General features: G+C 36.9%; 2 protein-coding genes and 1 pseudogene across 3 annotated transcripts; all 3 read right to left on the bottom strand.

The window, feature by feature from the left end:
• Window positions 1-82662: 82662 nt before the first annotated feature.
• On the bottom strand, window positions 82663-87795 carry VIP (vasoactive intestinal peptide; the record flags this gene model as incomplete). The annotated part of the gene is made up of 5 exons (XM_082669292.1): window positions 82663-82708; window positions 83528-83659; window positions 84432-84536; window positions 85475-85597; window positions 87689-87795. The coding sequence occupies 5 exons, from the start codon at window positions 87793-87795 to the stop codon at window positions 82663-82665; spliced, it is 513 nt and encodes a 170-aa protein (XP_082525418.1).
• Window positions 87796-105214: 17419 nt separating this feature from the next.
• Window positions 105215-106507, bottom strand: LOC309831516 (mitotic checkpoint protein BUB3-like; annotated as a pseudogene). Its single transcript has 2 exons — window positions 106492-106507; window positions 105215-106177 (listed from the first exon to the last, which is right to left on the bottom strand). The product of its transcript is annotated as a mitotic checkpoint protein BUB3-like (transcript).
• Window positions 106508-116476: 9969 nt separating this feature from the next.
• MYCT1 (MYC target 1) lies at window positions 116477-132861 on the bottom strand. Its single transcript, XM_082669154.1, has 2 exons — window positions 132695-132861; window positions 116477-119004 (listed from the first exon to the last, which is right to left on the bottom strand). Exons 1-2 carry the CDS (start codon window positions 132744-132746, stop codon window positions 118493-118495), a joined length of 564 nt encoding a protein of 187 aa, XP_082525280.1. The 5' UTR covers window positions 132747-132861; the 3' UTR covers window positions 116477-118492.
• Between the last annotated feature and the right edge of the window lie 11318 nt (window positions 132862-144179).

Raw genomic sequence — 144179 nt, 5'->3', positions numbered from 1 at the left:
ATCAAGGGCTTAGTAAAAGGCCAGGACTTCTATGTCTGCCCTAAAAGAAATTCCTGTTTCCTAACGCTGCAGGATGGATAATTCTGAAAGGCAAACACACGGTCTAATCCTGCACTTGGCTGAAGAATAATGCAAAATGAATCCCCACTCTCATTCTGTCTCTTAAGTTAAAATTAGGTCATTGACTGTAAAAGGTTGGAATCCCACAAATTTGGGGTGATAAAATGCAATCAGATTCTGATGAAACTGAGAAAATCAAATCCTAAATTCTGCCAAGAAGTTCTTTGCCAGTAGAAGCATCCCTTTCTCTCCTGCCTTACAAAGTTAGTGTCCCCTTGGCTGTAGAAACCATAATGGTCTCCATGAGGTAGTTGTCTTGCAGGGAGTCCTGATTCCCCTCAAGACTCCCCTCCACCACAGCACAGAACTCAGTGTGAAGTTCACAAGTGAAAGTCTCATTCTTGTGCAAAACTCCAAATCTTTTTATTCTACTTTTTATTCTCTTTTTATTCTACTCTTTTTATTCTACTTTTATATATGACCTGATAATCCAGACTCATCAGACATCTTAAGACATCCTGTATGAAAGACAAGAACAGATAAACAAGAATAAAACCACATCAGCTAGCCAAAACCAACATCAACAATAGAAACAAACCATAAACTAAGACAGCTGGAAAAAAAAAAATGATGGAAGAGGGTGAAAAAAACAAAGAGACAGATAATATATCCATGAAATAAGAGCAGAATACTATACAAAGAGTAGTCAGAGAATGAGAAAGAGCCCATGGGAATTAAATATATAATATCAGAAGTGAAAACAGTAAACTATTTTAAAAGATAAAGTAAAATCCCACAAAATAGATAAAAAGACAGATATAGAAACTAGGAGCAAATGATATGAAAACTAGATGATTAATTATAACTGTAAAACAAAACTAGGAAGAGAGAATAGAAAAAACAAAAGGAAGAAATTTTTCAAACATAGTTCAAGAAAATTTCCTAGAGCTGAATGACCTAAGTTTCCATATTGAAAATGTCCACAGAGATGCACTGTAAAATAAATGAAAGAGAACCACATACATATATCATTGTGGAATTTCAGAACATTTGGAACAAGAAGATTCTAATTACTTCCAAGAAGAAAAACACTTAAAAGGATCAAGAAGCAAAATGTCATTGAATTTCTCATTAGAAATACTTGAAGCAAGACAACAATGAATCAAGGTCCATGCACCCTTATCTGGAAGCTACTGAAAGATACATTCCACTAAGATGAGAGGACATTTAAAGCAGAAGAAAAAGAGACATGAAATGCACAAGAGACATTCATGGAGTCCCCAGGATTATGGTCCAGAAGCTCTCAGGATGATGATTTGTGCAACAGACCCAGAGGGCAAGCAGTTGTCATGGGACTAAGTCAGGAAGCTTCAGGAAACTTGCCTTTCAAAGTTGAATCTAATAGAATATATCTAATATGTTTCAACTTAATGAGACAGGTTACACGATAGGGGACAAATGGAAGGTGAATTATTGCTAATTATAGGTACATAGTAAACCAAGGAAACAAATAATAAAAGACTCCTGGGAGAAAAATGTACAAGTCACCATAGTATAGTACATGGCTTGGTACTAAGTATTTAACCAATTACAGTGTTGATGTACAATATTGGGAGAACGGAGAACAGAGAAGCATGCCTATGGGGTAGGTAGTGGTGGAGAAAAAGAAGTAAGTTCTCAGCTTCCATAGTGACAAATCCATAGATTATACCTAAAACTGAAAACTCAGGGAGTGGCATTCAAAGGAGGTTATACAGAGGTAAGCAATCAGAAGAATTAAAATTGTTGCCTGGAGAATGTGATGGAGGTGAGGGGTATAAGGAAGTTATGGGGTTTTTATGTTTTAGGGTTTCTTTTTGGGGGGGTAAGTCATGAAGAACTGTTTGACTCCTTAAAATATGTGCTTGAATAACTATAGAACTGTTTGACTAAATATGTGCCTGTACAGCTTTAATTAAACCTTAAAAAATTAAAAATAAACAATTTATTATGAATGATTAAACATTTATGATCATGCCTAAGTGAGGTTTTAGGAGATTAACCACAAACTAAGATAAATAGGTGGATAATTGTGGTTGAATACATTATAGTTCACATAATTGAATCCAAACACTATTCATCTTAAACTGAGTCATTTAAGGGTGAATCACTAATAATGCATAGATGACACTAAAAAAGGAACAACTTGGTTTTTTAAGTTATTCACCTTTTTGGGGGTCAGATTATTCAGGGCATGGTTTTTCCAGATGTCATCATTAGCTGTAGTCTGGTGAGGTGCTTCCCTGTACATTTTGATACTATCTCAAGGCTATTTTTCTTGTGATCCTCCAAATCAGACTTGGATATCCCTAATCCCTTAATCTAGATATGTTGATCTCACTATATTTTTATATACTGTTCTTCCCTCCTAATCAGTGGTGTTTGTGACCAGTCCCTTTAGCCCTCCTTTCCTTGTCCCTATAAATGCTGGCCAGCTTGAAAGTCTAGCGCCAAAACATAATGAGCGTAATCAAGTGTTGGAGAGAAAAGCCATCTGAAAATGGTTATTCCCCCCCACCTAATGTATAGGTTCTTGTGAAAATGTTCCTTCTGTTATTTTTATGGCTGCCTAAGACAGAAATAGTTTCCTCATTGAACGAGCTGTGGAGAATGAATGCATCCAGGTCAGGGTCAACCTGGTCCTCAAAGACCTCCTAGTTTATTTGATTAACTTCAGCCAAAAGATAAATTATATAGTTATGCGAGATCTGAAAGTCACTTTGCTAAAACTGGGTATGTGGTTACCTAGAAAACTTTAGACTTTGTCAGATAAGAGTAAATCCTTTTTCTCCCTGTGGTCAATACTCCCTGGATCAAAATAACCATCATGTACTCTGTACTTCTGTCTGCACTGGCTGCCTTCATTTAATCCGATGCTCGTTTGGAAACTCTATTTTTCCCCTCTTCAGCTTTGTTTCCTAGAGAGAACTTCTTTTTGGCCTAGATTATCTTGGCATATGTTCTGTCCTTCCATTTGGTAACAGAAGAAAAAAAGAGAAATTGAATGGGATGTGACGACTTAAGGTTCCCACGTAGTGACTTATAAATATGATGTTTATTAACACAGTTGAATTTGGATTTAAAGTCAGCGTTTCTGAGATATGTTAAAATACTACATAGGAAAGTCTAACATTAAACAAGTTTATCCAATCGGTTTCTTAAGAAGCAACTTATTTAACAGTTTTAACCCTATAGGAAGATTATGCAAATCCGTTAAGCTAAAGTAATCATTCCTTCATTTAGCCCTTCCTTTTATTCACCATTATTTCTTACTGTATATATATATTTGCTGGTAGAAAGAGAACAGAGAGGGGAGTTTTTTCCTCTCAACCGTGGCATCCTTACCTCCCACGCAAAGTAGGAAATCCTTACAAAGTTATGTTTATTGTCTCCAGAGCCCTGTTTATAATAATTTCCATTGTATTACCTTACATCTAATTAGTCCAATCATCAAGGTAAAATCTCAAGCTTTTTTCTAAATAGATTTAATTTCTAGATCAATACGTCACAAACAGAACTTAATAAGGAAGTACTAAGAATAAAAAAAATTGTGTTATAGGTTTGGATATTGTTTCACTCACTAATTTTGTCTTTGTTTCTGTTAGCTATAGGTTTAACAGTGATTTGGATGGTTTTGTTGGAGAAATGAGTCCTGAGGGACTATTTGAAGCAAAATTAGAAAATTGCTTTTCTGCTTTCCTAAACCTGGTCAAAATGAAAGAATAAGAATAAAAGAAAAAGAGGTTGAAAATATTCAAATTTTATTTTACTATCCAGAATTAAATATTTGGAAAATATTTGGAATAATGAAATAATTTATTCCATCCACATATGAACAATTTGGACTGATGATGGTAATGCAGTGATTTGCTTGATTTATTGCCTTTGCATCAGCTTTTTAACAAAAAGACAATGAAAGCGCTTTTGTCATTGTACTTGATGCAAACAACTCATGCAAGAGTTACCAGCTGACAGTCTCATGAATACCAACATCGGGATATATATACAACGTGTCATAAGCAAGGGTAAGCTCAGGGAAAGGGACAATCATAAAATTCACATTTCATTGAGCAGAGTAATCTTCTGAATTTTACTCCATAGTCCACAGTGTTCTGTGAAGTCATTTTTTTCCCCTAACAAAACTGAAACTTAGGGCAGTTTAGAATGTACCTGACAAATCAATTCCAGCACAATGTTCTATTAGCTCTGATGATACTAGTGGAGTGTACATTTCATTGGCATAAGGATTCTGGGAAGTCTAAGGGAAAAGCAACTCAGAAGTCCAAAGCTTTTAAGAAGCTTCTCAATGGCATTTTCCTCAGGCACAAGACCTTTCTCCTACTTGAACACTGATGAAAAACTCTCATAAAATTCTCCATATTGTATTCAATAAAGGATCCATTAGAATAATTTTCTAAAGATTTTGAAACTTCAACTTCATCATTAGTGGATGTCATGTAAAAAGTAAGCAATTGTATCTAATGCTAAGTCATAAATTTAATATACTTTGATTTATTTTAAAAATATATTGACCACCTACTATATCCAGGTACTATGCTAGTACCTGTAAAGTGATAGATCCGATACAACTTTCACCCTCCAGGTTTTTGGGTTCCAGTGTTTGCTGCTGACATAGATCCTAAATATGCCACTCTATCAATACAAACTAAATGCAACAAGATTGGTTTAGAGACAGAGGACAGAGCTCCCTGGAAGTGCTAAGGATGCTTTGAAATTTGCAAAGCCGTCACATAGGTGATATCTGAGATGACTTGTGGGGGATGAGATCTATACATAGAGAGAATTACATTTAATTTCTGAACTGACCTTTTAAGGCAGCGGTCCCAACATTTTTGGCACCAGGGACCGGCTTCGTGGGAGACAACTTTTCCATGGGAAGTGGGGTGGATAGTTCAGGTGATAATGCGAGCGATGAGGAGCGGTGGGGAGCAGCAGATGAAGCTTCGCTCTCTCGCCTGCCGCTCACCTCCTGCTGTGTGGCCCAGTTCTTAACAGGCCACAGATGCTATGAGTCCACGACCCAGGGGGTGGGGACCCCTGTCTTAAGGTATTCATCTTACATCCTTTCAGCTGATACGTCAATAATTTTGGAAAACTTTAGATTACTCCTCTACTATTTAGAAACAAATAATATTACACTGTTACTTTAGATGGGATAAAATGTACTCCAGTATTGGAGTCATTTTTTTTCAGAAAAACGTCTTCATCTGTTTAAAGCCAACCTATTTTACCAATTCATTATGATTCAAATTAAGTCAGTTATTTCTCATGAAAGGTCAGGGAATATCTTTCTTCGCATACAAATGGACCGATGGCATCTAGAAAAGGTCATTCATTATTAGTAATGGAGGCTAAAATAGCAAGTATGGAAAAGCAATCTTGAAGTAGTCTTCTGTGTGAAGTGCAATATATCATATGAACCTTCATTTTGAGTGGCAAAACTACAATAGATTTTGGACACTAGGATTTTTTATACAGGCAATCTTGAATAAGTCATCCTCTTGATCTTTGTAAGCTACATAGAGTTTCAAATAAAGTCATATACTTACCATAACTACTAAATTGTAGGAAAATCTTACTTGACTTGATAAAATAGCTGGATCTGTACATAACCTCACTGCTTATGTATGCACCAAGATGGAATCCATCCTCTGAACATTGGACTGCACAGATGCCTTAGTCCAATTTTCCTACAGTGATGATTCATGCCGTTTCAGCATTCCAAAAGTCACTGAGGGTTGTGTTTGTGCAAATTTGGGAAGGCTGCTGGTTCAGAAGATAAATAGAGGCTAGGTTCTACCATCATCATATGTTATCAAAGGGTCTGCAAAAATTTAATCATGAAGCCACCCATTCTCCCAAATAATTTCTTCAAGGGGCCAAAAGAAAACAATAGTTGAGAAAATTAAATCAAAACCAATGTTGGAGATGACTTCCCTGGTGGTCCAGTGGTAAAGAATCTGCCTTCCAATGCAGGGGACATGGGTTCAATCCGTGGTCGGGGAACTAAGATCCCACATCCCACGGGGCAACTAAGCCCTTGTGCCACAACTACTGAGCTCGTGAGCCTCAACGAGAGAGCTCACGCACCGCAACTACAGAGTCCATGTGCCCTGGAACCCGTGCGCCACAACTAGAGTAGAAAAAAAACCTGCACACCACAACTAGAGAGAAGCCCATGCACCGCAACAAAGAGCCCATGCTGCAATGAAAGATCCCGCATGTCTCAGTGAAGATCCCACATGCCGCAACTAAGACCTGATGCAGCCAAAAGAATAAATAAATAATTATTTTTAAAAAATGTAATGTTGGGGAAAAAAACAACAACAATGTTGGCAATTACAAGAATATATGCAGGTGATATCAGTAAACAAAGACTGAAGATGAGTATGTTGTTCGTTAACAATTTTGGTGTTTGAATGTTTGCTTTCACTTTGAAGAAATAGGACCTAATAAAATATACAAGTTTTGAATATTTCAGAGGGTAAAGGAATAAGCCCATAGTATAAATAGGCTAGAAAGAAAAATTCCTCTAGTTCACTGTTTCTATCAGTGAATAAAGATTAGTCCTGTTGGCAGACATTATGCAGTTTCTAACTGGAAATGACCAAACTCAAATGAGAAATAGTAACGTTTGTGTGTAATAATTAATACCTACTTCTATTATATAATTCAGTCATGTAGAACTTTGCTATAAAGTAATATACACAATACTTTCTCCAGCAATAAATAAAATAAAATGTCTTCAGACACTAAATAGATTACATATTCCAGTGTCTCATAAGCACAATATTTGTTTCCCCTCCTAATTCTCTGTTCTCACTTTTTTTCTGATCATCTCTCTTACTGATTCCAAAAATGTATCATTCTGTAATTTGGAGGCTGTGTTTTCACAAATGATTATATGAAATTTATTCTGAGGACTTGTTCTTGCTCTCCTTTTAAATTGGCTCCAGGAGATTTTTCGATGTAGCACATTGAGAGGTTAAGTACTAGGGTATCATCTTTCTTACACCCTACTCTTAGGTAGATAAGGACTAATTCTCCCACTATGTTAGCATATTCCACAAGCATCTCTGTTTGCCTTAATTTCTTCTATTACTTGCACTCTCTTTATGATCATTTAAATGTCTTTATCATCCCTAGGGATAAGATATATTCCCATCAATAATAGTGGTTCATCATGGCCCTGGTGCACAATCATGGGAACATGTCACTCTAGTAAGATATCTGATTCATGGTTCATGCGTGCTTGCACACGCATGCCTATGGTGTGGTTCTGTAAAACTACCCACGTGGTTCTGAGGCATTTCCCCCTTCCTTCAGCCCCCCATAATCACTGATACAATGTCTCATTTTTCCTTTAAAAGTGAGAATTTTTTCTACTACTTATTAGGTCTTTGACATCTGAGCACGTTATTCTCCCATTTGCCACTACTTTACAATATTGTTTTGTAGGGTTTCTCTTGCTGTTTTTGGAAGTTCTTTCTCTTGTACTCAACATTTCTACACAAATAAGAGGAATTAGAAGCATTTATCTCAAGGACTGTTCTTGATTTTGATACTGGCAAATAAAACAAGGCAAAACCGTAAAATAAACTTGTACTGACCACAATACTAGTAAACAGGGTTTTAAGTTTCCTCTTGTGATTCTAGAGGGTCATGGAAAAGGTTTTCACGGGAGCCAGAGTTCCCACTGATGTGTTGTCATAATGCATAGCTAGCTGCTCAGCAGCAATTTGGCCCCAGGAATGGCTTGATGACCCTTATCCTATGTTATAAAACTATCTTTTAAAGTCTGCATTTTCTCCCTTTTTTCCTGATTGTTTGCTCTTTTTAAAAAATTATTATTCAAAATGTACTTCAAGGTTCTCATTAGTCTAATTTCCCATTTTACATAATCATGTACACATTCTTAGAAGTCTTTTCTAATTCTTTGCCTCACATAAGGCATTTTTAAATAAATTTTTATTTTCTTCACTAAACTGTTACTTATCTAAGATTGAACATATATTGAATATCATTTATCTCGAACATTTAACACTATCTGGCACATAAATAAAATGACTGAATAAACTGTATTACAATTTTTTTTAGATAATTTGTTCACTTGACTTGTATTCCAATGTCTATATCAGAAAATTTTAACATATTTTAGTAACTTCCTCTTTTCTGTTCTTGGCAGTATTATGTGTGTGTGTGAACGTGTGTGTGTGTGTGTGTGTGTGTGTGTGTGTGTGTGTGTGTCATATGCCATATACCTGGGTTCAGATTGCATTTCAAATTATCTTTGTCATCTTCATTAATCATGTCTCTTATTTGATGCTGTTCTTAAGAGCAGAGCTGCAGTGGACAAATACGATAAGGACATATGGTCAGGGTCAGCCTTGATGTACTTACATTTCTTTCCTCACCAGCACATTAAGTTTGAGGATGCTATTACCTTTCGCATCAATGTCTTTAGGTATCTTTGCAATGTTTCTGACACCCACTAAATGCATGGTCTTAAGAGAAAATGATGGCTTTAGCAAAGGTTTTCTTTTTTTAAAAAAACAAAACTAAATATAATAAGCATTCTTTTTATTTCTCTTCTTTAGTGTATTCTGCCATTTCTCTGAGTTTATCAAACATATATTTCCTGCCTGGTTTGACTCTATCTTGTATCTCAAATCCTCTGTTGTTGTTCCTACAAGTTTAAGTCTTTCTATCTCCTTAATACAAATTTTCTAAAAATCTCCCCCATACTCCAGCCTCATTTCATTAGTCATTCACCTGTCTCTCATGAGCCATAGAGAACTTGTATCAGAAGTTTGCTCATGGAAAACAAATCACAATCAAAGCTGAAGTTCTAAACCAGAATGAAAAAAACCAAGAAACAAGAAAAAAAGTGTGAAATGATGAAATTTGCCAAATAGAGGTGTGGAATCAAGTCGCTCTGTGTCTAAATCTTGGATCTGCCACTCACTATCTGTGTCAGCTTGGGTAAATTACTAAACCAATGAGCCTAAGTTTCCTCGTCTTTCTTTAGGATCATAAAAACTATTCTTTCCATCATGAGATAACCTTGTAAAACTTCTTGCACTGTGCTTGACACTTACAAGTTGCTTCGATACAATTTTTTTTGTCAGCACAGTGCCTGACTCTAGCAAAATGAAAGTGAAAAGATACACTCTTGTTCTTAAGGAGTTCACAATGTTATTTGGTTCCCACCACACCCCTGACCCCCCTTCCCTTCAAATCAGGTGCCTTCCAGGGGAACAGAAGAATGCCAGTGAGTTCTGTTATTCAAATCTCATGTTGGAAAAGGTCTTGATGTGAGTTACTGGATGAAGTTTTATGATTTGGAGAACATTCTATTAATAGAACTACAAGCACAGATGGCCCAGAGTTCTTTTTAGGGACAGATTTCTGAACCATATCCATGGCAGCTGGTTCATATGACATGGTCTTTACCAAAGGAAGAAGGAATCAGGTGGCCTGGCTCAATTTCAGCTGTGTTGTGCCCCATGGAATTGGACACTATTTAGCATAAATTTCCTGATTTTTGAAACATTATCTTGTGATTCTACTGCTCTTTTCTTATTAAGAGAGGTTTCATTTGCTATGAAGCTGAGCTTGGTTACTGTCTTTCTAGCTCGGACTTTGCTTCTGTGTGATTTATCAATGCCATTTGTGTTTCAGATAGAGATAAAATTAAAACTGAAATTAAAGGCAAATTTTGTCTTTAATATAGTATAATGTGACGTGGAGCTACGGAACAAGCAAATATTTTAATGCTGCCAACGCTGTTTGGTTTAAGTTAACATCATTCAACACCGCTCTTTGTCAATGGTCACTCCATGAAAAAAAATCTCAAACATGGAGAAGGCTCAGCAGTAACTGAATATGATCTCCATTTGTTGAGATGGAGCAAGAGAACAGGCCGAAGAAATGTTTTCCATTTTAAGTATCTTTATGCCCGAGAACTATTTTAAGTACTGTTATGAAAGAAAACAGCAACAGCAAACTTTGATGACTTTCTGTGCTGGAAATCTACTGATCGCAGGTCATTGTGTCAGCCAGCCAGTCCACAGCCCTTTTTCTTCTCAGCATCTACCACTGGGTCTCAGTGACAGGCTCAGTCATGACCTTTGATTGGCGAGGGCTGTTAAGGTGCTCGTGGTCAGAGAAGGATGAGGAGTCCTTGTTCAGTGCTCTGCAAACCTGAATAATATCAGAATTACCTAGAAAAGCTTTTATAAAAATCTATATTTCTGGGCTCCACACTCAGAGATTCTGATTTTGTAGATCCAATGTAGGGCTTAGGGATATATGTTATTATAAAAGTACTTAGGGAATTCTGATAATGAACCAGAACTAAAAACTTACTTAAGAAAATGGGCTTCTGGGTTTGCTTCTAGTAACTAGGGTTCTGCCTTTCTTATCTTGTCCCCCATTTCTAGTAACTAAATCCTGGGTGTGTTGTCCAGTGCCCAAGTCCTTTTTTGATACACTACCTAGAACACTTTAAAACTGTGGGCTTTACTTTCTTTCCAATTGGCTTTCTCCCTATATTTTCACCTAGAACAGAGTCCTTAGCTCTAAATCCCAGACAGAGGGACTTCTCTGGCAGTCCAGTGGTTAGGACTCTGGGCTTCCACTGCAGGAGGTGCGGGTTCGATCCCTGGTCTGGGAACTAGGATCCCGTATGACAAAAAAGAAAGAAAGGAAGAAAAGAAAGAAAGGAAAGAAAGAAAGGAAAGAAAGAAAGAAAGAAAGAAAGAAAGAAAGAAAGAAAGAAAGAAAGAAAGAAAGAAAGAAAGAAAGAAAGAAAGAAAGAAAGAAGGAAGGAAGGAAGGAAGGAAAGAAAGAAAGAAAGAAAGAAAGATAAAGGAATTAAATCCCAAATAGAGGGGACAGAATGCCTTCCTTGCAGCAGGCCTCTCTGGACCTCGTCTGCTCCCGGGTTTTCTGACCCTGTGCTGTGCTCTGTTTGTCCACCTGCCTTTCAGAACATCTGATTTTCTCATATCTGATGTCCCTAACTCCAGCTGCTTCTCTGCACTACCACCTGTTACCTACCGTCATGACCCTGGATCAAGACTGTTGAATTTATAATACATATGGATCATCTGCATATCGTTTAAGTAGATTTTTGCACTCATTCACCCGAGTTAATAAATCAGAAGTGTTGGGAATTGGTCTTAGGCGTCTCGATTTTTAGAAGCACCCAGGTAATTCTGATGGATTTACTGCTGGGCCATACTGTAAGTATGAGAAGCTATGGCTAACCTCATTTCCCTAAGTTTGGTTCCTATTTTGTGGGTACATCTTATTCAAGTTTTAATCCATTTAGTTCTAATCCGTCCTGCTAACAGTTCACATGCCAACCACCCAGCTGTGTGATGAAATTCTTCAGCATTGAATCAAATCCAAATTTCATCTCTTCCATTTCTGACCCTCTGCAATTGAGATTAATCTTGCCCTTTTCTGAACTTTCATTGCTCTCCGCCTGTTTCCTTCTTTTGCTAGTTACCATATCCAATCTTGTATTATAGATGTTTATTCATCTCAAGAAACAGTTCTTTGAGGGCAGGTTCTGGATCTAGGTTGTCTTTCTATTTCCAGTGTTTAGCACAGTGACACGGGGCCTGGCACATAGTAGGTGATCATAAGTACTTACTGAACGAGAGAAAGATGGCGCTCGACTTAAACCTGGAGGTTTGAAGAAGTTTTCCAGAGGTCTTTTCTCTTTTTAGAAAGTAGTGATTTGAAGGTATTTCAAGACTTTATTTTAAAATGTCAGTAAAAAGGAAAATCTTTCTAAAAAGAGTAGTTGATTGTAATAGTAAGGGAAGGAATATTGCAAGAAGAACTATAAAAATGACAATGCTAGGCCTTTCTATTTGGTCATGGGTTTGACTAGGAGAGTGTTGATGGATAACAGTTGGGAATTATTTGACTTAGCAACAAAATGGGGTTCTTAAAAACTGTGTGCTGTGGTGTCTTAGTCTCTACAGTGGTTGCTTGTTTTTAGGTCAAAACAAACTAAATCAGCTAGCTTCAGAAATTGACTCCTTAGAAACATTTTTTCAGAATGTTTGAAACACTTTATTTAAAGAGCTGCCTCAACATTGGATGTGATTGTTCCATTTCAACACAAAGAGACCTAAGTTTTTCAGTGCTTAATAAAACCCTAAAAAGTGGAAAACCAATCCACCTGACCACTTCTCCCACAGAGCCATTGATGACCAGGCTTGGGCTCTCAATTTTAAGTATTTCTTTTCCTTTTCATCAAGGAAATACGTTAAAGGAAATGTTTGTCTTAGTTTTTTCACTTATTTCTCTTTCTTCTATCCGTTCTGCAGTGTCACTCACAAAACGAGGGAGTAAAAATTGAAGCCAAAGGCATCTATTTAGGGCTTCCCTGGTGGCGCAGTGGTTGAGAGTCCGCCTGCCGATGCAAGGGACACGGGTTCGTGCCCCAGTCCGGGAGGATCTCACATACCGCGGAGCGGCTGGGCCCGTGAGCCACGGCTGCTGAGCCTGCGCGTCCGGAGCCTCTGCTCCGCAACGGGAGAGGCCACAACAGTGAGAGGCCAGCGTACAGAAAAAAAAAAAAAGACATCTATTTATAAGAAAATCAGCCAATGTCAGAAAATTCCTAATTATCATTATTAGAAGCCCTAATGCATTCACTAGTTGGAGGAGTGGGATATGGGAGTTGATGCAACTTGACAGCAAGACCCCAATGGAAAAGTATATTTAAAGAATAAAAAATTTTTAAGAACCCATTTGTGTACAAAGATCTGTCTGTAAAGGGCACAGGTAAACTTTCAAAGTGATGAACTCAGCCAATGCACTCTTCCTGTCTTCTGGACATTTTTTGAATCCTCTTTCCTCTATTAGTCAGGATTCAATCAAGAAAGAAAAACCACACCAGTTAATTTAACAGGATTTGCTATGAAGAATTGTCAGTCAGATATTAGAGAACTGAAAATTCAAATAAGTAGGACCAGGGATTCACAGAGGTAGTAACTGCAGGAAGTAGGTTCACCCCCATGGCTGGGATAAAAAAGAAAAGACTGGGGTTATTAAATTTAGAAGTTAATTGGAGAGCTTTGGAGAGCTGGTACCCACACTTAGGAGGAAGGGGGCTTCCTGTCTACAGTTGGTACTGCAGGAACTTGCCGGCATCCGTGGAACTTGGGAGGCCTAAATGTTACAGCACGAATGAATTAAAATCGCTTGCTCTTGCGATAATCGCAAGGTAGTGGGGAAAGTAATCATATATGTGAAGGCAGTTTGCATACCGTAAAGTACTGCATAAAAGTGAATGTATATTACGGTTATTACAATACATTTTAGACTTATATTTTTCATGAGTTATTCTGGGGCAGGCTGAACTTCATGTCTTCTGTCTGTCGCCAAACTATGTGTTAGACTTTGGCCCTTGAGTTTTGGCTTGGAATGTATAATAATCAGCTATAATCCTACACATCACAATCAGCTTCTAAACCTACTTGACTGGGATCTAGACTTACTAAAAGTAACATAAACATTTCAGAGGGCTCCCTATTCTTTTTGGTATTCAAGATCTGTCTATTCTAGTCTAACATTCCTGGCTAGACTGTGTGACCTTCTTGGAAGCTGGACAGGGTAGAGTCAGGACAGGGGAGGAAGTATGGCTGTAGTCATACCTTTTGAGATATTTTACTCACTGAGCAGAGATTGAGTCATTGAATACAGGGGAGAAAATACAAGCTGTGTTACTCAGTTTCTGCTTCTACCTTTTCATCTCATGGGCAAGAAATTGTTTATTACAAACTTTAAGGGTCAGAAAACAGTTCATCAAGAGTCCACAAATTACCTACTCTTTCAGGTGGAAAATAACTTCATATCAATCCTTCTCATCTCTACTTGGACACACAGGTGGCAAAATCGTTTATATTTTGGTTGATTAAGAAGGAACATGAAATTTAAGTATGAAATAATGGGGAGAGGGAGTACTTCCTCTTGATTTAGGATAACAATCTTTTGCTGCCCCAGTTCATCCTAGAAATCAGCTGATTCCCATAAATGTCACAGAAATATTCTGCATTTTGTCAGAAAAGAAATATTCTACAAATATCTGCAGCCAGGATCTCTCCCTGTAATTAGCCTCTCATTATGCAGCTCACCATTCCCTCCACTCAAATAGTCTTTATGCTAATTGCATAATATTTCATTGTCAGCAGAATGTGCAACAGTGCTCTCGTTATTGAACAGAAGTTGGATCCTTAATCCAGATCTTTTGTGAAATAAAGCTCATTGCCTGGCATATGTTACTTATAAACTTTTGGTAGATTTATTGACTATTGGTATAGTTAAAACACAGAGGTCCATTTTAATGGTACTTCATATCAAGTGTATTTATATATATTTTTTACTCAACAATTGGTTTCCTGAATGGCCCAGTATATCTCTGGATTTCTTTCTTACATCTAAAACTATAAATAAATGATGCTAAAATTACTTGTGGAATTTAATAACTCATCAGAAGTTATGAATTATAAAGAAGTCTATGTTTAAAATATTTATGGCCTTTTTACAATTATTTTCATCTTCCCAAAAGCAATTCTTTTGATTAATAATAGTAATACTTAATAGCTAACCTTTTTGAATCTTTCCTATGGGACAAATAATGTGCTAAAATCTTTACATGATTATTTCATTTAATACAACGTGATTATAAGTAAGATCCTATTATAATTCCTATTCTATAGAAAAACTAAGGTTAAAAGGGATTAAGTAAATTGCTAGAAGATACCCAGTTAGCACACGGGAGAGCTAAGATTCAAAGCCAAGTCTTTTTGACACCAAAATCTAATTTGTTAACTACTGTGCTATATGTAATAGAATACATGGTCCAAAAAAAAAAAGATCCTTTTCCAATTCTAACAGAAGACCAGATGTTTTCAGAAGTAAACCTGGGTTGGATGTGAAACATAAAATAAGACATATACTAAACAATTGCAAAGTAAAGTCTGAAATTCAGAAAAGAAGGAATAATTTTAATAGTCCATTGAGTGAGAATTAGAAACAAAAACAAAAAAAAACCTTTCAGTTTATATTCCTTAGACTTGTCAGGAAGCTACCCCTGAGGGAATTTTCTTTGAATTCTCTTGCCTTAGGTATCTGCTTGACTCACTCCCTCAAGTCTTTGCTCAAATCATACTTTTGCAAATTGGCCTCCCCTGACCATATGAATATTAAAATGTTGTCATCCCTCCTCCCACTATTTCTCTGTCCTCTGGTCCTGGTCCTCCTTTCCCTAGCAGACCATGCTCAACTTCTTTATTACCAGCAATAAATACCTTCTGAAGTACATATTTACTAATTATTGTGTTCTTTGTTTGCAGCCTATTCCCACTAGAACACAACTTTCTTGAGGCTAAGGATTTGTGTTTGTTGTGCACCCTGATGTACCCCAAGCATCTAGAATCAGGCGTGGAGAACAGTACTTATAGTAAATGTTTGTGGGATGGATAAGGGTTTAGCAGTGAATTAGAATTTTAAGGGAGTTTATTGCCAGAAAGTGCCAGCGTCTGAAAAGAGAACCATGAATGCTCCTAAGCAAAGGAAATCATCATCCCTTCAAAATACGCCAACAGGAAGAGAGGTGCCAAAGCAATGTATTTCCAGAAGGGGAGTCTTCCTCCTACTTCCTTGAGGTGTGGCAGGAAGGTCCTCAAAATCAGGCTGTCCCCTGAGGACTTCATTCTAATACAGAGCAGGAAGTCATTTCACCTCTCCATGGTCCTTCTCCTTCTCTGTTTTTCAAATGGAAGGTCTTTGGGGGATAACGATATTGTTTCTCCTTTCCTGTGTGTTGCGAGCTTGTTGGGATGATCACGTGCATTATTTCGCTGGACCATTTATCATTTTCTGGACCATGAGGAGCCACATTTGAAACCCACCAAGAGGAATTCACAGCCCACAGAGATCTTAAACTCAGAGCCCAATGCAGAAACTGGACATGATTTTGGTGTCTTTCTTTGAGAAGAGGATGATGCATTTTCAGTTGGGCGTAGGTATTTGAATGAGATTAGATGCGCCATTTTTGGAGTTAGATATACGGAAAAAAGAAAGTGTGTGGATGTGGGCACTGAAGAAGGTGGTTAATAATGAACAATAATTGCTTTTAAAAGTAAATTTTATTGACATGAGACATAATCAGAAAAATGTACAAGTTATAATAGATTTACGACTTTACTATAAAGTGAATAAGCTCACATGATGAACACCTAGATCAGGAATTAAAATGACCAGCATTTCAAAAGCCTCTCTGTCGTATACAAATTACAGCTTCTTACCAACCCAGGAGTGATGACTCTCATGACCTCTAATATCCATAGTTACTTTTGCTCATTTTGGGCTTTAATAAATGGAACCATGCAGTATGTGTTGTTTTTGTACCTGGCTTCTTTTGAACAATATTAGGATTGTAAGATTCATTATGTTGTCTCAGTACCAACAGTTCTTTCCATTGTCATTGTTGTATAGTTTTCTATTGAATGAACATACCACAATTTATTTATCCATTCTACTGCTAATAGATATTTGGTCTTTTTTTTTCAGTTTAGGGCTGTGCAAACATTCTTGTCCATATCTTTTAATGTGTATATGCATTTCTACTGGTTATTTATCTAGGAGTGGACTGTAGATTTGCTGAGCCATAGGATATATACTCCTGCATATATTCAGATTTGGTAGATAGGAGTAAGTACTTTTTTAAAGTTGTTGTACAAATTTATACTCCCACCAGCCAGGTATGAGGGTTCCAACATTTTACAATTGTTATTATCAGTCATTTTATTGATAGTTTTAGCCACTCTAGTTAAATTGATTTTAATTTTCATTTACCTCCTGACAAACAAGTGTGAACACATTTCCCTTTTTTTTTCTTTTTTTGGTCCATCCAGCTATTCTATTGTCCTGTAGAATTTTATACTTCTTTCTTATTGACTTGTAAGTGTTCTTATATATATAAGTCAGTCCTTTGTTAATATATGAATTGCAGATATCTATTCCCAGACTACAGATTAATTTTTCACTTCCTTAACGTTATCACTTGGTGAACAGAAATACTTAATTTTAAATTAAATACTTAATTTATCCTCTTATTTTATGGTTTTTGTGTTTTAATTAAGAAATGTCTGCTAACCCCAGGATCATACATATATATATTCTTTTATAATATTTTTCAGAAGGTTTATTATTTTCTTTTTTACATATAGAATTGATTTTTATGTAAATTATGATCTAGAGGTCAAGGTTCTTTCCTATTCAATTTACATTTAAAACAGCACTATATATTGAAAAACACCATCCTTTCCCTATTGCTTTGTAACTCCACTTTTGACAAAAATCAAGTGTTCGTATATGTGTGGGTCTCTTTCTAGACTATTTTGTTCCATTAGTCTATAGCTTTTCACCAATACTATTCTGTTTTAATATTGTTAATTTATTATAAATGTTGATTTATGACAGTGCAAGTTTTCCAACTTTAGTTTTTTTCAGGACAGTTTTGGCTATTTCCTGGACTTTCACATGGAAGAAATATATATATATAAAATTATATTGATATTTTCCATTAAAAATTCCTGCTAAGATTTCGATTAACATTGTATTGTTTTTATGCTTTTTCTCATATTTTAAGGGTTATTTATGTATTAGGGATATAGACCTTTATTATAACATACACTACTAATTAACTCTTTTTTTTTTTTTTTTTTTTTTTGGTGCCAAAACCCAGGACTAATTAATTCTTGAAGTCTGTCATCTGTCTTTTGACTTTGCTTGTGTGTTTTTTAGTCATATACTTTTAAATTTCAATTTGGCCCTCACATTCTTTCAAGAGTTATTCCCCAAGGAAAATATACAACTGTGACTAAAAGAGGCATATAATCAAGGCATTTCAGTATTTTATTTTCCCTTGCTTATTACTTTTATGGAGTCTTCATCTGTAAATTTCCATCGATACAACAGAGTCTTCATTCAGTGCATCAAGAGTGCAGTCTGCATCTCCCAGAAACATTTGTGAAATCTGCACAGAGAACACACCACATGGGTAAATCGCTGTGGAGAACTAAAGCAATTTCCATTGAGTGCTTAGTTAATTCACTCGAGTAGATAAATATCTTTTGAAGATTATTAAATTGTTGCATTGAGTTTTTGTAGCAAACACAAATGTGTTCTACTATTACGTAATTTACCTCTTACGAAGGAAGTACTTTAAAGAATATGAATGAGTCCTTAAAAACTGTACAATGCATTGGATATTTGTACTTCAAACTATTGAGATGTAAATACAACATTCATTACCATCAGAACAAGTGGTGTTTCATTCAATGTATAAAGCATGGGTTTAATGAAACCAGTTTCCTGTGTTATTCTTTTGACAATTTTTATGTATGTTATTGCTTCATCTAAGTAATTCAGTGTATTCTTTTCTGTGTTCCTCTCATTTGCCAATTAATTATCTAAATACAAATAAATGCCATTTAAAACCTCATTTGATATATTGAACCTTGTTCTTCAATTTTTGAATTGCATGTTAAGCACTTAGATCTGTGAGACAATAGGCATTTAGTAGACAAGTTGATTTAAACTGATCCCACATGAATCAGGAGCAATGTGAACTTAGAAAAATTATTTAGAACTTTCTTTTTTAATGCATGTACTTACATTTGGTTACAAAATATAACCACTGTCATTATAGACATTTTGGAAAAAAAGAAAAAGATGAAAAAAAATCCTTTTGGTTCCAACATATTTAAACACAAAGGGTGTTGGCATTTGGGTGTGGCTTCCTATCTATTCGTCCATACATAGAGAATTTTTACACATGTATTATGTACTATTTTTTACACATATGTATATTGCTTTATGTTTCTCCATTTATAATACTATATAATATTTTATTTCACCAGATGTAAAATAACTTACATGTCTGTATTTTTTCAATATTTTAAATTGAATTCACTTTTTAATTGAATGCAATCTTTTCATTTGAATCTTTAGATATTTATGGAAATCATTATAGAAGAGAGGAAAGTATAGTTAAAATTTTTTAAGTCAGGTATATTAATTAGGAAAATCAGTTGTCATATTTTATTTGTTTAGTCTCATGTGGTATTATTAAGAATAAAAAGTGTTGTACATTGAATGGTTGGCAGAATTACATATTCTTCTTTAGCAGTTAATGGTAACGTTTACTTTTCTAGGATGCATATATTTAGATACTGGTTCTATCTCAATCATTTTTGCTTAGTTCATATACTTACCAATTCCTTTGTAATTGCACGATCTATTCAAGAATGTACGAAGAATAAAAGAATAAGTTATTGCCAAATTCTGCTCCATGTAGATTTTACCAACTGCCATAATTCAGATCCTTTTCACCAGAATTTAATTACAAGGATACGCTTCTAATTTGTCTTCATCCAAACACTGTCCACTCCATTGCCAGATGAATCTTCTTAAAATACTTAATAACTTTACTGTTTACAGTTTTCAGGGGCTCCACATTACTTCTTGGGTAAAGTCCACTCTGGGTCCTGAAGACTTTCTGCTTCTGACTTCAGTCTAACTCTCTGGATTTTTCTTACATTCATTCTTTCACTGCACCATCTCCCATCTGTGCTTTGTTTTGGCTTGTTGCTCAGCTGCTTAGAATGCCTTTTCTCTGTTCACTTCTACCTTTAAATATTTAATGCCAGGTAAAGTCTCAATTCTTTTGTGAAGTTTTCTTTATGGACTTGTAGCATTTGTAAACATGCATTTACCTCATCTTTAATCATATATAGAATTAGGCAATCATATATGGCAATATCATATATGGCAATATCATATATGATATTAGGATATCAAGTTTAATCCATAATTATTTATACACTGGGAACTGTGGGCAATAGAAATATTAAATTGATCCACAATCTTGGGAAATGTACCATCTAGATCTGCACTGTTCAGTTGGGGAGCCACTTGCCACCTGACGCTATTGAACACTTGCAAATGTGGCCAGTGTGACAGAGGAACTGAGTTTTAAATTTTATTTAATTTTAACTGATTTGCTTTTAAGTTTAAAATCTGAAGGAGAGTAAAGGGTTTTTCTGTTAAATACAACTGTGTTGTTTTGGTAGGATTACATTTTACTTTCCTTGTTGCATCACATAGATATTATTGCATGGAAGTGTGAGTAGGAAGGAGGTAAGCGTTTCTCCTAGTATTACAAATAAACACATCATCCATCCAGTCAGGAACAATAGACTGACTCCATTCCAGTGATGTTTTATTTGAGGTTTTAATTCAGACAGCACAAGTTACAGTGATATCTATTTAATTGGTAATATAATGGAAATACTTATTAACATTTTAGTTATAATTAAATTATTTTTCTAGTTAGAAAATAAGTATAGACATATTTTTAAATTTAAAATAAAGACATGCTACTGGTGTAAAATCAAGAGTTGCAGAAGCCAGCCCTATGTCTGGAACAGCTAGAGAGAGAGAGACAGGGACAGAGAAGGAAACAGAAACTGGAAGAAGATACGTCACAAATTTCACACGAACGACAATCAGTCTGCTGTAGCAGAGGAAAATGTAAAGCTATTTGTTGCAAAAAAAAATTTTAAGTAACAAACTGGGTAATATTAGAGGCATTTTCAGCAGATACATAATGAATTTGATAAGAACTTTCCTTGCAACAGTGAAAAGTCAAAAAAGAATAAACGAAATTAGTCACCTAAAAGCAGAATAGTCTGACCATCACAACGAAAATATTATTAAAATTCTAACAGACTCTGAGTTTGTAACTGTGGCTGGCTATTAAGTGTTTTGTATTAATGTACAAAGAAAAAAATTTAAATGGAGATATATAAAGGAAGACATTATTTCAGATATGGAAATTTTGTTAGAAAATCTTGAGGAAAGCCTAGAAAAGTTATATTATAGAAAGTGAAATATCTATAATTAAGCCACCAAACAGTTGTTTCATAATACAAGAGCTTTCTAATAATATCAATGATAAATTGAATACAAATTGGGTATACTTTTCTTCCCTGCAGTAGAGTCTTATGGTAGAAACTGTCCGATTAGCACTGTGAGTACATTTTGTCTCAAAGAACTTTTAAATATAGAAAGAAATGTTGATTCACTGCTGCATGGTACATTTAAGACCCAGTTCCTGAACCCAAGGAACTCATAGTCTAATAAGAAAACATATGTAAATAAATAATCAAAGTATGGAAACCTAAGAGCTAAAAAAATGTAGGTTCAAAGCACTATGGCTCTATAGAAGAAGGAATGCCTGAAGTACCCACTATAACATGCTAGCAAGCAGAAAAATCCTCTTTGAGACTAATGTAATACATGGAATTTAAACATTTGAATGTAGAGTGGAGTCTGAGCAGTGGAAAAAAAATGCTAGTGGGAAAGAGATGGTAATAATAAAATTGAAGGTGAAGTAAGAATTTTGAGAGAAAATGAATTAAACTATGTCCAGTGTGTTTGGATGGAAGTTTCATGTGAAATTCACGTTGAGAAAAAAAAGGATGTGATGGTAAAAACTCCTAGGTTTGTTGCAGACTTTGGGGGCAACCAAATGCAGTAATGTAAATGCATGCATCTCATCACATCAACCTGTTTTAAAGATACTCTTTACCTTGCGTTGGTGTTTGGAGCAGGACAATCTCTAGACAGAGATACAGAGAAAGCAGTTCTCAGAAGAGTTAATATGGTTTGGGACTGTCTCACTGGTCCTGCTTTGGTGTACTCAAGTGATCTTTTGAGACCCATCATTTAAACTATTATATTATCTATGTAATGTGCTTATTTGAAATTATGCACCTTCCTTGCATTAATTGGTTTTTGCCAAATATGTCATTAATAGGTTGCCCTTTTGAGGGTGTGAAGCTTTTGGTAAATTATCCCAGAGAATTTTTCTTTCTAAATAAATGGAGAAAACTGCTACTTTATAAGTGGATGGTCATTTTAGGGATTACAAGGTCTAGAAACAATGATAAACTGAGGGTCTTGGGTGTTTTGAGAGAGAGCAGAATCATTAGACTTTTGAATCATTAGACTTTTGAAAATTCTCTACAAACGTTTCTGTGCCAAAAAAGAAGATTTAGAACTCTCCAATACTCAAGGAGTGTCCCTTAAATGGCCAGGGTTGACTGATAGAAGAAGTGGTCACCTTCTATATCTTTATCTACATACTGCAGTTCTTTACACTTCCCCTGGTTGTAAGATGAGCATCATGGGTCATTGCCCAATAACCAACCTTAGCCATGGGCACAATGTTTTTGAATACATAATACTCCATCCATCACATACACTTATAAAGTCCCTATTATGACACAGGCTATTACATTTTGTGACCAACTGAAGATTCTGTGTTGTTAAAACTCAGTATATGGATATATCCCAGTCATAAGAAATGAACATGATACTCATACTTTTAGGGGAAATTGGCTGGATTTCATGGGAAGATTTTATACCACATTCTAATTTCTGACAAAGTGTAAAATGATGCCACTTTAGTGGGATGAATAACACTAAATTTATTGTAGCGCCTTTCCTGTGAAAGTTCAAAGTACTTCATAGTCTATAATTTCATTAATCTTAACACAGTTCCTCTAAGACATTAATTGTAATTCCTTCCGCAGCTTCTCAGATTCTTCAGTTTAATAGGAGAAGAGCTGACAGGACTGGGAAATAAACAGGACTTGGTAATTGATATTTGGTAGAAGGAGAAAGAATTCTGAGTCACCGACTGGGAATTAACAGATGCAGAAGCTATGCTAAATAAAAATCCTAGGAGATTGACTATAGAGCCAGATGATATTTCATACATTGTGGACAGTGTATAAATACTGGAAATATATTTCCCATTTTCTAAAACCTAGCATTATGATACGAAAGTTCCTCTCATTATAAATTACAAAGGAAAAAGAAGAAACAATGGCATGGAAAGATTCTGTTGTATGATATCTTTTATGAGCACTTTCCATAAATATTTATGTATTTTTGTTATTGTGAGATGAATCTAATATGATTTTCTAATGAGACATTAATTTAATCTGGATTTACAGTACAATTTAAAGATTTTTCCACTGAAACCCTGACACTATTGCACCTGATTTGACTTACTTTTATGAGTCGTGGATGAAAAACCTTTCAACTAGGCAGGTCTCACGTTAGCATACTGGATTTGGATCACATGAGGCATTAAGTATCAAAAGTATATTATTCATTCAACATATAATTATTAAAGGTCTGTCATGTATAACTACCAACTCCTATATAATCTCTTGGAACAAAAACCTCAATCAGAAATAAAAGGACTTGGGGGCTTATACTTGCATATCTTCAAACAAGTAACATTGGTCCCTGTGAGTACTTTTGTCTCACTAGTAAAGTAGGTAGGAAAAGACCTGTGGGTTTGCTTTTTTTTTTAACTTATAGGGTTTGTAAAGAACAAATGAGATAATTCATGTAAAAGTCATTTTGAAATTCTAAAATTCTAAATTCTAGTTGTAATTCACTCTTTTATATATATATTACTTAGATCAACAAGACTAATGAATTCAGACAATGGCCTCTGTTTTCTTATAGTATTCCTCCATGGAAAATAAACAACAAATAATTTCCTAAGTCTATAGCAAAGAAGAAAAAAAATCAAGTGGTGATTTCTGTTTAGCTAACATAATCATTTAAGAAAAGACCTTTTGTCTTACTATATTTTATCCTTTCTGAGGTAAATGTTTGTATCTTATTTGTTTTTGAATTCTCTTTGCTCTAGCCAAAGGCTTGGCAGAAAGTAAGTGCTTAATAAGTTGTTTTAAGTTTGTTAATATAGTAATGTATTAATAAGTTCTTGGAAGATAGAAGAAACTCTTAGCAATGAGCCAGAGGGTTCTGGTAAAGGCCAATGTGACTATAATAGTCATAGATATTAGAAATCATAACTACAATCATGATTTTGTAATGGTCATTATTTTAATAGTATGCTAAAGTTGGTTCAGTCTTCATAAATTACAGAAGATATTGGAACACAGAACAATTAATTGGTGTGCTGAGTGTGCCTGGGAATTTACCCGAAAGCCGAAGAAAGCTTAGCAGCCGGATGACTCCCACTTCACACACTTGGAGAATGAGATCCTACAAGTGTTAGGGCAATGCAGAGAACTCTACTTAGATGAGACTAGATAGAGAAATCAAGATAAATGAACTCTGGAAAAATGAATTCATACCTAAACCTGGAGAATAAAAACATTCTTCACCTGACAAGAATCATACATTGAAAATGCACAGAGGCAGAATTTTTTATGCAACTCCATGTGAATTCTGCATAAGAAGTCCAATAAAAATGAAATTCTGAGATGTTCCATTGCATGTGAGAACTGAAGCTATGAGTGTTCTAGGTACCCAAACTTTATCCACGAACTCTGGATAGAGGAAAACAGTGTGGCTGTGGAATATGTATGTAGAAATAAGTTGGTGAATTAATTTTGTAATAGATAAATCTTTCAAAAATCAAAACTCTGTGTTTATTGTTATGTCTTCAATATTAACTCTGAGATTTCATTTTTCTAAATAATTTGATTCCATGTCCTCTGGAGTAAAATACTTCTCTATGTAAAAATAAACAATAATTACTACCACGTTTTACACAATAGCTTCTGACTTATATCTTTATCACACATGTAGAAATAAGTCAAAATTCTCTACCATGCCATTCAACATCCCCTACAACATACCCCAAGCAGGTATTTCCAGCTCATTTCTGAACATTTACTCCTGTTTTGCCATATTTTTTTTGTCATCCAGAGCTAGCTCACAATTTAAGAGCTTTAATCAAAGCTTCCTCTTATCCCCTAACAAAAACAGAAAAACTCAAACAAAAAACAACAATAAACTGGGTCAGACGCACAGCATATGCTCTGTGAGTTCCTTGACACCTGACATTTTGACTTGTGGTTACACCTATGTTGGTTCTGTACTCCAAAGTCTAGCTTCATTTTGAGTTATAACCAGCCATGTTCAGAAGTAACCCAGCAGGAGTTGACAAGATATTAAGACATATCCTCTAGGGAAATTCTCTATGCCATGAAAAATAAAGTTGACAACCAGAGATCAATTCCTTGGTAATAAGAAACCAGTGACAGGGGACTTCCCTGGTGGCGTGGTAGTTAAGAATCTGCCTGCCAGTGCAGGGGACGAGGGTTTGAGCCCTGGTCAGGGAAGATCCCACATACTGCGGAGCTACTGAGCCCACGTGCCCCAACTACTGAAGCCCACGTGCCTAGAGCCTGTGCTGCGCAACAAGAGAAGCCACCGCAAGGAGAAGCCCGCGCACCGCCACAAAGACCCAACACAGCCAAAAATAAATAAATTTAAATAAATGAGTACCAGTTAGTCAGGACCTAAATTTTGGAACGTTGCTTTAGCTAAAAACAACAAAACAGAATGGCTTCTGGAGGACCCACACTATAAAATACTCCCATTTGTGTTAATAACTGAGAATGGAAGAATCATGTATCTTTAAAACAAAAATTACGGTTAATGGTTTTAGCCTATTCCCACAAGATTGTAAGAACACAGTATAATTACCTTCATATGTATGAAGACAAATCCATTTGACAAATATATATTGGTTACTTCCTAAGGGCTTTTTGCTTTTCTGGGCACTGGAATTCCAGGATTGTCATGGTGATTGAGTGAAATAGTACACTGTAAAGGTCAACAGTTTGGGTTTTGGCTCTTGAATTATGCTGGATTTGCCATGAGGCTCTGCTTTGCGGTTACTAGCTTCTGGGGAGGCGACTGAGCCTCTCTGAGACTCGGTTTTCTCATTTGCACAGTGGAGATTTTTAATGTCTCATATAACAGTGAATTAATAGGGTACAAATGTTGGACATTGCTGAACACTGCCTGATGCATAGCTAAATAATTAAATAAGGAAATAAAGAAAAATGATTAAATAATTAAATAAAGAATAAAGAATTAAATAAATGACTCTGTTTTTGGACCTAGGTTTTAGACCATCTGTCCATTTGGGAAGGTTTCAAAATATCCTTACAGATTTCCAGAAGGTAGTCACCTAAACTGAAGTCTTCCTTTACGTTTTGTCCCATATACATTTTGGGGGCTCTTTCTTTCATTCTATTCTGCATCATTCACTTTTGCAATATGAGATTTTTCTTTTGCACGTATAGTTTTTTTATGCTTAAGACAAATTTTCAAAGTGTCTTAAGCCTATTTTATCTAGTCCGTTAGGCTTTATTGTTTTAACAATAACAACAAATAAATTTAACTGAAATAATAAACTTTTAGTGAAAATATTGGGATACGTTTTAAAAAACAGATTTATTGAGGTATAATTTATATGCCTTAAAAGTCACCTAATGTAAGTGTACTGTATAGATTAATGATTGTAGTACATTTATAGTTGTATGATCATCGCCACAATCTAGTTTTAAAACATTTCCACCACCCCCAAAAGTCCACTCGTGCCCTTTTGCAGTTAATCCCAGTTCCTACCACCAGCTCTTGGCAACCACCAATTTATCTTGTCTCTATAAATTTGCCTTTTCTAGACATTTCCTATAAATATACTTATACAGTTTATAAACTATTGCATCTGGCTTCTTTCACTTAGCATACAGTTCGAGGGGTTCACCATATTGTGACATGTATCAGTGCCTCTCTTCTTTTTGTCGCTGCATTGCTTCATTTCATGGATGCATATATTTTGTTTATTCATGCACCAGCTGATGGACATTTGGATAATTTCCACTTTGGGGATGTTATGAATAATGCTTCTATGAACATTAGTGCACATGTCTTTTTGTGAATGTATGTTTTCATTTCTCTTGGAGAGATTCTTAGGATTGGAATTGCTGGGTCAGAGGGTAATTTATGTTAACTTTCTAAGAAGCTGCCGAAGTGTTTCACAGAGCGGCTCTGCCGTTTCAGTTCCTATCGATAACGCAAGAGGGTTCTAGTTCTCCACATCTTTGCCAACACAAGTTATTGTTTGTCTTTTTAATTATAGCCATGCTAATAGATGAGAATTTATTAGTGATTTTTATATATTTCATTGTGATTTTATTTTCTATTTTCCTAATGAGATTGAATATCTTCCATCTTCTTATGTGGTTACTAGCCATTCGTATATCTCATTTTTCTTTTCTTCTTTCTTTCTTTTGTCTATTCAAATCTTTTGACCATTTTTTTTTTTTTTTTTTGCGGTACGCGGGCCTCTCACTGTTGCGGCCTCTCCCGTTGCGGAGCACAGGCTCCAGACGTGCAGGTTCAGCGGCCATGGCTCACGGGCCCAGCCACTCCGCGGCATGTGGGATCTTCCCGGACCGGGGCACGAACCCGTGTCCCCTGCATCGGCAGGTGGACTCTCAACCACTGCGCCACCAGGGAATCCCTTGACCATATTTTATTTGAGTTCTTTGTCTTATAATTGAGTAGTAAGTGAACACATTTTTAAATGGTAAACTCTATAAAAATATTTGTATTCTATTGAGCTCGAATTCAAGGAGAATAATAAAAACAGTTATGTGGGGGAATTTTTAGCAAAATTAAATTAGAAAAGGTTGCTGTTTCTCAGGTAAGAGGTGTATGGGAATACCCTGTGAAGAGCTAGTTCAAAGACATCCATCAAGGATTGGGCTTCACTTTTATTACGGTTTGGCCTCCTCCATCAGGTTTGTAAGCTAGCTGATGCATCTCTAGGCATCACAGCAGTATTCCAGGCAGAAAGAAAGGAGGAAGGTGAGGGATAAAAGGCATGTGACATCCTGATTTGGGTTGCTTTTATCTGGCCATCCTACCTAGCACAAGTCTGCTAATATCCAGTTGCCCAGCAGCGGGTCCAATGACCATCCCAAACTGCTACACAACCTGAGGTGGGGGGTATTTTCAATGTGCCTGTTGCTGCGAAGGAATCTTTTATTAAAGAAGAAGAAAATATTAGCAGGTGGGCAACCAAGGTTGATGGGGCTATGTTTATGCAAAAATATATCTAAAGGATGCTCATCACAGAATTATTTGTAATAGAAAATTTATTAAACATTAATTAGGGAGTGGAATTAGTTAATTATGCAGTACCTATCACATAGAATTTTATCCTATTAAAATTTCATTTAAAAGATTACTTAATGATATGGGAAAACATACTTATTATATTAAGGAAAGAAATGATACACCAAACAACATATAAACTTTTGAAGGTTTACAAGCAGGTGTATCAAATTGTTAATAGTATTTATGAATATGTAGGAAAATGAAGTAGAATGGTCATTTTTTTCCCTAATTTTGTTAATTTTCAAATTTTTTTCTAATGAACTTGAAATACTTATATTTGTCAGAAAAAAATTCAGTATTTAAATTAAATAAACTTAAGGTAGAGACAGAACTAAATATTGGCAGAGTATACCCTATGGTGTCATCATAGAGCGTTAAAAGCAGAAGGATGAGAAAAAGTTTCAAATTTGTGTCTTGCCCAGGAAGTTGACATACTTGAGTGGACATACTGTGGTTAGTAATAAAACACATGACGACATTAGGAATCTACATAAGGAGAAGGAAAAAACAAGTGCCAGGAACTAGGATTGAAGGCAGAGGAGAAAATGGGAGAAAAAAAACCACGCTTGATGACCTCTGCCGCATACTGGGCTGTTCTTGCCTGTTAGAGAATCTCTGGTCGTGAAGTTATTATTCATGTTATTATTCTCCTAGATTTTCATTGCTTTGAGGAAGTAACATACTCCAGGGAATATCAGCAAATGGGTACGTATTCAGTTTGGCTCCAATACTTACTGACACACATTATGTAAGGGCTGTAAGATACTGAAAGTTCTGTTTTGCAGGAGGATATTAGAAGTTTGGGATCAGTATTGCCTAGGCAGGCAGAGCACAGCGGGTCTGGTGGCAGGAGAATATCAAAAGAGAGTTAGGTCATCTAAAATGTTTGAATCACTTGTTTAGACTTCCATATATTAGCCAGCTCTTCATCTTTCTATTATAGCACAGTCTAGCATCTGGTACATATGAAGCATTGCAAGTGTTTGTTGAATGAGTCAATTAATTAATGAATGTGAGAGGTCCCCTCTAGGATCTGAGATACTTGTTTAGGTACAGGACTTCAAATGAGGAGAGGCAGAAAAAATAGAGTGAATTGTTTTCATGACAGATGTGGCTAAAGGATCCCTTTATAGGATGCCATATAATTTTGGTATAACAATGATGCTAACCTTTGCTCCAAAGGGTAACAATGTCATGTGAGAACAACAAACTCTGCCTCAGGGGATGGTGAGGCAGATTTTCCCTATGACCTAGTTGCCATGTACTCTACCTACTTCGTAATACAGATTCAACTAGGTATTGAATTAAAGCCTGTTTTGCCTGCTGGAGCAAGCCTAAGAGAGATCTAGTTTATTTCACAATTTATACTTAACTCCAAACTAGTTATTTTATTTTAAATTAATTTTCTCTCCCACTTTTCCTTACGGTAGACTTTTGCAAATCTATAAATTATTAAGGGAACCACTAATTATTTCATTTGTATACTACAAAAACAAGCATATCTTGGAAGTTATTTGCTAACGGACTTTTTGGTAGTTCTTATTAATGTCCTTATTTCCCCCACACATTTAAAATTTTGCATTGAATAATCTCTTTGAGTCTCAGAATTTTTCTTTTTTTAGTTATATTTGCCAGCCTTAAGGCACTCTCACTGGCTCTCTTGCTCTCTCTCTCTCTCTCTCTCTCTCTCCTCTTTTAATTAAATTTAAATTTAATGAAATTGGAAGGTATTTAATTACAGATATGTACTAGTCAACTCATACAGATTTTACTTGTCATTCCAACAATTATTGGTAACAAGTAGGAGGTAATAGTAAACAGAGCACTTCCCAGATGGGAAGACTAGAATTCAAGTCCCAGAATTTCCATGATATGTTACTTGGTTGCTACAGAAAAAAACCAAGTATAAACAGAATGGAGTAGAAGTTAAAAATGGACCCCAGTAGAGAAGAAGAGATAAATAAAGGCAGTGAGGGAGTGGCCAGAGAGCTAGGAAAATGATCCCAAAGGGCAAAGTACCACAATATTTTGAAGGTTATCGAGGAAACGGAGAGCTGTTAAAAAGCCACTGGGGGTCAGTGTAGGCTCCTGGGCCAACTAGGAAGTTTCTGGGTGCCTCTGAGTGCAGTTTAAATTGAGTGGAGACAAAAGTTTGATTTAAAGATGTTAGAGTAGTTGGGGTGATCATAAAATGAGATCAGTGAAGTGGAGGTGATGAGAAAAAGACAGAGCAACACTTTGAGGGGACAGCAACGTCAAAGCAAGTTTTTGAGTTGTTTTTTATTGATGGGAAGACACCCAAGATTATTAGACAAAGGGTCAGGTGTTGCAGAGATTGAGGGATCCAAGAGTAGAAAGAAAAAGAGGGATTAAGGCCATGCAATGAAGAAGTTTGGAGACTATGGAATTAAGAGTAAAAGTTTCTACTTGAAGAGAAAGAGGGAAGAAGCATCATTTTCAGAGAGAGGCAGGAGGGAGCAATGAGAGAGCAAATGTATACGGATTTCAAGTGGGGGAAAAGGAGTGTGTAAAGTAAAAGGATTGTGTAAAGTTTAAATGGTGAAACACCAGTCATTAAAATAGTATTCTCAGTGGAGGGTTAAGCGAATGCTTTGATGGAGAAAGGAAGGTACAAAATGTGTGTGCAATATGTTCACTATCACTTTAATAGAAAGAAAAAAAATAGAGAAAGTGAGGGAGAGAGGAAGAAAAGGAAGGAAGGAAGGAAGGAAGGGAGGGAGGGAGAGGAAGGAAACTTACAGTTCTGCATAAACAAAAGGCTGGAAGGAGATATAACATGAGACTAACAAGGAGAGGAATGGAGGCATCCTGGCCAGTGAGAGCAACACCAAAGGGAGGGAGGTGCGAATTCTTTTGGGGAGATGGAAAACTAAATCAAAGAATCTCAGCTACCTTGGCCATTTTTGAGCACACTTGATTTAGAAATGGCAATAGCTGTAGGGACCGTTCAATTCTATCAGTGATATTTTGGGGGATTGTGAGTTCTTCTATTTCTGCTAGCATAGGTTAAGGTAGGGTCGTTATACTGATTACTATAGAACTAAGAAGAGTCCCAGTAGAAGGTTGGTGTTTGTGCAAGATGATGTGCAATAAGGATTAGATGTATTAATAGTTTGACATAACTCAAGACTGATGAAACAAATGTCAGTAAACAAAGATATAGAAAGGAGTTGGGGAAAGATGTATTTCCCTTTAAGAGATCACTGCTTAAAACTATAACCATTATAGTGTTCAGTAGTATTAAAAAGTACTGTAGTAAACCTCAAAAGGAAAAAGTCACAGAGGCAACATTCAGAGACAAATGAATTTGCAAAGGAGTTGAAAAATCTTAACGTGAAAGTAGAGGCAACTTATAAAACTCAAATCCCACAGAATCTGAAGTTCATAAAAAACAGGGTGCTTTTTACTTATACATAGATGCAGTGGAGTTTGATGTACTCCAAGAAGATCCTTAGTCCTCAAGTTCCCCCCTTTATTATTGGCCAAAATTATTGCCAAAATGCTCAGAATTTCAATATTAAAAACAGATTCCTTTGTTCGAATACTTTCCATTAAAAGTTAGCAGGACTTAAGGTTAACGTTGGTGGATTGAATGCACACACATGTTTATAAGGGTTTTTACCCACAAGAGTACAGGAGGGGGTTGATAGTGACAAAATTCTGGAAACTTAAAAGTAGATGGGCACTTGGAAATCAACTTTGCAGGCTGCAGAAAGCTCAAAGCTCAGCTGATAGCACGTTACCCAGAAATAATTTGATTTGCACTGCAAAACCTGAGACAGCTCAGGAATTGGATCTAAACTCTAACAGTGAGATTCAGCGGAGGCTAGAACAGGAGGGATTGTTAGCTGCCTACATGAGAAAAATTCAGATTTCTGTTTCTGAGGTTCCATGTAATATAAAAAGATTCAGGAATAAAGACAAGTCGCCTAAGAAAGTTTCTGTGTACTAGATTTCCAAGTAAGTTTTGACTTGGACTAGATTCAGAAAACCTGTCCCTCCACGTCTTTGGAAGTTTGCAATGCACACCCATTACACTTTCAAAGCCAGCACTTCTTTTCCCCACAAATGAAGGTTTATATATTGGCAATCTTTCATTATAAAATAGGAGCTAGAGTTTTTAGCTTGAGTCATCCTTCTGAATAGGCAGCTGGTCTCTTTTGCCCTCTGATATTACATATTAAATTGTCCCCCAGATATTTCATTAAAATGGCTTGAGGCATACACCCAGCATTTACCTCATGTCCCTTTTGTGGCTCATTGTCAGTTCACACAATGGAGAAGTCTGGGTGGCAGCTGCAGATTTTCTGGTTCTCAATACACACAGCATATTTGTCAGCAATTACGACTCAGCCTCTCTTTCTGCATTTGTATTCTCAGTACAGAGTAGTGATGGCAAATTAATTATTCCAATGATCCGGACTGGACACTCCCTTCCCTATAATGCACACTGAAGTCCTTCCAATTCGCGGATCATTTTAACCACCAAGAAGCAGAGATAAGGAAACTGCAGCCTCCGTATATTTTGAAATTCTTTGTGGCTCCCAAAATTTCTTCCTAAAGAGAGCATTCTTTTATCTTTAATGTCCAGATAAATTTGCTACACATACTCATTGCCTTCAAAGAGCACTTTTCAAATTTTTCAATCGTATACTTTATTTATTTTTTATTTTTTTGCGGTTCGCGGGCCTCTCACTGTTGTGGCCTCTCTCGTTGCGGAGCACAGGCTCTGGACGCGCAGGCTCAGCGGCCATGGCTCACGGGCCCAGCAGCTCCGCGGCATGTGGGATCTTCCCGGACCGGGGCACGAACCCGTGTCCCCTGCATCGGTAGGCGGACTCTCAACCACTGCGCCACCAGGGAAGCTCCCTTGTATGTTTTCTTTTTGTTTGCATTCAGCTCAGAGTATTTACTCATTTCGCTAGTGATTTCTTTTTGACCCATTGTTATTCCGGAGCCTGTTGTTTAACTTCCACATATTTGCAAAGTTCTCAAATTACATTCTGCTTAGGGGTAAACAGTAAAAAGCATTTACCTCTAAGATATATGCAGAGTTACTGCAAATTAGAGTAAATTTTTGCTTTTTTCATATCCTTAAGTTTATTAAATAGATTCCTTCTGTACCTAGTCACCTTTGGTCCACCTCAAAGTGTGCCCTTTTCAACATGGTAACTGTCCTCCACCTCTCTAATCACCCGACAGTCTCCTGTTACCTATGCTGAAATAGCTGTCACTACTTTTTGGAGCTTACAAGATTTCCTCTGTGTTCCTATTTGTAGAACTTTATAATAAAATTCTGTGAGCAATGATTATAATTCATAGTACATAACTGCCATCTTATCATCTTAATTGGGTATTTAGGACTTATTAATATAAAAACACTTTTGGTTCTACCTGACCTCAATCCCAATTGAGATGATTAGATTATAAGTGTTCTCTTGCTCTGCAAAATATGTAAATGTTAAAAATGAAAAAGCATATGTGGAAATGAATAGTACTTTTATATCTCTCCACCCTCCACTTTCCCCTCCCCCAAAGAAAAAGAGAAGAGAAGGAAACACTGCACTGCTGCTGAGTTTTGGTCAGGTCAACTTGAATTAGTCAGGACCAAAATGTGTGTTTGTGAATCATGGTTGCCTGCACTCCCCAAGTTCACTAGCATCCGTCCATCATGCTTAACAATCCACAATTTCCTGACTCTGGTCTCCCTCCCAGGCTGCACAAAAAATATTTCTAATTTCAAAAACATATCTCTAATTCTGACAAAGCAGAAAATAATGATTTTCTAAAGTTAAACTAATAATACATTAAAGAAATTCTGCTTTTCAGAGTATCTGAAGAAAAAAACTTTTAAGTATAAAATGTTTGAGGTATAAAGTGACTTGGCAAATAAAAATATAAGTGTAGTATCAATTTACAAACCAAACAGGAAACCATTGAGTTGAATTATTTTTCTCAGCTGTTGAACTGTTACTAAATAGGGAGAAGAGAACAAGTAGATAAAGCCAAGGAAAATCCAAGGCGATGGGATAAAGCAGGTGAAGATAGAACATGGAAGGATTTGTACCACGGCAATATTTGTCTTTGCTTTTTACACAGAATAATCTGGAGTTTGAGAAGTGTTGAAAGCAAAAATGTGATAGTGAAGTAGAGAGAAAAACTTCAAGATTGACATAAAAGGGTCTGCTGAACTCAAGGCCTTAGACATGGAGTTATCCTCTAAAACCACAAAAGCTGAGTGTGTGGAGAGTTTTGTAGGAAGGGCTAAGGGTAGGCTGGCCCATTTCCTTAATGTATTCTGCCCTCTGGTTAAAAAAACAACTGGAAGCAAAAAGTATTTTCTATATTTAAAAGAAAGGCATTCTTATTACGGTCTTCTTTTATTTCTGTATCCTCAGAAGTTCTAAACATTGTAGTGTTCCCTACTGCAAACTTAACTTGACATTGGAATGACATGATAACAATACTCCCGTAGGAGATTCTTGGAAGTAAAACCAACACCAAACTAAACTAAACTAAACTAAAAGGGTTGCATGTTTCCATGGTAATGTTTATTTTGTTTTTATTTTCAGGTTCCATCTTATCTACACCAATTTGATTTTAATAGCAAAGACTGCACTCACTTGTAATGGATATATAAACACATTGAAGGCAAAAGGTTGCTTTTTTTTTTTAACATCTTTATTGGAGTATAATTGCTTTACAATGTTCTGTTAGTTTCTGCTGTAGAACAAAGTGAATCACCTATATGTATACATATATCCCCATACCTCCTCCCTCTTGTGTCTCCCTCCCACCCTCCCTATCCCACCCCTCTAGGTGGTCACAAAGCACAGAGCTGATCTCCCTGTGCTATGTGGCTGCTTCCCACTAGCTATCTATTTTACATTTGGTAGTGTATATATGTCCATGCTACTCTCTCACTTCGTCGCAGCTTACCCTTCCCCCCTCCCCGTGTCCTCAAGTCCATCCTCTACGTCTGCATCTTTATTCCTGTCCTGCCTCTAGGTTCTTCAGAACTTTTTTTTTTAGATTCCATATATATGTGTTAGCACACAGTATTTGTTTTTCTCTTTCTGACTTACTTCACTCTGTATGACAGACTCTAGGTCCATCCACCTCACTACAAATAACTCAATTTAATTTCTTTTTATGGCTGAGTAATATTCCATTGTATATATGTGCCACATCTTCTTTATCCATTCATCTGTCAATGGACACTTAGGTTGCTTCCATGTTTTGGTTATTGTAAATAGTGCTGCAATGAACATTGTGGTGCATGACTCTTTTTGAATTATGGTTTTCTCAGGGTATATGCCCAGTAGTGGGATTGCTGGCTCATATGGTAGTTCTATTTTTAGTTTTTTAAGGAACCTCCATACTGTTCTCCATAGTGGCTGTACCAATTTACATTCCCACCAACAGTGCAAGAGGGTTCCCTTTTCTCCACACCCTCTCCAGCATTTATTGTTTGTAGATTTTTTGATGATGGCCATTCTGATAGGTGTGAGGTGATACCTCATGGTAGTTTTGATTTTCGTTTCTCTAATGGTTAGTGATGTTGAGCATTCTTTCATGCGTTTGTTGGCAATCTGTATATCTTCTTTGGAGGAATGTCTATTTAGGTCTTCTTCCCATTTTTGGAACAAGACAAGGTTGCCCACTCTTGCCACTATTATTCAACATAGTTTTAGACATTTTAGCCACAGCAATCAGAGACAAAAAAAGAAATAAAAGGAATCCAAATTGGAAAAGAAGAAGTAAAACTGTCACTGTTTGCAGATATGATACTATACATAGAGAATCCTAAAGATGTTACCAGAAAACTACTAGAGCTAATCAATGAATTTGGTAAAGTAGCAGGATACAAAATTAATGCACAGAACCTCTTGCATTCCTATACACTAATGATGAAAAATCTGAAAGAGAAATAAGGAAACACTCCCATTTACCACTGCAACTAAAAGAACATAATATCTAGGAATAAACCTTCCTAAGGAGACAGAAGACCTATATGCCGAAAACTATAAGACACTAACGAAAGAAATTAAAGATGATACAAACAGATGGAGAGATACACCATGTTCTTGGATTGGAAGAATCAATATTGTGAAAATGACTATACTACCCAAAGCAATCTACAGATTCAATGCAATCCCTATCAAACTACCAATGGCATTTTTCACAGAACTAGAACAAAAGGTTGCTTTTAAGTACATTAATCTGAGAAAGGAAAAAAGGGAGACCTGTGATTACACATGGTTCTTCCAGAAGTTATGAAACATGGTAAAAAAGATTCAGTGATTAATTTGCAGCTCTTCATTTCTCCCGTAACTCTTACAAGCAACTAGAGGAGATTTTAATTTCTTTAAATCATAAAGTTATATGCATGTCTGCAGACACTTCTGCAACCTAGAAAGCAGCTGGAGTCCTATTCTTCCTCTCAAAGTCAGTTATCTTCAGATCCCCTTTAGAAGTTCAAAGCCCTGTTCTTATGAGCCACAGTATCTAGGAGATAGCCCTCTCTTCTGCACCAGACTCCTTGATTCATGTATCTTGGCTTGTTTTGTTCATATCAGCCCAGACACAGATCTTAGTCTTTTTACATTTTTCCATAAGAAGTTAATACACACTAGGCCTTTGGTGAGATTAATAGTCCTAAAGGAAGATTTAGGGATGACAGGAATGGGTCACATTTGAGTGTGTGAACTTTCTCTATCTCATCGAGTCTCTTTCCCATTTTGCCTTTTTAAAAAAATATTTTATTAAAATATGGTTGATGTACACTATTATATAAGTTACAGGTGTACAATATGGTGATTCACAATTTTTAAAGTTTATACTCCATTTATAGTTATAAAATATTGGCTATATTCCCTATGTTGTACAATATATCCTTGTAGCTTATTTTATACCCAGTAGTTTGTACCTCTTAATCCCGTACCCCTATATTGTCCCTCCCCTTCCCTCTTCCCACTGGTAACCACTAGTTTGTTCTCTGTATCTGTGGATCTGCTTCTTTTTTTTTTTTTTTCGCTAATTTGGGGGTAATTCACATGTTTGGGGGTAATTAACCAGCCTCTCTATCCTTTCTCCAGGAATTCTGCAAGAAGATCCCACAAGAAGATGTAACAGGCACTGGACAGAAACCCCAAGTCAAACTCAGGTTTATATCTCTTACCATTTATCTCCTAACACCAGATGTAATTCTAACCAAACGTCCACTATTTTATATAGGAGTTAAACACTGGTAGTGGAAAGAGAGGAAAAATGTCCTTTCTGAAACACCTCTTTAATAGTTTACACCATAGAATCATCTTAGTTCTTGAATCAGGAACTCTAGTTCTTTCTGCTTGTCTTAAATATTTTGTATTTATAAATGGGTGTCACAATTCATATATTTCTCTTGCAATAAGTACATCTATGCTAAAATGAGTAAGCGGGACCTGTCTAGACACAGAGAAAATCTCCATTTTATAATTAAGCAATCCAAGAAAAGTTGGAAAAATGCAACTTTAGCTTCAGTTGCCATCGTCCAGAATTTACCTGAGGTGTACCATGCTTAATTTGGAAATGCTGACTCAAACTTTTCCAGAATTTTCAAGAACCTTGTCTTCACTCAATAGTTATTGGCTATTTTGCCTCTGAATTAGATCCTCAATCTAGGAATTGAAGACTTTATGTCTGTTACAGTGTGTGCTCTCTTTTGCAGATATAATCATTTCTGTAACCAGGTGTTTTTTTTCTTTCAAATTAAGTTTTAATCTGTCTTCCTAGGTACTTCATGATTAAACTCTCCACCTCCTCTAGTAGAATAGATTTTAGACACTGAAGCGTATAACTGAATTGTGTAATTCAGAATTGACCTCTGGGTTTTGTATGTCTCCAGGAGAATTGTTTAAACTACTTGACATTAAAATATGAAGCCATTCTTTCAATTTTTTTAGCAATTTCCTGAATAATGTCCAATTTCCAAGCCATTTGTACACAGGAAACTGCTGATTAACAAAGGTTGCACCCAATGAAGTCAGTAGCCTTTTATCAAATTATGAGCATCCCTTATTATCTTCAGCTAAGTCTGCTGTGACCTTGAAACAACTTTGCATATCTGGAACCAAACTGTGGAAAGATGCTAATAGGTATCAAAAGCACTACTCACCTGCCCAAGCAACTAATAATTAGGATTCTGTCAAAATCTCTGCTGCAGAGATGTCTGGAGAAGGCAGGTTTAGCAATGGTTTCTATTTACTAAGAACTCACTTCCTATCAGGCTTCTAGAAACAGCCTCAGCTCAACTTTGGAGTTAACATTCCCCCTTAAAGAGACTGAAGTCCCTTGGAATTAGAGGACAAAATGAGTCTTTCAAGAAGAGGCATTCATTACAGATATGAGCTTTTAAGTTTGGAAGACTCCCTTAGGGAGGACTGAAAAGAATAGCCTTTTCAAACCATGGGGACTGCATTTCTACAGCAAGGCAAGAATATACACTTCGAATCCTCCATATTTAGTACCATGATTATATCAGGAAAGGCATCCTATTGGAGGGATGTGAGGAGATGGTGCTGAGTTAATGTAAAAGATACCAAATTAGATCACGTGTGTGTATAAATATATATATATATACACACACACATATATATAGATACATATATTTTTTTTTACCAGGTTACTACTATTTCTGGAACTTCTGGTAAAAATACCATTGTAAAAACTTAGCCTAAATCAACATTTTATATTTTAAAATATTTTACACTGAGTTTTTAAATACTTGCAATATGAAAATAATTTAACTCTAGAGTACATACACTTTGACTTCTTCAGAAAATTAATCTGGGAAAATTTTAACTTCAGATACATATAAAATTGCATTTAAAACATAAGTTAGTCCTGAGTCTACATATGTTTTCCCTATATTCTTTCTGTACTCAGGCTATAGGACTCTAAGAATACCTCTGATATGTCAAGTCATAAAAATGAAGAGGCGGGCGTCCCTGGTGGAGCAGTGGTTAAGAATCCGCCTGCCAGGGCAGGGGACACAGGTTCAAGCCCTGGTCCGGGAAGATCCCACATGCCACAGAGCAACTAAGCCCGTGTGCCACGACTACTGAGCCTGCACTCTAGAGCCCGCGAGCCACAACTACTGAGCCCGTGTCCCACAGCTACTGAAGCCCGCGTGCCTAGATCCCGTGCTCCGCAACAAGAGAAGCCACTGCAATGAGAAGCCGGCGCACCGCAATGAAGAGTAGCCCCTGCTCGCCGCAACTAGAGAAAGCCCGCGTGCAGCAACGAAGACCCAACGCAGCAATAAATAAATTAATTAATTTAAAAAAATGAAGAGGTGACTGAGGTAAAGTGAAATTGGTCTCCATAAATACTAGAACATTGCTCACATGATAACGTCTAGCAGAGAAATATCTATTTAGTAGCTGTAGACGTTAAAATACATTATGACCTGTCCTAATGTCTATTTAACATTTGCTAATGTCATCATGGAGAAAAGCCAAAGTTAGAATGTTAGAAACAGTTTTTGTTATGGAAAACTTCCAACATAAAAAAGGTAGAAACACTTCAGAATGATTAATAGGTAGTCAATCTAGTTTCATTCATTTTTACCCAATCACCACCACTGGAATATTGTACTTCAGTTCCTAGATATATTACTTTACCTGTGAATACTTGAGAGTATATCTTTAAGGGGCAGGGACTTTTCAAAAAATATAACCACAATACTATTATCACATCTAAAGACAACAATTTCTTAATATCAAATTTTGTCTAGATGTGTTCTAATGTCTCTGACTATATCACAAGTGTATTGTTTCAACTGGTTTGTTCAAATCATGATACAAAGTTTACACATTGCAGGTGGTTAATATGTTTCTTAAACTTCTGTTAACCTATAATGGTCCTCCACCCTCTTTCTTTTTGCCATGTGCTTGTTGGAATCCCCCATAATCTGGATAGCAATCCCATGGCACTATTTAAAACATATTTTTTTACTTTATGAATTTCCTATGAATTAAGTAGTTAGATCTCCAAGGTTCACCTAATCCTTTTTGGCAAAAATACTTCCTAGGTGGTTATGTGTACTTCTTATTGCAACGCACCAGAAGGTACCTAATGTCTGTATCTCTTTCTGTGACGTGAAGATTGATCTGTGAGTTCATTTGTGATCAATCTGATCTGTCTATTATAAGGCTCCCTATCAGTCTTTCATGTCATGATTTTAACAACCATTGATGACTGTTGCCTAGAGGTATATTTCATTAGCAAACATACTGCATATTGTTTCTTTCTGCATTTTTTTAAATCTATTTGAAAGTGAATGTGTGTGCTTTTTTTTTAATTAATTAATTTTTTTTTTTTTTTGCTGTGTTGGGTCTTCGTTTCTGTGCGAGGGCTTTCTCTAGTTGTGGCAAGTGGGGACCACTCTTCATCGCAGTGTGTGGGCCTCTCACTATCGCGGCCTCTCTTGTTGCGGAGCACAGGCTCCGGACGCGCAGGCTCAGTAGTTGTGGCTCACGGGCCTAGTTGCTCCGCGGCACGTGGGATCCTCCCAGACCAGGGCTTGAACCCGTGTCCCCTGCATTAGCAGGCAGATTCTCGACCGCTGCGCCACCAGGGAAGTCCTCTTTCTGCATTTTTTAGAATTGTTTCATAAGGAAGAATTTTTCTCTTCAGCTATGTGGTATCCTCACTTGCATTTTATACAGGAAAGGCAGAATAAATGCTTAATTCACAAATTTATTGTAAATAAACTGGGACCATTTAAATATTCTTATCAAGAGCTTTTCAATGTAGCAAGAATTAGAAAAGAGCCTTAATTTAATTTGATTTCCATAAGTAAAAGAAAGTTATTTTGTGTTGTTTTATTTAGTTTTCATGCTGTTGTGAGCAGCTAAGAAGAGTATAATCCTTTTGTAAGAGATATGATTGATTACCTAGATATCATTTTGAATTCAGAAATCGTGCAATTTAGGGTAATGACAGTGAAGAGCTGGTGAGCTAGAGTGGAAGAAGAAATGATAATGAGAAGCTTTTCTTTTACAAGATGGTTTGAAATGAGATGGAAAGCATGGGGAAAAGAGAAAGGAGTAGAGTAAAAAGGGTTATGCTTTTTCTGGTGTACCTTTGCATAAAGTTATGGGTTTTGGAACATGTTCTTTTTACATATTCAAAAAACAAATTAACAAGAATAGAGAGGGAACATGGAATACAAACAGAAAAGAAATTAATAACACAACACACTAAAGTGGGAAATAAAGAACTAACTCAATGAATTATTAAGTAAAGTATTTTGACTATATATACTTTCAGGCTAAAGGCAGAAAGAATTGTAAATAGTAGTTAGTAGGTTTGTTTTTCACTAGTATAAGTTAGTAATTCTGAAATTATGTAATATGAATTCTAGGAGAGAATAAATATATGAATGAATTAAGCATAGCAGAAGTCAGGAAAAGGGCATAGCAAAAATGGAAAGAGGCAAGAGTTGGGAGAAACAATCTACTACGGGCCCTGGGCCTTCCTGCACGTTGTGGCTAGGCAAGGCCCTGATCACTCTTTAACCAGACCATTTCTCAGGGTTGGATTTACAAGCAACCTTGAGGGATGAAGCCATGACTCACTCTAAGAGGAAAAGTAGGTTTGCTTACTTTGCTATAAGACAGTGAGTTCTCCTAACTCTGTTCTTCAGCTGCAATACTAATCCGCTGTCTAATGCAAATCCAGTGTCCATCCGGGCGCCTAGCATCATCCCTGAGGGACTTGTGTTCAAGGGGGAACCAATGTAAATGGTGCTGCTTGCCGTTGCTGTGAGTAAAATGTTCTTTGTCTCTGACTCAGAAATCTTGTGTCTTCTGCCTGCATCTAAGAAACAGTAACAGGCTAATTTATTAGATTATAAACATAGTAAAATCAAATTCCAACTCAGAAAGACTACTGGAATGATATAGAATATTTTATTAGAATTAAAAGTTTGAGTGTGAAGTCATGGTTTTAAAGACAAATGATAGATAGATGATAGATAAAATAGATATTGATGTGGGTATAGGTATGCAAATAAAGAAATATTTATACAAATATTTTCTAGTTATGTATGCTGAGAGGAGCTAAAAACATAGATACCCCCACTAGATCTTGGTTCCTTCTAAAAAGAACCAGGACTCCCTAGAGGACTGGTTAAATCTAGGGCATGAAAATCTAGGGAATGAAAAAGTATAAGGTGAACTTGGGGGAGCTTTCTATTCCAGAAGGTAAAATGGTACTCAGAGAATGATGGGGACATGTGAAAAGGATGTAGAGGTCACTTTCAAAGGGATCGCATTTGCCAAACCTAGGATAATTTTGAGGAACAAAATAAACAATGAGAGTAAAGAGTTATAACCCACTGAAACAAATGCATAAATGAATAAATAATGTCATCCCAATATACGTTGAAGGAAAAATGTAAATGCAAGATCAACATTTGGCAACCACCATGATGGTCATTGTTTCGGGCAAGAAACTTCAATGGAATTTGAAACTGGAAGATGTTAAGTTTGATAAGAAAGAGGATATTTACACAGCCTCAAAAAATCTCCTCCATATGATACTTCTTAGATACAAAGTAAAAATAGTGACTTTACAGTGGAGAAACCTGTCAGACGCCAACGTAACCAAGAGATCAAGTGGGACAGTAGCGGGGAAAACAGATAAAACTTCCACCCTGATTGGATGCACTAAGTACACAACTTTGTAAGTACACAAACTTACTTCTGTGCTACTGCTTCTCAAAAACTCATAAATCTGGGCTTCCCTGGTGGCGCAGTTGTTGAGAGTCCGCCTGCCGATGCAGGGGACACGGGTTCGTGACCTGGTCCGGGAAGATCCCACATGCCGCGGAGCGGCTGGGCCCGTGAGCCATGGCCGCTGAGCCTGCGCGTCCGGAACCTGTGCTCCGCAACGGGAGAAGCCACAGCAGTGAGAGGCCCATGTACCGCAAAAAAAAAAAATAGTTTACAAATATGTCCATAATTTGAATATGGTCTATGAGGGATAGTTTAGTGTTTATAACTTATATAAGTAAAAAGTGAGAAATCTTTTTATCATTTACAGATAAAATAATTTTCAGAATTAAAACATTTTGAAGATAAATATGACTACAACATTTCCTAGAAGAAGTTCCGCGTCACTGAAGTTAACATTCTTATAATAATTGCAAACAACCTTTGATTTGATGAGTACATTATTGCTGCAAAAATCACATTTTGCTCTTTTAAATTAACTATGTTTGTATAAATAGAATTGCCTTGGTCAATGGTTACATTATAATGAACTAGATTTTATGTTCAAACATTAGGATAATCCCTTCACTCCGAACCACTAAGATGCAAAAGGAGTTGATTCATCATCATCAATTATAAATATTGTTGTACAGTTATGTTTACGCATTAGTCTACCCATTTCCTACTCGCTTGTTAGTCGTGTTACTGCACTCAGGTTTGGCTGCTCGCTGCTTAAAAGCCAATACTCCAGAGACAAGTGTTGGCTGGAAAGGAAAGACCAACAACCTGGAGAGACGGTGGACTCGTGTCCAAAAACCAACTCTGAAGATTCTGCTCCACTGTGAAAGTTTTTAAAGGGAGAATCATTTGCGGAAGGGGTCAGAGTCTTCCTTATCTTCCACTGTGTGCAGACTTTCTTCTGATTGGTTGTTGATGAGGTAACAGGGTGATGCTCCAGGAACTTTGTGCATCCTCCTTGAGGAGGAACCAGGACTCTGTCCCAAGGCTACACTATTGTTTCTTAGGTGCTCCTCCTTTGTTTCTGCATTCACTGCCTTCCCTGCCTTCCCTGTTAAGCAACTGTTTGAATCTGCCCTTTGAGACTCATGGTAAGGTCAAGGAGGTTGAATGAAGCTTGTTTCCTACAAACAAGAAACAGGGGACACAGAAGGGGGACATGGAAAGGGTTTGTACCCGGGAGGGCCCCATAGGGTCCTGCTCAGTTTCATTACTATCACTCTACTTTCTTGCATCTTTGTCTCCTCTTGTGAGCCTCTCTCCCCTCCAGAACATTGTGCAGCTGCCTGCTGCCCTCTCACTGCGTCCGTGCCATTGTAAGTTCTCATACTTCAGGACTATGAGAATGATGTAGCTTAATGTTATAAATATTTTATACAAATTTAATCCAAACAGTAGCCTGCCCTAAAAAGCAGCCCAGATTATGTGCTCACTTTCCTATTTTCTAAAATAATTGGGGGGGGTGGTTAGTGTCAAGTTTATAACCTGGAGTTGGGGGTGGTTGCCTAGTTGAAGTAGAGAACAATTTACAAGTGGCTATTTCTAAACACCATTTTATTTTCCCCTGAATCAAATGAGCTTGTACCAACCTCAGAGTCTTAAAACCAGAAATTCCCCTGACTCTATAAAGAGGAAGGTTGAATACTCACACGACGTACTAATCACATACACTCTAAACGTTATTTATTGTACATAGGTTTAGTTTCCTTCCATCGTCTTCATACACATATGATGTGTTATTCATTTAACCTTTTTAATCTCATATAAGTTTAAAGCATTTTATTTTATGACATAATTGCTATAGTGAATTACCACCAAATTTATAAGTTCATTGTGCAGTTTAAAAATGTTAATAGCTCAGGATGACAGACAAAATATTTTCCACTAATGCTATCTCTTCCTACATATTGTCTATATTACTCACCAGTTAGACAAATCTGGGGAAGCAACTGAAATTTTTATTTCTTCATTTCCTCACTACAAAATGAGGACATGATCAATACCCACCTCACGACTGCTCCAGGGACCCACTGAATGGACATGTGCAAAGTACCCGGAACACTGCCTGCTGCACCGCAAGTGCCCAACCCAGCAAGCGTAAACCATCGTCATTATCCTTATTAATATGCATGGGGTTCTCCACATGCAAGTACATTTGTCTTCTTTTGTCTGAATTGTTTCTCACATTGAATAAATTGGGTCATTCTGAATTCAAAACAGAACTCAATTATTGTATTAATCTTTTCTACTTTGTGAAATGAATTAATAAAAGGGGCATCACAACTTACAAAAGAAATTTTTTTCCTTACTTTTTATTGAAGACCAGGATTTTCTGGAGTAGGTAAGGTCCTACATATGACAAAGAATTCGTCTTATTAGGAAATAGAAAAAAGGGATAGAGTCGGGGTGTTCTTTTTGTTATAATGTATTTTCCATACTGGAATAGATAGGAAATGCTAATTAAGTGATACTGAAAATATTCATTTAGATAGAGCAAGAACACAAAATTCTAGAGGTTTAGGTATGTCTTCTCTGACTGGGAAAAAAACATTTTACAGTTCTTCAAGTTTGAAGGTTGGACAAGATGATCTTGTTTTTAGGAAAAGGCTGGACAAAAATGAAACTTAAACTTGGAACAACTACCTTCAGCAGGATTCCACTCACTTAATCATAGAAATTTAAAGCCTGAAGGATCCTAGAAATTACATAGTTTTACACCTACATCATGTTTTGAGGGGGCAGTGCCATCCCACATAAGTCCATGGTGGTTAGGGTAGACCTTGGTCTTAAAACTATGAGTTTTAGCATATCTAAAATTTGTCTTCCATATCAATTCCTTTGGGGTTGAAATTTTATCAAACTCATCAACAATGGACTTCTGTTTCCTTCTATTTTTTAATCAATTTTTTTATTGAAGCATAGTTGACTTACAATGTTGTGTTAATTTCTGCTGTACAGCAAAGTGATTCAGTTATACATATATATACATTTTTTCATATTCTTTTCCATTATGGTTTACGGACTTTTGTTTCTAATTTCTCACCTAAAAGACTATACTTCTGCTATGTAATGCAAATGACTTAGTGGAACATACCACTTCAGAGACATTCTGTATATCTTATCCTGATATCTCCTTGGATGAAGCATTAGTTGTTAAGAGAATTGAGTTCTTAAATTTGAAGCAGAGGAATAACTCTTATCCTTTCCCAAAAAGAAATATCTATCTTTAAAAGAACTATTAGAAAGACTTCTCTCTATCCTTATTTTATTCTGCTTTTCCACAAATCAAGTGTAACAGGTAATTTTGTCAACATAATAACAAAGGCAACTACTGTTTATTAAGAGCTTCCTGTATGTCTACATATATTGTCTATTTCAATTCCTACAATAATCGTACAAGTTTGAAATTTTTGAGCCCTTTTTATAGATGAGGAAACAGAAGCTCAGGGAAGCTGCATGACACACTCAAGGACATGGTTAATAACCAGGACCCAGATACTTCTGACTCAAATTTCCATAGGTGTTTTTTTTTTTTTGCGGCCCTCTCACCGTTGTGGCCTCTCCCTCTGGGGAGCAGAGGCTCCAGACGCACAGGCTCAGCGGCCATGGCTCACGGGCCCAGCCGCTCCGCGGCATGTGGGATCTTCCCAGACCGGGGCACGAACCCGTGTCCCCTGCATCGGCAGACAGACTCCCAACCACTGCACCAATAGGGAAGCCCAAATTTCCATAGCTTTAACCACTATGCCATAGTGCAAAATTTTTCGTTTTCCTTAAAGACATTTTAAAATATTTATTTATATACACAACTGTTTTAACTATTTTCTTCACTTTTTCTATGTATAATGAATCTTAATGACTTTTAGTAAGAAGATTATAGAGCTCCAAACAGGAATTCCCTCTGACATCTAGAACCAGAAATTCCTTGTTACAATAATTTTTTCTATGCTGCTAGTTGATTATTGTTTGCCTTTTTAAATTATAACTTCATTTTTCAATATAAATTCAGGGTAACAATGTATGGAGATGGGTTATAGGAATCTATTTAGTTCTAAGAATAGTGTCTGAAGTGCAAAAATCAGGATGATCAGTTTCTTTTAGCTTTTTCATGATTATCTGTGAGGACTTGCAAGAGCAAGAGTTCCAGGAGACAGACTTGCTGGGCACCGTTACCTGCAGACAATGCTACCCTCAGAAGAGACTGACCCCCTCCCTTCAGAAATGCTGGCTCCAGGAAAGGGAGGAAAAAGAGCTTACTACCTGTTCTTGGAGCTTGTAGGTGAGTGTGAAGGAGACACAGGTGTTTACTTTTCATCTATATATTTCTGAGAGTAGTGCTTGCTTGAAGAGTTCACAGGAGCATGGCAAGAAGGGACCTGCTCTATTGTGCCAGGGAAAAAGATGGAGGCGACCCACCATTCCATTCCAGGTCTCCATTGTCCTCAGACATGTGAAAGAGAACTTCAAGGTTCTTGTATTTTTATGTGAAGGGACATGAATTTAGGGGAGAGGGCAGAACATGTCCCACCCACGACATAAATGGACAAAGCAAGATGGAGGCCCAACATGAGTGGGCCTAGCCATTGGTGGTGCTGGAAGGAGAAGAGGCTGTGCATCACTGAGAAGTTTCTAAAGATCTCCCCGAGAAAGTCATCCACATCAGTAGTAGGGAGGCTCCAAGGTGCAGAGACCGCCAGCAGCAGAAAAGAACAGTTTGCACCAGAGTGAGACCAGGGTAAGTAGACGGAGCCAACACAGGACCAGAGTTGCCTCTTCACCACCAATACGTGGCCAGGTCAGACAAACCTGAAAATTCTTTAGCTACCCCCTTCTCCTCCCTGCCACCGCCCCAGAAAAGCTAGAAGAGAAAGGAGAAGAAGGTGTGTAACTAAGAAGTTACACAGAGCTTGGACACAGAAGTCCAAGTACCTCCACCCTCACCCCATCCACTCCAAGACCCTGGTGAACAAGAAGGGGAAAGATCAGACTTTATGTCCTCCTCACTCCAGTTTTCTCCTTGATAGGAAAGGAGGGTAGCCTTCAATTAAGTCTGAGATTGAAGCCTTAAAGGTGCCATTATTTGCTGGGAAAAGGATATTACAGGGTTTTGTTAAAGGCAGTGAATGGAGAAAAAGAAAATATTCATGTCTATATTCTACTGAGTTATCGCCTCGGCAAACCAGGTGTGCTCACATGATGCAAGTAGCATGGTGTGAATCTTGTTGCTTTTCTTCCTTTGATGCTTTTACACAGCATTTAGCTTATTACTTGTGATTTTAGTTGATGATGCATACACTAAATATTAAATTTAGCAAAGTTAATTGATTGGGCCAATGCTATATAATTCACAGTGCCAGGTAACATGGAGGGCACAAAGGTATGTAAGATAAGGCATATCACTTCCTTCCCAAGAGTTTACAATCTGCTAAGGTAATATATAAGCACTTTATAGGTTATACAAACAGACAGAAGTCAGTTAACAATATAATTCTGCCAATATTCATAGGAAACCATTTTTCAAAAACTGCGTTTGTGTCATGTTAGAAAAAAAAATTAAATGAACTTTCTCGTATTTTCTTCAGCTCCCTCCTATAATTCTCTTCGAGTCCATACTTTTTGTGGTAAACCTGGTGATACACATCTAGTTATTACTATTAATAACATGAAAGTGAACAGAACACCCGTGAAAATAATCAGTTTTTGGCAGCCTCAGCAGATGGAAAATTTTTCCATCGAGAGCCAAACTGAAAAGGTCAAAGTCCTCCTCTTTATTATTTCTAGCATTTGAAGCTTACACAAAAACTATTCTGATCAGTCCTTGCTGATGTGACTAACTGCTTTCGTCCCCTTTTCCTCCAGCAGATGCCCTGTTAGCCTTGTGCTAGATTTCCTTCAGCCTTTCCAGCTCCTATGTTCTCTCCTGATCAGCCTAGACTTTTTATCTTGTCTGAAGCCAGAACTGCCTTTAAGCATCTACTCGATTATTTAAGTTTCTAGGCTTCACTCCCTCTTGGCAGGGACCATATATATATAACCACTCACTGATTTTTTTTTAACAGCCTTATTGACGTATACTTGATATACAAAGAACTGCACATAATATGTACAATTGGATGAGTTTGGACGTATGCAAAATACCCATGATATCATCACAGTAGTAGACAAATTACCACCATCAGACAGTAAATATATCCAATACCTCCCAGAGTTTCCTGTGTCCCTTTGTTGGTTTGTTATATGGTAAGAAGACAACATGAGATCTCCTCTCTTAAATTTTGAAGCACACAATACTACATTATTCTCTATAGGCACTATGCTGTACAGCAGATTTCTAGAACTTACTTACCTAGCATAACTGAAACTTTATACCTATTGAACAGCTCTGTAATACCCTCGGTCCACAGGCCCTGGCAACCACTATTGTTTTCTGCTTCTATGCATTTGACTAGCTTAGTTATATAAGTGGAATCATGCAGGCTGTCCTTTTGTGACTGGCTTATTCACTTAGCATAACACCTTCAACCTCCATCCATGTTGCCACAAATAGCAGGATTTCCTTCCTTTTCAAGGCTGAATAATATTCCATTGTGTGTGCGTGTGTGTGTGCGTGTGTGTGTGTGTGTGTGTGTGTGTGTATACCATACTTTATTTGTATCCAAATATATACCATTGTCTTTATCTATTCTGTCAAGGGACACTTGGGTTGTTTCCACATCTTGGTTATTATGAATAGCGTTGCAGTGAACATGAGAGTGCAGATACATCTTCCAGATCCCAACTTCTGGACATATAACTAGAAGTGGGATTGCGAGAACACATGGTAGTTCTATTTTTAATTTTTTGAGGATTTCCTTAGGTGCTGTACCATTTTATATTCCCGCTAACAATGTAAAAATTTTTTCACAATCTGGTCAACACTTGTTATCTTCTGTGTGTTTTTTGTTTTTTGTTTTTTTTAGAATAGCCATCCTATAAGTGTGAGGTAATATCTCACTGTAGTTTTGATTTACATTTTCCTGGTAATGACATTGAGCATGTTTTCATATACCCATGGGCCATTTGTTTGTCTTCTTTGGAGAAATGTCTGTTCAAATTTAAATAGCAAAAATCATACCCAGTTTTCCACCTGTGTAGGGTACAAACCCAGTTCTTACCTCCTGTGCCTTTCTTTCCCATACATCTCCTTTACTTCTACTTACTGACACACACAGGGCACTTCACTTCTGACACTTCTGGCCACCAAATGTGTGATGGCTTTGCCCTACTCCAAGCAATTATGTGACACCAGCTGGGTGTCCTACAACTTTACTCAATTCTGACACTATATACTTGGAGATAGTGTCAGATTCCACAGGTTAAGGACTCAGTCCCACAAGACTGCTCCCAACCCATGCCAATCGCACATAGTAAGTCCCCAGGTTACCCACAACTTTTGTCTGACTTGGCTACAAATCAGCTTCCCACAACACCCTCCTTGGGTTTAATTAATTTGCTAGAGCAGCTCACAGAACTCAGAGAAACTTACCTACATTTAACAGTTTTTTATAAAGTATATGATAAAGGATACAGATGAACAATATCACAAAGTCCTTTGCTCGTTTTAAAAAATTGGATTATTTGCTTTTTTTGCTACTCAGGTTGCAGAAGTTCAGTATTTTACATAAATAGGAAAATAATCCTATAATACATATAGAACCTCAAAAGACTCCCAATAGCCGAAGTGATCTGAAAGAAGAACACAACTGGAGGCATCATACCTCCTGATTTCAAAATAAATTACAAAGCTACAGTAATTAAAACAGCATGATACTAGCATAAAGTTAGATTATATGGACCAATGGAATGGACGAGAGATCCCAGAAATAAACCCACAAATACATAGGTACCTAATCATTGACAAAGGTGCCAAGAGCACACACAGTGAGTAGTCTCTTCAACAAATAGTGTTGGGAAAACTGAATATCCACCAGCGAAAAAAGGAAGAAAAGAAGGAAAGAGGGAAGGAAGGAAGGCAGGAAGGAAAGGAAAAAAGAAAGAAAGAAAGGGAGAAAGAAAGAAAGTGGAATCCCTAGTTTTTGTGTGTACATCATACACAAAAATCAATTCAAAATGGATCAAAGACTTAAAACATGACGCCCCATGTAAAAGTTCTGGAAGAAAACATGGGAGAAAAGATTCTTGACATGGGAGTTGGCAATATGTTTTTGGATACAACACCAAAAGCACAGGCAACAAAAGCAAAAATGGATAAGTAGGACTACATCAAACTAAAAATCTTTTGCACAGCAAAGGAAACAGCCAACAGAATGAAAAAGCAATGGAATGAGAGAAAATATTTGCCAACCATATATCTGTTAAGGGGTTAATTTCCAAAATGTGACAAGTCATTCCGAAACATCACACACACACACACACACACACACACACACACACACACACTACAGAAAAACCTAAAAAATATTTTGAAATGATAGTCATCAATATATTCCCTTATATTCACCTGACATACACAACACTGTAGATTAGAAAATCGTATCTAAAATGAAGTCAAGGTATTATTATGCCCAGAAATTATTATTTAATTCATTTGAGAACATTTTAAGCTGACGTCAAACATTGTCATATGATTTTCTTGATGGGAGAGCATAAGATGACAAACAAAACACTTGAGAATGTTTAGGTATTCTTTCAAATATATTACCGTATAAAATTGAGTCCTCAAACTGGAAGAGAGCAGTTAAGGTAGCAGGCACTGGCCAATAATCAAACTAAGGCTTGCTCATTAAATTGTGCTGCAGATAACAACGCAGTTGATGATGCCCAGCGTGTTCCATGATTGTCACAAATTGCTGTTACTTATGAAACAGAGCAGTAGCTTGAATAGTTTCCAGACCAAAGAGAACTGCTTGTATATACACATATGTTTACAGGTGTTTCGTAGCTATTTCTATTTTAAAATAGATGTTTTAATACAGCAAGCTTTGGGTTTCTTTTTTCCTGTGAATTGACATTGTCAAGTACACGGTCACTAAGATTAAAGTCAGAAACCTGGACTATAATATATATGTGTCATATATATTTTTCATCACCTTTTCATCATTATGGTCACATATCTCATTAGAATACAGAACTAATACTGAGTTTTAACTCTTAGGAGGTAGCTATACCTTAAACCACTATACAAAAAAAAAAAATCTTTACCACTCTAAAGAGCTCACTGAATATGGAATGTGTTGCCTTAAGAGGACTCTCTTCAGACTTTCCTGGTGTTGCAGTGGTTAAGAATCCACCTGCCAATACAGAGGACACGGGTTCGAGGCCTGGTCCGGGAAGATTCCACATTCCACAGAGCAACGAAGCCCGTGTGCCACACTACTGAGCCTGCGCTCTACAGCCCGTGAGCCACAACTACTGAGCCCACGTGCCACAACTACTGAAGCCTGTTCACCTAGAGCCTGTGCTCTGCAACAAGAGAAGCCACCGCAATGAGAAGCCCGCGCACCGCCACGAAGAGTAGACCCACTCGCCAAAACTAGGGAAAGCCTGCACACAGCAACGAAGACCCAACGCAGTCAAAAATAAAATAAATTTATAAAAAAACCAAACAAACAAACAAAAAAGAGGATTCTCTTCAACACTTGAGGTATTCCAGTATACTCTAGAGAGCCATGTAGCTGTGATGTTGAGTTGGGATTTCGAGCACTGGGTGGTGGATAAGCATGCTTTGGCTAACTCTTAAGTCTCACTGTTGAGAACCTAGTCACAGAACACAGCAGCTAGGGGTCTGATTGACTGGCCTGCGCTACGCTGGCAAAACTCAATGTAAACGACGACTTCTACGTTTGCTCAGAACTGGTTTCAAGAGAGCAGAAAATCTGTCATATGAAACCATGGTTAAAGTGACGGCCTCAATCCTCAGATTTCTATACCACTGATATCTTCAAGTCTAGATCACCCGAACAACAGTCAGTCAACTGGTTAGGAGAAATTTCTCTAACACACACGATGTGGTGGACAGTCTAGGGAATGGTTTGTGATGTAGAAGATCTGGGTTATAATTTATACTCTAGCTGATGGTGGAACCTATGAAATGATCATTTCCCCTATTATACCTTCTTATATCACCTTAGACCTCTCCTCAAGAGGCTTATCACAATTAGAAATTTTACCTTTTAAGTGATCATTTGATGAACGGCTGAATCCCTCCACCTGATTAAATTCCATGGGAACAGGAACCCTATTAGTTATCACTCTGCCCTGTATATCTAGCATTAAGCACAGTGCCAGGCACGGTGCAGATGCTCAAACATTTACTGAATATGTGATTGAATGAATTTAAGTTTTCTGGGCCCCAGTTTCTCTGTATGTATAATAACGAGGTAGGATTGTGGAATACTGCTACAAAGTCCCTACCCTTCAGAAGCTTAGCAACTACTTAGAAACAGAAAACATGTGTATGAAACTACCAGAGAAAAAAGATATAGTCAAAGTCAAGGGTTTTCTTACAGGTTACTGAGTTCAGGAAATAAAATAAATAAATAATGGCAGTAAGTAGGATTTTGTAATTTGGATAATGGAAAGGATATGGGAAGACATTTCCAAGGTGACTGGTAGAGAAATGACAAAGAGAGAGGCAAAAATGAAGATGGGATATGCGGGGGAATGTGAAAAATGTTTTCCATATCTGCATATTTGTTTGATTAAAATCTCAACTTATTCTATTAATGGTGTTTCTTTATGTAATTAAATGATGGAGTAAATGTCATAGCCCAGATCTCTGTGACTGGTTTCATCAGAGTTATTTAATTGTATTTGCTGGCTCCTGGAAGTTCAGATTACAAATATCACATCTCAAATCTTGGGCCGATCAGATGACAATGCAATACTCAGAAGAAAAAGGTGGCCATCCCCATCACTCTGTGTGGAGGCAAGTTTTGACAATAGAGATGTTTGTCTTCTTTCAAAGATAAAAGGGAAAACCTCAAGTGCTTTAAAGTCTGAAAAGCAGGTAGATAGTAACAGTTTATAATAGTCTCTGAAATGACCAGAATAGAATTCCAATTGCCTTAAATGATTAGAAGGGAGACTTGAAGTTGGGAAATTCAAAGGCTCTTTACAAAGCCATGCCCCGCACATTTATTTAAGGGTATATGTGATCCCAGGCACACAATTGTACAAGTGCAGCATCCTTTTTGCCTGTCCCAGAGAATATACAGCCACTGGCACAATGCTTTTGACTAATGCTACTGAAAACAGAAAGGAGAAATCCAAGTGGGAGTCAAAGCCAACTAAAAACACACACACAGTAACAAAGGGCACCAATTGTTTCACATGAAGAGTGAAGAATGAGGACTACTCGTTATTTTTAGGTAATTTTTTTTTTAAAAAAGAGAGTCAACAAAGTATTTTTCAACAAGTAGAAGCCCATGTGTATGCTCCGTAGTTTTGACTAGAGGTACAAGGTACACTTAAAATTTTTTAACTAGAAATGATTAGCAAGGAAAGCACTGCTTTTAGTGAACCTCACATTAATAAATTAACACATTAAACAAGGATTATAGCAGTTAAGAGAAGAAGGATGACTGGCATCCCTCCTTGAGGGACTGTGGTTTAATGTGGGCTTCGTAGAATTACTGAAATTTTGATGGTTGAAGAAATGGTAGATGGAAAATGGAAAAGACACACTGAACAAAAGAGTGGATGCTGGATTTGGTGGTTTGTTTGGGTTACGGAGAGTAGGACAATCTGTTGGGAGTGGAAGATGCTTAATAAAGGTGGAGAGGGAGCAAGATTGATTTTTAAAAATAAAGATCATGAATAAAATGAAAGAGTAAACATTATAATTTAAAGTCTTCTTCAATATCTATAGATCCTCTCATCTTTCCTAAGTGCTAAGTTTTTCCATGATTTCTAATATCATGGGGACCAATGATTTTCAATCTTAGATTGTCTTAAATTCAGTAGTATATTTGATTTTGGAGAAAGCAGATTAATCATGGAGGCTCGCCTAGAGTTCAGGAGAGAATTCTGCAAGCAATGTTTTTATTTTACTGGCAAACCCTCATTCTCCAATGGGAAAATCATGTTTGTATTTAAGTATCATTTTTAGTATCTGCAAATGTCACACACAGACCTTTTGTTTTTACTTCTATAACCTGCACATAGTGTATATTTAGTTAGAAACCCTTCCAAATTTAAGAGGTCTACTCACCCTCCTGCAAAAATATCCTTAGTTGCTATATGGCTTGTGTAGACTCACCAGATATCTATCTTCTAATGTAAAGATATGATAAGACAGTGGGTTAATAATTCTTTACGTGCTTTTAATATTGATAAAGAAGGCAAATTTTTTTCTGTAGCCACTTCTGTCAGAGTAACAATATACACTGTGTCTGCAAACTGAATTCTGACATATTTAAAAAATTTAAATCATGCTTTAATAAAATTTAACAGTACATTAAGTGTTATTTTTAAGTTTTTAAAAAGTTTTTAAAACTTGTTTTTTAAGTTTTATGGATAAGTAAAGCAGTTACCTATAATTTGACATTATGACATGTCTGTTTCTTTTAATCCCTGTGCTGTTTTATCTACAAGCATTTATAACCACAAGCAATTTGCCAATTTGCTCTTTCATTTAACGTTGTATCACAAATATTTTTCCATGTTTCTATGGTTTTAAAAATATCTATCATATTAGTGTCAATAATTAAACTTATTTCATACACTTTTTAAATGCTTCTTTTAAATCTTCTTAGTAATTTTGAAAAGTTGAATTTACAGTCTTCATTTATTTTTGCTTTCATAATGATTAAATCAAATTCCCTTTATTTTTTCCAATGCTACAATTATATATTTATATTTTATCTTTATGTTACTTTCTATTCTCTTCTAGAGAAGATAAGGTGTAAACTCAAAGCCTTATGTCTTCTCTTAGGTCATTAATTAAATTCCAGAATCTGAAACCCCAATTATTTTTATATAAGCAAACTTTTGTTTTGTTACTTTAACTTTTTATTCTAAAGTTTACTTCAGTTATTTAGACTAATCAGCAACACCTCTTATCCTTGTAAGATCCTTATTTTACTACTATTAAGCAGTAACCATGCACTTTAGTGATTTAATTCTATAATGAGAACATGGCTTCAAAGGTGATCAAAGGTGTGTGTTTGCTTGTTTGTTTGTTTGTTTTGTTTTTAACCCTGGTTCATTATCTACTTGGAGAGTTTACATATCATTCAGGTTTGGGGTTCTGGATTAAATGCCTATGTATTTTACTAAAAGAATTCTTGGGTCCCTATTGCTTTTCTGTACACAGCATACACTGCTGAGTATTTTGGTTAAGATCTTTTACCATTCATATACCAGGCTGTGAACTGACATTGACGTTTGTGATGAAGTTCAAGGTCACAATTTTAATGTCCTTGAAAGTAAATTTCCTTTGCATGAAGACTTGAAAAAACCTTTATCTTTAAAGTTTAAAAATTTCACCAGACTATGTGTAAGTACTGACTTCTTTTTTTTTTTTTAGTGCTGACTTCTTATGATTGATTTTGCTGCAAAATCAAAAGAACTTTGAATGCCCAATGATGTTATTTTTTAGTTTACATCATGACCTTGACTATAAAATCTTTTTCATATTCTGTTTTCTTCCCTGGTGGTAATTCCCATTAGTTGCATATTGGCAAACATAATTGTGATCCCTTCTCATAGCTGTGATACCTTGTTTTATTTCCCTGAAAATGGATAGCATTTTTACCCTGAAATACTGCATCATGTATATTGGACCTATTTCCAGGGTGAATATTAGTACCATGATTTTTCTTCCTTTCTTTCCTTTTTTCCCAGAATTTTCACATTGTTTTAGATTATTTATTTCTGCTTGTTCATGTTTCGTTGAAAAATCTGACGAATTCTTAGAGAAAAATGCAGCATGGGGCCTTCCTTCAAAATTCTCTACTTTTGGTCACTTAACAACAGAATGTACTTCCTTCCCATATCCCAGGTTCCTTGTCAGAGTCAGATTCTTTAGTGGTATTTCTGGAGCATGAATTAATAAAATGATTCTAATGAAGAAAGAAGTTGACAAGTCTATTCCTTGAATTCAGAATTGAGAAACACACTTATTTATCTTCCACCTTTACTTAACACAAAGTGCTTCTCCAATATCTTACTGGGAACAGAGTAAATGGAGGAGTTATTTTTGACCAACTAAACTTCATAGGACTTCCAAATTCAGACTCTGGAGGCAATTTTGGATTAGAGAGTGGCTGCTAATTAATTTAAATGTTTCATTACATATGCTTGCATGTAACTTTATGTAAATGTGATGATACACATTGGTAGAAATGATTGTAGAAATCATTTGATTGGTAGAAATTTCTCTATTTTTACTTGTCTCCCTCCTCTTTCTCTCTTTTTCGTGTCCCACCAACTTTATACTCTCCTGCACAGGTAATTCATGTTGAAAACTCATCAATCCATACTTTCTCCATGTTTTCTTTATAAAAATGGGATGCTATTTTACACACTTATCTGCATCTTTACACACTTAACAGCTCCTAGTGGCAACCTAGCCAAGTGGCACGATTTATTCTTTCTAACAGCTGCATAATATTAAAAACAGGACAACAGGCACAAAATGGAAGTACTTATGCTAGGCTCCACATCAACACACTGAGACTTAATTACAGCTGGGCTCTCCCAGAAATGCTTAATTACAGCTGGGCTCTCCCAGAAATGGAATCTTAAATCAGTCAGTCAGGAATGACTCGATCAGCACTAGTTAGGCAATCTGCCTGATAGACCCCCACCAACCCTTAAAGGTGAGTAATCTTGCAATAACCAACCCACTTTTTTCTTTTTTTTTTTTTTTTTTTGCGGTACGCGGGCCTCTCACTGTCTTGGCCTCTCTCGTTGCAGAGCACAGGCTCCGGATGCGCAGGCTCAGTGGCCATGGCTCACGGGCCCAGCCGCTCCGTGGCATGTGGGATCTTCCCGGACCGGGGCACGAACCCGCGTCCCCTGCATCGGCAGGTGGACTCTCAACCACTGCGCCACCAGGGGAGCCCACCAACCCACTTTTTGCCTCATATAACTTTCTTGTTCCTGCTCCCTTCTGCCTCTATAAGTCTTTCATTTTGTGCAGCTCCACAGAGGTCCTATTTGCTAGAGTATGTGCCGCCTGATTTGTAAATTGTTGAATAAAGCCAATAAGATATTTACATTGTACATAGTTGAATTTTGTTTTTTGACAATAATATGATGAGTGCATAATGTTTAATGGCATGGGTGTAGCATAATTTATCCAGTCATTCCCTTACTGATGAGTTTTACCGCAGTGAGCAGTGTTGTGTACTGGTACTTTGATTTCTATGGGACAGATTTCTATGAGTGGATCAAATGACGTAATATTCTTAATTTAATAGCTGACTGCATATAACTGCCCTAAAAGCCATTAGATATCACATGACAGCAGTATATTAGAATACCCTTTCCCCCATCCCTGTTAGCAATAGGCTTTTGAACAGTGTTTTTAAGTCTAACAGTGATTTAAGTAGAAAGTATACTTTGCTAATATAATTTGCATTTCTCTGGCTATTGGTTGAGCATTTTTTTCAAGTTTATTAGACATTTGAATCTGTTCTTTGATGGATTGTTAATTTAAAGTCCTTCCCCTCTTTCTCTACTGAGTTTTTTATTTGTTGTAACTTATTTTATACTATAGATATTAATCTTCTGTCTTCTGAATTACAAATTGTTTTTACCAATTTATTGTTTATCTAGTGCTTTTCTATATGATGTCTTTTAAAATGGGCCTTAATCCTATCCCCAAATAATAGAATATTAGAGAATATCCTACGAAAAAATATGTGAATCGTTGTGGTTCATAGTTCATATACTTTCCATTCGCATATTATCACCTGTATTCTTAGGAGTTTATTAGCAAGATGATCCCAAAACATTTTATTCATTTTTTTCTCCTTCCAGAACACTCTGGTTTTTGATTCTCTTAATTCTTTCCAATAATATGCAGCCTTATTTAATTACTCAAATTGAGTGAGGAATAGATTAAAAAAACAACTTTGTGATATTGAAAGAAATAGTCCTTCCTGGAATCTGGATTGTATTTTCCAGAGTTCTTTTTTTTTTTTTTTAATTGGGGTATAGCTGCTTTACAATGTTGTGTTAGTTTCTGTTGTACAGCAAAGTGAATCAGCCATACATATACATATATCCCCTCCTTCCCAGATTTCCTTCCCATCTAGGTCACCACCGAGCACCGAATAGAGTTCCCTGTGTTATACAGTAGGTTCTCACTAGTTATCTGTTTTATATGTAAAAAAGTATGTATGTCAGTCCCAATCTCCCAATTCATCGCACCTTCCCTTTCCCCCCTTGGTATCCATATGTTTGTTCTCTACATCTGTATCTCTATTTCTGCTTTAATACAATATATTTTAATGTTGTTTTTCAACAAACATAAAATAGTTTTGTTTCCTGTAAGTGAAAATCTGAACTTAGAGCTTAAATTATTGAGCTCTATCTTAAAAACCCTCTTAGATTCCTCACGATGATGGGCTAATTAACATCTAAGTATGCTGTTAAGTGCTTTCCATGTTATACATCATTTGATTTTTACACCACCACCAGGAAGAAGGTGTTATTATCACAATTTTACAGTAGAGAAAACAGAGGTCAAAATAACTTACCACGATCAAGGAGATCATAAATATGAGAGCTGGGATTCTAGTCAATTCTGTCCTCACTCCTGTAGCCTGCCCTGTATAAGTTTAACAAAACAAGCAGTTGAATCTCAAAGTCGAGGGGCAAAACCAAAAGAACTGCCTTGCCCTGAAGGTTTAAAACATATAAAAGAAAACTGATGTGCATGGCCCCATTTTCGCTTTGTTGAAATCCATCAAAGAAGTAACTGAAAAAATTTGTGATGACAGAAAGTGAGACCCATTTTTTATCTATTCGTGAGAAAAGGGGAAAAAGCTACCAGTTCAGTGGTCTGGATTTTCATGAATTTACCAATGCTTTCCACGGAACATAATCAAGTCACCTTCTCTAATGACTCCACTCAAGTCACCTTCTCTAATGACTCCACATCGCTGTTGCAGAGAAGTCCTTGGCAAAGGAACTCAGCCCCTGCCACTTCCCCTACACTTCCCAGGGAGGTGAAGGGCAGGGCTGATGAATCATGTGCTATGGACACGGGCTAGTCTGTGAACTATTTGCTACCTGGCACCTATAAGATAATTTACATGATATAAAAGTCCACTTTCAGAAACTTTACAGAAATTTGAGAAGATAATTTTATATTTGCTGAATCTAATCACAAAAAAGGGCTTATATTTTGTATGTTTCCTTTTTTAATTTCGTCTTTAGAAAAGCACTTAGCGCATATCTGCTAATGGTAAATAATAATCAAATTTTAATTATAACTTTTTTGTAATAAACAATATAATAAAATGTTATAATAAATATTATTAACAAATTTTTTTAACAAAAGTATGGTCTGTGATGGATTGGAGGAAAGAAAATCTGGTCTTTTACTACAGACTGTTGGAGAAGTAGTAGTGTAGAGCTTTGCTTACTGGTAAACTTCACTCCTGACAGAGATCTGGGCTCTACCCATCTTCCGGCTCTTTCATTTCAACACAAGACCTCCCCCACCAGCTGCTAAGGCAGGAGAAAGGAAAACATCTCCGTGTGTTTTAATTTTATTAGATACGTGTGTATCCCTGAAATGTATATGTGTATCCCTGAAATGTTGTATCATGTGAGTCTGAAGGATAAATAGGTGTATTTGTTATAAACCTCATTTCTAGAATGTCATCTCCATGAGAAACTTGATTCTTTTGTTTACTGATTTGTGCCCAGTATCTAAAACAGTGCCTCACACATCAAAGAGATTCAAAAATTATAAATGAATTATCTTACTAATTTTATTTTTTACTGAACATTGTGCATCTGAGACCTATCCATGCTGTTGTTTTTGGACTAGCTTAATACTTCAGACTGCATCCTTTTCATTGTATTTACATATCATGCTTACTTATCCATTCCCCTGGGCATGCTGGTTACCTCTAACACTGTTATGGACCGTTCCTTCTGTGAACATTCCTCCTGAACCTCGCATAGAAAATATCCAAATACCTAATTTTACTAAGGCTTTCAGGTTGTTACCCAGAGTGGCCGTATCCACTCACTCCTCGTAAAGTGAATGGTGTCAATTCCCAATGTCTTTGCTAACGTTTGACAGGTGTAAAATGGTAAGTCATTGCTGTTTAAATTTTTCTTTAGTCATTTTCCTATGTGATTTTCTGAGATACTCTTGTTGACTCTTAGAGCACCTTTTCATTCTTAATATTATTTTCTCTTGATTTTACACATTGCAAATGTCTTCTCTTTCTTTATCTTTCTCTTCTTGGCTTCTGTGACTTTAAACTCTGCTTATCAATACCTTCTACTTACTCATGACTTTTTTCTTAATCATAATTTCTACTGCCACGGGATCTGGGTTTGTCTATTTCTCTGAGCCTTGAACTAAACGCTCCCAGTATCTGATTGGATTAAGGAATCATTGTTATTCCTCTTGAGCAAAGTCCTCATGTAACTTTACCTCAAAGACCACGGGTCTAGCTTCTAATTGTAACTTGGATTATATAATCTTTCATGGAAAATCAGCTGTGGGGTTTAAGTGGCAGAATTAGGTTGTTCCAACATGTCATTTTATGTAGAAGCAAAATGGAGGTGCACAGCCTTTAGAAGGGGATGGTGAACATGACAGACATTCTGAAACTTGGGCTTTTCAGTACTAAGCCCCATGAAGTTAATAAAAACTCTTAGCAAAATAAATAATCATGTCTGGTTTGTGTTTTCTTATAGTTGTTATTTAAAATTTGTGTAAGTTGATTACCTACTTATTTTTTATTTGTACGTGAATGCTTTAATCCTTCTATCAATTATTTTCCTCTATGGTATGAGGTAGGGGTAGAAAAGTAACTGGTCTCACACATCTATTAAATACTCCACCTACTGATTTGAAATATCACCTTCATTATGTATTTAATTTGTATATATTTGGCTTACTTTCTGAACTTTATTCCATCAACCTTTCTATTCTATTATCAGTATTTTACCATTTTAAGTACTGCTGCTCTGTGATAAATTTCCATAACTCTCTTGAAAATTCTTGGCTATATAAGAATTTTAACAAAAATATTAGTATTTTAAAATATCAATTTTGTTCGGTGCTGGGGAGCACATCTAGTTTATTTGGGAATCCATTTGTAAAATCATTATACAATTTACCTTGAAAACAAGAATCAAATATAAATATTTGTTTTTAAAGTGAATCTCATATAAAAGTCGAATTTCAGTTTAAAATACTTTTATGGGGTTCTGTGGAATTTGTTTTTATGAAATGTCACTCAACAACTAATGTACCCTTGCAGTTAAATAGTAATAAGGAGAGATAATGAACCTAGACGTGATGTGAGTGAGCTATAATAATGTCAGGAAAAGGCTGATCAGGATCCGTCTCTTTGCTGAGTGGTCTGCATAGTGTCCATGCCTGGCTAGTATCCAGCTCTTGCCAATTAATGGCAATGTTTCTTATCTGAGCTCATTTAAAGGCGCTTCTAAGAGTCCAGACAGTGAGGACTAGATTGCCTTAGATGTTATCTCTGTGGTACATAGGCATGAGTCACATTGGATGATTTCACCTTAAAAAGGCAAGGACATCAGAGTTTCACTCAGCTTACAACCCCAAATATTCAACATTTTGATTCATTTGTGATTATCTACTCTTCGTCTTTTTTCTGGGTACTTAGATTATGCCGTTGGGTTTGAAGTGAATACAGGATATACAGGTGGAATTGCCCCGTAAGACATTAAATATATGGATCAGAAGCTCTACAGAAATGTGTTAACCAAAGAATTAAATTGGGGAGTCACAGATTTTGTAAATGCTAGTTTACAATTTGGGAGTTGATGACATAAACCGGAGAGAGGACATACAATTAAAATAGATGTACAGGATGAAACTCTTCAAGAATACCAAAACTTAGAGTGTGGGTAGTAAAATAGAAGCCGATAAAGGAAACTAAGGAAAAGGTTTCAGAGAGAGAAAGATCTGATGAAGCCAAGAGAGAAGAATGCTGATCTTCAAAATACGAAGAGGATTGACTGGAAAGCATCCATTGGTTTTGAAAATTAGTTGGTGGTCTGTGAACTTACCACAAGACATAGCAGTGTGGGGTTGTGAAGAAAGCCAGCTTGAACAGAGTAGAAGAGTGAGTGGAAAAGTGAAGACATGAGGATATTGCTTTGGTCTAGCGGAGGGAGCGGGGAAGAGGAGAGGAACACGACATGTAGTTATGTACAAGAGGGATGTGGAAGCGAGAAGCATACTTTAGGGTTTCCCTGGTGGCGCAGTGGTTGAGAGTCCGCCTGCCGATGCAGGGGACACGGGTTCGTGCCCGGGTCCGGAAAGATCCCACATGCCGCTGAGCGGCTGGGCCCGCGAGCCGTGGCCGCTGAGCCTGCACGTCCCGAGCCTCTGCTCCGCAATGTGAGAGGCCACAACAGTGAGAGGCCCGCGTACTTGGGGGGGGGGGAAGAGGCATACTTTAAGGGAGCAGAGTCTTGAAGAAACAGGTAAATAGAGTCAGATCGAGTAGAAAGAGTGTGTTAATGACTAATGGCATGACACAGGAACACTTCTGAGGAAATGGAAGTCAAAGCAATCAATAGCACAGGTAGGGAGATTTAATCATGAACAGGAAGTAGAGCACCTTTCCTGTTGAGAATGATTATTGTGGCTTTAAAGTATGTTCAATGGGAAGAGCTGGAAGTTGACGTTTCCCTGTAAAATACAAGATAAAGTTGTCTGCTGAGAAAAAGAAGGGCAGAGGTAAAATGGATGGCTTTATAATGGGTGGGTAAGTATATAAGAAACTGAGGGCTCTGTGAAAGGAGTTGGGAAGTAACTCAATTTGAGCCAATGATTGGAAACTGCAATACTCCATTTGCACAATCTCAGCGTGTTCTCCAATCGTCTCCATCAGTCTGAGTGTGGAAGCAGAGCTGATGGAGAGCAAGCCCGGTCCAGAGACTGAGGTCTGTTGAGTAGGCGAACTAAGGAATTCAGGAGGATGAACATATTGCTCAGAGAATGTCCAACTGACTCGATATAGGTTAACGTTGGGGAGGCAAGGTATGAAATGGGAAAGATAAACTGCAGGGAAACAGGGAAGCGTCTATGCAGTTGAAAAAGAGGAGAAATAAAAGGATAGGAGGGTTTCCCTGGTGGCGCAGTGGTTGAGAGTCCGCCTGCCGATGCAGGGGACACGGGTTCGTGCCCTGGTCCGGGAAGGTCCCACATGCCGCGGAGCGGCTGGGCGCATGAGCCATGGCCACTGAGCCTGCGCGTCTGGTGCCTGTGCTCCGTGACGGGAGAGGCCCCAATAGTGAGAGGCCCGTGTACCGCAAAAAAAAAAAAAAAAAAAAAAAAAAAGGATAGGAAGTTTTCAATAAAAGAATGGAATATTGGAGTTTAAATTTTTGGAAGGTGATAATATGGTGTAGTCATATGAGATATTGTCTGAATTTACTAAGCATAAAGATGTTTATAGTTAAAGAGATCGAGAATCTTAAATCGTGCCTCTATTTCTAACAGATGACTATACTACATATTTCACTAAATCTCCTACTGAAAGAAATAAAGAAGAAAATTAAATTACTGGATAAAATATTTTTTAAAAAGCTTTTGAATACACAAATGAGCTGGAAAAGAGTGATAAGTCTCCAAAGGTCAAAAACTGAGTGAAAAGGAAAAGTCTGAGAGATAAATGGAGCTGTGAAGTCAGCTTTGAGAATAACTTCCAGTTATCACCACAATTTGCCCAAATCCTTTAAATTTTCTAATTTCCCCTCTTATTGGACCAAGAGTTTTATGAGTTTGTTGTTTTGTTTTGTTTTTGAAGACTCATTAAATGTCTGAGAAGATCAACAAAGAAAATTTTTTACAGTAGCAATAGCAGCAGAAATGCAGTTCTAAACTTATAAGATAAAGTTAACTAATTCCTACTTTATTTTATTGGAATAGGGAATTTGGGATTTGGTTGGACTTTGGTACGTTATACTGCTAATGAGAACACTGGGTCTTGACTATAGTATAGCAAATATTTAGAGTAGTTTTAATATCCTATTTATCATATATTTCTAATAACATTTCTTTATTTTAATTTTGGCTCTAGTAATATATTATGAATTAAAATGATCTCATTAAAATAAGATAGAACAGGATTAACTCATGTTGAATAATCCAAAATTCCCAAACAATTTTCTGTGCTCTGAATCACAGTTAGAATTTGAGATGGGATTCCTTTTTATCTGAACTGAATTATACATTTCACACATGAACTACTTGCACTAATAATTTTCTTTTCCCAAAATCCTATTCTCTGATTTCCTTGCCAGCACTTTGAGCATAATAAGTGAGAAATAGCTAAAGAAATGTGGGAAATTGAAGCATGGAATAGAGATCTATTTGTGCGGATTCTTGAAGCTATGTTTCAGAAAAAAATAAACTTTGAGAGTCAATATTCCCTGTGTTTTAGTTAAACTGGAACAGGAAGAGCTGTTTCTGTTTCTGTTGGTCTGTGGGTAGAAATAGTAAGCAAAGGATCTTTGCAGTTTGGCCAGGGAGCAGAAGTAAATTGTTGACCAAAGATGAGGCAGGCTCTTGGGGCCATTCAACCCCCTTCTGAGCAGAGGTGCCGCCTTGTTCTGGCAAATGGACCAGAGAAAGGTCACCGGGCCAAGAGAGACCAAATACAAGCCCTGAGCCAGGCTGCTCCTGAGCTGCAGAATGGCCCTGGGGAAGGAGCCCTATGCAAACACTCTCCCACTTTAATACCCTCAGTGTTTGATTCCTGGAAAAGTTCATCTTGCTTCTCAGCTTGCCTGCAGATGTAGACTTTCATGACAGTTCCTAAGCATTCATTTCAATATCCTGAAGCTAAAATTATTTTGGGGAATCCAGGAAGTGAGAACGTTGTCCTCAGGACCCCTTGAGTCGATGAGGAAAGCTGGCCTCTGCTCTTTCTTGTAGTAACTCAAAACCTTATACTGGCAATAATAAAGTAGGCACTAACATTGCATCAGCCCATGACTTGCACTCTCAGATTCAGTGTGGGCACTTAGGTTGCTCTGGTGTGAAGTTCACTGTGGTTCTGTAACAAGCTCTGGCTCTCAGTTCTATTCCTATACTTCTTTCTCATAGTCATCGACCAATGCTTCATTGTGAAACCCAAGAATGAGTTACTGGGTACCAATGAGGATATATAGTGACATCAGAAGCTGTAGAGAAGAGAGGTCCCTAAAGCATTCATCTTTACACTCCAAAGCCACCTGAATACACAGGCTAGCACTTACCCAGCCAGAAAACCAGGAACACTTGGACGTGTTATTTGCTTGTCACCCATCTCTTTAGAGTCATGTTTTCCTTCTCATAACATGGACTCGAGAATGGCATCAATCAGCAATTTTTCTTATTGCAAACACATGTTGAGTGATGACACAAATTTCCTAGTTTATTCAAGCTAACGTGTGGAAGGTGTTGGTCACCTGGGTGTTATCCATTGAGAAAAGTCTCTTCTATTTAGCCCGTGCCATGAGTACCCCACTGAGAGCCATGGATACAGAACAAATATGATGTTTCTGCTTTACTTTTTGTTCCAATACATCTTTTATCATTGATACGTGTGCATTACTTCCCAAAAGAAAGTGCGGACCTTGGCAACAACTCGAATTTAACTTTTTACCTATAATTCACTGAATTAACATGATCCATGTAATATTATTTCAGTACAAATGAGTCATATTGTTATGCAGTTTCCAAACATGTTTGCTACTTATAAGTAACTTGACAGTTATATACCACAGTTTAGTAAATAACATTCAGTTTGGGAAATAAAATACTCACTTATGTTTCATTTTTAAAAATCATTATGTAGTGTCATAATGCTTTAAAATCAGATTACTACAGTAGCCCCATCATGGAAGCCAACTGTGGCTATCACCTTTTATTTACCATTTTGCTTTTACTTTGCAGGTATATTTTCAGGCTAACTCCCGTCTAATCAGCTGCTTAACAAGAGCTGAGACCTTAAAATGGGAATTTTCTCAGTCCTATTCCATTGGTCTTATTTTCACTACCTGCACACAATTTCAGACTTACCCATCTGTGATAAATTCTCTTTTCTGAGAATATGCTCACTGCTCCAAACCTCTATCTCATTCATCTCTACTCAAGTCTACAGAGATATGGCTAAGTTTCTTCATCTGTATAAAGTGTCATGGTAAGAACAAAATGCTTTCCAGGTAAAAACTAAGAATAATGGCACAGTTATTTCACCAGGAGTAAATTATAACCTTGCATGCAGTGGCAGATTCTAGCTCAAAGATTCTATGTTTTTTAACTGGAAAGATAAATAAAATGTAAAGTAGGAAATCTTTCTTAACAAGTGTCACCTGTGTGTAAGGCCTAATGGAGAGAAAACCTAAGACACAAAAAGAAATCTTAGGAGATCTATGTGAATATTCTGTCCCAGGAACAAATGAGGTTAACATGTGGGTAAGGCAAGCAGCAGAGCAAGATGCCCAAGTAAATGAATCTTCAAGACTATAGAGAACAGAAGAGCAAAAGAAAAAGGAGCGAAATTATGAAACCAGGGCGAATTTCCAGGGAGGAGAAAAAGAAAAGGCACCACTGTGTGGAGAGAAAATGAAAAAAGTTAAAGTATGAAAGGAGATGCACCTTACAAGAGACTTGCAATTACAGAAGGTAAAAGAGAAAGACCCAGGAAATGTTTTCTAACAGTCAGGGAGAGAAAGCTGTTAACAGAGGATTGTCAAAAGGCAGATGCTTTTAATGTGTCTTTCCCTCTCTCTCCTTTCAAACAATTGCAGCTTCTATCAGTTAACCAGAGAGGGTACCATCTGAGTTTGGAGCAAACAAGAATAGGCAAATAAATAATTGGAGTGTCTTTTTAAAAAAATTTAGTTCTACTAAAATGTGCAGCTCCAAGTGTTCTCAGGAATTCACAGATATTATTATAGACTTCTTAGTCTCTATCTTTAAGACATCCTGTAGCATATTTCTGAAACCCAGGAACAGAATGTGCATGTATGTGTTAGTATTATTGCTATAGAGTATTCTACATAGTACTAATAATATATAGTAATATTAATAGTAATTGTTATACTATTTTAATATTATATCATAAATTTCAGCATATAGTAATATTAATAGTAATATGTAGTTTTTTTACATAAAAACTTATAGAAGAAGATATGTAACTTTTCTTACTAGACTGGATAGATTCACTTTAATTCTTACAGAGATTTTAGAAAACTAAATATTTGGAATTTATCACACCTGGAAGTTGTAATATATACATGTGATATAAAAATGCTTAAGATGCTTAGGAGTTAATCTGCTACATTAGGAACTCATTATCATTATCAGGGAAAATTTGATGCCTATTACAAAAGAATATAGTCCTAAACTGAAAAATTCATCATACTGTTAGACATTCTGTAACAGTTTATATAGTAAACAGCATGCATTCACAGATAAATAAGAGGTGTGTAGTCAGACCTCATGAGAAGTACAATCTAAGGAAGGTAAAAAATGACTTTTTGATACTTCTTTGATTATTTTCTCCCCTCTCTTTTCTCCATTCTCTTTTTCTGAAACTTCTGTTTATTAGATGCAAGACTTCTTCTTTTGATTATCTATGACTCGTTTTTTATTTCTAAACTTATCTCTCACATTTTAGGCAATTTGCTTGATTTTGACCTACAACTCTCTTCTCAAATTTTATTTTAATTCAGGGAGTTTTAAAGTCTAAGAGGTTTTTCTTTTCTCTGTTCCTACATCAGGTATTGTATTATCTGTGCAATATTTTCTTAATTGTCTTTTAGACTTTGTCTTCTCTTCTCTGACATTCTTTTTCATCCATATTCAATTTTTTAACTTGGGTCTTTCCTGCTTCAAGTTTTCCTCAAAGGCCTGGAGAAATCTGGTTGTTCACTCATATTCAGGATTTATAATAGTACCTACCATCGTTAACTTGAGGTCTGTTTGGATAAATGATTAAAGAACTATACAGGAGGGAAAACAAAAGAAGCAGTAGCAGAAAGTCTGAATCAAGTCACTGCGTGGTACATGGATGAAGCTATTTGAAGGCAGGTTTCTTTCCAGGCTGAGCAGTCGGGGAACTGGATGTGACTCAGTGGCCCAGATGGAAGAAGACTTAATTCTGGGGCCTCAGCTCCCACGTTAGCCATCCTAGTTTTCCCCAGTCAGTTTTTTTCCATTTTTAAGAGAATAACCCTCTGGTTTTCATCCTTCAGGGCATCTAGGTATTTCAGCCTTCTCTAGCAAGCATGGGAAGTCAGCAATCTTGTGCATAAACTTTCTATACATGTCCTTCTGTTCAGGCCCTTCCACAATCTTGCCCTCAGTTGTAGTGTTTCCAAATTCCTGATTAATAATTCCAAATATTAATCTTTGGTGTACAGGAAAGATCAATCAGAACTGGTAGCAATTCTCAGGAATTTCCCAAGTAATTTGTTACATATTTTTCACATACTTTATTTACATATTTCTAAAATAATAATGAATTATTATTTCTAAAATAACATAATAACAAAAGTTTCAGAGGTTTTCTGTAACAAAAACATAATAGTAAAGGCATAGTTTGTTATTATGTACTGATATATTTTGACAAAATAATACATTTCTATAATATTTAAAGATTGTTTTTTCCTAATATCAACAACATTATAAGAAAGGCACTCCACACATCCGTGTTTCTTGCTCTTGCTTTTGACTTGACATTAGTTGTGCTATGGGCTGAATTTTGTTCTTCTAAAATTTACATGTGGTAGTCCTACCCACCCAGTACCATAGAATGTGACTCTTTGGAGATATGGTCTTTAAAGAGGTAATTAAGTTAAAATGAGGTCATTAGGGAGTATCCTAATCCAATATGGTTGGTATCCTTATATAAAGAAATTTGAACACAGACATATGCATGCACAGAGGGAAGACCATGTAAAGACACAGGGAGAAGACAGCCATCTGCAAGCCAAGGAGAGAGACCTCAGAAGGAACCACACTGGCGACACCTTGATCTTGGACTTCTAGCTTCCAGAATGGTGAAATATTAAATTTAAACCATGTAGCCTATAGCATTTTGTTATGGCAGACCTAGCTAATTAATACAAGTGAATTCCTTTAAACAAGTAACATTTTTATGTAGATTCTTAAAATTTAATTCTTTTCTTAAAATTTATTTATTTATTATTTATTTTTGGCCACACTGGGTCTTCGTTGCTGTGCACGGGCTTTCTCTAGTTGTGGCAAGCAGGGGCTACTCTTCATTGTGGTGCACAGGCTTCTCATTGCAGTGGCTTCTCTTGTTGCAGAGCTCGGGCCCTAGGTGCACGGGCTTCAGTAGTTGTGGCTCGCAGGGTCAACAGCTGTGGCTCATGGGCTCTAAAGCACAGGCTCAGTAGTTGTGGCACACAGGCTTAGGTGCTCCGAGGCATGTGGGATCTTCCCGGACCAGGGCTCAAGCCAGTGTCCCCTGCATTGGCAGGCAGATTCTTAACCACTGTGCTACCAGGGAAGTCCCTAAACTTTAATTCTTGCATTCCCCATTTCTTGACTGATTTTTTTTCTTGGGCTTTAGCATTTGTTAAAGTATATAAACTCTCTGAGAGATGCCAGGAAGGAATTTCCACATGGGAATGATAGTCATTGTATTTGTCAAAATACAAGTACATCTGAGCTGGTCTATAGGACAAATCATCTGCTGCAGACTCTCCACGTTGGTTCCTCTGAGGTTCCTTTAACTGTTCCATGGATCCACTCTTCAATCCTCCCCATCTTCCCCCAAAATGTATTGCAGCCTCTGACCACCCATGGCTCTCTTTTTCTTATCTTTGCTCCATGTAATAATATTTCTTTACTCTTCCTATTTCTTCCTATTAAGTGAATGGTATTTGGGGAGCAAAGGGAGACATGTTCATAGGCTCAGTTTAACATCTTGAACCTAAAAAACTCTTGAAATATTGTGTCATTTGTGGGTAGATTTTGTGTGTATCAACCGAAGGCAAATGAAGAGATGAAATATTCATTTCAGTTCTCTAAAGAATGATATCCAATATAATTTTAGGGGACATTAATCTCAGTCTCATTTTGAACTCAGCTGTATAAGAATATGACTTTATTTTTTATAACTGAAATAAATTTTTATCTCAAGCACCTATTATATTAGACTTAAAAAAATCATCTCAGTTAATTCATAATTGTCTTAGTCAATTCAGGGTTAACTCAGCAAATTCAGGTTTTAACATCTCCTTTCTCCCTGAGATCACCCTAAAAGTCTAAAGAAATGTTTGATTTCAGTAGTTTGCTGTATTAACCTTCCCTAAAGCAATGGATACCCGACTCAAGTTCTATTGTAACTAGAGAAGGACAATTGGATTCATTTCCTATCGCTGCTATAAGTTACAAACCTGGTGGCTTAAAACTTGTGTTGTTTATTATTTTATAGTTCTGGAGGTGAGAAGTCTGAAAACTGGTCTTACGAGGCTAATATCAAGTTGTCAGTGGGGCTCTGTTCCTTCTGGAAGCTCTAGGAGAGAATCCTTTCCTTGCTTTTCCAGCTTCAAATTCTGCCTGCATTCCCTGACTCTTGATCCACTCCAAGAAGTGACATCACTCCAAGCCCTGCTTTGTTGTCACATCTTCTCCGACTCTGCAGCCTTCCTCTTCCATCATTTAAGAACCCTTGTGATTTTTAGTTTTTTAAGGAACCACCATACTGTTCTCCATAGTGGCTGTATCAATTTACATTCCCACCAACAGTGCAAGAGGGTTGTCTTTTCTCCACACCCTCTCCAGCATTTATTGTTTGTAGATTTTTTGATGATGGCCATTCTGACTGGTGTGAGGTGATATCTCATTGTAGTTTTGATTTGCATTTCTCTAATGATTAATGATGTTGAGCATTCTTTCATGTGTTTGTTGGCAATCTGTATATCTTCTTTGGAGAAATGTCTATTTAGGTCTTCTTCCCATTTTTGGATTGGGTTGTTTGTTTTTTTGTTATTGAGCTGCATGAGCTGCTTGTAAATCTTGGCGATTAATCCTTTGTCAGTTGCTTCCTTTGCAAATATTTTCTCCCATTCTGAGGGTTGTCTTTTGGTCTTGTTTATGGTTTCCTTTGTTGTGCAAAAGCTTTTAAGTCATACAGAGTGAAGTAAGTCAGAAAGAGAAAAACAAATACCGTATGCTAACACATATATATGGAATCTAAGAAAAAAAAAGGTCATGAAGAACCTAGGGGTAAGACGGGAATAAAGACACAGACCTACTAGAGAATGGACTTGAGGATATGGGGAGGGGGAAGGGTAAGCTGGGACAAAGTGAGAGAGTGGCATGGACATGTATACACTACCAAACGTAAAATAGATAGCTAGTGGGAAGCAGCCGCATAGCACAGGGAGATCAGCTCAGTGGTTTGTGACCACTTAGAGGGGTGGGATAGGGAGGGTGGGAGGGAGGGAGGCGGAAGAGGGAAGAGTTATGGGAACATATATATATGTATAACTGATTCACTTTTTTATAAAGCAGAAACTAACACACCACTGTAAAGCAATTATACTCCAATAAAGATGTTAAAAAAAAGAGAACCCTTGTGATTACATTGGGCTACTTGAATTATCCAGGATAATCTTCCTATTTTAATTTCCTAATATTAATCACATCTGTAAAGTTTCTTCTACCATGAAAGGTAGTATGTTCACAGGTTTCAGGGATTAAGACGTGGACATCTTTATTTTTTAAAAAATTTTATTATATTACTCCGCCATAAAAAGAAACGAAATTGAGTTATATGTAGTGAGGTGGATGGACCTAGAGTCTCTCATACAGAGCGAAGTAAGTCAGAAAGAGAAAAACAAATACCATATGCTAACACATATATATGGACTCTAAAAAAAAAATGGTTCTGAAGAACCTACCTAGGGGTAGGACAGGAATAAAGATGCAAACGTAGAGAATGGACTTGAGGACACTGGGAGGGGGAAGGGTAAGCTGAGACGAAGTGAGACAGTGACATTGACATATATACACTACCAAATGTAAAATAGATAGCTAGTGGGAAGCAGCTGCATAGCACAGGGAGATCAGCTCGGTGCTTTGTGACCACCTAGAGGGTTGGGACAGGGAGGGTGCGAGGGAGATACAAGAGGGAGGGGATATGGAGATATATGTGTACGTATAGCTGATTCACTTTGTTATACAGCAGCAACTAACACAACAATGTAAAGCAACTATACTCCGATAAGATGTTAAAAAATATTTCATTGAAGTATAGTTGATTTACAACATTTTATTAATTTCTACTGTACCACAAAGTGATTCAGTTTTATATATATATATATATATATATATATTCTTTTTCTGAATATAATATTCTTTTTCATAGTCTTTTCCATTATGGTTTATCGCAGGTTATTGAACATACTTCCCTGTGCTATACAGTAGGACCGTCTTGTTTATCAATTCTATATATAATACTTTGCATCTGCTAATCCCAAACTCCCAGTCCATCCCTCCCCCACCCTCCCTCCCCCTTGGCAACCACAGGTCTGTTCTCTATGTCTGTGAGTCTATTTCTGTTTCATCAATAAGTTTATTTGTGTCATATTTTAGATTCTACATGTAAGTGATATCTTATGGTATTTGTCTTTCTCTTTCTGACTTACTTCACTCTGTATGAGAGACTCTAGGTCCATCCACGTCTCTACAAATGAACCTATTTTGTTCCTTTTTATGGCTGCGTAATCCTTTGTATATATGTAACGCATCTTCTTTATTCACTCATCTGACAGTGGACATTTAGGTTGTTTCCAAGACTTGGACATCTGTAAAGGTTTCCTACCACAATGATGTGGAAGATTTAATCTTTGGAATATGAAATATTAACATGTCAGGTTATATTTCAAAAAATATTCCACCACAGAGTAAACCGAAAATAAGTTATTTGCTAATAACTTTGTACTGCAGGTGCCTTAAAATGTAATTCAATTGCAAAAATGTATTGTGTTGCTAATTGTGCATTAGCAACAGTAATTTATAAATGTAAGCCAGGGGACCTCCCTGGTGGCACAGCAGTTAAGAATCCTCCTGCCAAGGCAGGGGACACAGGTTCCATCCCTGGTCCAGGAAGAACCCACATGCCGTGGAGAAACTAAGCCCGTGCACCACAACTACCGAGCCTGCGTTCTAGAGCCTGCGATCCACAACTGCTGACCCTGCAAGCCACAACTACTGAAGCCCGCGCACCTAGAGCCCGTGCTCTGTAACAAGAGAAGCCACTGCAATGAGAAGCTCACGCCCTGCAATGAAGAGTAGCCCCCGCTCGCCGCAACTCTCGCCACAACTAGAGAAAGCCTGCGCGCAGCAACGAAGATCCAATGCAGCCAAAAATAAATAAAACAAATAAATTTTTTTAAAAAATGTAAGCCAGGTTAAAAATGAAAGTTCCTCTTTTCCCCGAGTCAGTCACCAGCATCAAAGCCACAGAAAAGACTCCATGCAATGACCAAGTGCTAAAACCAACGTTGTGTAATATACTAAAACAAGTCCTTTTTAAATCAAGAGGCAACTCCTTTAGAGATTGTCATTTTAGAAATTATTGCTATAAAAGCCATTTGTATCATTTCAGGAACAATAGGTTGATCTATCAAATGGTAGGCATTTTCTATCCTGGGCTATCCTTCAAAACACAGCGAACTCCAGAAGCCCCAGCGATTTCAGCTCCACGTAACTACACAGGAAAGCATTAGTGTGCAATGGCACAGAACATGCAGGGAGTAAAGAGAGAACAAGTTGGAGGGAGGGAACAACTGGGCAGTGAGACTGGCATGGGGGAAGAAAATAGCATAGGCTGCTCAGAATGGGACCAGCAATAGCTAATGAAGTCCTTGTGACCAGCAGCAAATTCTGTCCAATTCCAGATAGAGATCAAGTTCCAAAGAGAGAGCTGGGATGCAGAAGGGAAAAGGGGCAAAGGCAATGTTCACAGACAAGGCCCATCTGAGACATCACTGCATACGTTCAAGATGAGGTGAGGAAAAGTGCAGGGCAGTTCCGGGAAAGTTTCAGCAAAGAACAGCTCAAGAACTAGCTGAGGCTGGGTTTCAGGGCTAGACTTCTGAAAGGCAAGAGATAAGGAAAATCTGAGTACACAGGAGACCCCGGCAGAATGGAACCATAAAGCGAGACAGCGCTCCACCCCCATGGAAAGGATGAGATTTGAAAAGCTGCAAATCTAGCATCGCTGCTAAAACTTAGAGGCGTGGGGTATCCTCCACGTTTCTTGAGCATGATAAGAGAGGCAGAGTACGGTGTCTGGAAAAGCCTGGCTGGCAAGGTGAGCGCTCTGGCTTCTTTTCTGGCTGGCCTCTGAGATGCTCTAAGAGGGCGGAGCAACCTCTACAGAGATGGGACTGAGACGGGGGGAGGCTTCGAGGGAATCCATGCACTATGCATTGAATCTTGCCAATTTCAGTACTGGGTGTGGAAGAGAGAAAGATGAAGAAAGCATCTGAGTCTTAGCTCCTGCTCTGCCGCTAAATAATTGTGCTACCTTTGGAAGGTCACTTAGCCTTTCTGGGGTCTTAAGTAAGACCCATCAGGGGACTGCATGGAATATTCCCGCATGAGCTTCCAGGGCTAGGAGGCTGTTACCTACTTTGTGCTTCAGCTCCCTCATCTGAAAAACAGGTTGAAGAATAATACATGCCTCCTAGACTTGATATGATTTAACAGTGTGAAGTCCCCAGAGAAGTCCCTGCTACATGTGTTAGCTATCTCTACAATTTCCTTTCGTTTCTCATTCAGTCTAGTCCGAATCCTTTTTCATCTCACTTTTGGATGACGTTAGTGGGTTCTACCCCGGTTCCCCATTTGCAGTGACTGCACTCAGTACTTGACCACTAGAGTAAGGCTTCTTAAGGACTAATGAAGGAACCTTCTAAAATTCCATGCACAGGCATGTAAGATTCAGCGAATTCTCTGAAAGCACAAAAAAATAATACGTGCATGTTTCTTTGGAAAAGCTCCTTAACTTTCATTAAACTTTCAAAATAGTAAAAAATAATTTTGGACTTAGTTAAGTGACCCCTATTTCTAAATCACCTCATTCATCACCGAATTCTTCAGGTTAGAAAAATATTTTTCCTACTTCATTTATTTTCCCACTCATCTGGTAAACTCTGTCATATATATATATATATATATATATATATACTTTTCTCACATCTTCAACATCTCCTCACTTATTCTTACTCTCAGCTATTTCTCTGAAAGAAAAGACGTAATCAAAAGAGGCATTCCATAAGCTTCTATCACTTCATCTGTTCATTCATCTGCCTTTGACCCAAACACTGTGCCTGTTGCTTTTGGTGAAGAGTATTTGTGCCATGCAAATGTCAATGTCTACTGTGTATCATCCAATTTCTCTTCTCAAGGATGTCTCTCAAGCACAATCTCCCTTCACCTACAGCGTCACCAGATTTCCCTTTGTTGGATCTTTCCCTTTAGCATGCAAACATGCTCTTGATATTTCTTCCACATAAAAACAAATTATTTGACCTCTTTTTTTCCCCACCAGCTCCCTCCTCTTTTCTTTGCTCCTCTATGCAGGAAAACAACTCTAGGAGTTGTAGATATTCACAGTATAGACCCCTCCCTCCCCATTCTCTTGGGCCCATACTGACCTGGCTTTCACCCACATCGCTGGACCAGGACGATTATTGTGAAGGTCACTGGTGACAATCAATTCTTTTAATGGCTTCCCATCTCATTCAAAATAACAGAGTTTTGCTATGACCTATAATGTCTTATTTGGCCTGGTTCCTCATAACCTCTCTTTCTCTCTTACATCTTCTCTTAATCATTCTGTCCACTTCTGCCAAACTGGTCTCCTCACAATGTTAGGATTGCCCCACCCCAGGGCTTTTTTTGTTTTTTTGAAATTGGAGTGTAGTTGATTTACAATGTTGTGTTGGTTTCAGGTATATAGCAAAGTGAATCTGTTATACATATACATATGTCCACTCTTTTTTAGATTCTTTTCCCATGTAGGCCATTACAGTCTTGAGTAGAGTTCCCTGTGCTAAAAAGACAAATATCATATGATATTGCTTATATGTGGAATCTCAAAAAAAAAAAGAGTACAAATGAACTTATCTACAAAACCAAAATACAGTTACAGATGTAGAAAATAAATTTATGGTTACCAGGGGGTAAAGGAGGGGGAGGGATAATTTGGAAGACTGAGATTGACATATATACCCCAGGGCTTTTGCATCTGGAGTTCCCTCTATTTAGAATAATCTTCCCATAGAGACTCACAGCTGATTTCCTCACTTCTCTCAGGGCTAGTCTCAAATTCACCTTTTTGTGAGACCTTCTCTGGGAACCCCATCTAAAAGTTTAAACTTCTTTTTGAACACATCGTATCCTCTTTCCCTGCATTAATTTTTCTCCTATCACAATCATTTTCTAACATAATATGTGTTTTACTTACCCATTTGGTTTATCTATTTAGTTTGTTTCACTCAGTAGAATGCAAGCTCCATGGGGGCAGGAATTTGTGTCTGTTTTGTTCACTCTTATATCATCAGACCGAGAACAGTACTGGGCACATAGTAGATTCCTTATAAATACTTGCTTAAGAAATCAATAAACGAATCTTATTTCGCATTACAGCAGCATTTAAATCTGTTAAGGATGCCTTCTTCCTTGAAAGGCTTTCTTCACTTGTTTCCCAGATTTACACACTTTCCTATCTTTTTTCCTATTTCGCTAGGTTCTCTTTTCAGTCCTTTTTACCTCATTTTTTCCTCAACACCTCAGCCTATTAATGTTGGCATGCCTCAGTGTTATGGGTTGACTTGAGTCGCCCAAAATCCATATGTTGGAGTCCTAATCCCCGGTCCCTCAGAATGTGATGTTATTTGGAGACAGGGTTTCTACAGAAGTAGCCAAGTTAAAATGAAGTCATTAGGAAGGATTCTAATCTAATATGACCGGTGACCTCATTAAAAAAAAGGGGGGAAATGTGGAGACACACAACACAAAGGGAGAACACCATGTGAAGATCAAGACAGAGATCGAGGTAATGCTTCCACAAGCCAGAAATTACCGGCAAACCACGGGAGGCCAGGGAAGAGGAGCCAGTTCTGCTTCACAGTGCTTAGAAGGAACCAACCCCGCTGACACCTTGGTCCAAGACTTCTAGCCTCTGGAATTGTGAAACAATCCATTTCTATTGCTTAAGGCTCTCCATGTGTGGTGCTTTGTTATGGGAGCCTGAGTGAATGAATACACCCAGGGGTCAGATGATGAGATTCTTCTCTAGCCTCATTCAGTCCCTGGGTGATCTTACTGTCTTGTGCTTTTATATCCCATCTGCATACTGAAGTCTCCCAGTAGTTTATCTCCAGCCCAGCATCTCCTCAGAACCCTCATGGATATCCTCAACTCTACACAACATCAGCTTTCACCTGTCCAAAATGGACCTCATCTTCACCAGGAATCTCCTTACCCACAATCTTCTTCATCTCATTTAATAGAAACCTCATCCTTTAAGTTGCTCAGGTCATTTACCTTGGAATCATTCTGGACTTTTCCCTTTCTTATCTTCCATTTATCAGCAAAATACTTGACTCTACTTTCAAGATGTATTCAGACTCCACTTCTCACCACCTGCACTGCTGGTGCCCTGGTAGTCGCATCATCTTTCATGTGATTTATAGCAGTAGCCTCCTCATTTGTGTCCCAACTTCCACCCCTAGAACCCCTTCACCCTATTCCCAGTGTAGCAGCCAAAATGATCCTGTTAAAAAGCATTTCAGAAAGTCCAAAACTCTGCAATGTCTCCTCATCTCACTCATTAAGTCCTTGTGGGGGCCAGTGAAGCCCCACAAGTTCCAACCTTTGGTAACATCTTTGACCTCATCTCCTCCTCAGCTCTCTTCCAGCTCATACTGCTCCAGCCAGACTGCCTTTCTTGTTGTGCAGATGTGTCAGGACTGTTCCCTCACTTGCACCTGCTCTTGCCTATGCCCAGAACACTCATCTCTCAGATATCCACCTAGTACATCATAGTCATTCAACAAATGTTTCTTGAAGGAACAGGAAATCAGTTGAAAATATTGCCATTAATAAGATAAAATTAGAACTCTTTAGATTCACATTCACATTGCACTACAATTATGCCCCCATTTGATCTTTATAAGCTCCTTGTGTGCAAATAACATCTAGACGTTTTCTGTTTTCACTGCAGTGATTTGCATAGAAAAGTCATTTAACAAAGATCTAATAATTTGCAGAATCAGATATGAACAAAAGGTATAGTCCAATTCACTTCAACTTGTGTAAACTGTTTTATAACTACTAGTAGTTCTAGATTAGTCTCTCCTTATATAGTCATTTGTTCTAATTCTAGCAAATGAAACCAAGCAAAGTTTTGCCTGTGATGATGATTCGTCATTAATAGTTAGGGTCTACCTGACCCCCACTTTCCTTGTCATTTCGTTAAGCTTTTTTGGTGAGAATTTAAGATGCATAGCCTGAGATTTTCAAAAATCCCTGCATGCATCTCTTCTTTCCTTGTTTTGTATTCATAGAACCCCAGTCTTTTGCTGAGCACATGACCATCCAGAAAAAAAAATTCCCAGCCTCTTTTGCAAATGACTGTGACCATAGAACTCTATTATACTCAAGTAAGATATCAGTTAAGAGAGAACCAGCATGTACTCTTTGCTCCCTTTTCTTCCATGCCCCTTCCTCCATCCTGCTGCCTGAAATGTGGGTATGATGGCTGGATCTCTAGCTGCATTTTTGGATCATGAAGAAAAGAGCCTTGTCCTAGGAAATGAGGGGTGAGCTGGAAGGGGTTTAGATTACTGAGGACTTCATGGAACAGAACCATCAAACCAACCCTTGACATTTTACTTCTGGCCTTGTATGAGAAAGAAATTTCTCTCTTATTTAAGTCACAGTTAGTTTAGGACACACCCAAAATCAAACATAATCCTACCTCAAACATCACAAAAACTATCTAGTTCCTGGAAACTTAGAGCTAAAATGAAGTACTGCTGCATCGTTTAAAAGAATCAAAACAATAGAAAGTGTATGCAATGATAACCAAAGGTCTTTATTTTCTATATTTAATTTCTTACAATCATTTTGGAAAAATAGTTGTTTCTCCAAAAGTGCTTTCACTGAAGAAAGCTGATATGACCTAAGCATTATTTGAGAGATTATGGAAAAAATATTTATCACTGAAAAACAAATGTTCCTTTCAGTTTACGTGTTACACATACTTAACACAAGCATAAACGAAAAGTCCGGTGTCAGAAGTAGAGGCCATTCTCCTTAACTGAAACATTCGATCTGAAGAGAGTTTTTGGCAATAAGAGATCCAAAACTGAGAGATGTAAAAATCTCATTCAAAATGGATGCTGCCTAAGAATGCGGAAACCTACAACATTTTCTGAAAATCTTTTTTGAAGAATGTCTCTTTGTTTTTGGTATTCTCTTAGACACTCTGAAGTTTATTTAACACAACATCCTATCTGCTCAACATTCCAATTTAGATGTGCTGATTATCTGCTCTACTCTTTTGAATAGTTAAGTATGTCCTATAAATAAACACATCAATTTTGCTCTATTACTACCCTTCCAAAAAGCCTCATATAATTGGAAGTAACTTAGTATTTACTTATCATTAAATATATTTTTGTTAGAAAGGATACACAGCATATGAAATCACAGGATTCTCATGAGTTAAAGACAAATTTTAGAACTCACAAATAATATTTACAATGTAAACATCACAGTTATTACATCAGAGTAAAATAAATCACAACATTCACAACACGGCATATCTTATTTGGTTTTGATATTGAAGTTGTTTTCTTGAATTACTTATGTAGAACTCAAAATAGAATTACTTTGCTTATCGTTTTCCTTCAAGAATTCTGAAAAAGAAAGTAATGGTGATTCAAGCATGAAAACATTTTTATTTACAGCCTCTTACTTTCATTTACTTCTCCACTCATTTGATCAATATTTCTCCTAGCCCCTCATCAGCAGCTTTTGAGAGGGGATAGCATTTGGGGATATCAAGAGGGAATCTTCCAAAGGACTTATTGTTGGAAAGGAAGCCAGAATGTGAAGGGGTTCTCTAATTAGTCATAAATAATTACCCATTTGTAATTTTCACAACTAGTTGACCAACAAAACTTCCTGTTAAAAGAATCTGTCCAATATCACCCATTCAAAAAGGCAAAGAATGGAGGATGGAAACTCATAAAAAGACAGAGTAATTAATCCTCCTTTATATTGTAGCGCCTATTGTATTTCTTAATTTATTGGAAAAACCTTATTTTTATAAACATTTTTTCGAGAAGCTATATGTAACTCGCTTTCTTTTTTGAGCATTTGAGGAATTTGTTTCTCTGAAATGTCTGTGCATGGTGAGGAATAAGCACATATAGCACCCCTGACCGTGTATCTTACAGGTTATCTCTCATGTGACAGTAGCAGAGTTGAGCAGGTGTTACAGAAACCATAGGATCCACAAAACCAAAAGCATTTATTTGGAGTCCTTTAGAGAAATTTTTGACAACCTGATGTAGTGATGCTATAAATTTTCTTTAAAGGCTTACCAAGGATTATAAAAATATTTTATGAGCTAATGTAAACAGTAGTGTAACTCAGGAAAGAAACATGCCTTGTATCCATGTTCACATAAAAACAATTTTGATAACAATCTTGTCACTTAACAAAGGATAAAATCTATTCATGTTTTCTCTACTCAAAAAATATTTTACAGCGAATATTATTAGAGTCGTTGTACCTACACTCACTTCATAGGTGAAATAAGCTAAATTTGACTTTCGCTGCATGAGGTTTACTATGTTTTAAGAAACACAGTGAGACCCAGACTGTCTTGGTATTTTCACAATAATGAACCACGCTGTAATTTTATGGTATTTCCTTATACTTAAATTAAATGAGATGCTAATAGTCAATCACGGGACTAGACCTTAAATTAATAGAAGCAGCATGGCTTGACTATCAAAGAGAAAGCCAGTTTTTCTCATTAGTGTGAGTCAGTCTCCTTTTTTCATATCTCATCAAAAGGATAGGAATGAGTCTGTGGAAGCTAGGAGATACCAAACTGTTTACTCATTGTGAGATTTCTCTCTCATGCTATCAGAACAATGCATGAATCGTTTCAAGCTGTTTACTAAGCTGGGGTCCACTTCAGATAGAAGCGTCCTTCTTAGATGAGGTCTCACTGAGAGAACTCTAAGATGTTTTTCACCAAGTGACTCTTACCTACTTAAATAGTTAGATGATTGCTACTAGAATATAATAACGCACAGTGATACTCACCACTGGGAAGCTGTCAGCAGCTTTGCTCCAAAGAACTTGTCATCATTTTTCTATCACTTCGAGAAAGTTAGGAGATTCTCCCTCACTGCTGCAGACCAGAAAGAGAGAATCGTGCATGTTAAGGCTCTTGGATGAGAAAGCTTCTAAAGGAGAGGTGATGTGTGACCCAGGTTGTTCGAGGTTCTCTGTAAAGTGCACTAAGAGCTAAACAATTCTCCTTCAGGTGAGTCATTACCTATGAATGGTTCTTCAATCTTCAAGTGTCTAAAAGTTTTCTTACAGAATTATAATCTGGTGGGCAAAGAGTCATCTTGCCTGATTTCACCCGAACAGAATTGTCCTTCATACTCACCATCTAAACAAAAATAATTGGAATAAAAAGAGAGAGTACCACATGTCCTATATATTGTGCTCCGATATTTACACACCACGGAGAGACATAGGTTTTACTGAATCTGAGAAGACAAAATAATTCATGGTTTAATTCGGTAAAATGCAGATATTATATATGCAGGTAAAGGGAATTCCATGTGGTACCAAATTGCTAGTTGACTGCCCTTTACATGTTTTAAAAATCAGCACTTTTGATAAAACCTGTTCCCAGACTCAGACTAGATGTCTCTACAGTCATCCTTTTTAACCCTGGAAGCACGGTAGAAACAACTGGAGAACTCTTAAAAAATACCAGGGTGTAGAGCCGCATCCCTAGAACCACTAGTTTCCTGGCACTTGGTCTCGGGTTAGGCTCAGACATCAGTATTTTTTAAATTCTCCAGGGTAGTCTAATGTTAGCCAAAGTTGAGAACTACTGCTTCAGAGCTAGAGAGAGAGAGACATCTCCATATGCAGCTTCTATTTTGAAAGTCGTTTACAATTTCTCCTTTTAGCAAGCTCTCTGTTTCTTTACCTCCGCTTTCCATTTAGAATTGAGTTCAAGTATTTCTTCACAGCCATTTGTTTTCGAAGGCGGGTATAGTTGTCAGTGAAGACTGCATCTGAGTGGCGTTTGATTGGTCCCTGGTCTTCTGAGATGCTATTGCTAAGAAACAAGAGAATAAGGAGACCAAATAATTTTAACAAGAAATGATAAAGGTACCAAAGGTCTGAATTTCTTGGAGTCAGATAAAAATGAATTCCAACACCCAACTCATTTTCTATCACAAAAAGACTGAAAGAAAAATGCATCTAAGCCTAAGAATAGGGGAGCAAGGAATAATCCAACATACTTTGGCCTTTACTGGGAGTGCCTTTAGACACATTCTGTCCTAACTGAGCAAATAATTTATCAAAAAAAAAAAAAAATGGGGACTACTTGAAGTTGTGTTCTGCCATTGGAAGGAAAAGTTCTTTAAAAAATAAATACTTCTTTATGAAGTTATGCCACTCTGAGTAGTATCTTCTACATATTCAGTTATTGGCCATTTAAAGACAGAATCTTCCAATGTTTGCTTTGAGCAGGAAGTAAAACACAAACACTAAGGTTAACCTTAAAATTTGCTTCAGTTTGTACTATGTCTTATTTATTTTTTACTGTGTCTAGTTCAGTTTGTTTGCAGATTTATAAATGATTATTATTTAAGAAAAACAAGTGTGTCTGGAGCCAATGAGTATGGTATTACTAGGAAAACTTCTTTTCTTAATCCATGGGCCTGGTACATTTTATTGAAGAATATAAATTATTTGATAACTAAATTAAACATTATCAAGAGTTATCCATTTCAAATAAAGAAAATTAGTTGTTTACAGTGAAAATATCATTGTCAAATTTAATAATCATAACATGTTTTTAAAAAATAAAAAACTCTCTTTACCTAATTCGTTTTCCAATAAGGGACTCAAGGTACTTTTTGGCAGAAAGTTGACTTAAGAGTCTACTATAGTCACTGGTGAAAACTCCATCAGCATGTCTGACATTTCTGAAACAAGGAAGAAAGTATAGTCATTATTTTGTAAATAGTTTGCTAAAATATCATTTTGGCTCATTAGATACAAAAGAAACATCAACTTATTTGAGAGCTCCTCATGTAAACTTAAATCCAAAAGGAGGTTTTCTAACAACCCAATAAACAATATAATCTATTGACTTATTCTAATGACTTTTATCTATATTTCCAGCCCTACAGTTTGAAAAATTAAAGAAATTAGCTTTTTTAGAAGCATATCTCAATATTAAAATAATATTCTCTGGTAGAACCTATAAAACTAATTCTCTCCTAAGAAATACTGGTGGGAAAATATATTTAGTTTCTATTTATTTATGGTGCTTTATTTCTTCTATTCTGAATAAAGCTATATGCAAAGGGAAATTCTCCTGATTTTAGCAAAAAATCCTCTTATGCCTTTTGCTATTTCTTCTGCCAAAATATTTGGAAACAAAATCCCTTAAGATAGAAGGGATCACAGAGCATATCAACCAAATTTTCCATCCAAATGAGAAATAGTTTTTGCTTTGTCTTTTGTATAGAGTTACCCTGTCTACACTGGAATGCTGCTCTGGACAAATGGTTCTGTGAAATGCATAGCTTTTATTATTAGACACCTTTTCTTTACATAGAGGTGAAACTCTTGAATGCTATAAATGCTATAGTTTTACAAGAATTGGCACACCTTCTGATGTTAAAAATTTATGCAACAGAATGTAAGTGGATGAGTTGCTCAGCCTGGCCTGTTACAACCTCTCTGCATGAAAATCATGTACAGCAGCAAGAGCTTCAACAAATCAGGCTGAATGAAGCCATGACACATGGAAACTCGTAGCGCAATGCTGTGAGAGTAGCTTCATGGTGACACAAAAACAAAATGTTTAGATTTCAAAAAAGCATTTTCTAAAATAAAACAATAAAAATGAACTCACCTGGATACATCATAATAAGGTGTGTCATTTTCAGCTAATGCATTTTGTAAAACGTCAGTGTCTGCTTTTAATGAAATTTGATCAGGTTCATTTGCTCCTTCAAAAGGTATTCTGTCACCCATCCTGTTAGGAAAAAATACTGTAAAGTATAATACATTCATTTCTCAGAAGCTAGTGCTTATGGTTTTACAAACATTTGAAATGAGTTATTCAAAATCTTAGGATATATCACCCATTCACAATATATGGATAGCATAATTGATTTAATGGCTTCTATGGTTTCCAAGAGTATAAATAGTGGAATTTCTGTTTACCCCATAAAATACATGCCATACAACTTTTACAGGCTTTATGTACCAGAAGAGCTACTTAGTTCAGTCTTTCAGAGCATGAAGCAAAGTACACTTCCTTGGCAATAGCTTCACTTTGCAAAGTTCACAGGTAGAAAGATTTTATGCAAAATAGAAACTTTGGAAAATTTTTTATATTCAATATGAAAATTGGGAGCAATTCATGTATTTGTTGATGGTCAGTATTACTTGTCTCAACATCTCTCAAGAGCTGAGTACTAACTATTTTTCCTTCTCTAAGTCCCTAAACTTTGTTTCAAAGATTCACCTTGATGTGATGTATTTCTATGTATTGACCAAGTCCGAAGACTTTCTCCATCTCTGAATAGTTACTCAAATTCAATGAATTTTGTCGAGCTTTTTTGTTTCAATTCTTACATAGTAACACAATTTTAATAAGGGATATACAATGCTTTACTGGGAGACTAAGCATAGACATGCCTAAACATGGAATATGATTATACTTGTGAATGCATGCAAATTTTGAACACCAGCACACTGTTAAAATTATGTGTGTGCATATTTTCACTGTTGGGGTAAACTTCTAAGGAGTGTGTTGCCTGCCGGGCACTTGTGTATTTTTTGGTGAGGCAGTAGCTGGTAGACAGTAACAAGCAGCCCTCTCTGAGCATGAAGCCTAGCAATCAATGCAAACTTCGGCATTCTTGAGATTATTCATCTCTTGTGATATAACCATTCAGATAGACTCATTCTATTTAATTATCAAAGCAATGTATGATCTGGCTTTAAACAGACTTCACAGAGAACCACTAACAGCTAAGAGATTATTTACTCTATCGAGCATAAGCCTACCTTGAACAAAGAATTAGGAATAAGAAAATAAGCAAAGAAGTGATTATTTGTGCTTAGATATAGTAGTCCCTGTAAACTGGAAGGAAACTAATGTAGTTTCCATTTACTGTCTCCTTCCTTAGCATAAATTTATTTCAGATAAAGCTTTAAAGGTGAGTTATTATACTGTATGAACTTGAAATATGAAACACAATATAGAGAGCAGTAAAACTAAGGAATTACGATAAAAAACCAAGTCCCTTAAAATTCATTCATTGGGGGAGGATGTCTCAGTAGATCAATTACCCCACAATTCTTAATATTGACAAATTGATTCTGCCTAATCTGTCCAACATGATTTTATGCATATTCCACTAATCAACTACTCATCTTATGATTATTTGCCGACTGATCTTAAAAATGAACTAAACCCAATTTTGAATTAGTTGATGAACTAATAGAAAGTATAATTATGCTGCAAATTTTCACTTTAATAAAAGTATGAAGGAGTAAATCCAGATTTTACTTCCTGGGATCAGTTCATTTTTCCAAATCAGTCCTCTTAATCACCAATTGCTTATTCTTGATGATAATGGGAAGGGAACATATAAAGTACATAATCCCATAAAAGATTGTCATTCTCTATGAACATGAAATAAAATTACATTATGATAAAAAAATGAACTAAAATGAGGTAGGCAACTAGACACCTATTTTTCCAACAGAAACTGAACTGAACAGAGATGACAATGGGGAATAGCTCATTACTCTTCTAAAACTGACTTCGAATGAAAGGAAAATCAAACCTTCCTTCTGCCTTGCTTGGAAATGTGATCCACCTTACCCATAAAACTAGTCATTGACACTGTTTCTCTGGCCCTGAGAGTGAATTCCAAGACTCAGAATAATCATGTGGACCTGAAGTTGAAAAAAACTTGCTTAACATGTCAACCAACAGATTTAAATAACTAATACCTAATGTTTTAAATTGAGCTGTCCAAAATAACATATAGGAAATTCCTATTTCCATGGAGAAGGAATGTTCAACTGTCTGAATTGAAAGAGAACCTACCTTAGAGCAGAAGGTGCTCCAAAAAGAGGCCATGCCAGGGTCTGTGAGAAAAGCATGCTGAAAAATATCAGGACCAGGAGTAGCTGGGGTTTGCTTCTCACTTCCATCTCTCTGCACCTCAAAGGGGAGAGAAGCACATCGGCTTGTCCAACCACAGATGTTCCAGTAAGGTCATTCTGAGTGTCTAGCAGTAATGTCTTAAGGCTCTTGCAGAGTTTAGAAAAAGTAATTTTCATCATACAGAAAGAGTTAAACTGCAATATGATTACTTTTTAAATCAAAAAGGTTTTTGTGTGTGTGAATGGTGTTTGAATAAAAATTAGGATCTTTTTCAACTGCTGCCTGTCTCTCACTAGGCACAAGCATATATTGAATGCAATACTCTTACAGTACTGGAAGCAACTATAGGGACAATTTCCTTATAACAGAGTTGTAACATCCATGTCTAGTATTTTTTCTAACTAAGGAAACAACTTCAAGAAACTAAAGTTTCTTCTTTTACTCTAAGTTTTTAGTATCTGATTAATATAAAACTGGAGTGTCATCTATTTAATAATGTATGTATATATGTATGTACATATCCTTCTAAAATTATTTTGTATATACATTTTTCCTCTTTTAATTGTAGATGTTACAATTAACATGGAGCTTAATCTCCATAAAGAGTTTGGTTTTGAACAAACTAACTCAATTAGTAGTGAAAATTAATACAAAAAATCATTGAACCACATATTACCACTGAAATAATTTTTGCCATAAAAGGAAAAATATATTAAATACAAAGCCTGTATATTTTTACATCTAATACACTTACACATTTCATTTCTAAATAGCTTCTAAATAGAAATTTAGGAGTTTGATGTCTGTTTCTTGTGCTGTCTGTAAAACTCACAGCATTTAAATTTAAAGAGGAAAATAAATGCTTTTTAAGTTCACATAACTAACATATGAAATAGAAAGAACAGCACTAAAAAACAAGTTGAAACTTCCAAAACAAATGTATCCACTGAAACTTCAGTCAAAAATTTATATACAAGCCAAAAAAAAAAAAAAAACCAAAACCCTACTTTAACACATTATTTTTAAAGGGGCACTGAGTAAAAGAAAAAGGAAGGTAAAGCATTTTCCAACTAAAGAATTCAGAAAACCCATTCATATGTGGGAAGTTGAGGCATTTCTATACTTACCAGGTGACTTACAAACCTGTATTTTTGTTGTTGTAAAGGAGGAACACTGTAAAATTCTTTTTCAAGAGAAAGAAAAACTCAATAGATCCTTAGAAAAGTTCCAGAGGCAGGGGGAGAAAAAAAAGAAGAAAGGTAAAGTTTTCACTTACCTTGTTCAGTAGTTTTCCTAGGGAGCTTTCTGTTCCAAGGAGAATATTAGAGCTGTCTCAGGTGCTGAAGCCCCTTGAGGCCGACAAAGTCTCCACCAGGTGCTCGTGCCCTTAGAGCTGAACCAGAACTTGGTGCTGGCTGAGGGTTGGCTACTATTGCCAGCAACTGCTTTTCACTCTACCCTGACCAGCATTTCAAAGCCCATCATTTTATAGGGCTTAGGCGTAGGACTGAGCAATCACAAAGCTCTCTGAAGGACGTCACAGTAGTATTCTCATGGGATGAATAGGATTGAAGTTCTTATTAAATTGTCATTATGCCTGATTTATATAAATTTATAGTGAGTAACTTCAAGATGTAAGCTATAAAGAGGAAATTTACTTTTCTTTAAACAAAAAAACGGTACCAAGCTTAATGTGAAATATTTTCATCTCTAATGAGTAGCAATGAAATAAAAGACTGATTAGTGTTATGGCCAAGGTCACTGGAATTCCTTCAGAAAATAAGAATTTTAGGTGCAGGAACAGATGCAGAAAGCAACAAATACTTAGGCTCATATGCTTACAAGCATAATTCTCCTTTATTATAAGGCACCGATTGCCCTAAAGCTTTTGTATTTTTATACTATTCATGTAGATCCTGACTTAATCTTTCTTGAGATCTATCCTAATTTTAAAAGCATCCAGAAACAATTTTCCTTATTCTTTCTATTACTACTTTTTCTTTATATTGAAACAAGTCCCTGGATAAATTTTCAAAAAGCCTCTAAGATACTGTAATATACACACTGTTGCTTAGAATAGTAGCAGTACTGCTGTTTCACATTAGCATAAAAATGTCATAATTCCTAATGCATTTTCACATACATGACCTCAAATTATCCAAAAAAAAAAATTATCGTACTGGATAGTCCCAAAAGTTCATTTTTTTCTTTCTTTTTGAACATTATATTCATCAGTTTTTTAAAGTCTTGCACTGTGTGGAATTATATATATCCCTGAACACACACCACATGCATACCAGCTTTTAATATTTCCAGCACAGTCACTTGACAGGTGATTACAAAGAACTAGTTGGCAAGCATTTATGGAGTACTTTGATAAACACTTAATTTCTATTTGTGGGTTTTTAATTCAAAGTAGCCTAGCATCAGAGTTTAAGGTAAAAATGCAGCTACCTGAACAATTTCATAGACAACAAAATAAAATGTCACTCTCCCTTTTGTTTAAAAAAAAATGGCCAGGGTGTGTATTCTTTTATATTTTTCTTTGTAAGTCCCTCAAGGGGTAACAGCTCTAAAGCCCCCTTTCTTTCTTCTGCTTTAAGATTTCAGTATCTATTTCCTTCATTCAAAGTCAGACTGATCCAGTAAAAGAATATCCTGCTTTGCTTAATCATATTTTCTAATCCAGTTACAAGAAAAATTCAGTGAATTAAATTTCAAAACGTCTGGAAATTTGTTTCCCAGCTGACAGCTCTGACTTAAGCCAGAGTTCCTGTGGCTTAATTCCAGGAAATCTTTTTTTACCTGATAATTACAAACTAGAGGTTGAAATCATTCTCATATGGAATTTTTTTTATCCTTAGCTCTTCATCACCTAATTCCCAGTGAAGCAATTTTATCTGAGAACAGCAACAGCAAAATAAGTTGATTGAGAGTCACAGGGAACCCACTGCTGAAGGTAAGCAGAAAAATCTAAAAGAAAAAAAGACATGAAGTTGATTATTATTTGGTCTAAGCAAGTACTTAGCATTCACACAGAGTGACTACAGTAGGTTTTCCAATGGTGAAGACAGTTTCTCCCATTACAATAATAAAACACAAAAATAAAGAGAAATAATTAAAACTTATTACCTCTGAATAAAAATAAACTAAATCAAAGAACTGTGTTTTTTCCTATGAATTTAAATTAGAAATCAAAACTGAATTTCAAAATGGGATCATAGCACCATCTTCAGGTTAAAAAGCCTTAATTCAGAAATTTTTTTAAAAATGTGTTTCTTCTCTTTTCTTTCAAGGAAATGGATGTAAACCAGAGGCTCTTTATCCAGCTAAATTATGGAATCTTCCAGAGAAAGAAACATGTTAAAAACTACTATAGCTGAGTTTATTCTGAATACTTTGTTACTATAAAACTCAGTAAATACAAAAATACAAATGTGAATTTACTGTTTAAATCTGCTTTTTCCCCTACTTTGGCATATCTTTCCATAATGTTCCCACATCTCTAGCAGAACTTATTTCCTACCTTAAGGCTTCTCATTAAAATGATATTTATAAAAAGAAGAACCAGTTGTTCATACAACTAGAACAGATCTCCAAGACCCTTCTTTTACAAGTAAGTAAACTGATGTCCAGAGAGTTTAAGTAATTTTCAGGTGGTAGTTACAAATAGGGGATGAAACCTAGGTCTTCTGATCTTGATTAAGTTTTCTTTCCGTTAAAGACTGGTGGTTTTCTGTAACTGTTGTTATCACCATTACTGATGATAAAAGGTCAGATAAGGAAAAAAAAACCCTCATAAAAACATTGGCATCTCCTTTTTTCACCAACTGGACCAAAGGCAGAGACAGAAAACTGGCATTCTAAACTAAAACATACTGAATGTAAGGAAAATCAGATGGAAGGGGTTTTCAGGCTCAGAAAATAGGCAGAAAGCCAGAGTCACCCTTTTTTCCTTAGTGAAAAGAGCTAATAGAGGGTCCTTATTAAAGATGATAAGCTAAAGCTGTGCTCTTCTGCGTGACAGCTTGAGGTGACAGCTTTGCCTGCCTAACTCAGCCAAACTCACACTCAGCCCTGAGACCTGTCCACTGTTTGCCAGGGTCATCCTGAGGGTCTACATGAGAGTTCTGCAAACCACTGGCTGTGAGCCGCATCTGGCTCAACTCTCTGGGTTTTGTCACTCAAGCTAGGAAGGATGTTTACATTTTTAAAAGGCTGAAAAATGTTAATAGAAGGAAAATACTTTGTTTGAAAGTTATATGAAATGTAAAATTTCAGGGCTCATAAATGAAGTTTTATTGGACCATGAAAATGCTTACCACATACGTATTGTCTATGGCTGCTTTTGTGCTACAATGGCCAAGCTGAGTACTTGTGACAGAGAACCGTAGAGCCTGCAAAACCTAAAATGTTCACTATTTGGTCCTTCACAGAAAAGAAGGGCCACAGAAAAGCTGTAGACATCTGGTCTAGAGCTTCCCATTTGGGAAGATATTTAAGAAGTCATGTTTACCTTAATATTCTTAAGTCTTTAGTTTTCAATAACTTGTATTAGGAAATATATATGTGTGTATATATATTTATGTGTATATATATATATACACACACATATACTTTTAGTATATACTATGTATAATATCCATGTATGTATATACATATGTGTAATATACATAATGTATACATATATCTAAAGCACCCCTTCATTGTAACATTGTTCATAATAGCCAAGATATGGAAACAACCTAAGTGTCCATAGATGGATGAATGAATAAAGAAGATGTAATATATACATACACAGTGGAATACTATTCAGCCATACAAAAGAATGAAATCCTTTTTTGAAATGAAATTCATTTGTGACAACATGGATGAAACTTGAAGATACCATGCTAACTGAAATAAGTCAGATGGAGAAAGACAAACACTGTATGATTTCACTCACATGTAGAATTAAAAAAAAATGAAACTAATAAACAAAATAACACAAAAACAGACTCATAGATCCAAAGATCCGGTTAGTAGTTGCCAGAGGGTAAGGGGGTTGGGAGGGTAGGTGAAACGGGTGAAGGGGGTCAACTGTATGGTAAAAGATGGTAACTAGACCTGTGCTGGTGATCACTTTGTAGTGTACCCAGTAGTTGAATTATAATGCTGTACACCTGTAACGTATCATAAAATAAATAAATGTATTAAAGATTTAAGAACAAATTTCATCTACTTCACAATGTCATGACCATACATATGCCCCTCCTTCTACCATACACACATTCCATGTAACCAGCCTTTAACTCAGTGACCCCCACCTCGACTTAGAGATCAGAATATACGAGTCCACAAAGAGTGGGGGTGTTACCAGTGGAGGAAATGGGAAGCAATGATGTCTAACCCCTGGCTCTTGACTTTAAGAACTCTGAAGTCTATATGTTAGAATGAAAGATTTGGCAAGAATATTTACTGAGTGAGTTCGCACAGTGTCTGCACCACAATACCTATTCTCCCCAGACGAGGAAAGAATCTCTGAGATGGGGAGGAGAAGAAATGATTAGAGCTGGAGAGGCAAACTTCTGCCCCTTGTCGGTAGTAGTAGGTTTATGGTAGGAGTGAAGGGGTGCATGACAGAACCCTGCCTTATTAAGCTTGGGGACTAAGTAGTAGAGGCTAACTTGGCTTCTTTTCTCATCTGATTGCCACAGCAAACAATGGAGAAACACTCCGCAATGGTAGAGGAAGCAGATAGACCTGTATGACAAAGAAAGTCTGCCACTCCCTGCTTGGGAAGACCCTAAGTGCCTTCCAGGTGGTAAAAAGTTAAAAGGGCCTACCAATCTTTAACCAAGGGCCAGACCATACCCAGAGACCAGAGGGGACTGCACATCTCAGTGGACAACAGCAAGGCACAGAGCATCCCCCAAGGACCCAGAGGAGGCCTCCTGGAATTTCATGCTGTTATGTACACATGCTCACAAACTTAGATGCTACCGTGAGGGAAAAGAGGGAGAGAGCAAATCCTGAACTGACAGAATGTTAAATCTTAAAATTACTGTGTTTACCCAGAAATGACTAAGAATACATCTTCTGTGGACTGGAGGAATAAAATAGAAGTTGAGTTCGAGAAAACATTTTAGAGCTAAAGTTTTTGCACGTGATGCTATGTGGCCTGTGAATATTTGTAGTTGCTATTACTCTAAGAATGATCTTGAGTTTGTATGATCATGCTTTGACTAGGAGAAGACTGCACAGGGCCCTTTATCCTACTTAGTATCAACATTAACTTTAAAAAGACTATGATTGGGCTTCCCTGGTGGCGCAGTGGTTGGGGGTCCGCCTGCCGATGCGGGGGACGTGGGTTCGTGCCCCGGTCCGGGAGGATCCCACATGCCACGGAGCGGCTGGGCCTGTGAGCCGTGGCCGCTGAGCCTGCGCGTCCAGGGCCTGTGCTCCGCAACAGGAGAGGCCACAACAGTGAGAGGCCCGCGTACCGTAAAAAATAAAAATAAATAAAAAATAAATAAAAAAGACTATGATTGCCTTGGCTAGGACTTCCAAAACTATGTTGAATAAGAGTGGCAAAAGTGGACATCCTTGTCTTGTTCCTGATCTTAGAGGAAATGCTTTCAGTTTTTCACCATTGAGAATGATGTTTGCTCTGGGTTTGTCGTATATGGCCTTTATTATGTTGAGGTAGGCTCCCTCTACGCCCACTTTCTGGAGCGTTTTTTATCATAAGTGGGTGTTGAATTTTGTCAAAAGCTTTTTCTGCATCTCTTGAGATGATCATATGGTTTTTATTCTTCAATTTGTTAATATGGTGTATCAAATTGACTGAAGATGTGATACGTATATACAATGAAATATTACTCGGCCATAAAAAGGAATGAAATCGGGTCATATGTAGAGACGTGGATGGACCTAGAGACTGTCAAACAGAGTGAAGTAAGTCAGAAAAAGAAAAGCAAATATTGTATATTAACACATATATGTGGAATCTAGAAAAATGGTACAGATGGGGGTGGGATGAATTGGGAGATTGGGATTGACATATATACACCACTAGGTATAAAATAGATAACTAATGAGGACCTGCTGTATAGCACGGGGACATCTACTCGGTGCTCTGTGGTGACTTAAATAGGAAGGAAATCCAAAAATGAGGGGATATGCGTGTACATATGGCTGGTTCACTTCACTGTGCAGCAGGACCTAGCACAACATTGTAAAGCAACTGTACCCCAATAAAAATAAATAAATAAAATAAAAAATAAAAAGACTATGAGACAGAAGCCTGGCAATGTTGAGACCCATCCTGGAGTAATGAGCCCTTCCCTCGGGTCTTCCTCCAACCCCTTGTCCTTCAGTCATTCTTGCTGGTCCCCAGCTTTGACATCTGGTTCCCTTTCTAGGCTTCCCCAGCCCACTTCTTGGCCTTCGTGCTCTCAGTCTGTTTCTTTCATTTTGCCTCAGTCCTATATGACCCCCTGGGAAGCCTGAGTTTTGACTGCTCTCAGGACAGATCTGATCTCACAGTTTACAAACCCAGGTACCCGCCTCTGCTGAACACTCTCCAGGTGCTGCTTCGGATCTGCTCTCTGCTCCTCTCCACTCTGCTTTTTGTGCCCTTGAAGGTAGACCTCCAGATTCAACCATGGTCTGTGGTCCTCTGGTCTCTTGTTGGGTTTAGCCAAAGTGAGGCTCTTGTAGGAAACTAAAGGGACCAAAGATTAGAAGAAAAAATGTTCTGAATTTTTTTTTTTTTTTTTTTTTTTTTGCGGTACGCCGGCCTCTCACTGTTGTGGCCTCTCCCGTTGCGGAACACAGGCGCTGCGGACGCGCAGGCTAAGCGGCTGCTCCGCGGCATGTGGGATCTTCCCGGACCGGGGCACGAACCCGCGTCCCCTACATCGGCAGGCGGACTCTCAACCACTGCGCCACCAGGGAAGCCCTGTTCTGAATATTTATTCTCCATAGGCCATGGTTTGGAAGAGACTACATTCCTCCCCCAAGACCCAGCATATGTACGGTGGCCCCTCTCCTGCAGCCCTAGAGATGCTGAAAGCTTAGGTGCTGAGCTATTGCATGAGCCCTTTGCCGCCTCATTGGTTCTCAACATATTTATTAAACTCTCCTCAATCCTTATTAAACTCTGCTGTATCTTTATGAAAGTCAGCTCAGTTAATGTCTGGACAGAGCCATGTGTGTCCTGCCCAGACCATACCTCATGCACTCCCACTCCCAAACCCAACCTCACACTTCTAAGAATAACTGCAGACATTTAATTTTAGGATTCAATAGCTTTAGAAGGCATGCTCATTTTTAAAGTTTTAATATTTTAAATTTAAGTTGAGGGAATCCTTAGAATAATCAACGTGGAATCTTGAAGGAAGGTCACTCTAGCCCTGAGCACATCTGTTGGATTGGTGAGCAATTGGTTTTTAAAGGTTGTAAAACACAAATAAACGAGAAGTCCTTTCAGACCCTTGTTGTTACTCAAGTCCCCCCAGGAAAAGAGGCTGGATCTATTGTAACACATGTCAGGAGGAAAGGTCAGTGTACTACCAGCAGTCGAACACCAAACCCTGATGGGGGTCTCTGTGGGGAGCAGCACAATGGCCCTGGGAAGGAGATCTGAGGCCAACATGGCCTCTACCTCTCCAGGGCTCCTGGCGCCTCATCCTCAGGAAATAAACTCTCACTGTCTAGGAAGCAGGAGATGTGGCTGTTTGATAAATTTGGTTTTTTGGTTAATCATCATTCTAATACCATGTATCTGTAGTCATTTCACTGTACTTCCCAGGCTGAGCGACTAATGTTCTAATTTCTGACTCATAAAACCATAATTTTTAGCTAGAAAGATAATGTAGTCCTGCCTCTTTGTTTTGAGAGATTATAGGGATTCAATATCCAAAAGAGGCATCGTTTTCTATTTCATTTAGGGACACAGAGTTGAAACACCAAACACTGTCTCAGCTCTCAAATAGAGTAAAATCAGTACAGACATTGAATTCATAATTATAAGGTGAGTGGGCCTAAGAAGTATGATGTATTATGAGAGGCAGAGCAGGTATTTCTGAGGAAGTTATAGCAAAGTTGAGATTTATTGAGTGCATGAACCTTGGCTTAAAAAATAAAAGAGGGCTTCCCTGGTGGTGCAGTGGTTGAGAGTCCGCCTGCCGATGCAGGGGACGCGGGTTCGTGCCCCGGTCCGGGAAGATCCCACATGCCGCGGAGCGGCTGGGCCCGTGAGCCATGGCCGCTGAGCCTGCGCGTCCGGAGCCTGTGCTCCGCAACGGGAGATGCCACAACAGTGAGAGGCCCGCGTACCGCAAAAAAAGATAAAAGAGAGAAAGATGGAAGAACATTCTAGGTATAACAAAAAAATATTTTAGAAGACCTGGAAGTATGGCATAAATGAGAAATTAATATGGAACTTTATCTTAAGGGAAAGGAGAGCCAATAAGTAGGGGTATGATATGAGCTTGTGTTTGTTTTTCAGAAAGATCACTCTGGCTGCTATATGGAGAACAGGTAAAGTACTGGGTGTAGAAAAACCAGAATGTCAGTCTGCCAAGACTAATGTTCTAGCTCCAGAGGATACTAAAGCAGATTTTGTCTCTCAGAATGTCTATCTTTTATAGACACTTTGATTTACAGAATATGAGGGAAATACAAGCAAATAACACTACCTCACAATACACAGAAGGAATAAAAGGAGACACAGTTTAGTCAAAAAGAGGATTAAGATGCAGGCTGAGTTCAACCAAAAAAAAGACGCAGGCTGAGTTCAGTATGCGGTGAGGGTACAGCTACAGGGCAGAGTTGAGTGGGTGGGCATTCTCTTAATAACCAGAAAATTGGGTCCTTTGTCTGGTGGAAAACATTTTTAAGATGTACAACAGAATCTTCTGAGGCTTTGTGTGTGTGTTGGAGAGCTGATTGATTTGAAGGTGATTGGACATTAAAAGGTTAGACTGGCCAGGAGTTCAGGGTCTGGAACACCAGGGCAAGAACAATTCACCATCCTCTAGCACATGTCTACCATGTCAGTCAACACGCTCACACATTCCAAAGCCATGAATGGTGCCCACCTTCAAGCTGCTCTCTTTCAGTCAAACTTTGTTAGTAGCTTTTATAGCTAGTGATTGTAGGGTTTGAACACTTTATCCACCATCTTATAAAATCATGAAATAACATTTCAAGAAAACAGTATTCAGTGGTTGTATGTGTGGATGGGGGTTGCTTAAAATGTCATAAACCCCAAGGTGGGTTTTTTCCCAGCAATTTCTATCAAAGCAATGAGTTAGGAGGTAGTACAAGTGAAAATATAAAAGTGGCTTTGTTTAGGTGGTAGCAGTGGATGGGCTACTTGGGGACTGTTGAGGTATGAGGTATGTGAGAGAAAAGTCAAGGGGGTTTTCCATATTTCTAGCTTGAACGAGGTGGGTCTTGTAGCCTCTAGCAGAATAGGAGATAAAGAAGAAGAAACAGACTGACTCTTCATCAGGTTGGGTGAAGGGGATAAGGATAAGTTAAATCTTGGACAGGTTGAGTTGAAGGAGCTATGTCAGTCACCCAGAATAACGGAGGGTAGTTAGAGGGATGTGTGACTTGGGAGTTCAAACGAAACGTATGGGTAGGAGATAGATTTATCAACTTGAGTAAGGTAAAGGAAACCATAGGACTAGGTTGGATTCCCCTAAAGGGGTGCGATAGGGAGGGTGGGAGGGAGACTCAAAAGGGAGGAGATATGGTGATATACGTAAATGTATAGCTGATTCACTATGTTATAAAGCAGAAACTAACACACCATTGTAAAGCAGTTATACTCCAATTCAGATGTTTTTTTAAAAAAAAGAAAGAAAGAAAGAAATAGCAGGTTTCAAATGCATGAGGATTTTTGTGTCTTTACAAAAATCCTCCAAAGTCAATTCATCTATGAATTGTGATTTAGAGTGTAAAGGATCAAGATAATTCCAGGATCTAAAATCTTCCATAGTGGGGTCTATTTAAACTAAGAGTTTTCCTTAGGATAAGTGAGCGTATTGAATGTGAAAACTAATTAGTCACTTTACCTAGATTAGAAACACTACCAGTGCTGGGATGTTTTTTTCTTTGCCCTCTGATATAGCTTCAAGTTAATGTACCAAACTAGGAAAATATTATTTAATTTGGGCTTCAGAATCGGTATACTTATTCTACCCATTTCCATTTCCACTCCTGGTATACATTTATCTCAGCAAGAAAAAATGGCCAGGGTGTTCCTAAAACCTCCCTCTCAACTTTGTTAAGCCACGAGTCATCAGGTAAATAACTGACTTCTTAAGGTACTAAACTAATACAAACATGGAGAGCAGAGTAATTTACTAAAATGAAATCAATTTATTATGCATTTACTTCAAATTTGTACTTATAAATTTTACATCATTTCGTAAAAGCTAGAATTGCAAGCATACTTCAGAGATATTGTGGGTTCAGTTCTAGACCACTACAATAAAGCAAATATCACAATAAAGTGAGTCCAAAGATTTTTTGGTTTCCTAGTGCATGTAAAAGCTATGTTTACACTATACTATAGTCTACTACATGTGCAATAGCACTATATCTTTAAAAAAGTATACACATTAATTAAATAATACAAAACAAAAAACCTTACAACAGTAATATCCAAGATCACTCATCACAGGTCACATAAAAATATAATAATAATGAGAAAATTAAAAATATTTTGAGAATTTCCAAAATATGACACAGAGACACAAAGTGAGCAAATTAAATGCTGTTGGAAAAATGGCATCAGTAGATTTGGTCAACACAAGGTTGCCACAAACCTTCAATTTATAAAGGACACAATACCTGCAAACTACAGTAAAAGGAGGTATGTTTGTACTTAATTTCTTTTTGTTTATTTTTCAAGTTTAAGTTTCTATTTCCATATTACATCTACTTTTGATTATTTAGGGCTGTTTTGTCAATTTGCCTAAGATTCCTTCTGACTAAGCAGTAAGAAAAGAAGCAAATTTTTAAGCATTTATCAGAAAATAAGGACATTCTAGAACTTTCTTCCAGTTACTCAAATAAAAGTTTTTTTAAATAAAAGATAAGGGAAATAATAATTATAACATTTCAGAATGAGTCATTTCTTCTTTAATTTTTTTTCTTTTTACTCTTAGGAAGTCAAGAATTCTAAAGGGAAAAGAACTTAGAAGTGAAAACAGGACTTACCTGGTGGCTCAGTGTTTAAGAATTCGCCTGCCAATACAGGGGACACGGGTTTGAGGCCCGATCCGGGAAGATCCCACATGCCGTGGAGCAACTAAGCCTGTGCGCCACAACTACTGAAGCCTGCATGCCTAGAGCCCGTGCTCCGCAACAAGAGAAGCCACCACAATGAGAAGCCTGCGCACCACAACGAAGAGTAGCCCCTGCTCGCTGCAACTAGAGAAAGCCCGCACACAACAACAAAGACCCAATGCAGCCATAAATAAATAAGTAAATTTATTAAAAAAGTGAAAACAAACACCGTCCTCTGATAGGAGATGAACATGAAGCAACCGAATTCAGTTTTCACCAAAATAGTTAGAGACAAATAAAAGAAACCGAATGATGGTGTAACATTTTTAAAAAATATAGAATTGAATATTTATCAAGTTTATAACGTTGAAAGATGTAAAATTTGAAGTGAAATTTAACAATTACAAAAGAAGTCATAGACACCTTTGAAAACATACGTTTAAAAATTTTGTTTGATTAAAAATATCAAATTTAAAATGGAAAGATACTGGAGAAATACTTGAAAACCTGCTAAAAGGTAATAATTTTCTAAATGTAAGCAGTCATATAAATTGGTAATGAAATAGGAAGTGCCTAAAAATAAGCGTGTAAGCAATATGAATAGATAATCCACACAGAAAATCCAAAATGGTCAATAAATACGGCAAAAAATTCCATCATGTGGTTATGGAAGATAAAAGAGACAAGTTTAAACAATAGACTCATTTTCCAAAATGTTTTTTTTGTCTTATTCTTTATTCATTCTTTGCCAGCAATGTAGTGTATCATTCTATATCAAAATCATTACAAATATTCATGATTTAAACCAATATTCTACCTCTAGAAAACTATTCTAAAGTAATAATGAAATAATCCTAAAAACCAAAAAAGGTTTATGCAAAAAAGTTCATTATAGCTTTATTTTTTAATAGTGAAAAACAAGGTACACTATTGTAAAACATTTTAATAAATTATACTACCCAATCAATATAACATTATGTTGCCATTTTACTATTCTGTTTATAGAAACTATCTAGCAACAAAGAAAACCATTTCTAGTGGAAAGAGAAATACAAAATTGCAAATATAACTGTATTACTTTTGGAAAAGTATCCTATGTATAGGAAACAAAAAGCTGAGAATAAACCCTTCCAGTCCCTAAATGTTAATAGGAGCTATATTTTTGGAGGGAGCCATAAAACCATGTTTTATCTTTTTCTCAATTTTTCAAATTTTTATTCATGAGTTTTAGCTTCTTTTAATTGAAATAACTTTTTTTCCTTAAAAGATAAAAAAAAAATGAAGCTGTGTCTGATACTTGGTATTTTATGATTCATTATTTATCCCAAAACAGGGTTAAAAACAGAGTAACTTTCATTCTGACCTATTAACGATTTCTCTCACCATAAAATGGTAATGTCCCACACATTAGTGTGAAATTCTGAACACTCAGCAAAATGGTAGCTGAGTTTCCTTATCCATTTGGGCTCTTTTTGTTTTTTAAAGCACATACTCTGTAGTAGGAAACTGTATTAAACACTATCTCATTTGACCTAAACAATCCTATGAGCTAAGTGTTATTTTCTCCATCTTCAGCAGGGGAAAAAATAATGCAGTCTAGAGAAGTTAATTAATTGGCACAATCTTGTCCACTAATGAGTCGAGGAGCCAGTATTTAAAAGGGAGGAAGTCCATTAATGACTAATGAAATCCTGAAAAACTCTAATGAAAATGCAGGAACTTGTCAAGGAGTTTTTGAAATATTTATGAAATAAAAATCACAAGATTAAGGAAAGAATGACAAATGTTTATAATTCCAACACAGTATGACTATTTCCATTTCTTTCACGTTTCTTTTTACAAATATATAATTTTAGTTGTTGAAATTATAACAGTTGTTAAGTATATGTTTATATAGTAGTATTTTGCTATCCTTTCTTGATGCTTAGCCAGACGCTTTCCATGATTTTACAAATTTTTATAATTATACATAAGATTTTTATAATATTGCATTGTGTTGATATAGCTGTCTTTATCCCCCTTAATATAAGGTCTCTGGGGTGTTTTCTTCCCAATATTTTCTTATATTCTCTTACAAATAAAGACATACTGGATATCTTCATGAATATAGCTTTTTTGCTCCCCCTAAGTAATTTCATTGGGATAAACCCCTAGAGTAGAATTGCTGTGTCAATACTGGTGTAAACAGTCATAAAGCTGGCTGGAGAAATTTGAAAGAACGAAGAATAAACCATTTTAGTGGACACTCCTAATTCATACAAATGAAACAATACTTCCTACACTCAAACAGTAGCGGCCTAAAAGGAGACATCCAGCTATTGTATTAGCTGCTCTAGACTTCTCTCAGCTGTGAAACCTTAGATAAAATGTTCACTGTACAAATGCTCTTTTTTTTTTTTTTTTTTTTTTTGCGGTACGCGGGCCTCACTGTTGCGGCCTCTCCCGCTGCGGAGCACAGGCTCCGGACGCGCAGGCTCAGCAGCCATGGCTCACGGGCCCAGCCGCTCTGCAGCATGTGGGATCTTCCCGGACCGGGGCACGAACCCGCGTCCCCTGCATCAGCAGGTGGACTCTCAACCACTGCGTCACCAGGGAAGCCCCATACAAATGCTCTTGACAGAGGAGTTAGTTGTTTCCAGGTGAAAATAATAGGGATAGATACTCCTTTCATACTAACTTGTTCTTTAATAATTGAATAGCATTTTGAGTGCAATAGATGCATGGCTCCTAGACCAGACACAAACAGTGGAAAGCCAATATTCTTTTATAAGCAAATAGCATGACTGTATTATTGCACATGGAGGGTCTAGCTTAATGGCCAAAGAGTACACTCTGGACATATACTGCCTTGGTTTGAATCCCACTGCACCATTTACATACAGTGTAAAACCTTAAGCAAGTTATTCAATCTCTCTGGGATAGATATAGATATAGATATAGATATAGATGATATAGATATAGATAGATATAGGTATATAGATATAGATATATAAATGCATAGACATATTTTGTATAGTTTATATATTAAGAATATATATACACATGTATGTATATATATACATATGTATGTATAAATTAAGATTTCATATAGTATATATTTTATATATTAAGAAAAATACATTAAGACTATATATGTAAATATAATATACTTATATATAGTCAATATATATTTTCTTAATATATAAAATATATATGAAATCTTAATTTGTACTCACACACACAAGATGCATAATAAATTTTTATACTTATGATCTAGCCAAGACCTCAAGAAACTTCTGACCTGACTCGTTACTGCCAGAAAGAAAACTTTTAATTTATTTACAGCTAAAACACCATTCGGCAAGGTATCTCATTCAGTTACAGAGGGATACATTTTGCAAAGCAATTTATGTTAGTACATTGTTCCAGGAAATTGCATCACTCAAAGCCAGACTGTCTATGGGTGATTTATTTAACTTTTATTTTGTAATGTTTAAGATAAGCTTCTGATTACACCAGCTTTAAAAATATTCGTGTTAAACTTATCAATGCAGTACATGAATTTTTTTTTCATTTCATTTGGAGTATACACAAAATTATTTTTTATAACAACCTTCATCTTTCCTGAAAATACACACTGGCCTTACCTCCAAGCATATATGAAGCAGGTTTCTCTACCAATCAGTCCTAAATCAGTGCCTCAGCTTTTATCAGTGGTCCAGCCTGCTCTGGTGAGCTGACTCATGGGATATATGTTTTCCTTTTTTAGAGGACATGCAGAATTTTTTCATTCTGAGAAGCAGGCAGAGAGCACAATCTCAAAGCTCCTTATCATATATATTTTTGAAAAGCTCATCAAGAAAAAGATATCCCCAATGGATGTGTAGCCTCTTTATTTCTATAAATTAGTGGTTCTCACTCTTTTCTGAAGCAAAGATCCTTCTGATAAAAGCTAAAAAACCTGTCCTCAGAAAAATGTGTTCATGCCCATTCATGCCCGCTAACATACACAACTTACAGGCTCCCTAAAACTCTTAATGTTTATCTAGCAATTCCCTTTGGGTTCTTGAAACCGCTTAAGAAGGTTTGTTCAAGATACTCCAAAAGTCTCTCAAGACCTCTGAGTTGCTGCTTACCTGGATGATACCATGGTATTTGCTCCAATAGGTTTATTTTCAGTGATTATTTTTTTGTCATAATGACAATTGCCTACATTAAGACACACTCCCCCAAAACTCCTTTGCTGTAGTTATCCTAAGCATATTGTTTACGGCTTTGTTCATTATATCACACAGATGCTATTTAGGATAAACTTCAAACCAGACATTTTTGTGCTTCTCCTGGGTGAATAATTTGCCTTTATTTTATGAGCACTCTGAATGATATAACTGTTCATATTCCTGTTTTTAAATTTATACCTAGAAAGCTAAGAACCAAATCTGTGGCCCTTTGCTGGTAAACTTTTAGGATGTAAGACTCTCTTTTTCGAGCACTGGTCTCATTACTGGCTCTACTGTTTCGTGGCCCTGACTTTACTGTTTACTTCTTATTTATGTTATCTCGTTTAGAAACCTTTTATAGAAATTGTATCACATTGCAAAGAAGGAGGAAAAAAGATAGAATAAAGAAAAAGATGAGAAACAGTTTTTAGATGAACTGTTATATTCCTTTATATTCAATTACTTTCAAAGCAAGCAATTCATCAAATATTTGATTCTGATTTATATTTTAAAGTTTTATAAGGCTTTAGAAAATTTAGAAAAAAACAGAAAAAGGTAATAAAAATTTTGCTAATCCACATGTTGCAAAATCTCAGTTACCAAAACACTTTTTTCAGCTACAAAACATTTTAAAAATTATTATTGAAACTTTCAAATATATAGAAGAGTTGAGAAAAGGGTATCATGAACACTCCTTTATGTATCCATCACCTAGATTTTAAATTTTTGCCATATTTGCTTCTTTTAGTTTTCTTCTGTCCAAGTATTTTAGAGTAAATAACAAATACAAAAGAAACAAAGAATCCTCATTCTACACAAAGTCAGTATGGAAAGGCACAGACAAGATTTTCGTAAGACAGAAAACAGAGAAATCCATACTACATAATGTAACAACAATGGCTCTAACACATCCAGGGGGTAAGTATGATTTGTAGGAAGCAGAAAAGCTTTCCGTAGAGAAACTGCTTTCAGGAGATGATTAGGTGGACTTAGGTTTTTTTTCTGCATCTGTCACTTGGCAAATGAGAAGATGCCATCTTCAGGATGTCCTATGTCATCCGTTTTATACATATATAATGATGCTATTGCAAGTGTAGTCCCATCATTACTGAAGACAAGTGGTGTGATGCTGGTGGGGTATCTACAGAACCAGCGCCGTCGCTTCTTGTTAACTGGATCCAAAATATTTACAAATCCATCAGAACCACCCATAGCAAACGTACCGTAGATGTTGTTAAAAGAAATGGCATTGACAGGATAAATCTGCTCAATATTATTTTCTTTGACACTTGAAGACATGCTTCTTCTGTATCTCAGGGATTGGGAGCAAGTACTCAGCTTCCACTTGGCCTTCAACTGAGCTTAATACAAAACTGCTTATTTGAAAATGTTCAAAGGCAGCGAGCCTGGTACGTCAAGTTGGACACCCGGCACTGCTGCACGTAACCCATGTTCTGTAATTCCCACATTAACACTTTACTGCCCACCTTGTCCACAACCAGCTGATCTCCAGACAGAGAGGGTGTTACTCACAGACAGAAGGTCACAGCATTACAAGGAGTTCTGGGATGCCGCAATTTAACTGTCTGATCCCAAGGCCCAGTAACTACCACATTCACTTCTGGACAGTATTCAACACATCTGGTAGGGGCATCATGGGTTCCAGCCAGATCTCCCTGATCAGTGTTGGAATCATGTGTTTTCAGTCGAGGGTTTGATCCCCCACTCCAGGCATGTGTCGGACCATTGAACGCACATCCAAGAGAGCGCTAGGGGCTGGTACGTGAGCTGAATGGCCGGCCCATGGTAGAGATGCACCGCCACATCTCAGGAGGAGACCAGCAGGAACTGGGAGGTGCTGGGGCTGATTTTCACCAAGGAGACATAATCCTCAGTGGGTGGTTCAGCTTGAACTCGTTAGAACCGAACGTATCGGGCTCCACTCAGAAGTAACTTCACCATCTCCTCTTCGCTTCCCTCAGATGTTACAATATCTCACCTCTGTATATTTTAGTGTGCACCCCTGAAAAGTAAACATCTATTTCTACATGATCACAGTGACATTTTCACACCTGACAAAATTTATAATAATCTCCTAATGTCACCTAATACTTAGTCTATATTCAAATTTCCCAGGTATCCTACACCCCCCCCACAAAAAAACCTTTTATAACTGCCCAAAATTCTTAACCTTAGAATATATAAGGTAAGCATACTCTAAGTTCCTCTTCACCCCCGCTTAGCCATTTTGTTTACCTCTAAATGCCAACATGCCTGGTTATTTCTAAATGCTTAAGAAAAATAAAGTGATGGAATTGGTCATATTGTGATCCCATTCAGCAGCCAGAAATAACTCTAGACTCTTTAAGTCGCTAATAAAAATTATCTGCCAGGAAAATTTCAACTTTCAATATTACTAGAATCATTTATTATGAATTATGCAAAGGTTCTATTAATAAAAACCATTATGCACTGATTTTCAAATATAGGCGCACTATGCCAAAAATCGTACTTATTTATAATATTTATAACTTTGAAATAAAGAGAAACTTCCCAGTCAGTTCTTTTAACAATGCTAAACATCGTCACCCTTTTAACATTTGACTATGCTCTCTGCCTCCCTTTTATTTTATTTTATTTTTTTGGCCGCCCTGCATGGTTTGTGGAATCTCAGGTCCCCAATCTAGGACTGAACCCAGGCCATGGCAGTGAAAGCCTGGAATCCTAACCACTAGGCCACCAGGGAAGCCCCCCCAGCTTTTAAAAAACTAGATTCCATCCTAATAATTTACACTATTGCTTGTATATTTTCTGTTCCTATTGAACGCAGTCTTTTATGTGCTTTAAAAACAGATATAAATTTATTTTTAAAAATTTCTTTCAGAAGCATTATCTCATAAGCATTGCCTAATTTTATAATGCATCTGTAGGTCATAGATCTGGCCTATGTTGTTTTATTTTTAAAAACAAATTTCCAGTAAATGCAGTTTTCAGTTTACACTTATGAAGTCAAAATGTCAAGATGACTCAGAAACAATACGTTAAATTGCAAGTGAACTTTACAGATTTGATTTGGTAAAGATAGCACAAGATTCAATGAGACCAGACCCTGTGTCTACAATACGCCTGAGTGAGCAATCAGAGAACATTCAGGAAGATAACGTCAAAGGCCAGACCCACACCACTTATACAAATACCTTGGGGTGGAATTAACCTAATAGAATGAAACATTTTCCTCAAAAAAAAAAAAAAGTCAAAGCATGTGGGAAATGTTGCTAAAGTGTCTCCTCTGATGAGAATTTCAGTGTGGAAAAAACTATGCAAAAGCACACACTTAGAGGTAGAGCCGAGGACAAAAAGTCCCGGCACACAAGTCTCATCACCTATTTCTACCACTTATGGCTGTATTTCCCTCCAGTGAGGTGAACGGAAGTGTCTAAACATAAAGATTGGGACTTCCCTGGTGGTGCAGTGGTTAAGAATCTGCCTGCCAATGCAGGGCACATGGGTTTGAGCCCTGGTCCGGGAAGATCTCACATGCCGCAGAGCAACTAAGCCTGCGAGCCACAACTACTGAAGCCCACGTGCAGATCCTGTGCTCCACAACAAGAGAAGCTACCACAACAAGAAGCCTGCGCACCGCAACGAAGAGTAGCCCCTGCAATCCGCAACTAGAGAAAGCCTGAGCAACACCACCAAAGACAAATGAATAAAATAAATAAATTTAAAAAAACAAACAGATTGAAATTATCTCAAGGAACACCTTTGATCTTGATGTTTATCACACATGAGCATGTCTTCACTCCAAGACATTTGGGGAAGGGATTTTCTTTTTTTAATGTTGAGGCTTCTTTTAATTAATTAATTAACTTATTTATTTATTGGCTGTGTTGGGTCTTCGTTTCTGTGCGAGGGCTTTCTTTAGTTGTGGGCAGCAGGGGCCACTCTTCATCGCGGTGCGCGGGCCTCTCACTGTCGCGCCCTCTCCCGTTGCGGAGCACAGGCTCCAGACACGCAGGCTCAGTAGTTGTGGCTCACGGGCCTAGTTGCTCCGTGGCATGTGGGATTTTCCCAGACCAGGGCTCGAACCCGTGTCCCCTGCATTAGCAGGCAGATTCTCAACCACTGCACCACCAGGGAAGCCCTGGGGAAGGGACTTGAACTATAAAATTCGACACTTGTCCAGAAGAAATAGGTTAAATGAAATTGTGGAATTAACAGGAGAGTTGGAGGCCTGAAAGGCTTGGAAAAATGGTCCAGATTCTGAAACTAAGATACAATGAAGCAGTCTTTTAGTCAACAGTAGGCATTCCACACTCTGTTTTAACTCACAAGACTGATTCATGGTGGAGGAGGGCTATGCCATTAAAGTCAGCCAGTTCCTCCCAAAGGATGGTTAACTCTCACCTGTCATTTCATATCATAAGAAAAGCAGAGCCAGGGGGAATCACTACAGTATATCTCTGTCTCTAATTTTTAGAACCTATGCACCTTATGCCAGTAGATTTTTACAGCACGATTGTCTAAATTCCAAGATAAGCAGAAGCACTTCTGGAGTGATGGAATGAGGACCTCTGAAAACTTTCTTCTTCATAAAAACAATGAGGACATTGGCCAAAATGATGAACTTTTTCAGTACTCTGAAAATTAACCAAAGACGTACAACAACCCAAGGGGAATTTATTCAAAAAAAACAAAAGTCTTGGTAAGAACAGTGAGCTACGTGGCATTTTTAACTTGCCTATTCCCAGCTCCTTCTTGCCCGTTCCATCGTAGCTTGAAAATCATCGGCCTTGCAACCACAGTACCGATGAAAACCAACAGCCTAAGAGTCACTGGAGAAGTCAAAGTAGGTTTTGTCAAAGATTAAACAGAGCTGGACAGTAAAGTGGTAAAAGTAGGTTTTATTCAGAAAAACTAGTAACATAGGGGAAAAGAGACCTCAGTATAGAGAACTGGGCTCAAGTCTGAGTACAATAAGGAAAATTCACAATTTACAGTCAGGGAGAAAGGTGGGGGTCAGTGGATGGAAAATCACTAAGAGGAAACATCACAGTGAAGAGGGGATTCTGGCTAAATTGGCCTAATGAGATTCTTACCAAAGGCAGGCCAGGGTGACCAGACATCACTTGGGGGATGGTAGAGGAGGGGGAACCCAATTATATACCAAGAGTGATCAGATATCGAGAATGGAAGAATATGGCTAAACTGACCTAGTAGGATTCTTGCTAAATTTGAACAATGCAGAGATGAAAATGGAAGCTCAAAAGTCTAGTTGAGAAGAGAGTTGAGGGGAGCCTGAGTAGAATTTCAGCAAGGAGAGAATCTTTGTGAGTTTAGAGTTCCTGAGAAAGCCCCGTGTTCACAGAATAGTCACAGTTTGACCTGACTGCCAGCTAGCTCCCTGAGAACCCCATTCATAGCGCATGTCTTCATATTACCTCATTCAGAGCTCACTCAACTCTAACCCTGACCCTAAACCTAACCACTGTCCAGCCCTTTGCTTTAATTAGGGACGGCTCTGAAGGACCATGCTATATCTCCACAGGACTGGCTGAGACCTCTGTTGGAAAAGCCACTCATTTTCCTTCTGCCAAGTCCTGCTTCCCTTGCTCATGTATAGATATTCTTCCCGAGACTGCGCAGCCCCCCGTCTATATTTTTCACACAAATCACTGTTTCAGAGTCTGTTTCCAATGATCTCAATTTAAGGTGGAAGTATTGTTAATACCAGAGAGAGAAGGGGTATGTGAAACAGTAAGATCATTAAGAAGGAAAGAGGGAATGAAACTAAAGGCACTAGTGGAAGATTGATTGAAAGAGGGGCGTTTTCTCCATTTTGATAAGCAGGGTGGTAAGCATAGGGACAGGTGGGAAATGCTGGCTGAGAATTACCATAAGATTGTGTCGAATGGAAGAATAGTTTCCCTAAGAAAATTAAGTAAGCAAAAATGGACAGGTGTGCTAGACAAGCAAATGAAATGCTTGTCCACTACAAGTGGAACTCAGGAGCACAAAATAAATCTCAGAAAAGGCTGGAAGCCAGAGAGCTAGGTAACTGGGGGGAAAGCAGGGAAGAGTCTCTCTCTGTCTTCCCACTCCAGTAATCTTCCTCTGGTAATCTGCTTCTCTTTCTCTCCTTCTGCTTTGTTTATTCACCCTGGCTAAATGTATACTACCCACTTCATCTTTTATGTCTCCACGACTTCTGCTTCTAGCTCCTGCCATTTACTTGTAATTCCTGCTTAATACCTACTTTGTTGGAGGCCACCAGACTTTTCTACTTGAGCATTTGCAGAATGTGACAGTTGTCTGAGATCAGAGATTTGGGGTTATTTTGCGTGGAGTACAGTGAGACCTTTAAAATCGCACTCCTCCCCTCTCTGACTATAAATTCAAATCCCAGCTCATCTCATCAATCAGATGATGACTGAGCAACCTCTAAGTCAAGAGTGCATTCTTAGTCCAGTGGAGATGTAAGTGGGTTTGGGTTTGGGGAAGAGGATTGTTTTGTATGCTGTCTATTCAGTGGAGGCTTTGGTTTAATAATCATTAGGTACCTGAGGAAGCAAGTTATAATATAAAATTTAAAACAGCTAGCTAGAGTTACTTTCCCAGAGCAAATGCATGTAATCCTCAAGGAGTATTTATATGGCCAAAGTACACTTCAGAAAAGTAAACTGTCAAGGCCATGCTGGCCATTTTTATATTCTTATTTTGCAAATTACCTAATCCATTGTGCATCTTCTATTGAGATATTTTTCTATATTAAACAGTAGAACATTTAATCCATACTAAGGTTGTTAACTTATTGACATGTATATGGCAAAAATTACTCACAGTTCATAATTTGTCTTTTAACAGGGTTTAATAGCATCCCCTCCCCAGGCAATGTTTAATAATTTTCTTTATTCTTAAAAAATATCATTTCAGAGACTTCCACCTCCAGCCACAATAGATAAAAGAGACAAGATTTACCTTCTGACCACGAACAAACTGTAAAATTGAGCATATTAGGCAGCAGGCAACACACGAGTTGGATTCCTGAAAGAATGAAAGCAGATGAGGTAAGCTCTACAATCACATCACGTTTCGTTTTTGGGAGACACGTTACAGAACAGGGAAAGGGGTCCTAAGCACAGCACATTGGTCTTACCAAGTTGAGGGGGGAGTTCACAGTTCAGGAGGGCTGAGGTAGGTACAAGTTGCTACACAGTTATTATACATCAGGAACAAACTAGTTGCAAAATCCTTCTGACTCTGGGGCAGATAGATATCATAAAACATTAAAAATTGATAAAATTGATTTCATCAAAATTAAGAACTTGTGTTCTTTGAAATACACGTTAACAACGTAAAAGGCAAGCCAAACTCGGGAGAAAACATTTTTTAATACACATATCTGTTAAAGGACTTTTACCTAACTACGTAAAGAACTCTCAGATCTTCACGAGAAGACAATTCAGTTTTTCTTAAAGGGGCACAATATCTGGGAAAGTACTTCACAAAAGAAACTATACCAATGGACAACATAAGCAGGATAGAAGTTGCTCTGATCTTTAGTCATCAGAAAAATGCAAATTAAGACTATATTGCGGTAACATTATATACCTACTAGAATGGTTAGAACTAAACAAACAAATGAAAACAGAAAATACGAAGTGCTGATGAGCATATGGAACACATGAAGCTCATTTATTGCCAGTGAAAACTGAAAAGGGTGCAGCAGTTTTGGAAAAGAATGTAGTGGTTTCTTATCAAGTTAAACCTATCCTTACTACACAATCTAGCAATGATATTCCTAGGTATTTACCTGATAAAAATCAAAATTAAAAAAAAAGAAAACTCAAAATGTAGTTCTTGTGTTAGTTTCCTATGGCTGCTGTAAAAAATTACCACAAATAGGGTAGCTTGCTATAACAGAAGTGTATTCTCCCACAGATCAGGAGACCAAACGTTCGAAATCTTAGCACAAGGTGTTGGCAGGCCTGCTTTTCCTTCAGGAGCTCTAGGGGAGAATCTGTTCCTTGTCTCTTCCAGGCGCTGGTGGCTGAGGGCATTCCTTGACTTGGGACAGCATTACCCCAATATTCACAGCCAGCATCTTCAAATCTCTCTCTGCTCTGTCTTCACATCACCTTCTCTTCCCTGTGTGTCTAATCTTCCTCTGTCTGTCTTCTAAGGACACTTGTGATGGCATTTAGACCCCACCTGCCTAATTCAGGCTAATCTCCCCATCTCAAAATGTCTAGCTTAATCATATCTGTGTAAACCCTTTTCCCATAAAAGGTAACATTTATGGGTTCCAGGGATTAGGACCTGGTTTTTTTGGAGGCTATTCCTCAGCTTACTATAGATCCCTACAAAGATTTGGACGCAGATGTTCACAGAAATTTTATTCATAATCGCCAAAAACTGGGGAAAAAATACCCCCAACAAATAAAGAAGTCATCGTATATGCATTCGATGGAATATTACTTGTCTGTTAAAAAAATGAATCCTTGAAACATGCAACAACATGGATGAATTTCAAATACTTATCTTGAGGGAAAGAAGCCAGACACAAAATAACACATATTGTGTGGTTTCATTTGTACAGAACTCCAGGATGAATAAACCTCATCTATAATGATAGGAAGTACATCCATGTTTGCTTCAACCTGGAGGTAGAAAATGAGGATTGACTGGGAGAGGAGTAGAAGAGAACATTTTGTGATGATGCAAGTGTTATGTATCTTGAACATGGTGATGGTAACATTGGTGTGTACCTATGTCAAAATGGGTCAGATTCAACACTTAAAATGCTCTGCATCTAATTGCATATGAATTAAGTCTCATAGAGTTGGTTTCAAATATAGATTTTGAATAGTAAGATTTATTCATTAAAAAAAATTAACCTTCAGAGTTAAAAAAATCTGATCTCCCACCATCCAAACTCACTTAGAAAAGTTATTTCTAGGTATATATTTTTAAAATATTTTTCTATTTTTTTGGTATGCCTTTATTTTATTTTAATATTTTATGTTTCTTATTCATTTTGAACTTTTTTTTCTTTTTTTTTTTTTTGCGGTACGCCGGCCTCTCACTGTTGTGGCCTCTCCCGTTGCAGAGCACAGGCTCCGGATGCGCAGGCTCAGCGGCCATGGCTCACGGGCCCAGCCGCTCCGCGGCATGTGGGATCTTCCCGGACCGGGGCACGAACCCGCGTCCCCTGCATCGGCAGGCGGACTCTCAACCACTGCGCCACCAGAGAAGCCCCCATTTTGAACTTATTTTAAGATAAGTGAGAGATTTTTCTCTATGGCCATCCAGTTTTCCCCAAAACATTTGTTAATCAATTTTTTCATTTATTAGAAATTCTACCCTCATCATAACTAATTTTCCATACATACTTTGTTCTATTTCTATGTTGTTTATTCTGTTTGGTTGATTTGTACATTATTTTCTTTTGTTTTTTTGGTGAATGGCTACTTTAGCTTTAAGCATATTTTGATATCTAATAGGCCAAGTCTCTTCTTATTACTCTTCTTTCTCAGAATTTTATGACTTTGCCTCTTAAGTTTTATTTCCAACATGACTTTCTATCTTCATCTAAGTCAAAAGACAATAAAAAAAAAACAGGTACAAAACATAAGCCTTTATGGAAGGATTCTGACTGAAATAGATTGAATGTATAAATTAATTTAGGTATAAAATATCTTAAAATATTGAGGCAAGGGATGTATACAGCCAGCCTTCAGGAGATGCAAGGACTAAGAATTTCAAATCCACTGGCAATTCCATTTCTTTTTTCTATTTCTCAATAGAATTAATATACCTAAATTAATTATGTATATCTTCAAATAATGTATAAATTAATTTAGGCATAAAATATCTTAAAAATTCTGGCATGTCCCGCATATATATTCAAATATATCTTTATATCCCTCATTGTGTCTGTAGTTTGTTTTATGAAGACGTTTCTGGGGACTCACAGTGGCTAAGTGGCTAAGAATCTGCCTGCCAATGCAGGAGATATGGGTTCAAGCCCTGATCCGGGAAGATCCCACATGCTGCGGAGCAACTAAGCCTGTGAGCCACAACTACTGAGCCCATGTCACACAACTACTGAAGCCCGCACGCCTAGAGTACGTGCTTCACAAGAGAAGCCACCGTCATGACGCACTGCAACGAAGAGTAGCCCCCGCTAGCGGCAACTAGAGAAAGCCCGCACGCAGCAACGAAGACCCAACACAGCCAAAAAATAAATAAATAAAAGAAATTTATTTTTTTATAAAAACATTTCTTGTGCTTTGCTACTTGCTACCTAAGACTCAAGATAATTTATATCTTCATTGGGATTATGGTCTTTAATATTATAAAGTAATACTCTGTTCTATTCACATATTTCATCTTGAATTCAACTTTTTCTGATATTGATAATAGGTATACTTTAATATATCTTCGCCTATACTTTCAACTTTTCTGAATCACTTCATTTTAGGCAAGATTTACAGGTGGCTTGCAGCTGGAATTTTTTTCATCCAATAGAAGCTGTTATTTTGTGTTGTGTTTATTTCATCTGAATTAATTTTGTAAAGAATGTAATTGATTTTACTTTAATTCTGATCTTATGCTTTCACTTTTTAGTTTTCATTATTTCCTCTGTTTTCTACCATTTGCTATATTATCTGTTTTTTATCTACATGCCTATTTTCCTAAGATAGATAGTCTAATTTTACTAGCAGTTGCTGATATAATATCTCATAATATTCTTATGCCCATATTTGGCAATTTATCAGTTTCAAAGATAAAGCAGTATATATTAAATATCTGTTTAGTTAGAAACCTTTTTGGCAAGTTATTGTAGTCTAACCCAATTTGGTTTATAGAAAAATGAGAATTTGCTAGAAAGCTGTTGTGATATTCAGTCAAATCCAAAAAAGGTTTCATTAGCCATGCCTTAGGAAGGCAAGGGGTGTATACAGCCAGCCTTCAGGAGCTACAGGGACTAAGAATTTCAAATCCATTGGCAATTCCATTTTTTTTTTTCAATTTCTCTCTGTGGATCAGTTTGATTTCTTTCCTACCATGGGGTAGAAAAAACGCTTTTAAATTTTACTTCTTACAGTTTTAAGCATCTGAGAGATATTGGCCTCTCTTGGGATCCCTACCACAATATCCTTTGCAAAGGACCACTGGATTTGCTTCTTCAGATGTCTTTTCCTAGACCAATTAATGGGGTTACATTTGACGCAGTGATTGTTCCTGCCATAATCATGTGGATAGTCAGGGAAAGGAATATGGTTTTCAGACTAGCAGAGGGTTTGGCAGACAAAAGAGTGTGTTCTGTACTCTCACACTATGAAAGATAAGCAAACTGTCCATCTTTTGCTCCCGTTACCCAGAAGCTAATTAATTTTGGAAATTTCTGGCTTGATTTTTTTCTTCCTTATCTGTACATCAGCCACCACTTGCAATAAAACTAGACACTTCTATAGCTCTTCAGGTTTGGCTTGTGGTTTTCACGTATTACTAGGGTTCTTTTTTCTTAGTTTCAAAAAGTTTATTCCTAGTTGCTTCAAGACATGAATATATTAGGCAAAATTCCAGATGAATAAATGGGACTTTCTACTGATATTAGAGAACAGATTGCCAGACATGGGAGGCAGGGGAAGAGAGGAGAGATCAAATGGGTGAAGGTCATCAAAAAAGGCATAAACTTCCAGTTCTGAAATAAATAAACCCCGGAGATGTAATGTACAGCATGGTGACTATAGTTAATAATACCATATTGTATATTTAAAAGTTTCTGAGAGTAGATCTTCAAAGTTCTCATCACAAGTAACTAGGTGTGGTTATGGATGTTAATTAGATTGGACTGTGGTGATCATTTTGCAATATATATGTATGTCAAATCTTTATGTTGTACACTTAAAACCAATATAATGCTATATGCCAATTATATCTCAATAAAAAGTTTATTCTCTAAAAAAGTTAAATAATTTTGGAATTGTTTACCTAGCGAGGTAAGAATCTAATGTTTTTAACAAATAACTTACTTATTTTTACATCTGTATTAATACATTGAAAATTCTGTTTCTTTTATTTGTGATGTTACTCTTTTTCTGTTATACATTATTAGATAAAGTAAGGTTTGTATCTCTGGAATAGTTTATAGAGAATGGCCTTAACTGAGTTAAAATACCAAATAAATAGGAAATCGTCACAGGCTATTCAATAAATAAACTCTGAATCGAAATTGACACCAGTTTAATTTTATTCTGTAATCAACTAAATATTTCAAATAAAACAAATACAACTAAAAAAGTCTCCAATTTTTGCTTTAATTTCACATTTCATACATTGCACAATTTTTACAAGATACTCATTTTAATTGTTTCATAACTTGGGGAGAGAGGAGGCAATAATTCTGCCAGATGGTTAAATACCCAGGGGATTTCTGCTCTCATTTTCCTCGTTTGAGAGACATAAAGCAGTTTTTACTCACAGCATAAATTCTAGACAAAAACCATACACTTTACTTACTTCTCATGTTAAACATTAAGGATGACTCACAAGCAAAAGATAGACTTGTTACTAAATTAATGATCTCTTAAAACCTTACGTGGCTATAAGGTAACTGCCAAGTTTGTCCAAAAACAGCTTACAACAAATTCGTTATCCTGCGAGCTTTTTTTTCTTTTCTTCCTTCCTTCTGCCCTTCCTTCCTTTCCTCCTTCTTTCTTTCTTCTTTCAGGTATATTGCATTAGAGAGCATCTATTTATAGACATTTACTATAGACATCTTTTAGCATAATTGTCCTTGAAGAACAATGGAAAATGTAAGCTAAATAAAAAACAAAGAAAATGCTATACAGAATCTTTTATTAAGTAAGAGTTATTCCACTCTTGAGCCATATTCAGATACTATTAGCTGGGACAGCTGCATTGCAGAAACTACAATGAGAGTACATTTTTCTTCACGGAAAATTCCAATGTTCAGAGAAACAAACAGCAACATAAGCTAAATATTCATTATATCAGAAACAAACCACAGGTCTTTTGAGTAATAATCCTGTGAACTCGTGTCCTTAAATGAAAAAGGGCAGCCACAGGCATCTGGCCACTGAAGCTCTCTTCCTTTAGGAGGGTGGCTACCTGTAGAGGTGGACTCCTTAAATAACTATCTGCACCAAGGACCATTTGACATAGTTTAACCTTTGTGCAAAGACTCTTCACAGAAGCTGAAGTTGAAATTCATAGAGAAGCAAATAAAAGATGATGACCACTGAGTCCATCCAGGAAGGAGGATTCTTCATGGTTGTAACACCTATTTGGCTGAAAGACTGTCTCCCCACTAACCCTTCTGTCTGTGAAGTTGCAGACGATCCCTAGATAATGCACTTTCCCAGTTGCTAGCTTTAAATGTAAGAAATAAAATTTACCCCTTAAAAAAACAGTAAGCTCAGTGTTAAAATTTGTTTTTAGATCAAATGAATTGGATTTGCTGTTGTTGTTTTTATAGCAATATAAGCACAACAGTAAAGAAATGTTAAATCACCGTGTGAGTAAAAACAAGGATTTTGCCTTAGTGATGTGGATAACTATTCTTGGGGAAAGCACAAAAGGAGTCTGGGGGGAAAATAAGTGTCAGAATTACTATAGGATCTGCAACACCCACTGAGTTCAGCGTCCTTTACTTGCTTCCCTCACTTCTCATAAATGAGTGGAATCAAGAAACTTTAGAATCTCCTATGTTCTGTCGTTTTGTGTCCATATAATCCATTGAAAATCCAAGATGGTGATGTGGGGCACTTGTCCTTCTAAAGAAAATTAAATTAAAATGCCTTAGGATAGAAATTTTTTTAAAAAAATGTTATACACTTTTAAGTGATTTTTTTCCCCTTTATAGTCACACTGGACAACAAATGAGGATTGTAAATCACAAATATCTAAAGTTTTTATTTTAGTCTAAAATATATATACTGTATCCAGCTGATTCTTAGGTAAGAATCACTATCTTTAATAATTCTCACATCGAATACAAAATACATAAATATACAACTCTTTGGAAACATATTATTCTTTTGTGAGACAAAGAAAAAAGATGTGTTCAAAGAAAATGTGTTTTACATTGTAATGTCCAACTTGTGTGTGCTCGTTTCAGGTTAGAAACTCATTAGGCATTTGGGCCATGTCTTCAAAATTCTGTTTAGCCTATTTGTGATTTCCTTTCAATAAAAGACAAGAAAAGAGAGAAACAAAAGCACCCTACTCAGGAATCCGGGAAAGCCTTTATGATTGACTCATAGGCAGGTGGGGCTGGTGTTGAAAGGCCAATCCGAAGACTGTGATTGGACCAGTGGAAATCAGGACGGCCCAGACTGTGGGAAGTGTTGATGGTGGAGGAGGTATTGGATGAAGGGAAAGTCACCATGTGACTCTCAGTTTCCACGGGAAGTGGTGGACTTTGCAGAAACGGATGGAAAGTTGAGCCCCTGAAGCTTGATTTTCTTGGAAAGGAATTGGCTTGTTCCAGGGAAGCTTGGCGCTGGAAAGTGAGGCTCGCCAGGCTGAGGTTGCTTCGACGTTCGCAGCCACTGTGGCGGTAAAAGCCAGTTCTGTTGAGGCCGTGGGTGTAAGAAGATCTAGATCTCCGGCTTGAACTCCACTGTGAGATGGGGGCACTGGCTCTTTTTCGAGAGAAACAAACAAACAAAGCCCAAATAAATCCTCCAATTACAAGTACAGTTGCCATGGACACTGTGAAGGACATTATAACGCCCTCTGAAACAAAGAAAACAAAGAGGCAATTTGCTTTGTAAATAGGTGTCCAACTAAATACATAGGCAAAATACAAATAGTTACTATGGATTACATGATTAACTTCGATTTCGGATTTGGGAAATAGAAGATGGTGCTAGGTGGATATGAATAAATGAAGCGGATATGCTTCCGTTTATCAAAGCAAAAGAATAAAGGATACAAAATGAGATTTTTTTAACTGTAGCATTCCATATTGCTTATGCTATTTTATTATCTTTAAGAAATTAGTAATTAAAAAGTCTCATTTATTTAAAAAGGCTGTTCTTTAGCTCATAAATTTTATGGAGTTGCAAATATAGTCCAGAGATTATTTCCTTTAGAGTTACGGTAGCAACTAATGTGCCAAAAATTGATAAAAAAATTTCATAGTCACATTGACTTTGCCTTTTCCTCTGTCTGCTTTCATCATCCCCACCAATGTCTTCCACCCACAGGCTGCATGATGCCTCACTTCCTGTTCTCATTCTGAGACAGGAAGTGCTGGGCTAGAACCACCTGGGGGGCTGACTGATTTATGTCATATTTCCGGAACTCCTGGACTCTCACCTATATCTTTGACTCATTGATGACATGACCTATGCAGACTACTGAGCTCTTTCTTGGTTCCCAACCTGGTTCATGCTGTTATCATGCCCTTGTGATATTGAAATTCCTGTCCCCTGAATCCCCATGGAATCTCTGTTATAACACCAGTATCCTCCAACTCACAGAACTTGTATTTGTCCAGATTTCCTGTTGTGAGGAGGGGAAAATGCCATTCCCAAATGGAAATTCTACCTTATCGCTTCTTCTTGTGAACTAAAAACATATTCTTGAATAAAACTGGGTAGCAGAGACCCTGCATTGAATCGAAAGGCATGCTGGATATTAGAAGACCCTTCTGGCCTTACCACCCACCACACTTACCGACCCTCTACCCCATGATCTAACCCACAAGCCATGTTGATTTTCCCACTATCCCAAAGCCTGTCTTTCTCTCTCAAATTCTGTGCATTTCAACGTATTTTTCCTGATATCTGGATATAATTTTAAAATTTCTGTTTGGAAAACTCAGTATGCATTGAATTTTAAATACAGTCAACCCAACAACTGAGTGTGATCCATGAAAGAAGACCAGCAGAAAATCCGTCAAGTTGACCCCAGCCCAAGTTGCCAGCCCACAGAAGTGTGAGCTAAGTAAATGGCTGTTTTAAGTCACTATGTTTTGGGGTGGATTGTTACACAGCAAAAGATAACTGATTTAGGGTGCCAAACTCAGCTCTATTCCTAACATACTGTGTGATTTTTATAAAATTTATTTAGACTCACTTATTTTATTACTTTCTTCAAATCAAGGAGTTAGATTTTATGATTGCCAAAGTTCTCTCCAGTTTTTTGTTGTAATCTATGATTGTATACACAAAATCTATGATGCAGAAATAACAAAACAAACCAATATTAACAAATACAAAAGAATAATTCATTTTTGGATATATTTTAGTGTCTTTCCACCTTATATTGTCACATTTATCTCCCGTGATAAGACTATATTTGTTATGTCCTATTTTCACAATTATCACAAATGCTTATATCAAAATCCTCTAAAACAACTATTTATGTCAAATCTAAGCAATACATTCTTTATACTAAGAAGATGATTTCTGAAATACAAGATGATTTATAACAGATCTTCTAGACCCAGTATTGTTCTTCAAAAATGTCTTTCATCAAAATAATATTGTCATAGCCTTAAAGTGCAATTTCTTGAGACTGGGATTTCATAGAGTTAGGCTTTCTCTGGAAAAAGCAATAAACACAGTCAGAACCTAAAATTAGCCTTATTGATAATACAGTAAAATTCCACATTAACTTGTACTTATCAGTGCCCCAAAATTTGGAATCTAAAAAAGGGATTATAGAAAATCTGGGCTGCCAAGGCAGTGAAACCATGTAAATCAGAATTTTCCAAAGTTTCTTCTAAAACACAATAGAGAAAAACAAGATGACCAACTAAAAATATACAAAACCATGCCTTCAGCATAATTAGAAGACAGAAAAAAAATTCAAACTTCAATTTACCTAAACAATAAACAGTGGGGGACTTCCCTGGTGGCACAGTGGTTGAGAATCTGCCTGCCAATGCAGGGGACACAGTTTCGAGCCCTGGTCCGGGAAGATCCCACATGCCTCAGAGCAACTAAGCCCGTTCGCCACAACTGCTGAGGCTGCATTCTAGAGCCTGTGAGCCGCGACTACTGAAGCCTGTGCAGCTAGAGCCCGTGCTCCGCAACAAGAGGAGCCACCACAATGAGAAGCCCGCACACCGCAAGAAGAGTAGCCCCCGCTCTCCACAACTAGGGAAAGTCCGTGGACAGCAACGAAGACCCAATGCAGCCAAAAATAAATAAATAAATTAATTAATTAAAAATAAAATAAGCAATGGAAAATAGAAACCGGTAAATTAAAAATAAATGATGGGGCTTCCCTGGTGGCTCAGTGGTTGAGAGTCCGCCTGCCGATGCAGGGGACGCGGGTTCGTGCCCCGGTCCGGGAAGATCGCACATGCCGCAGAGCGGCTGGGCCCGTGAGCCATGGCCGCTGAGCCTGCACATCCGGAGCCTGTGCTCCACAACGGGAGAGGCCACAACAGTGAGAGGCCCATGTACCGCAAAAATAATAATAATAATAATAATAAATAAATGATGGAAAGCAGAAACCAGTAAATTATCGCTCATACTTCTACCACAAGCTATCATGGAGAAGAAGGGCAATTCTGGAAATACTGTAAAAATAGTGAAAAGGTGAACTTGTCCATGATCACGCTGACTATAGGAAACAGACTTACAAGTGAATATAGGTATGGGAAGAGGCAGTCTTGGAAAGTAATCTTCCTATAGGGAAGAAAAGAATCCAAGCACAAAAGATCTCATATTTTATATTCTATTTACGTGAAATGTCCAGAGCACACAAACTATATAGACGGAGAGTAGCTTAGTGATGGTCTAGGGCAAGGGGATGAGATGGAAGGGAATGGGAGGGACCTCTAATGGGGACAGGTTTCTTTTTGAAGGACAAAATGTACTTAAATCAGATTGTGGTGGTGGTCACACAACCCTGTAACTATTAAAAAAAAAACCCATTTAATTGTATACTTTAAGTGGGTGAATTACATAGTCTGTGAAATATATCTCAGTAAAGCTGTTTAAAATAAGAAAGAAAGAAAAGATTAGGTGCTTTGGGGGAACCACAAAATAAAGGAAAGAAGAGGCAAGATTGAGGGGAAACTTGGGGATCCTTCAAAACAAAAGAAAATTTAAAACAAAGGACATACAATCCCTCCCCACCTTCATCTTCTAAAAATAAAAATCAACCAGTAAAACCCAACCAAACACACACATACACGCACACGCACACACACACACACAAAGTCAACCAGTAAAAAAAAACACGCTTTGCTACACTGAGGAAAGGATGAATCTAGAATGACTCCCAGGTTCTGGCGTGGGCAGGTGAGGGTGGATAGGTGGATACTAGTATCATTCATCCAAACAGGGAGGAAATGTGAGAATGTAGAACTGGGGCTGAAGCTGATATTAGGAAGATGTGGAATGTGTGTGTCCCTGGGACATCTATTTGGAATTCAGGGTTAAATAAATATGGAACTTAAAGAGAAGCAAAACTGGGAATCTTCATGCTACAAGAGTTCAACCATCCATGGAAAGCACTTCTACTAAAGGAAAGGAATATGTTTATAGAAGCAAGTTGAGAACAAACTTCCAGGAAGACCAGAATTTAACTGGTGGTGGAAGTCAACACCAGGGAAAAAAAGAAGGGCTAATTAGGGTGGTCCACGGAGACAAGAGAGATTACTAGCTCTGAATCAAAGTGAGGAGAGAATTTTAGGTAGTACTGATTAGCAACCAGATGCCCCAGAGATATTTACTATTCACTTGTTAACACATAAAGCACACACTAGATACCAAGTACTGCTAAGTACAGAGAGAGCAGGGAAGAAAATAAAGTCTCAGTCCTGGTAGAGTTAACATTCTAGAAGATTTAAAATAAGAAAAATGTCCTTTAGATGTGGCAATGAGTGGGTCATTGGCCACTTTACCTGCAATAAGTTGGGGGTCAGATGATGGAAGAACATGAGTACTTCTCCAAGAAGTTCAACCTCTCCACTGTGGACAAAGAAGAGGCTTGAGCAAAATTACCCATTAGGAAGGATGAAGATGGAGCAGGTAGTGACATCTGTGGTAGACTGAAAGCAGAGAAACGGGGAGGATGGTGAAGCAATGATTCAAACATGCAGTAATAATGGCTTAATCTGGGAAGTTGTAGTAAGAATAAGAAAGAACCTGGTCATGGGAGACCCAAAGTGAAAAGAATGTAAAAATTATTCCAAAGTATCATACCACCTAATGTCCTAGAAATAAGACGTTGAGGGGGGTAGTGGTGATAAACTGAGGCTTAGATGCTCTTGTCCCATGATGTAAATGATAATGTTATTGTCTAGCAGTAATTTAATAATCAGATTAAATTATGTTTTAGAAATTTTAGCATCTGCTTACTTTATTATACTTACTTGTCTTTGCCATTTTATGCCATAATAGTTTATCAGAGAATAGATTTGCTGGATCAAATTTTAATTATTAGTATAATCATTATAAAGTCCCTTTAACTTTTGTGTTGCTTGTAATGGCTACCTAAATTCTGGATTTCACTGGAAAAACTGTTTTAGTTGCTCTTAGAAAAGAGATAAATAAAAATCATGAACTACTCAAATACTTCATAAAACCCAGTCCTTTCTCTTCTTTCCAAATAAGTATGTGAGTCCAGGCATTTTGCTAAATTTGGTTCTTTGGTTAAGAAAAATACCTAACTTTACCATATTTCAGTGAGTTTTTGGCAATCTTTGTTTTTGTGTGGCATATTGCACATAACTTGAATAATTTATTATTGTACATTGTCATCAGTTGTCCCTGAAAGAGTTTATTCATTAGTTTATACTCCAGAGATTCCGTGAGTTGATTACCGTGAGAAACACTTTAATCAAAGAATATGAATAAATTCACTCAGATATTCTGTCTTCCTATTTAGAATAGATGAATGAAAGATATATTATGATCCATCTTAATGTTATTATACCTTTGAGTAGGAAAATAATGCATTAGGTAGACACTTCACTGGTAAATTATAAGCTCCTTTTAAATTTGAACTTCTATTATTCCAAGGTAGAAAGGTTTCACTAAAACTGTGATTAAGAAAATTTTGATGTTTGGAGGAATATAGTTTATAAAATGCAAACCTATTTTTATTTTATTATTGTGGTAAACAGTAATATGCATTTCTAATTCAATTAATTTAATTTATAGTTCTCGGGCACTATTTTAAGTGTACTATATCACTTAACTGTCAAACAACCCAATTAGGGGAATGCTTTATTTCTTTGGTGTGTTCTAAGAAAATATTAACCTAAAATGAAAGTGAAAATGCATAAAAACTGTATCAATTTAATACCAGATTTAGTAGCCTGTTACAGACAGAAATACTTGGGGAAAATATGGTAAGGCAGTATTATGTACTCTACAGTTATACTTTCCTAAATCAATAGCCTCCACTGGAGAATTTTAAATATCAACAACTTCAGATATAGAATCAGAGATACAAGGTTTCAATGAAAACAAACTCTTAAAAATGTTTCAGCTCACACTCCTAATTTTATTTTTTATTTCTTACTTTTTTGGGGGGCTGCACTGAATGGTGGGCAGGATATTAGTTTCCCCACTAGGGATCGAACCCGTGCCCCCTGCAGTGGAAGTGTGGGGTCTTAACCACTGGACCGCCAGGGAAGTCCCACAGTCTCCTAATTTTATTGATATTGAAACAGAGTCTAAGGTTTATGTTGTAGAACTAACACAATTTATTTTAATAATTGAATATTGACAACTAGCACTGGTCAGGGGGGCTTTCACTCAGGTATGACATAAAGTGAAAAGACAAATACTCTGGTTTGCAAAGTACATGTCCTTGCTTTTGTGTATAAACCAATGTAACCACTAGGTTCTGCTGGAAGATTCTAAATATCTCAGGATACAAGCAGATATAATAGATAAGATTAAAGAGACATATTTATTTCGACTATTTCAATTTAAAGTTTACAAGCATTCCTATACATGGTCTCAGTGTATATGCCCTTTGAGCCTCTCTACCACAGTCTCTTCTGACAAATAAAATATTCCAAAAGGTTAATCTATAGAGAAAAGTAGCATAAGGTTCATTGCAAGAAAAAAAAGGAAATAGAAACTTTTAAAATGTAGAATCAAGGGGAAATAATTTTACTTCACGTAATTACAATATAATGCTACTAAAAAGACCAAATGACTGCCTTAAAAAAGTTAGATCTCCCTTAAAGGAAAAAAGGAACAAACTCCAACATTAGCAGGGCATAGCATATAAATTAAGTGTTGTTATCCTATTTTGTAACCTGTGTCTATACAACTACCAAAAGGCCGGCACATAAGTCCTCAATAAATGACAGCTATGATTACTAATGGTTGCATAACTTTCCCAAGTCATTTGACCCTTCCTGGCCTAATGATAATGGTCACTATAGTCCCTTCTAATTCTAAGATTCTAATATTGAATCTGGTTTTCAATAAATCTTACCCACACCTAGAATTCTGTCCATTAGTGTCAAAATTTAGTAGAGGTCACCATCTAGTGGCCTTGAGTTGAATTGTTCTGATATCTGAAAAGTGATTTTATCTTTGACAACAGAACATTGATCAATTCACAAAATCTTTTCCAATTGTAAGAATCATTAAGCTTAGCTATCACTGAAGTAGGCTATGCTGTTCTTGGTACCCTGGAGTATATAGGAGGATGGTTCAGACAATAAGACTTCAGTAAAAATCGTTTTTAGGAAGAATTACATTTAAGGTTCAGAAAACTTTTAATTACAATAATTTAAACAAAGAATAAATATTTCCTATGTGTATCTCATCTCCCGGAAAATCCTATTGGGTCTGTTTTCAGAATATAGCCAGAATTCAACTTCTCATTATCTACTCTACTACCTCCCTGATGCTCCCAATTTGATCTCAATTATCTGTGCTCATCACTACTCTTCCCCTGGCTCATTCAGCTCCATCCACACTGCCCTGTTTGCCATTCCTTAAACACATCAGCTGTGCTCCCAATTTAGGGCCTTGTGCTTGTGGTAATCTATTCCTGAAACTCTTTTATCAGCCATCTACAAGGGTGACTTCAGGTCTTTGATCACATGTCACCTTCTCATTGAGGCTTACCCTGACGGCCCTATCTAAATTTTATCCTGTCCCACTTCTGATGCCTAACTGCCACCCTTGATTTTCTTTTTTCTTTCTGGATTACTGGAAACTAGACTCAATTGTAGGACAAGTAAAAATCTGGGAGATTTGGAAGTAGTTTTGACCAAAGTCACAAGGCATAAGTCATACTCTGAATATAAGTAGTCAACAGTATTGTTAGAGTAGAAGGTAAGTTAAATTATGTTCAGAAGGAACACGGTAGACCATCACTTTCTGTGTGTGATAAACTAACATGTATCAAACCACTGGGACCAATTATAAAATACAGATCAAAAATATGTTTTTAAATCTGGTTGAAGCCATCAGAGGCCTACCCAAACTTTGAGGGAGCAAATTCTAAGAGAAAAGAAAATCTCTCATACAGTGATCTGTAAAGAGAGGCAGAAGAGGCAAAAAACCTGAGTAGAACTCTGCAATCTCAGTAGGCTTAGAAAACAAAGCCTGGATTTCAGGGAATACCAAGGAGGATAGACTCTGGGAAATATTCTAGACTCTGAGTTGGACTTCCAAAGGGTTATTCCCTAAGAGTAATAGCAAATAGGAAAAAAAGTAGACCTCACAAAGATAGAAACACAGTTGACCCTTGAACAACACAGGTTTGAACTGCACAGGTCCACTTATACATAGATTTTTTTTCAATAAATACATATTAGTGGTTTCCTCTGGGGATGATGTAGACAGGGATTGACTAGGAGTGTCATTAGGGAACTTTTGGGTTGGAGATAATGTTCTGTATCTTGATCGGGGTTTGGGTTACTCAGGTGTGTATGTATTTGTCAAAATTCAGCAAATGTTCAGTTATGATCTGTGCACTTCATTTTTGATCATTTTACACATTTTATTGTATGTATGTTTGACCTTAAAAAGAAAAAAAAATATTGAATTCCTGTTAATAAAAAAATGCTGAATTAATTAGGGGGAAGTGTACTGATATCTGCAATTTACTTGGAAATATAAACTAACAGATTGGTAGATAGAATGAATATTATAAAAATGTTAATAGTAGAATCCAGGCAGTAGGTATATGGATATTCCCTGTAAAATTCTTCAAATTTTTCTGTATATTTGAACACTTTCATAATAAATTTTAGAAAAACATATGAGAGAAGACCATGAACAACTTTAAGTTAACACATTTAGAAATTTACTTCAAATGGGCAAATTCCTAGAAAATACGATTCCTGCCCTAAAGCAATCAAAGAAGCAGTAGAATACCTGAGTAGTCCAATATTGTTAAACAAATTGACTTTTCATTTAAAACCTTCCTATTAAAAGTACTACCTATAATTACACTGGTGATTTTTTTCAAACATTTAAACAATAAACAATGCCACTCTTACACAAATGTTTCCAGATAATAAAAAACAATTCCTACTCTGTTTTAGGAAACCTGCATAACATTGATACCAAAACCTGACAAGGCTATTATAAGAAAAGACTACTATAGGCAAATTTCTCTCATTAATGTAGATGCAGAAGTTCTAAAGTCAGGAACCTATCAAAAAATACATTCTTCTAGGCTCTGCTCCATACCTACTGAATCATAATCTCTGAGCATGGAGTTCAGTGAGAGATGAATCTTCAAACTTCTCTCTATGGAACTGAGATACAGCAGTTTTAAAGAAAAGCATTTGTTATTCAAACTTCCTAAGTAACTGATATAAAGGAAGTAATTAGAAGGCTGTTAATAAGAAATGTCCAAGAGCTTTTAAAATGGAAAGTAAAGATATGAATTTGAAATATAGTCAGTATTTGTTGATATTTGGGAAGAGGAAATATAAAGAAGATCTTTGGGGTGCATGGTCAGCAAATCTTTCTCCCTCCTCAACATCTCTGGAAACAACTTACTCCCAACTGCTGAGGTAGGTCTCTAAGTGACATATTTTTCCACAGGTTAAAGAATAAAATTTTCAGCTGTTAACCAAGGTTTTCTGCCCTTGACTGCACTTGATTGACCAAAAAATCAACTAACGATCCTCCATTTCAATTATCTGGTAGAGGATTAGGGCTGTTATCAAGAATACCCAGAATAAAGAAAAAGGTAATGTTTAGAATTGGTAATAGGATTATTAAATACATAGAATAGATGATAGTCTTGAAAACCAATTGTTTTACTGCAATCACTAGACAACGTGAGACAGAGAAAAGTGTTTTGGTTTTTGTTTGTTGCAGTTTCAAAATGCTAAGAGCCTAAAGGACTCAAGAACATACCTTTTTACTATAATGAACTGTATTGGGAAAAATAAACCATGGTCTACGAGTCATGCCCTTGTCAATTTGGGCTGTCCTTTAGATACCATAGACTGGGTGGCTTAAACAGCAGATGTTTATTTCTCACAGTTCTGGGGTCTAGGAAATCCAAGATCCAGGTGCCAGCGGGATCAGGTTCTGGAGACAACCCACATCCTTGCCTCAGTGCATACACGCAGACAGAGAGACAAAGAGTACTATCTTTTCCTCTTCTTTTAAGGCCATTAACCCCATCATGGCGTCCCCACCCTCTAATTTAACCCAAATTATACCCAAAGGTCTTATCTCCAGATAACACTGCATTGGGGGTTAATGCTTCAACATAAGAACGGTGGAGGAGACATAAACATTCAATCCGTAACAAGTAAACTTTCAGAAGCAGCGTAAAGAGTAGATGTTTGGGAGAGAGAAGAAGGGCTATAAACTATGTGACCAGTAAGAGTCCTGGAGAGGGGGCCATCACTCCATCTCTGCCTGTGATGAGCTACAGATTGATTTAGGGAATGCCAGAGAAATTGGTATCCATTCCCAGCTTCTTAGAGGGATGCAGATGGGAAAGATGACAATCCCCTCTGAGAAATTCTGGGTCCCTGAAAGGCAGAGGAGGAATGAGGAAGTGTGGACATTAGTATATCCAGGTCTAGGGGTCTGATATACAGTCCAAATTCCCACAGCTCCAGGGTGATGGGAGAGCATTCAACATTGTTCTGTGCCACTGAGAAGGAAAAGTATGTGAATAAGAGCCAGTAGACCAGAAAGGAAAAATCATGACATTAGCAAATGTTGCACAGACCATACGAGGCAAATTTTATGGTAAGAGTCCTCAGCAGCGGAGGCAAGAAAAAAGGACAATTCCCCTAAAGCAGTAAGTAAATTGAAAATAATTATGTTAAATCAGGTCAAACATTTACAGTGACTTTCAAAACTACACAAATCTTTCTCAAGTCATTCACACTTCTCCACAAATACAGCTTGTGTGTTTTTACTTCTGCATATTTGCTGATAACACTTCTCCTGAACTCCCTGAAATTTCCAACTACGCCTTATTTATCTCACTAACACCTGACGTATTGACTAATATATAAGGAGTGGTCAGTCAGTGCTTCTGAGTAAACTAATGAACTGGATAGATAAACAGATGGAAGGATGAGTTAATAAGCTAATGTAGGAAAAATGAATGACTACAATGTTCTTCCTACAATTGTTTCCCTATTTGAAACTCATCTGATTTATAGGAACAGATAAAGCCTCATTTTTTTTTTCTAAGGAGGATTTAGGGACCATTTCTGCCACATTTGTCTTTCTAACTCATAACGATCATTGTCATTTTAATGTACATTATCTTGTATTATTCCATGACAGTAGAGACATATATTTGCATATTTATGGACACATAATCTCTTCCAAGAGTGTAATCTTCTTGAGGACAGACATTATAGTTTTGGTGAGGATTAAATGAGGTGAATAAATGCAAGTTCCTAAGCCAATAAATTCCCCAATTTTTCACAATGTTAGCCAAAAGGGAAAAACACAAGTGGTAAGGCAAGAAGTATAACCAAATGGTTTTCTTTAAGATTCTGAATACCAAAAAATTAACCAAGTTTCACACCACTTGTCTATTTCATTAAAGCAGAGTGCAGCAAACTTTCACAGGTTATGTTTCCTGCTGCTTTCATGGGGGATGTTTGTAGGGACGGGAAATGCATCAAAGAAAGCAAAAGTGAGAAATGCAAGGTGGTGGTCTTCAGCTGTGTTGTCACTCTCAGGCCAACTTTATTGCCCACCTTTGCACTAATTAATAAGGTTTAATGGGTGATCACCGAAAAAATTCAAGCTATCACTATTGGTAATAACCTGGTATCATTATCTTATTTTTCAACATTCATTAAAGTAAATCAGGAAAATTATATTTGGAAAACAACTTTTATACAGCCTAAGTTTGGGAAATTCATATGGTTAAATGTACAAGTTTTGCTTTTCTAAACTCTTCTTTCTCTCTTCTCTGAATTCAAAGTGCCAAGCAGACAATTGATTTTGGAAGCAATAGGCAATGTATTGCACTGTACCTTATAAGATTTTCAAATAATATTTTTGCAGAGACAGTGATGTAGATATCAATTTAGATACAAAAAGGAAATAAAAATTTAAAAGATCAACATTTATATTTTAGGAAATTTTTACATTTCATATATTCACATTTACATCTTTGCATTTTACACTTGATATTTTCTTGAACCCCAGAAGAATTCATGTGATCTTTTATATATTTTCCCCATATCATCAAACGTTATAACATTATATCTACTCAACATATTTGTTTGGCTTTGTTAATGCTTATCAAGGTAACACTTCCCTTCCTGGTTTTCATTATTTCCATCTATTTTCTGTTGTATTCACAAAGTAAGATAAAGAAACACTAGGAACTATCTTTGGAACAATAAGTTTGAATTCTTTCTTAAGCATAGATTTCTATATTAAAAAAAATTTTCAGGATTGGTAAATAGACTCCAATTAAACATTCTGTTTTTAATTGAGGTTTATTTTATGATTATTATCCATGTTTTAATCAGTAGATAATGATTGTTTTTCCTTAAGTCTTTAAGTAAACCTGAAATTTAACTTTGAATGGCCTGAAAAAAATTGATTTGGCTTTTACAGATTATTTTTTGCAGTAAGAATTACTTTACTTTTGAATAATCTATATAGTTACTTATTTTTGCAATGATGAATTTAGGGTAAACACACGCTAGCTATTTTTTAGCGTGTTTAGCACATTCACTTTCTCTGTAAAGGAGGACAGCAAACTGTATTGTAAGAAACCTATATAAGTAAGACTCCCACAATTCAAAGATTTATTGTCTATTGGTTTCCACATAGAATAACTTATTACCAAAGCCATTCTTTACAATATGCAAGTATAATTTACTTTCTTTTTCTTAATTTTTTAATAATTACATTATGATGTTTATTAATATCCCTCATTTTCAGACTTGAAACAAACATAAATGTTGATGGTAAAAAAGAATTAATTAATTCTTTCCATGCAGATTTCTGTGACGGTGGACGACCAGGTAGGTTGTTCAGAGCAGGCGGCATCACTGCTCATTTTTCACCGGATAGTTCCCCAAACGTACCTTGGAATCACAACGAAAAGTCTAAAAGAGTTCTCTGTGAAGATGAAACATTTGTTTGGGACCAGTAAATAGGGCTATCGATCTCTTCATAAACTCCATTATCTCCTTTAAAGTTTTTTTCTGGATTTAACTCAACTTGCCCCCTTTATTTTTAAAATTTCCCTGAACCCAAGCATCCGTGTCAATTTCATGTCTCAGCCCTTCCTCCCTGTGTCTCCAGCCTTGGAAGACTCGTGGTTTTGACCTCAGCTCCATCCTGCTGCTGCTAACTGACTAGAAGCCAGGTCTGAACCCAGCCAAAAGCTACTGTTGTATTGTTCCTTTTTTCCCCTTGTTAGGCTTTCTTTATGATGTTATTTGTGGTATTAGTTCCACTTGTTCTATTACAGTTTTTTTGTCTAATTTCATAATATGATTTCTTATTTAATCATGTCATCACACTCCTTCAGTACAGATTTATTATTTAGATTCGCTTTGGAAATTAAAGAATATAACATTGACGATGTAAGTTAAAATAATCTCTATAGAAATTCTCAGTTTCATTAAAAAAGATACATAATCTATATAACCGTAAGACAAATAAAACTTAATTTTCCAACAAATCAATTATCAATTTCCGAACAGCAATGACTTACAAAATTTTTCTCAGTTTTATTCTTATTGCTTTCTAATTAGCATTTCCTATTATTTTCTCATTATTTTGTAACACCAGCCATAATCTATATGTGTTGCCCAGATTCTCCTTGAACGACTTCATCGCCCACTTTATGGACATTTTATATGAACAAATTTTTTGTAATAAATTTATGAAAACTTTAGGTAATCGATTTACCATAAACAAAATGGCTCAGAGATTTCCAATGTTTCAATAAGTTTTAGGCAGTACATTTCTCTGCATCCTAATTTTAAATTAAAAACAGTTAAAGAAAATCTTACCCCAAAAGTTTTCTGGCCATGGACTCCCTAAACTTGTTGTGTTATTAGCCATGATATCCACAGGAAGAGAAGAGCGAGAAGAAAAGCCAGTATGTCCAAAAGAAGCACTTTGATTTTATGTCTTTGTGGTTCAGCAAGAGAAAAATAATTTTCACACAACCCCTCATATACTTGTGTTTGCATAAAAGGAAATAAGTATATCATGTTTCCTGCTTTTATACTCAAATTAGCAACTGTTTTTCTTATCTTGGAATTCCACACAGTTCCTGAGACACAAAACAATTTCCTTCTCGTCATTTCCTCAGCTGAATTGCTAAGTACCCTCCTTTCCACCATCTCCAAACTGCTTTGAGGATAAGAGGCTCCTTTTCTTGTTCTTTCCTCTTCTCCTACTGATACAGAGGAAGATTCCAAACTCTCAGCTACAGCTGAGATATAAATCTAACTGGGGTTAAACTTACATCGGATAAAGAAATAGACTGCTTTCCAATGTTTGAAAGCTATACTTATATAGTAAGTCGGTGGGGGGGGAACTCTTCAGAAATCCATATTCTGTTCCAGTACAATTAAGTTTATCTAATACCTATTCTATAACTCAGTTACTTACTAAAATTCTTAATGTCTCTTGCTCTATTTGGGATATTGATTTTGAAAAGTCATTTCTTTATTTCGTAAATACCTCTCAAATGTAATTTATATTTAATTTTTTATGAAAATTGGTAGGTAAATGTGAGAAAAAACAGTTTCCACACTGAAGGGCCCTACTTAAAGCCAATTAGGGGCAACGTAAATGCAAACATTCAATTACAACAGAATGGTAAGCCCTATAGTAAGCAGTACAATGATAACAGTATGTTTTTCTTCATGGAGGAGTGATGACTTTGGTATTGTGTATGACAGTACGAAAATAATTTTACCAAGTGGAGAAAGAGTAATAAGATAGAAAGAACAACATCAACAAATGTAGAGAATGGACTTGAGGACACGGGGAAGGGGAAGGGGAAGCTGGGACGAAGTGAGAGAGCGGCATGGACATATATACACTAACAAATGTAAAATAGATAGCTAGTGGGAAGCAGCTGCATAGCAGAGGGAGATCACCTTGGTGCTTTGTGTCCCCCTAGAGGGGTGGGATAGGGAGGGTGAGAGGGAGACACAAGAGGGAGGGGATATGGAGATATATATATATACGTACAGCTGATTCACTTTGTTATGCAGCAGAAACTAACACACCATTGTAAAGCAATTATGCTCCAATAAAGATGTTTAAAAAAAAAGAGAGGAATCATGACAATTCATATTGTGGGTATTCTGGATGACTATAGTGGAAAGTGCACTATGGGAAAGAATTACATGAGACTTCTCAGGAGACATAGATTAGTTAAAATTTCAAGAGTCTTTGTCCGCAAGCTTAACAAGCTTAGCCTGGATCCTCTGAGCATTGGGAAGCCATTGGAAGGAGGAGTAACAGTGCCCACCCGTGCTTAATAAATGCACTAAACTGCGTTCAAGAATCTGGTTTCCTCCATCTTTGATCATTAACTCTTGTGTAACTTGCATTCAGCCTAATTGTCATCACAGCGTGATTTGGTGTGAAGCAGTAAATCATCTTCATGAAGTCTGTAATATATTCCGGAGTAGATCTAGGAAAATCTGAAAAAAAAAACAGAATATGAAGTTGATCACATATAAATTTTTGCCTTCCTAATTCTCTAAATATTAGGTTGTTTCTGCTCATTTTCTTAATTTTGATATATTTACATTATCTTTAAATTCATTGGAAATTAAAATAGAGACACCTAAATGAGAATAGTGGAATATTATGAAAAATTTAGAGATTTCACTGAGCACGTATGAAAACTTATCTCTATAATATTCTTGCTAAGATTTATTTCCATATAATTGAATAAATAAAATACTTATCTTTTTGCTTAAGAAAAACAAAAAAAAGGGATTCATATTTTAATATTTATCTTTACTTTTCAATATTTTCGACAGAATTTATAAAAATAGAAAATTAAAAGACTATCTTATTTCTGGAAAAACATAATCTGGATGAAAATATATTGTCATACTTCTAAATTCTTGTGGGATTTGTCAATTATTACATGTATTTTTAAGTACACATTTTGTACTATAGGCTACCTGATTCAATAAATACTAATTTCAAAAATGGATATACTTTTATAAAGAGTTATATAGAGTGCATTTGGCCTAAAACCACAAACCAGATGAGTGGAGTGGATGAGTCTAGTTTGGTGGAAATGCCTTCTGTGCAGAAGCAGGGCTCACTCCATCTCAGGGCTGGGATACAGGCTGAGACTTCCTTTCATTGTTTAGTGTTTAATCATGCAGATTTTCTCCCAGTTTTCACTTTTGCAGATGTCCAGAAGCCTGTCAAAACCTTGAAGAAAATTTGTTTTCTAGCACTTTGTGACCTAGGAATATTTTTCTTTTCTGTGAACAGCCTGTTGGTAGCATTCGCTCTTATCTGTGCATGTAATTTGCCTGGTAAAGGATTCATATTTTTCCTGGCAGAGATCCATATAAGAGGGTGTTTATGTCTATGTGATTTTCAAATCCCATGATCTGTAATGCCAAAACAGGAAGTTGATTTTTATCTTTCAAAAATGTTAGGTTTGTTCTTCTACTGTTGGTTATTTCACAAGTCAGGTCTTTAGATCTGGATTCTCCAGTAGTCATAAAATACTTCTGGAGGTTTGTTCTTCCCTGTAGAGGCCATCACAAGCCTCCCTCCCTCCCTTCGTGCAGGTCTCTGCGTCTTCGCCAGGCACTCCCTACTCACCTTGTCTAAAGCGTTTCCACTTGAGCCACTCTCTCCCTTGACTCGGCACCATCACTGTCTTCAGAGCACTTATCACTCCCTGACATTGTGCTATGCTTGCTTTTGCTTTTTGGGTTGTTTTTGGTCTCTTCCACCAGAAGTTAAGTTCCATAAGGACAGGAACTTTATGGATCTTGCTCATATCTGTAAATCCTGTGGCCAATATAGTGCTAGCACTTTGTGACCTAGGAATAGTTTTCTTTTCTGTGAACAGCTTGTTGGTAGCATTTGCTCTTATCTGTGTATATAATTTGCTTGGTAAAGGATTCGTATTTTTCCTGGCAGAGATCCATATAAGAGGATCTTATAATAATACAGGCTCTTAATAACAGGCTCATAATATTTATTTAATAAGGGAATGAAATAATTCTAAGGGATCTGAAGGTGAGAGTGTTACTGAAGCAGCCTCGTTTGACGTTCAGCAAGCCGAATGCTGACATCGGCAGCAGAGAAAAGGCTTATTCCCGAAGCAGCCAAGCAAGTAGATGGGAGAACAAATCTCAAATCCACCTCCCCGAAGGTGACGAGCTCCGGATATTTATGGGTGAAGAGTATAGGTCAGGGGTTCAGGGGAAGGTGATTGGAGGCAGGAAAAAGGTGAGGTCATTGCTGCTTTGTGCAAGCATATCTGAGTTACATGCTTCTTCACGGGACACCTGTTCAGAAAATGGAAGCATTAGCGCGATCTGAGGGTGGAGTTTTGGTTAAAGTTTCCGTGGAAAGGTCATCCGTTGAAACCCAGCGTGGGTCCACTATCAGAGGTGTTATCTAAATGAGTAAAGGAGTCTAGTGATATGTCTAAGCTTGGAGGGTATGCAGTTTGCAAGAACAATTAAAGTGAGCTCAATCAGTGAAGGTAAGTTACAATTTACTCTTGATTAGACAAGCAAGGTATAGTTTAATGGATCTAATCCCCAGTTTCAAAAGTATTTTGGACATCCCAAGTCAGGTTAATAAAAATGCCACTGCTCAAAAACCCAGATTAGAAATCTTTATTAATGGACATTCAATATATTGAAAGTTTGACTTATAACTTGATACAGAGTCAAGTGATACATAGAAAACTGTCACATTACATAAAACACGTTTGACTTTAAATACACATTTGACTTTAAACTTCCTTTTTTAGCTTTATCTTTTAAAACTATCATGGGTTTTGCCTTCCCCATATTAAATTGATCCAAACAATTTAGCTAAATTGAGAGTACTTTCAGAACATACATGAATTACCCACAAAAACTGAAATTTTATATCTATCGAAAAAAAATCAAGTTTTTAAAAAGTAACTTGGAGGATAAATTAAAATGTAAACATCTCATTTTAACATATTGATGCTTTTTTTTCTCCTTGTTTTCATGGTATGAGAGTTGGTCTTCTTTTTCCTTTCTTTTTAAACTCATTCCCTTTGGTAGGGGGATGACAAAACTAGAAAAGACCAAAAATAGAGGTCAGGTTATGTGTGTGAAAATCTTACTGCTGGGATTTAAGATTTTACAAACTGCAGTGGAGATAGAGATAATTTCCTGGGACTGGGGTAGTGGTGGTGGTATTTCTTTCTAAGTAATATGTCTTTATGAATGTCTTTTTGAGGCTATGGTAAAAGATGATCACATTAGAGAGAGAAGCCCACTCTGAGATAAACACTGAGAAGCAGAGGTAGAGCCTCAGGGTCAGAGCCCTGGACTTCATGTTCATCCTGAGGATGGCTGTCAGCACCTACTGCTCAATCATCTGCAAACTGGACAAGAAGAAGAAATTATCCTGCAAAAGGAAATTCGCTCACCTTGCCTCTGACTCAGGCAGGTGGGGAAAGAAAATAAAGCTCCACTGAGAATTCCTCATCAAAATCCTGTGCCCGAGTGTGTGAGGGACCTGAATTTACAGTACCAACAAACAGCAAGTTGAAAATGTAAAGTATTTAGCTGTATTAGCACTAACCAACACACCAAGAGAAAGCAAGCTTTCTAAAGGAACACACTTTAAACCAAGATCTCAAAGAATTCCCAGAAATTCTTCTAGAAACAAGGGCTTATAAAAAAAAAAAAATCAATAAGCACACCTGGTAAGCAGAATGCCCCGTCCACACCCTAATCCCTGGAACCTGTGAATGTCAAATTACAGGCAAAAGAGACTTTGCAGATGCGATTAAGGAAGATTATCTTGGATCATGTGAGTGGGCCTCATGTGATCACATAAACTCTTATAAGCAGAGAACTTTCTCTGCTTAGAGTCAGAGAGATGTGATGGAAAAGAGGCAGTAGAGATGCAGCCAAGAGGAAGTCAGAGAGATTCCAGACTAACATGGATTTATCACGCTGCTGCTTGTTCTAAAATGTAAGCGTCAGGACCAGAGAGGCTTCTAGAAGCCAAGGGCAGCGCTCGCTGACAGCCAGCAAAGAAATGGGGAGCTCAGTCCTACAATCTCAAAGGACTGAATTCAACCAACAACCTGAATGAGCTTGAAAGGAGATTCTCCCCCAAAACCTCCCGTTAGGGATGCAGGTCTTCTGACATCTTGATTTTAGTCTTATAAGGCCTGGAGCAGAGAAATCAGCTAAAGCACACTGTGGCCAGATTTCCGACCCAAGAAAACAGATTATTTCCAAAGTAAGTCAATTCCTCTAAAAGCTGAACTGCAGTGGTAACAGTGGAAACCAGAGACAATGCAATCATATCTTCAAAGTTCTGAGAGAAAAAATTAACCTGTCTACCTAGGCAACTGAGTATACAATGAAGCCACTTTTCAAAGATAAAAGTAAAATACACCCATTTTCAGGAAAACAATAATTGAGTGATTTTTATTATCCTAAGAATTACCAAAGACTTAAGGTCAGAAAGAAGGAAAATTATTTTAGAGAGCAAATTGGATGTAAAAAACTGGCAAGTGTGTGGATCAATCCAAAAGTTTATATTATGAAAATGAAAACAATAAATTCTAATTGTTGGACTAAACAGATCAAGACAGAACTAAAATCCTGTAGGAAAGTACAGCCTGTAAGTAAAAGGTACAAAATGAGCTAAAATATTCAGGTGCTTTAATTGTCCAAAAAGGGTATAAAGATACTGATGATTAATTATAGTCTAAAGAGAAGAATGAAACTTTCTTAACCTGAAATGTAGTATGAATTAAAAACAAATTCAGTAAATATTATAAACTTGAAGAAATATTAAACCATTCCCTTTATAATTCCTTTAAAACGTTCCCTTAAGAAACAAGACAAATCTGACCACTTTTATAATTTCCATTCCACATGGGACTGCACAGCCTGGCCAGGACAATAAGAAAAAGAAATAAATATACAATGGGAAGATAGAAATGAAATTATCATTTTTCTTACAATCTATGTATGATTGTCTATATTACCACAAACAATATAAAACGTACAAAAGAAAGAAAGAAGTTATTAATAGCAACAAAATACAGAAAAGAAGAAAAATATAACAAATTGTGCAAGATTCATATGGAAAATGATAACATTTTATTGAAGGATGTGAAGGAAGACTTTTAAAATGTGATATAATATATTCACAGATAGGAACACTCAATACTGAAAAGATATCAATTATTTTCAATATACATATATTTTTCAGACATATAGTTTTTTAATTCCTAAATAAATCCTAAGAGCATTCTTTAATAAATTTAGCAAGCTGATTCTAAAATATATATGAAAGACCAAAGGACCAAAAATAGTCAAGACACTTAAGAAGAAGAATTAGCTTAGGAGACTTATAAACACATTGTGACGTATTATAATGTATTGTACCCAGTACAGTATAGTTTTGACTCAGGGGTGAAGTAACAGACCAATTACGCAGCATAGAGAATCCAGAAATGGATTCGGGATAAATAGAGGATCCATAAATGGATCCCAGGTAAATAGAGAATCCAGAAATGGATCCTTGAGTTATGACAGCAACAATGGAGAAAGATGGTTTGTTCAGAAAACTGCGCTGTCGTACAATTGAATAACCACATAGGAAGAAAATGAATCCCAAATTTGTACCATACAAAAATAAGAGTTCTAGATAGATACTTTTAGAAAACAAAGTAGGACTTGTTAAACAAAATGTACCAAAAACACAAACCTAAGAGAAAAAGTTGACTAAATGGAATATGTTAGAATCAAGAATTTATGTCCATTAAAAAAAGTCAGAAAGAAAATGAAAATACAAACTACAAACTGCTGTAGAAACTTAATCGATTTTGTATATTTGTATATTTTGTATATTGATCCAGCAAACTTTTGTAAGGTTCTTATTATTTCTAATAATTTGTCAATAGATTTCAGAATTTTGCAAATAGACAATCACTCTATCTACAAATAATTATAGTTTTATTTTTTATTTCCAAAGACATTGTAGTATATAATAGAATGTTACATGTCAGGTGCAAGATGCAATAACTCTTCCTATCCCTTCGAAGGAATATCCCAGCCATAGGTCACTCTGTGGGAAGATTGAAAGAAATTGCTGCTGTATAACTCTTCCCATGGCATTATAGTTTCTATCCTCAAGAGGTCATAGACTCACTGTATTTGATAAACTCTGGGTCTAAGACTGGCTCAGGTCTGGAATCTGATCGTGATTTTTCAATAGCAGCTATCAGCCAAGAGAATCAACTGTTAAACTATGAAAAGCAATAAGAGTTTGGTAATTTTACTGAATAAAACACCAACACATAAAATCAGCGATTTTCTTATATATCTTAAATAAACAATAGAAAATGTAGTAGAATATAGTCATCTTAATGAGAAAAACTATAAAATAGTTAAGGATACACTAACAGGAAATGTACAATATCTATATCAAGAAAACTATAAAATCAAATTTGTTCATAAAAGAAAAGAAATATTTGGAAAGAAACACCACACTCTTGGAGTAGGAAGACCATGAAACGTAAAGATATCAGCATCTTCCAGTACATTCTATACTATACCAAATATTCATTTGCAATATCTACTTTAAAAGATCTTATTAACAAGATTATTTTATTACCTTTATTTTATTGGATTTGGAGCCAATAAAATAAATGGAATCATTTAACTGATCTTATTAAGGACATTTAGGCTGTTCCCAAGTTTTTTGCTAATTCAAAAATTTTTTGAACAAAAATATTGCATTTTATGGTCACAATCTATGCTGCAGTGAACTGTAGATATATTTCTAGGAAGTGGATTTTAAAGAGAAGTTCATGTGTCTACATATGTATTCATTTGTACATTCTTATACATTTACTCTTCTGTGTATTATTTTATTGGGTGAAATAAAGTCCCAGTATGCTATGTAACTGGGTATGTGTAGGTGATTAAATGCCGACCAATTAGGTGTGAATGGAGGTGAGAAGGGTCACATCTCAACCCTGTTGTTAGGGGTAAGTGCCCTCTGTTTCCCCATTTTTCCTTTCTTCTTGCTGAAATGCAGAGGATATGGAAGTTGCTGGAGCAGACACCCAGGACCAGGAGGTGAACAACACAGTCAGGAATGTGAACCCAAGAAAAGGACCTGCATCTCTCATAACTGGAGCTACCATACAGCCTGCATCACCTACCTGCATTTTTACATGAACAGCACATTCAAATCTCTGCATGCCTGTCACGTTGAGAAGAAACCCAATGAGGTCTGAAGGATGCAGTAGAGCTGCATCACTGACTTTATCTCACCCACAGGAATAGTTCACTTTGTTTGATATGATCATTGTTAATAGTGAGGGTCCTACAGCCTAGACATATTTTAATAAGAAAACTAATTTTGCATGGCATGACTTGCTTTTATCGCAATAATACAGGCTCCTACAATGATCAGTGTTCATTCTTGAGCGCTCCCCAAGTCACTCATTCAAAAACTCAGGAGTGATGGCAAATATTTAAAATTTTTGGAACCAATTTCTTTCTTTTTTAAAATAAAAACTTTCGTATGCTCTATGGCTCTCTAAAGCTACATGTGATAAGTTGATATTCAAATTCCCATTATGCTCGAATCCAGCAAAAAGGTGGAACAAAACATTGTTACCTGCAAGTTGGATGAATCTTGAGGGAATTGCAAGGACATGAGCACACCCACACACGCACACACACACACGAATGCATGTAAAACTGGGGACATCTAAATAAGATCAATGGGTTCTACCAATGTCAGTATCCTGGTTGTGATGTTGTAACATGGCTTTGCGAGATGTTTCCATTGGCAGATACTTGGTGAAGGGTACAAGGGATCCCTCTTTATGATTTCTTACAACTGCATGTGAGTCTACAATGACACCAACATGAAAATTTTTAAAAAAAGGAAAGAAAGAAAAGGAAGGGAGTATAGGAAAAGGGATGGAGCATACATACAACAAAGAGGAATACACAGTTGGATTTAGAAAAAATTTTGTGAAATATTGAAATGAGCTATGGAGTGGCAACTAATGAAATAGGACAGGAGACACAGGACAAGGTCTCTAGGGATCAAGTCTATCCCGCCAAACCTCAGAGAATCTTGGGACATGAAAATGTCAGGTTTGAGTAAAAGTATGAGAGATGTGGGAATGAAAATAAGTTGATTGACTGTAAATACGTTTATTGTGCAGTCCACTGCCCATTTCCCCCAAACCCCCAATCTAAGAAGAACATCTGACAGCCAGATCACCAGGTATTCTCCATTGCACCTCCCAACCCCCACTCCTCCATCACCGCTCCCCCCTCCTCCCTTCTGCAAAAAGTGGTTTTCTTTCTAAAGAGATTCTATGAAGTTTCTGGGGAAAACTAGAGCACTTAGTCTAGTAGTTCATGTTCCAGAGCAAAGCACGTGAACTCTAGCATTTACGGGATGTCACAGAACTACAGCCATCCTGTTACCCGAAAACAGGGTTCGCCTCTTGTGGGTTTCAGGCAAAAAGACACAATCAAGCCAAAGAGCAGGAGAAGGAGGGATTTATTACTTGCAGCAAGTAAGGAGAACACCGGGCATCTTTCCCAAAGCAGTGTCTCCCCAAACAGCAAAATTGGGGAAGTTTTAAGCTGAGTACATACATATTCATGAAAGGGCTTGGGCCATGGACAGAGTCCAAGCTTTAGTTGAAGTCATGAGGGTTAGAAAAGGTCAACAACATCATCCCTTAGGTTCCAGTTGATCTGGTGGTTGAGCGCTTTCAGGCTGATCATTACAACTGAAACAGAAGGGGGAGCCTTTACAACTGATATATTACCTTTGCTCTAGTTACTTCTCTTGCCTGATATTAGTCATTTGATTCTGCATTCTTCTGATCCCTTAAGATCATTAATTACTGAGATCTGTTCAAGGGCAAGGATTGTGGCCAGGCTGAGATCACAAAACGGCTTAGGCTAAAACTGGCTTCTCTTCTGTCAAAAAGACCATACCTGTTTCTCTTTCTCCGGGGACCCCCTGCCCTGTCTGCTTACAATCTCCCCATCTACTCATAGTCAAGCAAAGGCCTTATCTGTAAAATGGAGATTCTAATATCAGGCACGTCCAGTTATGATAAAAATTAAATAAGAGAATGGATATGAACATAACTTCACAAAATGTGATAGGCTACACAAAGTTGGGTTAATAAAAAAAAAAACATAACTGTACAAAGTGTGATAGGCTATGCAAATTTTGGCAAATAAAAATTTGGCAAGGTTTGGTGTTAAATCTGTTAAATTAACTTAACAAGGACGCCATTAGACTGAGGGGGCTTTAATGCCATAGTAACCTATACAAGCAAACCAAAACCTAAGCTTGAAATGTCTCAAGGTTAAGAAATCCGAACCTAAGAACAGCCAATCACCAACAGCCAACAGTGCTTTTCCAAATAAGGTAAATGCTTAAGCTTAGCCAATGGAATAATTTCCTTGCTTGGCTTCCACCTCTTCTCGGTAAAATCTTTCCCCTAGCCCTTATGGGTGGGACGGGGGTCTCCCAACCTCTCTGGTTTGGCCCCGCCCAATTCCAACAGATTTTTCCTCAACTAGCTCTTAAAAAGTTTAATATGCCTCAGTTTCTCTTTTAACAAATCTAAGGAGGAAAGAACAAAATGGAGAGCAAGGCTGAAGACTGTGGGTGGGAGTGGGGTGTGGTGTAGAGATAATTAACACACTACTTGCTGCAGGTTCGTCTTCGCAGCCAAGCCCCACCCTCTGCCCCTTCTGCCCTGGTTCAAGTTTTAGCTTGGTCACAAAGCATTCGGTGGTTTACATTCCACTGGGACCCACAGTCAGAAGACCAGCTGCCCAAATTCCTTCTGTTCCTGTCTGCCATGACATCAAGGCAGTTGCTAAAGTTACATCCAGGAAGCTCATTCCTACTCTCAAATAATTGGAACATGGAAAATGGCTCTATGGAGGGAAGGAGGTAAGAATTCCCTTTTCTTTTCCCCTTCTATAATCTCCTCCTCCCAGCCCCCAGGCCCTGCTCTAGACTTTTTGTCAACATTCAGGTACTTAAAGGAATCACTTTATGACCTTGGCCAAGTCATTTAACTACAATGAGGTTTTTCCCTAACGTGTAAAATGAGATTCAACAATTTAACCCGGAAGTCCACATACCTAAACTCTGTTTGCCCTAAAAGTTTATTTTACGTGACAGTCAGTTGTCCGAGGCCAAAAGGGTTGTACAATGGAATACCCAGAAAACAAGAGAGCTTCAATTTTTTCT

Source organism: Grampus griseus (assembly GCF_964374135.1).
Source record: "Grampus griseus genome assembly, chromosome: 13".
Classification (NCBI taxonomy): domain Eukaryota; kingdom Metazoa; phylum Chordata; class Mammalia; order Artiodactyla; family Delphinidae; genus Grampus; species Grampus griseus.
The sequence above is the reverse complement of the archived record's forward strand: the minus strand, read 5'-3'. Positions and strand labels throughout refer to the sequence as shown.

Excerpts from the sequence above, each read along its gene's own strand:
- MYCT1 (XM_082669154.1), bottom strand. The coding sequence starts at position 132,746 with ATGGCTAATAACACAACAAGTTTAGGGAGTCCATGGCCAGAAAACTTT. Across the intron at positions 119,005-132,694 it reads ATGGCCAGAAAACTTTTGGG|AGGGCGTTATAATGTCCTTC; the intron begins GTAAGATTTTCT and ends TCTTTGTTTCAG.